Here is a 144179-nt window from a genome sequence, read left to right as displayed (position 1 = left end):
CCTGGCTGCAGATAAGCRCTGGCAGTTTTAGGGCTCTCCAGGATTTCTCAGAATGAGTTGTATAGCCCAGTAAGTCCTGGCAGCAGTCGACTTACATGATTTACGTCCATATGTTCCCACCACTCGCCTGCCTGTCTGCAAGAGGTGTGGTGCTTTCTGAATGGGTCGTTCTTGCTCTTCATGTGCCGCTCTCTTGACCTCTTCTTGTGCTAAGGATATAGCCACGATTTCCAGACTGCACTGCTGTTATCTGATTTGATTGCTGGACATCAGGAAACCTTGTTTCCAATCCAATTGTGTGCTCTGTCCTCAAATTCCACTTGAAAAAAATGCCCAACTGGAAAGAAAAGATAAATAAGGATTTGTGAGGTTCCTGTATCTGCCAAAATAGAGTTTAAATGCTCAAAAAGAATTGACATAAAAATCTTGAGGAGCTATAACCTTTGCAAAACCTTTGTGAATATTCAAATGGTAAAATATTTTAGAAAGATAGTTTAGAATATTGTGGCAATTTCAAGTTCTAATGCTCATATGACCATTTTCTTCTTTGCTGTGTTGAACTGTTCATAGAGACACACATACAAGTTAAAGATGCTGTCAGCTAATACTAGAGAAAATAGATGCTCACCTATTTCTTCAAATTTATAGAATGGCATTGGAAATGAGAAATTAGGAATGAAAATTTAAAAAATTAACAGAGTCTGAATTTGTCTGTACGATGCTTGTGCAGATCTGGGTCACTCTAACAGCTCCAGAGAAATTACTCTAGATTTACACTGGTAGAAGAGCAGAATAGAGTTTACTCTAGACTTCTACCTACACAAAACAAAATGAATGCCATTTTCAAGCTCTGAATGCCCTTGTCTGTCTTTAAACAACGTTAGATAAAACTGCCTGGCTCCAGCAATTATCTCCAGATCACAATACCTTAGTTGCAACAAAAATTTAATTAGTCCCACCAACAAAATTACTAACTTTGTTGCTGGCTAAGAGTGAAATAGCTCTCCTATGGTTGACAATGTCAATGTTATGGGTTAAGCCTTGGGTTCTTGATGTAATGAAAGCAATATTTATGGAAGAGGACATTTATCAACTGAAGACAATAAAGCCTATGAATTTAGTCATGGCCTATCTGAGACAGATAAAACAGCACTGTTATGAGCAACTTGGCAGCACTATTCAGATATATTGTGCTGACACTCTACAGATATATTTACCTACATGGGAGTAAATATTCATGGGTATCTTAAAGCAATGGACATAAAGCAAAGCAAATGGGATATTAAGAATATGGACCTAGAAAGCACAGTGTCTTCTTGATTGCCTTTCCTCATCATAAAATCTGTGGAAATGAATAAGATAAAAACCATTCCACTGGGAGGGCAGGCCACATCCCCACTTGAGTGAAACAAGCTGAGTGACCCACTTCCAAATCTGGTGAAGACAGAGTTACGTGAGTGCAAGGCAGTCTGCTATGGGGATGCAATACAGCTTCCATCTATATTCCATTTCTGTCACAAAACTCACAAACCATAAGTACACCTTCCTTTGGACCTGTTTGCAGATTAACCTCATTACAACTCTGTTACTCGGGCATCTTTCTGGTAAGTGGTATTCCCCTGTGGGAGGAGAACTGTGTTCAGAACAGTCCTTTATATGCAGCTCTCAGGGGCACGATCCTGCCAAGTCTCGCTGATGACTGCTATGAGTTTTGCTTTTTTGAGATGCTGTTTTCTCTTCCCTCTCATCTTGCGATTACTCAGTAATGTCAAAATGTTCTCATGCTGAAATTGTAACTACTGTGGAAGAGTTGTTTCAAAAAAAGGAATGAGAATGAGCACAGGAGAAAGAAGAAAGACACTATAATAAAAACAATTGCAAGATTAGTACTTTTAATTTCATTATTTTGTGCCTTTGCATTTAATAGCATTTTCCTTGATGGGAAGGTTGCTTAAAGGAGAACTTTGAACAGCGCTGGTGAATAGTATTGAAAATCCATCAACATCTCCATCAGACTACCAGGCAAATTTTAGTCAATTTTAAGCCATAAATGGTTTGATCTGAAATGGAATAATGTATGTTCTTTATGGAGTCATACTCAGATTGGCCAGAATTCATTTGTAAATAAAATATCCAGCATAAATCATCACAAAAATTTTATAGGCTTCATACCCTCTCTGCCTTGTCCTTAAAATGCAACCTTCATTCTCACAGTTGAGCTTTAATAGCAAGCATTGGATCTTACTCTTTATTTGCAGGACAAGTGCATGTAAATGTATTTAAATATTTATGCAAATTAAGCTCAACCCTCAGGCTCTCAGAGGTGCAAGTGTTGCATTTTGTGTCACAAAACATGAAGCACCTCTGCCCTATAGTGAATTCTTATAGACGTTTTTTAAAGGGATACTAGCATTATCTTAAGTGGTGGCACTCTAAGGTTACTCTCTACTATTTCTTAGTATTAATTAGGGATGGACAAATTAGTTTTGGAAAAAATCACAAGCATAAATTGAAGTTTTAACCTCCAGCTTCTGCCCTAGTAAGAATCATTTTCTGACTCCATTCCCCATGAGTGGCTTACCCTCTGCCCCAAACACTTGCCTTGATAGTCAGACCCTGTGTTGAAGGGCTTCAGCTGAAAAGTGAGACGTCTTTAGGCTGTCTGCTAATGTCCAATGTAATATGCACTAAGTGATCTAGAGCAAAAAATATACATCTCCAAAGTGGTATGCAGAGTTTGCACCCTACAGATAATTTGGTAGAAGAAAAAAAACTGCCAAACTTTGGTAGTTCAGTAGAACAAAAGGAGAACTCTCAAAATGATTTGTTTGAAGCAGCTGGAAGTAAAAYGGGAGGAAGAGAAGATCATAGGAGAGGACCAGAAGACCCTAGATGCATCAGTCAAAATACTTATTGAATTTAGAATTACACCAGCAGACACAGCTGGGTTCAAGGTCAAAGATAAGGTCAATATGACAGAAGGACATGCTTAGACCTCAAGGGCAAAATAGACAATCTTTGTGGAAAGAGGACAACTTCTCTTGAAAGACCTGTGCATGATATAAGATAAGAGGTAAAACATACATGGAACCAGAAATGTTTGGGATACTTTCAGGTAATCTTTTGCTCCTGCAAAACAAAATTACTCATCCTTTTAAAGTTTTCAYCCCTAAAAATGTTATGAGTAAAAATCAGAGTAATCTGAAATAGAAAAATTCTTTCTGTGGCACTAATTAAAAAGCACTATATTATATTCCACCTGCTAAATATTGCCAGAGATGTAGAGATCTATTAATCAGAGAGCCCATTATATCTGTTAGTTATATTAATTCTGCAGTTTCATCGCATATGAACTATCAGGCTATAAATTATACAGAAAACTATAAAAACTTGATTATTTAAGTAGGCATAGCTGATGGGAGAATTAGGAATGAGCAAGATACCACTCTCTTAAAGCTAACAATCATGTGATGTTAGAAATAACTTGGCCCTACAGTTCCAGCTCAGACAGTTAGTGAGATTATAAACCCAGCTGCTGTTAATTCATTTTTATAAATATTTCCCTAATTAAACTTTGTTTAAGTTTAAACAAAGTTTAATGTTTAATGTCTTTTCTTGTCAACTTCTATGTTTTTTTAAGATGGTTAATGCTTGTAATTACAAAAGGTGTGTATGTAATGGTCATTATTGAAATTATATGCTTTCAATTTCCACCTAGGAGAAAGACAGACCTCTCCTTCAACCCCCCAAAATTCTAATGTGCAAGTTAACAACAAAAAGAGTTTGATATCACATTCTTTACAGAGAATGAGTCTGAGGAAATGTGTCAAAGGATGTGTCAATGAAAGAGTTTGGAAATAAATCAATACACTTAAGAATAATAAATGACTAGAACCTGGTGGCATTCTCTCTAGGGTTCTCCAAAGCATTGGTAAATTATTTAACTGCCAATTGACACTTGTAATTAYGGTTTACATGTGTCCCAATGACACAGGAAAACAGATGGAAAATGTGGTATCAAACTCTGAAAAAATTCTAGTCATGATCCTAGGAAACAGGAATTGGTAAACCCACTTTCCACAAATTAATAAAAAAAAATAAACTTAATGACAAATAAATTTACTAATACTGTGGTGAATATGAGATATTGGCAAATAGGCTTTGATGAAAGTCATAGTTTTATTATGCTTGACTAAAAGAGTAAATGAACACAAGAAGAGGGCTGATCCAAAGAATATAATATATGTGGATTTTCAAAAAGCGTTTGACAAAATCTCTTTTAACGAAACTAAGCATTCATGGGATTAATTTTTCCTCCACTCATGGGAGGATTTTTTTCTCATGGATTAATGGTTGATCAAAGAATGCTAGGAACAAATGACATGTTTCTACCACAGAGAAACGGAAACAGGTTGGGTACTCTATTAATAAGCAAAATATTCTTAAGATGAATACTAGAACATACGCTAGGTTAGGTCTGAAAATGGGGATGAATGTGTTGCCAGTCACTGGCAAGGTGGAAATGGTTCAGACTTTTTTGGCGTAATCTATTCTGAAGTTGACTCTGAAAAGAGTCTGAAAGTTCTCACAGCCATGAATAACCAGAAAACATCTCAAAATAAAATTTGATGTCAGTGAGAGCAAAGAAGTGTATAAAGGAAAAAGGTAATGTACCTTAGTCAAGTACATGGTGATGAGTTATAAACATCTGTGTACCAGGTAGAATCATTGTAGATAGCTCTCCCAAAACATCAGACTAATATTCAATGGTGGTGAAGAAATGAAGGAGAATATGAAGCAAAACAGAATTTGTAGAGAAAAGATAACCTCTTTTAGTTGACCAATTTATGTAATTTTTTTAAAAAAGATGGAGAAAAGCTACTAGGAACACATTTCTTCCTTCAGATCACCTACCCAAAGGTTTGAGTGTCTTTGAGCTTTACAGGCACCAACCGGTCATAATGGCAGAATAGCTATCATTAGTTAGTAATACCATATTATTATGAAAATATGAAGCATACAAAAACATGAGCTGAGATAGGTTTGCCCTTCCCTTTGAAAAATTTCTCCACCTCTTTTAGACTTACCGAGATCCTTTAACTTTTTCTGCAATATTTATCCCGACTCTGGTGGAAGGCTGTCAGCATCTGAGCCTGACCTGCAGCCCCAGGTGTGGTACAGGGTGCCTGAGGACACCCCAGCCCAACATGTCCTGCACAAAGTGCTCAGCTGCGAGGTGTCCAGGCATCCCCACACCCAGGTCTGCATTCCTGGCCAGGGGTGCAAGGTCAAGGGCAGGTGGAGCCCGTGTTCCTTAATATCACCATCCTCTTGTTAAGAGTGGTTTCATTTTTACCGTAAAAAATGGTCATTTGTCAAACAGACTTAGCAATTTTTGTGCAGAGGTATATATTTTTATGCAGAATCTTGGATTTTTACCATGTTATGTTAAAACATAAATAACTTTCAGACATCTCTTTAGCATGTCCTGGAAACAATCAGTCCATCTAAGGCATAATTAAAATGAGGGGCTGTAACCAGAGTTGCCACTCCAGTATTATATTCACACAATGAAGTTAAAGACAAAAATAGATTTATAGATTTCCCAGTGCAAGCCAGGACTAATGTTTTGTATCTTTAAAGGAAATATAGATACTCTTAAACTTTCTCACCTGTTTCACTTTAAGAAGCTCAAACTGTGGAAAAGCATTAACCAATCAAATACTCATCTAAAAAACTTAAATGTCACGTTTTGGAAAGAAGATACGAGYGAGGAGATCTTCTAAGAAAGAGGAGATTGAATTCCATGCTAGAAATCCCACTGCAGGTTGCAGAAGAATAAGATAAGAGTAGTTGAGGGAAGTCATTTCTGTTAATACCTAACTGGTGCCCTGGAAGGTGAGAGGCCTGGAACTCGCTTCTGGACTTGGTTTCTAAAAATTGCTTCTTTAAAATAAAATGATAGCTTGGCAATAATACTTGCAATGTATTACGGCCTGTTTAATAAACACACAAATCACTAATGGAAGGTACTTAGTTATTTAGTGGAAAAAAAAGCTTCAACAAATGCCAGGAAGTAATTTCAAAACTGAGACGTAGTTCTCTGTGCTTCAAATAATTCATAGAAAATACACTTCTAAAATGCCCAATATTTTATTCCCAGGTAAAGTCAACTGCCTTATTGTCTGCTTTAAAAGTCAGTTATAGATTATGCCTACTTTTTAATTCCCACAAGGAAATGACATATTTTCATCCCRTTAAAGATTAACATTCATTTTGACTCTATATTTTATGAAAATAAATTCAAAATGCTGCATTTCTGATAGCATGAGAGCTCTGAATTTTCTGATTAATATCCACTGGGATATGCAACTCAGGCTGCGTGCTAGTTAAAATAATAAAGTGCTCCTTCTCCTTTGGATGTGGCTGAAAGAATAGCAGGTGGTCACTGTTTACCCTGCTAAAGCAAGCCATTTGGGTAGAGAAAGCTCATTCTGGACCTGCTGAATGCCATGCCCGAGCGATTCTACCCCTAACAAAGCATCCAAGAGGCTCATTCATATCGTCATTTGAATGGGAATTAGGCATCAGTGACTGTGTGCTCAGGAGCTGCTATTACAGAAGGGCTCTGCAGCCACATTTATTGAGGACTCTCCATCTAGGAACTTGGGAATAATCTGTTATCAGGCCCCCCCACTTTTTACGTTTGACTTTATGGATCAAAGTGAAAGTCAAAAAGAAGCAGCAAAGGGAGGGGCGGAAGGAAAGGCAGCCTTGTCCCTTGGTGAGAGCTGCCCTGGTTGCCTGACCTCCTGCGTTACAGTGGAAGCCCTGGCCCTGTATATTTTCATATATAATATGAATATAAGGGCTCAGTGTGATACCAGTGAAACCAGGAACCCATGCTCAGATTACATCTGTGCACCATTGCAATGCAAACTATTGTGATCACTACCAGATCTCTGGCAAAATGTTGAAATAAACTGAAATCTAAATATAGTACTTTTATAGGTAACATTAGTCTCTGCATACACTTCAAAAAATATTTTGGAAAAGCTGGTTTTTTTTCCTCTGGTATGGGTCTGCTTTGCAAACTGGAATTTCATGCTTTATCTCAGTGGCCCAGTGGCCTAATAGCTTAATGGCAGTCTAGAATGTCTGATTTAAGTGTACGATTTAAGTGCAGTATGGCAGAGCCCCTTACATTCAATATCCAATTCAGATGTTCTGAACACAAGGCCAAAGTTCTGAAAATCAATCCAGAGTCAACCGAAAACTATAGATATCTAATTTCAGCTTCTCGCAGGCTACCAAAGAAATCTAAAATTTTCACATACCTCATGAAGCCACCTTTTAAATTTGGGCTATTCACTTTTTATATTGTTATTTTTATGCTGTACAGGATGCCAGTTAAAATAAGGAATAGTCAGAGCCTCCTGTTGTGTTTTGTAACTGGTCAGCTAGTAAGATTCTTTCAGGTTGTTTACCATTGGAAAATGGGAAAATAGTAGAGCCCTTCTTTGAGTTCTTTCTAGGTATCTATAACATACAGGCTATCAAAAATATATCATATAGGTCTTAAAAATGCAAAATTAAATAAATAGAATGAGTTTTCAATTGTATACTCCTATTAGTCTTGTGATTGTTTAAGCAATATCTTTATTTCAGTTGGAACTGTTGTTATATGTAAATTAAAAAATAATATATGCTTGTCTGTATAAATATATGTGTATGGCCATGAGTGAAAATAAGAAAGCACTGTTTAAAAGACTTGTATTTGTAGGGATATCAACCTGTGCAAAAACAATGAGTATAGGAAACTTGTGAGAATCAAAATCTGTGAGATTTGCAGCTCAATAACCTGACTAGAGGATTAAAGAATATTTTTAATTACACTTCTCATATGCAGGATATTTATCTGAACTTTTCATCTGGAATTTCACTTTAAGTAGGGCTCGTTTCTGTTCCTCCACTATTTTTTTCTCTTTCTAGCAATTTTTCAATATCAAATTAATCTTATAGTCTTTGACAGTTTGCTGCCATTTAAGAAACACATTGCTGCCTTAGTTAACATGCTTATCATTGCAGGAACAACACAATCTAATCAATCAAACGAAAACATGGAAACTCTAGTCTGTGTTTTCTCTTTTAATCTAGATTGCACGACAGACTCTTGTAACTCTTGAAATGCCTTATCAAACAAAGCTCCCTTCTTATTCTTTTTTTACCTCTTCTATACAATAGCATTAAAAATACCAAACTCCTTGGTGAAGCAGCTTCTGATCAAACGATGAAAAATACTTTTAGACCTAGGTGTTATTACTGAACTAAGATCCAAAATAATGACTGACATGAAGAACCTCTGACTTACTATGCTTTCAAACTTGAAATTCTTCCATTGACTTCCAGTGTAATTCTTTATTAATGTTAAAAGTTTTCCTGATAACTAAGACACTTTCTTGGGTTCATATATGCCAGAATTACTGGAGCGACACACTCCATTACTGCCTCTCTCATCTGCTGACTCATTCATTTCCTCTTACCAGTGAAGATAAGAGAAGACTGCTTGGTTAGATAGAGCTTTTGCTGTTCTTGTCCTATACATCTGGCAGTCCTTTACAGATTAGGCTATTTCCAGCTGGGGAGCTTTTAAAAAAACAAATTAACTTTTTTTTTTTCTTGATAAAGTATTTGATTATTGAAACAACGTTAGGTATAACCTCTAAAGTTATTGTAAAATATTTTTTCCTTCCTTTTACTATTACTATATCTTTTTTAAATTCACCCTTGAAAGAATATGAAAATCATTTTTACTTCCAGAATATATCCACTCTTAAATTCCTTGATCTTCTCTACTGCTCTCCTGAAAATCTTTTTCTTCACAGTTTTCTTCACTTTCCTCTTTTGCAGGTATTTGATAACTTTTAACCTTCTCTGAAAATCAGCAACTGTCAAAAAATCACGACTATTTTTTAAAAATACAACCAACTATAAAACCCATTTAAAGCAGCTGGAAGAAGTGAGAATATTCTGCAGTAGTTTTAGAACGGTAACTCCCTGCACCTTTGGGTGGCCAGCTCTCTTGCCATGAGTGACATGTAGGGAAAAGATCAAGTTACGAAAGGTAAGGTTGGACTTGACAGGTGGCAGGGACTCTGTTTCTGCAGAAGATAGGCCACTTAAGAAGTGGTAAACGAGTTGGAGATCTTTATGTTTCATTGCTCTGCTATGGTGCAGGGCTTTCTGGTAGCTGATGGGGTGAATATGCTGTTACCTGCAGTATGAAGATTCTTTGAGTCTTTTGAGCTAAGACTAGCTTTGCACTGTGGTGTATTTTTCCCCTTGGGTTAATAATCAGAAGTTTGGTCATGACTACTGTGTGGGTAAGAGTCATGGTTTGATGATCTATTCTAAAAGACATCTGAAACTGCAGTTTGAATTCTGAGGAACAGAATTTCTTCTCCCATGGACACTATTGTTGGATTTAGACTCTGAGTTGATTCGGACCCATCCCCTAAATGACTGTCTTTGCTCATCCCACTGGTTGTCATCATCCAGAGAAGTCCAAGAAGTCCAGAAACCAGGGAGAGTCCTTGCTGGAAGGCTCTCAAGCAAAATCCAGCAAAAAGGTGTCTAAAAACTAATAATCTCACTAAAGTAGGAACAAAGAAGAGATTTCTTTGGTAAATAAGATTTACCAAATCCTCCAGTTGCTTTAAGCTATGGATATGGCTTAAGGTATGGATGAGGATGATCCCACCTGGCTCTGTTCCATGACTGATATAGGACTCTTGTGAGAAAGTCAGTTCAGCGCTGTTTCTGTGCAACCAGCATAGCATCTTCAGAGCAGAAAATGGTACATTGTTTCCTCTTCCTTTTTGTATCCATCATGCATAGTGTAGTAGTGAAGAAATTGGTGTCATTTCAGCCATGACTTGAGTGCTGAAAGCGTGGGATTCATAGCTATTACATCCTAGCAGATGGTACAGGGTCCTTGTGTAAGTGGGACTTTCTTCAAGAGGCCAGGCTAGCAGCTTTCCTGAAAATAGCCATGATATGAGTGGTGTTCATGAAACTTCCACTTGATGCTAACAGCCTTGCCAACTTTGCTTTTTGTTAGCACTTTCCCTTATGGTAAACTTTATTAATAAGATCACAACGAGTTTGCAATTACAAGCTTTATGTCCGTAAATACTCTCACCTACTGTGTGTGTATATATATATATATATACACAAAATTATACATATATACAAATATTCTCACCTGTGTGTGTATATACATTAGAGCTTTATTTTAGATTTGGAAACAGTAAGAAGAGTGGCTTTGCTTAGCTAGTCAAGTCTTTTTCCTTCTGTCTGTGGATAAAGTTTGATCAGCTATGCATATCCATTCAGTCATCCATGAGATACTGTTAAGATACCTGCAAAACTTAGTGCTGTGAGCTGGGCTGTTCTTAATACCCAGAAACTAGTTTTTGCCAGAGTTTATCCTGCTTTTTTTTTTTTTCCTTCAGCTTGAAAATGAACAGTTGAAGGTGCTGATAGGAACACCTGGACAGCTAGTCTTCAGTGTACAGGCACTGGTTAGCTTTGTATTTTTTCTTTCACCTCTTCTCCAGGTGGCAGAGCTAAATGTCTGTTCCTGGTTCTGGCTGGCATTGCCATATGGATATATGAAAGCTAACTGAAGTGGGTCTTGCATGGCATTTGCTGTATTTACGTCTTCACAAGACATTGACTGAGTGAGGTGTGACTGTGGAGGGAAGAGGAAGGGAAGAGGAGGGAAGAGGAAGGGGGTCCTCCTCTTTGGGTAGTTGTGCAAATGGGCAACTTTGCTCAATTGCAGCAATTATGCTCCAAATTCATGAAGTAACTGCAGGTTGTAGGTGGCAAAGGAACAGAGAACTGCAGCGTTGTGGAGCTGAGAGAAGCCAGCCACGCTTCAGGAATGATGGAGATGGCCATCCTAGGACCCAGAAGGACCTAGGAAGGACCTTACTTCTCCTAAATCACAGCTTTTCTTGGAAGCATGTAGATGGGGAGAGGGGTTCTGTACCAAACATTTTAACAATGTTGCTCAGTTGTTCCTGGTTGCTTTGAATTTTTCCTGTTTACCTTCAGATAAAACCTAGATGTTTTGTTTTTGACCTTATTCGAGGTTCCACTGCAGACAACTTGGTATCCTGTCACAAAACCCAAGCCAGATAAAAATCAAACAAAACAGAGATTATTGTGAGGAATGTATCTTCCTGTTGGATTAAAGATGCTTATCAGGCAGTTGTTTTTATTTGGCCAATGAATAGTCTGATTTGATTCATGATTATTCTTTGATTGTCTTAAAAGTATCCAGAAGATCTTTTATATAAGAGGATGCATCTTCATTGATAGATGCAAACATCCATACTATGATCTATGCAAACTCTGCTGCTTAAATCTATCGAAATAATTTTGTTGGTGCAGAAAAAAAAGGTTCTAGCTGTTCACTGGAGGAATGTTGAGAGGATTATATTTTGGGTTCCCTGTGATCTATGTTGATTGCTTATTGATTTTGGGGTGGAGTTTAGAGTGTTGGTTTGGATTTACGATATACTAACTGGCTTAATTTCTCCCTTGGGAAACTACCTTTTTTTATGCTACACTGATGCAGCAGAAATCGGCAAAGATATCCACACTTTATCTTCTGAGAGCTAATAAAAATAAAAAATAAAAAAAGAATCAAGAACCTGTCACTGGAAGATTAGTGTATGGGAAGGCATTTGTATCTGAGTTTAGAACTTTAACCCATCTTCTCTAAGGAGAGAGAGCCTTTAAGAAAGACTGACTTTAGGGTGCCTGTGCAAAGCCCATCATCCTGGGGGGAGTGCTCTTTGGAAAGAACTTATTCCTTGAGCAAGTTGTTGGAATTCTGTTCTGTGTGCTGGAAAGATTAACCTGCTTGTATTCGAATCTATGGTTCCAGTAAGTCTGAGTATTTCAAACCTGGAGCTTAGCTGAGGCTCAGCAAACAGCATATAAAAATAAAACAGGCTCATTTGCTTCGTTTTTGAGATAAAAAGAGACTCAAGGTTATCAGACGAGATAGTGGAAATTAGGAGACAGACATTGTTTGAATAATGTATTAAGAGTTCAGAACACAAATTGCAAACCAATGTCAGAAGGTGGGAACAGCCAAACGGGTGAGAAAGATATACAAAGACTCAGACCATCTATAAGAACACAGGAGTTACTACTGTTTTATTTAATTTCTCTATTTCCCTTCTGAGATGGCAGCTGGAATATGATTTGCTCTATATTTATTTTTTTTAGTCTCTTTTTTCCTCTAATTTTCATTAAACATATAAGCAAGCCATTACACCTATAGAAACAAGAAAAACCTCTGGGAAATTAACAAACCCAAAACAACATTCAGAGGGGAAATAGAAAAACAGAAATAAACTACCAGGTCTTGATACAAGGCACTATATTTAAATTAAAACAATAGTAAAAGAAAAAAATCCAAATTATTAAAAGCAATGTAAAGTTCCTGCTTGAACAATAGACTCTTTTACAAAATGAGCTTTTGGGGTCAGGTTGTGGCTTTCACTGTTCTGCTGTATAAAAATAAAAAGGACTGTAAAATACAGCCCTAACTGGGCAGTTTCAGATTCTCTTGGCATCGGTTTGTATCGTGACATCCAAGGGATTGCACTGGATGATGTGCTAAGGATACACATATTAGCAAAAGGAAGCAAGGCCAGCTGTGTAATTGTCCCTCAGGACATTGCAGTCCCAGCCCAAATCCCTGGGGGGATACTCATTTGTTCCCGGAATCATTTTGCACTCGTTTTCATGGAGATATACATATAGGAAGAGACCTCATAATCCTTTCAAAACGGGCACCACATGCTGCTTGACCAGGTTCGAAGATCATATTTTTTATATTATGCTATTAGGAAAATATTTGGGGATCTCAAAATGCTCAGTTATTTTCTCATAATTGGCCTGTGTAGGCAAAGGAAAGGTTTAGTCTGAAGATATAGAGGGGAATTCCAGCTGCTCTTCGCTGCAGCAATGCAGTCACTGAGGATGCTGAAGAGTTGTAGTACCTAATAAGGAGCATGTAATCGTGTCTTCCTTGTGTGCATTTTCAAGCCCTCAGTTAGAGGTTTAGCTTTTTTTGGGGCAGAACTCTAGTTCATTGCATGTGGAATTCTATATCCCTCAAGTGGAAATGCATAGAGGCCCTCAAAGAGAACAGGTAATCTTAAATGAAAGTCATACTGACCTTTTAACTAGCAGTGGCATTGCCACACAGCTTGTTACAAATGAAGACTGACAAATTGTCTTAGCAGAATACAGGCTTTCAGGTTGCTGTGGTCTCACATCCTAGCAATTGCAAGCTACAAGGATGCAACATGCATTTCACAGCTGTTAGAGACAGATCTGTCCAAGGCAGGTGTAGGTTCAGCTGGAGAGAGGGAAGAAATAGGGACTCCTGAGTTTAACATTTGTTGGCAACAGGAGTCTTGCACATTCCTTCTTCTGCTCTGGGGAAAGGCCAGGAAAAGGTCTGGGAAACTGAGAGCACTGAAATGTTATAATTAGTCTGAGTTCTTCTGCCAGAAGTTTAAATTCTAGAAAGTAAGCCCCTCCAGGTCCACTTGGAAAAGTTTGCAAACTCTTCTTTGTTTCCCTCTTAGATACAAGGGGAAAAGCGGGGCTGAAAGCTGCCAGTACTTCTTTATTGGAATCAGCTGTTTGAGCTGAGGCTGAGCCCAGACATATAAACAAAGAGACAGCAAGGAAGAGTTTTGTGAAGACAAAAGTAGAATTAGCTTGTTTGAAATATTCTTCTTTTCTCTCTATCCTTTAATTGATATAACTTCATTAGAATCTACAGGATCTCACAGACAAAACCAAACAACAGCAATGAAACAGACATGTAAAAAGAATAGAAGGAGATGCTTTGCAATGGGGGACTGGGGTTTATGAGTTTTATTTGCCAAGATACTCTCAAGAGGGACAGCACCTCATTTTCACAGATATCCCGGGAGATAGCAGGTGCTTTAAGAAATGTTCCCATTTGCATCTGGCAAGTTCAAATATCCAAATTAGTCAAAGAATACTTACTGCCTAAATCAAATATCTAAGATCCTTTGCAATCACAGGCCGTGCCAGGATATGTCATTGAAATGGACAGTTATCCAGTGGCAGTTCCATCTGAAAGCATTGGCTGTGATTTCAAATCTGTTGGGGTTAAAGGAAAGATTCCCACCAGTTGTGTGCTTTCTTTCTCATGTCAACATGGGATATTTTCCTCATCATTTATGGGATAGTTGGAGGTTGCTAATCGGAAATCTTCAAGCATTAAGAGGCCAAAATGGAGATTTCTGAAACACTGTTTACCAGGTATTTAAGTCCCTTTCTGTCAGAATGATAGCAATCTACCCAAAGATGGGAATGTGAACAGATACTTAATGAAGATGGCTTGTGCTGAAACTCTCTAGTTTGTTCAGAATGCAGAAAATAAAGGTGGATTTGCTGGAAGAGATTGTGCTGCAAGCAAGCATCTCATTTAATCTCAGTTATTCACAGAGCAGACATCTGCAGCTGAGCTAGCCACCTCAGGCTTCCAAAAAAAAAAAAAAAAAAATTGACCTGGTATCTACCATTTCAAGGGTAACCTGGCTGACAGTAACTGCATGTCTTCATGTAAGTAGGGGAAATCAGTGATTAACAGTCTTGGGGAGCTCTATCATGTATGGCCAAGGCCTCATAGACTAGCCAGTGCTTGGCAACGTCAGCCAAGCCAAACCAGCATCAGCCTTCTGAAAGTCACAGTGCTTCCTATTACAAAATATGGGCAGTCATGAGAAAAATGAATGTCTCTAACTGTCAATAAAAAATAGCCAATAAATTACCAAGAGCTTGGCACATATGTTTGTGGACACCTTTTATTATTCTGCCTCCTTAGTCAAAATTTGTAATTATTGATCTTCCTCCTTGTGAAATTTGTGTCTGCTATATGCAAGCTTCTTTGCCAGCTATCCAAGTGCATTTGGTCTGTCTGTCTCCCACTGACTAGGCCGCTGTGTGGGAAATCCCATCCATCAATTGATTTCTGTAGGTGCTGGGTGAGATGAACAGTAAACATTTTTAACCACAAGAAAAGTACTTTCTGTCTGGAATAAAACCAGACTGTGAATACTTGGACAAGGCTTTTAAACTGAGACTTGACACAATTACAAAAAGGAGGATTTAAATGCTTGTTCAGGAGCAAGGAGAGGTGGGAACAAATTAGACCAAATGCAGAATAGCACTAGTTACAACAAGGTGGGCTTTGGGGTGTTTCAGTGGTAGACACATGGAGAAAAAACAGTCTTCAACTGCAGCAAGCTCCAGGTCCTGAATGCCAAAAAGCGAATAAAGCTTTAAAGCTGCAACTGTTAGGAGAAACTGTTGACCCTGCCTAGAACAGAGAAGCTGTGATCACACTGGTAGTGTAGTAGACCATAGTACATGGTTGAAATGATCTTAGCAGGTTGAAGTAAAAATGAGCACATTTCTGTGCTCACTTTAGCAGTAAGACTTTCTTTATAACATATCATGGAGCACTTCAAGTTTTGAACTGGACTTTGTGCTCTAACTGAGCGCACAACACCCTCCAGTGAAACTCTCTTAGTGTCTTTTGGTAAATATAGCTTGCGATGTTGGAGAGTCTACAACATTCTGCTAAACATTATTCCTATTTCAACAGTGTTTCTGCTTCTTCCAAACATTCCCATTATGTGATAGCCACAGATATTTCTTCCTGGGAGACTTGATGCCTGCCATAACTCTCTTACGGCATAACTGCTGGTGGCCTGGGTAGGCACTGTGTTACCTCACACAGTTCTTAGTGTGGGATGCACACTGCTTTATGAGAAGTGCTCTCACCTTCACATGGGGAGGGAAAGCAGACCATGGATCYTCAACAAGAGTAGTGGAGGTAGGTGGTCTATACAGCATCATACTGGTGATTGGTTATAGAGGACCACATGACTCACTGTGACCAGACATCAGCTGAACCACCAAAACTGGCCTTTCCCGGTGGCTCTCTGTACATTAGGATAGTTCCTACTACTAAGGCCATGGCCACACTTGGTGTGTGAAAAAAGGCATTTTGCAAAGATTTGCTCTGCATTAGTCAGATTGATGCCACCAGAGCTCTTGCAGAATAAGAGGAAGCTACTAATTCAGGAACTGGGACAAGCCAGGCCTTCTTAGAAACATTACAGCTTGGCCGGAGAACTTCCTGTGTTTCCGATTCCAGCTTATCTCCCAGCCAAAGGTGACCCAGGATTGTCAAACTATAAAGGCTTATCTGCAGCGACTAGCCATGTTTTTTTTTTTTTGCTTCTAAAAATGTTAATTTGGGCTTTGGCAGGGGAAGGATCACGAGCACAAATACGTTCAAGTACTGCCCTGTGTTTGCTCTCTGTGGTGCTTACAGTAGTAAACAAGAAGACTGATTCTTSTTGTTGTAGTTCCTCCAGTAACTCTGGTGGATGTTGTAATGATAAACAACTGGATTCCGGGTAACTGAAATCTCTGTCTTGGAGTTTAGCAGCCAAGGGAGCTAAAGCAGCTTGGAGTTTAGAAGCTAAGGGAAGGCTGGGATGGGAAGGAGAGCATAAAGCATGGCTTGTTCCTGGCATGTATGCCGAAAACTTTGTAGTTTGAAGGGATTTGAGTGACTGCCTAAACCAGATAAGTTTGGAAGATTTAAGAGTTTACTCAGGCTTGGCCAAAAGCCTCTATGTTAAGTGGAGACAAGGGGAAAGGAAAATAAGGAAAAGAAAGAAATTTTTCACATCTGACTATGGTAGTAGCCCCCAGAATGAACAATATAAGTAGCACCAACTCTTTGTGTCTTGTCAGGAAGGAACATCTAATTGATGTTCATGATGAAGATGCTAAAGGATATGGCTGGACTCATGGCTGGAGAAGAAACCATGTTCTTTAGGATCCCCTGTGCCCCTTTCATCTGAGTCTTATCAAAGTCAGGTGCAAAATTTGCAAAAAACAGAAACAAAAACAAAAACAACAACAACAAAAAAAAAACCCAAGAGCAAAACGAAAAAGCCTGTCCTGCAAGGATGCAAAGCAGCTGGGAAATTATTAGGGGAAACATTAGAGGAACCAGAAAAAGGATTGTGTAGAAACATAATGTAGAGTACAACTTTTGAAGCGTTTTTCTGATCCAGTGAAGAGTAGATTTGCTCCTGTGGTGATCTAGAATTTGTTCACACCATTTTCAGTTTGAGATTATTAAATGGATCGTAAAACAACTCCCAAGTCACTGGCCACAAAATGTTTTTTATCACTTATCATCACAGAAATGGTCATCAGACCAAAATGCTGAATAAGAACTTTTCAGTGAGCAGACATAGAGCTTTCTCACTGAAAAACTCTGGGTTCTCCTGGAAGGAGGACCAGAATGAGAACTGAGACTGACTCACTTTTACTCTTATACTTGTTTTGCACTCTGGTTTTGCCATATAACTAAGGTGATGATTTCCAGGTTTAAACTGGAGTATATTACCTTACAAAAACTCATATGAAGCATAAAGTTACCTGTCTGGCAGCAGTACTGCATCACGGCAGCACTTTTTCCTTGTTATTAATGCAAAGGTCTCTCCGAGGTCTTGTGGGTGCTCTGGTTCATGAGATCATGCCACAAACATCAATGAATATATCYGGTTCAATCCAACTGAGAAAAAGTCCAGTTAGGGGAGAAGTTGTTGTTGTTATTCTTTTATTTCCCCAGAATTATTTTTCTTTCTCAGTTCAGTCTGCAGTCCCACAAGCACTTCTGTGGGTACCAGTGAGTGAGGGAGGTGATGGCATGGGGGTCAAGCAGCTGAGGTCCAGGAAAGGAGCTGGTCCAGATAACTTATGTGGAGTCCCTAGGGAGGGCTAGTTAGGGTGGTTCAGCTGATGTCTGGTCACAGGCAGTCATGAGGCCAGATATATGCCTCCAGAGTTTATGCTCTTTTCCTGGCATTTACACTCACTTTACTGGTTTGTCAACACTAAAGGTCTGTAGCTTCCAAGAGAGACCAACCTTAGGGAAGTTGTTTCAGTTGCCAAGTGTCCTCGCTGTGAAAGGAGTAATTACAGATTTCTGCAGACTTTTGTTTCCAGGCAATGGATCCTATTATTCTTTTCCTTAGATTAAAGTGACCTTTAATACTAAAATCTTCTCTGCACATAGACTTTCAACCAATGAGAGTGTAATGTTTAAAGGTGCTAATGGTCTGCCATTAAAAGTCATTGATGTATACACATGTAGACCCCAATTAGGGGAACTGTGTGGGTTAAGGCACTCTCTTTTGTCTGACAATTAAAGCTCAGAGTTTCCTTTGTATTGAAAAGCGGCACAAGGGGAGAGCTGATATTCARGTCTCACCTTTGAAGGCCACAAGCTACCAGCAGCTTTTAGCTGATGGGTTTTTACAAGGGGAACAGGAAGTGCTTGTAAAGATCTTCGATTTGGTGTGAAACTTAGGAGAGATAAGAAATCTCAGGCAGTTGCTTTGTGGCCAAGGCAGTGGGGTCTGTGGTCTCCACAAGCAGCCAYGGGAGCAGCTGATTACCATTTGTTATCCCTGTTCCAATCCACCCTTCCCCCAGATGGGAGCTGGTGAATGCTTTATAGCAAACTAATCACAACACAAAAATAACGAACTGAAACTGTCTGCGTAAGGTTGCCCAAAACAGGATGCTGATTTACGGAGTATGTTGTTGCTCGTGAGAAGTTACTATTGATCTACAAAGCAATAACAGTATAACAGTAATAAGAAAACAAAAACAATTCAAATTGTCTTTAGATACAACACGCATTTTAGACATAGCTTTAAGATTTAAGGTTTCCAGCTACTGTGGTGCTGAGGGTAATAATTCTCCTCTTAGAAGGTGGAATGCAGAGGAGCTGATTTCTAACTTTTAAAGGCTTATCTCAAAAAATCAGCTGCTTGAAGCTGTTTAAAAAAACTTACCAAATCTGAGTTAGTATTAGAGCCTTTTCTCACAGGTTTTCTCACATAATTAATGGAACTTTTGGCTTTTTGCTGAACTTAGTTGTGGAGCTATGCAAAGTGATTTCTTAGATAATATATTCAGCCACTGATAGAGAAAGGTACATTGTAGATAAAATAATTCAGTATGATAGCAATCAGAGAAAAAAAAAAAAGAGGAAGAAAAACAAACTGAAAAGTATACAGTTAGTAGAAAGTTGAGATTGTCATCGTCTGTTGCCAGGAGTATACTTTTTAGAAAATTTGATTTGCTAATTTGGTCAAATGCTGCATAAAGCACACCATTCTGAGCCTTTTTCTTTGAAGATTTTTTTTTTTTGTGTTTTTCCCTTGTCATCTGATTGATTTAAAAAGTATAGGTAAAAACCTATTTTAAGCATATAAGGAATATCTCAGTTATAGAATCCATGCTCTGAACTTGTCCTATCAACTCACAGAATAAGAAATTAAGCAGAATAAGAGCAGCTGGCATAAATGTGAACACCCAATAAACAGAAAAACTTGGGAAGAGTTTTGAAGGTGTAGCCCTCCAATGAACCTCCTCCAGTGAAGCATGCCAGCTCCCCTGATCCTCAGCTGCCTGTGACTCTGAATGGAGGTGAACTCATGTCTGATTTGCACAGCGACAGGACAAGGGGAAATGGGCATAAGCTAAAACACAGGAGGTTCCATCTCCAGGTGAGGAGGAACTTCTTTACTGTGAGGGTGACAGAGCAGTGGAACAGGCTGCCCAGGGAGGTTGTGGAGTCTCCTACTCTGGAGGTCTTCAAAACCCGCCTGGATGCCACCCTGTGCCACATGCTGTAGGTGTGCCTGCTTGAGCAGGAAGGTTGGACTAGATGATCTCTAGAGGTCCCTTCCAACCTTAAATATTCTGTGATCTGTGATTTTACATTCCCTACCAATCTTTGTTTATTTAATTTTATGTAGTTTTTATGTAATTATATAGTCAAAAGCCCTGTGATGATGCCCTAACATATAGTTGTCCCAGACCTGCATAATCTACCTTAAAGCACTGAAAAACTTCAGTGCTGTTCCAGGAGGAGTTGAGACAACATACAACTTTGTTGCTATTGAAATGTCCATCTTCTCTCTCCTCCACCTTGCCTCTCTCCTGCTTATATGCGTCAGGGATACCTGAGGCTCTGTTTTCTCCCTTGCATCTGCTGGGTCATTAATCTGGATGCTTCCCTTGACTCCTTGAACTCACTAAGCTGACAGAAATCTATCCCCCTCTCTCTTTTATTTTTTGCATTCCCCTCACCTTTTCTTTTTTTACATGACTAGAGTAGTGAGTCAAATCAGCACAGAGAAGGGGGAGAAAAGCTGTGCAAACACATGCCATACCTAGCTCTAAATGGGGTGGAGTGCTTCAATCTGGCGAAGTAGAAGGATAAGAGTGGGACTTGTCATTTTTGGAAGCATTGAATACTACCTTGTTTTGGAGGCCCCTAAATTCCTAGTAGGATTTTATGTCACTAACTGTTTTGCTGGAATAATGTGAAATATCATGATTGTGCATTTCTAACATCCTTCCCATTTCAAGCTATTTGTCATTCTCTTTCCCTCCTTCTTCCGCTTTTGGCTGGAATAATCTCTTCCACCACCAAACAGCAGCCACCCTGCTTGCTGGGAAAGAGACAGAGCAAAATGCAGAAGTTGGAAGAAGCATGAATTTGTAACTGCCACCATTCAGAAATGAGCCTGATGCTCCTGGGCTCTGAGCCTGCAGCTATCCTGCTTCCCTCTTCTCAGGTCCCAGACCTCCTTCCAAGTTGCATCTCCCCAGGACTGCAGGGTCCCTCAGCCTCCAGTGCCCCAGCACCTCCATCACTCATTGATTTTCTTCCATTGCTCACCAAACCACACATAAAATCACAGAATCATTATAGTMGGAAAAGACCTTCAAGACCATCAAGTTTAACCACACACAGCAGGCTGAGGTCGTACCTACAGCTTTGGGTGGACTCCTGAAGCAGACCTGGCCTCTGTTGACCTCTGCAGTGTTGTGCTGCCAGGCCAAAGCCCTGTGGAGGTACCTTTGTCCTGACATGATTTATAAATTGGCATCAAAACCAAGTGCCATGAAAAAGAAATCAAACAAACATTTCCTAATTAGAGGGTATTTTGACTTCAAAACCTGGGGAGCAGCARCATCACCAGGGAGGCAGCTCTCCTGCTCAGGCAGGATTTTCCTGGTGCCCCTTCTCCTTTTTAGAGGCACAGGAGCTAGCAGGTACTTGGGAAGAATTGCTAAAAGGCAGGGAGAAAGGGGTCTGCTTTGTTCACGATTTTCCTCTCTGTAGGAAATGATGGACCCTAATTATGTAGATTTCCTTAGTGAATCATCTCTCTCTACCCTCTCGTACAGGAAATAAGAAGAAAGAGCAGTGCTCATTAGGTATGTTGGACTGCTATTCTCGGAGACTGAAATCTCCCCAGCATGGCTAGTGCAGYGTGGGCAGGATGAGATCCCGACATCAAGGTGCTTCCACTCAGTGCAATTCACTCTGGACAGGCACAGAGGGGAAAGTGTAATTCCATGCATGGATGCACAAGTGTAATATTCCAGGAAAATCCTATTCCCCCATAGGGAAAAGAGAAGCAACCAGAAGACTGAGCACAGGGCATAGCCCTTCAACCAGAGGTAAAGCTGCCTCAGCCAAGGTTGCTCCAGTCTGCATCCCTTCTGCTCCAGAATCACTCCCTGTAGGAATGTGGAGCTCCATGAGACTCCTYTCAGGTTTGCCAGCAGTGGCCAGGGCTGGACAAGTGCCGAGGCAGGCTGTGATCATCCTTGCAGGACCAGCAGCATCTGTCCTCTGCCCTGGCTCCTGCTTTACTCTATCCATCTGCCCTGGTACCATAGTTTCACTCTGTGCTACAGAAAGCTGAGCAAGTAAAAGAGGCTGAACCAGCCTGGAAGGAGAGGAGGAAACCTCAGTAATGCGTGCGACAGTAGTTCAAGGAGACAGCAGTGCAAACCCATGATGTCTGAGATCTTGTAAACTTTGCTCTTCGTGGGACTGAGGGGATCTGGTCTGCCTTTCCTCACCTCTCACACATCTCCTTGACTTCTTTCTTCAGGTCTGTCAAACCTTTTGTCTCCCTACTTTGATTGCTAGTAAAAGTGCCAATTAGCAATGACTGTTTCACGTCATTGACCCGTTATGCATGAGAAGCAGAACAAGCATTGCCAAGGTCTGTGCAGAGGCATCAGATGAGCTAACCCGCAGAAAGTCTCAGTATTTCAATAGCAGTCCTTTGAATCATTTGCTCTTTGAAAGCAGAGCTCTGGAGTGCAGTGTTATACAGCCTCCTTATTTTCTGTATTTAAACTCAAGAGAAGTGACAGTGGTGACATTTGCAGGCATATTCAAGGTCAGGGCTGTGGCATGTTTAATGGTGAGGGGAGCAGTGTGCTGAAAACCTGGTCTTCCATGAAACCAAAAGTTTCTATTTCATAGACTTAAAGCCTTGGCATGTTTTTGATCTCATAAATACTCGTGTAGCATACTTACAATATCTAGAGAGAACGTCTGGAATTTGGACTGTTTTATGTAGTGTTTAATATAGTAGAGGTAGATGTGAAACACTATGAGACATCATAATTTTCCACATGGAGTATTAATCCAGGATGGTTTTGAAACATTCTGGCTCCATCACCATTATTCTAAACTTGTTAAATAGAAACAGGTGACTGATGACCTGGTGAGGGCAGAGTCAGATGATACTTTGCATTTTGACATGACGTCCAAAGGAATATGTCTTCTTTTAATCTGCAAGGACTGTTACAGTAAAAGTGTTTGTTATTCCAGTGAGGCTGGCATTAATCCCTAMAGTCCATGTTATCCATTCCAAGCTGTGGGCTGTGTAGGGAACAGACGTGCCAGTGCATATGTACAGTCCTTATGTGAAAATACAAACCACTTGTTATTTTGTTAGAGCAAGGTTCTGCTATTGGTGTTCTCCTCTTCCCTTAGACAGACAGTATTTCAAGACTAAGAGTCAGACATCTGCAAACTGGTTTTGTGGCAGTGGGGCAGGAAACATTTTATAGGTCTTACATAACTGTACAGAATGAATATTCAAGCTACATTTTATTAAAGTACATAACTCCTCCGACATAACTGGGTTATTTCTTCCTCTAAATTTAGTGTACAGCAACAATGATTCACTTAATAAGGAGCAGTGCTTGTAGTAAGGGTCGCATGATGTTTACTTTGGGGCCCAAATCACTGATGACTTCAGTGGTGATTAGGTCAAATACTTCCTTTTTATTTAAGAAAAAATAATTAGACTTTTTTAATTTATTTTTTCTTTTATTTCAAATTTAGAGACTGTATATCAAGTAGACATCCAAAAACTGCTGAAGAAAGACTAGAAGAGGAGGAAGTTATATGGACAATAGGTACTTTTATACTCGTTAAATAGAGTTGGTAGCCACTTTTCCATACTGATCTTATTATGAGAGAGTTCCCAGAAGATAGAAACCAATTAACTCTTTATTTTGGCAGTGATCATTCTAGGTGTTCTTTAATGGGCACTATTCTTTCTAAATTATGAATGAGCTTTATAGTAAGACAAATGCCATTATCAGAGTTATTTATTCATGGGCTGTCATCCGTAACATCCCCACACTAGTTTTTCTCAAAGTTTAGTATCGATCATTTGCTTTAATCAGATGCATCAGGGGATGCTCAAAGATTCAGCAACTGCAGCTTTGAATATCAGCATCTCTCTCTGGGTCTCTGCCAGGCCTAAGTGAGTATTGAGGCCATGTCAAGCATTAGATAACAAGAGTAGTAAGTGGGGCTTATTCTTCTTACATTAGGATAAGTGTGTCCCCCAAACTCTAACTTAAATGTTGATTAATCAATCTATGCTGACATACATGCCTATTACTCTATTTTCCACTTGATTCTGAGATTTGAGATCATCTCCCCAGAACTCTGCTGAGACAATACCCTGAAGAATTGCTGGTGGTGCAGAAGGGTCRTCTTCACCTTAATGGTATTGACTGGTGTTCGCTATGTCTCGCCAGTTAAAATCTTCTAAGATGAGAGTAAATAGTCTGTTTTATGGTAACTGGGAGGCTCAAAACAAAGTCTAAAATCAGCATTTTGTTGGAGGAGGCAATTTAAAATAATGTCTACCATGTTTATATTGCTTAAAGAGGTGACAAAAGTGCATGATATCAGAATCTCACCCAGCTCAGTGAGTGCTTGTTTCTACATTGTTTTGTTTTACATATAGCAGAAAGTATCTTGGCTTTCCTCTTTATTTCTTTACACCAAAATTCAACTTTGAGAAACGGGCAGCTCTAGATGTCACTTTGTCTAGGAAGGACATTTAAGAGATGGCAGCCCCAGACTTAGATGCTAAGACTACTTTTGTGCTACTAAACTGAGCCAGGCCATCACACAGGCCTGCGCGCTGGTGCATGACCATCCATATGGTCGACTTGCTGGCACCGTCAGCAGCAGCCTCGCACTTTCCCAGACAGCGCCCGCACAGTTCAGGGCTCAGCATGGGCCTGACACATTCTCAACAAGCACATTAAATGCAGCCAGTCTGTTTTGGAGGCTGGGAGAGTTTAGCCATATGGATGAGAAAAAGTTAGCTTAGGGTCAGAGAATGGGCCTAGGCCCATTTTATTCACTAATTTAGCCTTATCTTGTAGTGGTCTGCATCTAGTGATGAGAGGAAGGCCTCCCTAAGCATTATTTTCAGCATATGTGGGGGCATTGCAGCACACTTGGGATATAGTAGGAGCATTAGTAGCTTCAGTTTCAGATCAGTATAAATCATCCTAAAGCCCTGCAACGTCCTTTTAGAACACAGTTTTGCTGTTGCAACATGGGACCAATAAATTAGGGGCCAACCCTTAGGTTTTTGCTCAGGAATGGGAAGCCCTCCTTTGAGAATGATTCTGTTTTCAGTTGCCAGAGCACAGACCTAGAGCAATTTCACTGGAGTTAAAGGAGTTACCTGGTGTAAAAGCTGCTAGAGACTCTGGCCTACAGACTTCAAAGAGTCATTACACCAACAAATGCCTTTCAGACTTAGGAAATTGCAGTGAGGAATTTCAAATCCAGCTCTGCACTGGGAACTGATTATAAAATAGGATATTTCACTGCTTTCCACACAATCCATTTGACTTGTCCAAAATCTGAAAGAAGAAATACGTTTGCCTCTGCTTGGATTTATTATCAGGATTATTATGCTTGTATAAATGRTCTGTAACATGGCACCTTTACATTGATCTTCTACTCTGATTCTTAAAGGTTTCAGCATATTTTTGAACCACAGTTTACCATAGCTCATTATAGTTTAGCATAGCCTGACCTCCTTATCTTTCTTGCTCGATAAGATAGGAGGAGACAGAGTGCACATTTCCCCTTTAAAATGAGATACACAATTCCCCCTTTCCCTCCCCACTCACACACTTTTTTTTTTTTTTTCTTGAATTCCAAAGTCCCATCGTTTTGCACAGGCCCATCTGCTTCTATTTTGAGGCAACTATTCTTCTGGCTCTGGAGTGCTGGGTAGCACTCCTGCTAAAGTCTGTCACTGTCTCTGGTTAATCAGCTGGAGAAGCTGCTGCTGCCGCTATCTCTGCAGCACTCGGCGCCCATGACAGCCTGGGGAACAAGAGGATTGGAACAGAACCTGCTTCTCCCACATGTTAGTGGAGAACATATCATCCTGACTTGAGCCTTTTTTTCTCCTTCTTCTTTTTTCTTTTTATTTTGTGCTGTGTCAAAAACAGTTTTAAAGGATCTGCAGAGGAGTGGTTTAAGCTGTGTCTAGCAAAATGGGTCATGTAGTAATTTTAAATACTATAAATTGKAAATTTCCCAAGTTGGTCCTAAGACATATTAGTAAAGTGTTGCAGACATTTAGGAGGCAGACTCTGATTAATTGTTAAATTAACACCTTTTTTTTTTTTTTTGTATGAGTTTGGTGTACCTTTTGTGTACCTGTGTGGGTAAATTCTACAGAAACAAACAAAAAAAAAGTCAGTTTTGAGCAGAATAAATCATTTCATTATCTTCTCAGTGACCTCAGTGATCTTCTCAGTGGTGGCTAGTGATAGGACAAGGGGGCAATGGGTATAAGTTGAAACACAGGCAGTTCCATCTCCATATGAGGAAGAACTTCTTCATTGTGCAGGTGACAGAGCCCTGGAACAGGCTGCCCAGGGAGGTTGTGGAGTCTCCTTCTCTGGAGATCTTCCAAACTCGCCTGGATGCYACTCTATGCCCCGTGCTCTGGGTGTCCCTGCTGGAGCAGGGGGTTGGACTAGATGATCTCTAGAGGTCCCTTCCAACCTCAACCATTCTGTGATTCTGTGATTCTGTGATCTGGCCTTTCTAATGAGGGAAAACTTTGGGGAAGAGGGCCAGGTTTGATCATGAGTCATGGGGTGCTGGGTCTGAGCACAGAGGGCTTGCGCTGGACATATGTGCAGTGCCTGGTGCTCCCTCTCTGAGCACAAAACACAGCCCCGTGACCAGCGGGGAACCGCCTCCTGTTCCAGTGTGACCACAACGTTGTGGTGTTGAGCCTGCTGGTTTGCAAGGGCAGCAGGGCTCCAAGTGGCGTGGGCAGCTGCAGGCCGGAACCTCACCCACGGTTTTGCTCTTCCTCTATTTTTTGTTTATATAAAACTTGTTTCCTGGATCCCAACTGGATTCAGGAGTGGGACTGGTTGATCTGAAATGGCATTCTTTGACTTCCTTGACTTTTAATGTCTCCACYTTGAACACATTTCTTCCCAGCGTCTAAATCACTTAAAAGTGGCATTTAAGGTTCTAAAGCAGGTACGTACAAACTATGGAAAATGTCACCCGTGTTCTTCAGCTGTGCCTTTTTAAATTACAGATGAACAAAGTCCTTTAACTGTTCAACTCCAACATGGAAGCCTAATATTTGCATAAAAAATATATTTTCCATTTTCAGAGGTCATTTTTATTTATTTATTTTTCTGAATTGGCAATGAAGTTGTTCTGTTTTATTTCATTTTCTGCTTCCTGGGGTTTGTCAGGGCTTAGAAAGCTTTTCTTGTATAGTGAAGATAACATTTGATGAATCAAATGTTTGACAACATCTTCTTGCTGTCAGGAAATACATTGAATGCTGTTTTTATAAGACCTAATCTGTACATTCTGTAGTAATAGCTGAGTTTTCCTTTGTAACCTATATGTGATGTCTCTGCCTGCCTTCCTGCATTCTAATCTCTGTGTATCTCCAGTTGTGAAATGTCATATATGCCATTTGCACCTTTATTCTAAATGAGCTGCAGAAAACAACCTTATCACACTCGTGTCATTTTCCTTTCAGAGCCTGAAAATGCAATGTGTTAATTGCCAGCTATTACTTATTTATGATTACTGCACCAAATCCACTTTTTTTTTTTTTTTTCAGTTCTGAAATCATGTTGTGGATCATTATTTTTATTATTGCTATTACTGTAATTTTTATAAAGGCCTGCATATGCAAATTATATTTTTTGACTAAAATGAAAGTGTTTTTTTCTTTTGATTTTTGTATATTTATGTAGTGATGAATTAAATAATGGCAATAGTAATTTAAAGACACACACATAAAATGATTGCTGACTGTGAAGTCCAGTCAAAGCATGTTTAGTGGAAAATTGTCAAGATAGAAAGGGATTTATGCATGCATTTATTACCTGCACTAGTGGGAGCTTCACCAATAAATCCCTTGGGATGAATGTGAGCCTACATTCTTCAGTACTAGTGGAGCAGACCCTATCTTCAGCAATCATTTTATTTCCACACTTTAATGTTCCCATTCTATAGTGCAGCTCTCCATAATTTTTCTAAAAGATTTTTTATCAGTCTTGATCAAGTGTGTTAGTTGATAAATGGTCGAGAGGTGCAGACTACAAGGAAAGATGCAATGAGTCATGCTGTCTCCTAGAAACCAGACAGCAAATAGCTTTCAACAACTATTTCAGCCTTTCCAAGTACCTTCCACTCCAGTGCTTTCTCAAGATATAATATAGACTGCCACATTACCTGTATACCTGTATGCCCAGGAAAACTTGGGAAGCAACTTTAACGAACAAAGATTCTGTGGTGCTCTTCAGTACCAACCCAGGGGAATTAGACTGATGCTAACAAAGGCAGGAGGATGTGGAGAAAATAGTTAGGTACAARTGCTATTTCTCCATCAATTTAAATCAATTTGAATGTGGCCTTCTGCCAAAATTATTGGCTCAACTCTTTCTCCCTTGTACCTGGGCACACATTTTCTTAACTTATGGCAGCACTAACACCTTCTCCAGGTGCCTGGACAACACAAATGAAGCTTCTTCCTAGCACTCCAGTGAGATGGACTGGGATTTTTATTACCATTAGATGACTATGAARACTAAGAAAAAGAATATGATTATTCTGTACCCCCTCAAAAGAAGAGAAGTGAACCCATCATTAATATTTATGGTACTGAACCTAAGAGGCAGAGACCCTCACTTATATGCCCTGATGATCCCGTCATGTATCTCTGGCTTCTGTGGTAATAGTTTCTATAGTGATGACCTACAAGAAAAAAAAAGTAATATTTGCATATGCCTTTACTGATCTTGCATTTCCTTCATGTTCTGCTCGAATAGATTAGTAATAAAGGATAAACATTCAAGGAGCACTGTGTGGAAATTCCAAGCAAGAGTACCAAGCCCCTCTCCTCTCCCAGCCATGGTGGTCCTGGGAGCCCTAGCCTTTACTAAAAGCTGCAGTCACTCTGAGGGTCTCAGCCATGAAAGGAAGGTGCCCTTGAACATCTCATCCATTTTACTGTAGCAAGCATAAAGAGCATCATACCACACATTCCTGCCTGTGCTCCATTAAGTCCTTGAGCTGTTCAGATGTAACTGCCCTGCACAAACATATTGCCTCCAGCAGCGATTTCTAGAGGGGACCCTTCCCATAGGTTCCCACTACTGCATGATCAAAGATTATTTTTACTCAGGGATGAAAGTAAAAATACAAATAAACAAACAAACAAACAAAAGCCTTCATGAAACAGGCACATATTACTGAGTAAATTGGATTTTTTTTGTATGGATGCAGATTATATGGTTATTTAATGGTAAAAAAAGTTTATCCTTTCTGATAGGAATGTTATGTTCTCAATAAAAGATATATCTTTTCCTTTGCTTTACCTATGAGCCTAGTCTAAAACCCTATCAACCTTGCACCCCTATACTTTTTTTTTAATGTGAGATGACTACTCAGTGGGTTTGCTGTCCTGCAGAGCTGTGAATTAGGTTACTGTGACAGGGCAATTTGGAATCTGATCCCAGTTTTATAGGACATGAGTAAGCCTGATCTTGAAAGGTCTGGAAGGGTGATTTATTCATCTTCCGTACGGATGTTTTGTTTCTCATGGAACCAATTCCTCCTTTCTGTTTGCTCCCACTTTGAGGTCGTGATGCTCTGTTTGTGATACCCCCAGGATTCCCAGAGCAACAGGTTATCATGTCATGAGCAAAGATTTATGAAAACCTGGTAGAGAGGAGCAGGAAGAAGGGCTGTGTTGTGCGATRGCCCTGTCTGCAAACACTTGTTGCAATGATTGCCCTAGTGGGAGGGAACCCTTCTCATATAAGTTGTATTTTAACCACCTAAGTTAAGTGACTGATTATCAGAGTGCAYGTGAACACAGATATTCATCTGCAGGTTTTCTGCTGTTCGTAACTTCTAACTGAAATGCTCCACTATCCTTTTAGGTAATTTCACAAGTGTTGTTAGTAAAAGGAGGAGAATACTTCAGCATGGACAACTAGATCAGGTCTGTATAAAATGAAGGAAGAGGCAAGATAGCTGTGGGAGCAGCTTCAGGGACACCCTGAGCAGTGACTGCACCCGAGGTAGCACAGTACCTTCCACAGGCCCATGGCAAGCAGGGAATTATAGAGTCTGCACTTTTAGAAATGTCATGGGTTCTGCTCGACTACTGGGTCTGGCACATTGCTCTGGAGACGCAAGAGATGCCTGTTTGCTGGTGTGTGTGGTCTGAAAACTGAATGTGTGGGCTTTGCTCTCAGTGTGTGACACTTGCCTGGTCTGCATACTCTTCCCTAACTTGTCCTTACAAGGAGCAGTAAGGCCCCAAAGCGTGCCAGAGATTGGAATATTGTTTTGAATCTAACTAGCACAGAGACTGCCAGGCATTTCATTTGGCATTTCACTGAGATGTAACCAAATGTGACTTGTTGGATGAATTTCTTAGCAATGGCTCCTGTGCCCTTTTTTAGTGGGATTTAAGCCCAAGTTCTGAATTTCAGCTTTCCCTGTGCTTTAGCTTTAGGTTGAATTTGTACCAGAAGGATCCATTTTCCAGACRAAAATCAGGTGCTGTAAAGGATAGCTGAAATTATACAAGAACATCTGAGATGCAAAATTGTCCTTGACTTGCTTGGTAAGTCACTCATGTGAGGTTTATAGCAGGTTGGTATAACTGAAACATTGCCTGACTTGAAAAATACATTTTTTTTCTCCAGTTATTTTTCAAGGAGAAAATCCCTTATGCAAGTCACATTGAAAATTATAAATTGGTGTCAAGTAATCTGATTACTGGCAATCTATTGCTGATTTTCCTCATGGTCACAAATTATACATGAAAACTGGTGAAAAGATCAAAGTGTCCTGTTGTCATATGAACTATATCCTCCAGAAAAAAWTTTTTTCCCCCCGCCCAGCAGAAGTGGACTTTATTTTTACATTAATGCATACCAATTGTTTCACTGAAAGATCCCAGGAACCTTCTACATCTCCCATTCATTACCATCCCAACACATCTTATGCCGTAATGCTGGCAAAATGATTCATGTGAAGCCTCTTCTGAACTTCATCTCAAAAAGATCTAGAATAAAACTGAGGACAAAAATAATTGGTTAGTATTAACTTCGCCTAATCTGGGTTGACTAGACTTCAGAGAAAATGTTTGCGCCAGTACAAGAGAAGGAGTGATACAGAGGCAGGAAAAAGCAGCCTCGGGTGGAAGGTGCAGGATCATTTCTGTTGGCAACAGTTCTGACTGATACTGGCTTAGAGTGCATATGAAACTGCAGTTATATTTAGATATCTATATGTTGGCTAACTTCCCCTTATACTGTTGCTTGTACAGATTACATCTCTATGAAATTTACCTAGAAATTTACCTAGAACATTTTACAGTCCTGTACCAAAATATAAATCCTGAGATGACTTGAACCTTGGTTTCAGTCTCAGACCTTGACTCCAGAGCCACAGCAGTTTGGACACGTCTGAACATTCATCATTTGACTTAATGTCAGTCTTTGACTTTCATAAGTGTAGACTAAGTGCTGGATAACAGATCATTTAAAGRCTTTGATCGTTGCTGCAAGACTTTTCAAGATTTTGTGATTATGATGCCTGATTTACTACATCTTGTTGGAATCATATCGATGTTCTGATTATGAACAGCTGTGACACTAAAAGAGCTGGGCAGACACAGCAGGCAGAATCAACACTTCGTGCTTGATGTAATTCCCTAAGACTGTTACTGATATATGCTTTAGTGTCACCGACTTAAAAAAGGTTGTTAAAAACAACACTATTTCCAAAAGATACAACAATCATACTGATATTTTTGTAGTTTCTTATTTGTTCAAGATTAGTTGCCTTGCTATTTTAAATTTGTCATAAGCAAAGTCAGCAAGCCAAAACAATCCCTCCTCAAAAAATGTATTAGTTGGTACTCAAATATCCCAGATCCACATCTTCTTACTTAATTCATTAAAAACATGTCCAACTTCTATGAACTAATGAATCTTGAGTCAGGAAAAACATACAAAACTGTTAAAAGACATTAGTTCGTAAATAATTTGAATGCCAGGTGGGAAATGAATAATGAAACAAAGAAAGTATATTTCTTGAGCATGATTTATATTGGCCTTACACCCACACCTTCCTTAAATAACTCTGTGATAGAATTCTAGCTATTTACTTTGTATATTTTTCAGCCCACTCTAATGATTCTTTGGGCTCATAGATTTCTGCCACTGGAGGACGTGAAATGACTTAGCAAACATGATCAGAACACAGTGAGTAGGCAGGYTTCTTGATCTCCATTTCAGAGACATGGATCCAAAACAGAAGTTTAAGTGAGATTTCCAGGGACACAAAGGAAGTCAGTGACAAAGACAAGAAGAGAAGCCCAGAGTTCCTGAAAAACATATACTGGCCACTAATTACAAAACCAAATGACTTCTGCATACCTCAGAGATTTTTCCATTCTTGACTATTTAGAGATGTCTCTGTATCCAGTTCTTTCTGCAGTTTTGCTGTACAACTCATGTGTAGCAAGCACAGACCTTTTAGGCTGCATAGAGAAAGGGTCAGAATCTATCCTTGAGATGYTAGCCTTAGGAAATGCGAGAGAGAGATCCCTGCTGGGTGGATCTCYGACAGAGGTTCATCAGAGATCCAGGTCTTCCTCTGCCTCGCACAGAGCACGTGCCAGGAAAAGAAGCAGATTTCTTAAGGCAGAACAACCTGAACATTGATGGTTTAGCTGTGCTTAGGTTCCAGTTATACAAAGTATGCCCCATGATTACTGAAGTGTCAAAGCAGAGTACATTCTGTCAATCCAGAATTGGCATGACCCCCTGGGAATGAACTTGTATACTTTTACAGCACCTTTCAAGCTCTCTTATTTTCTAGTAAACCTGACAAAGAATTAGGGAGCTCTGAGAAACAACTTTATGCCTCTCTCCTGATTGAATAAAGAAATAAATCTGTCTATGAAAGGAGGTCTGTTCATGTGTKACATTGCTTATCTAGATTGCAACAACATTCTACATATAATCGTATGTTTTTCCTGTGTTCTCTGAGCACAGCTCCAAGAAAAAAGAAAAAAAAGGATGTATTTCTTGGGTTTCTCAGAGTTTGCTACTCTAATCAGATATGACTCTTCTGGTTTTCCATGCATTGTGCTGGTATTCTTGTCTTTGATCCTTGATGATTACAGAAGGAAGTAGGAAGAASTGCATTTCTTCTTCAAGTTATTTCTTTCTTGTTTTTCTTCCATTTGAAGTACTGTTCTTGATTTCTTAGCTAAAACATATTGAAACAAATGTAGCAAGTGACACCTCATAAGTAGGTAGAAGTGTGAGAAAACTCTTGGGATGACTAAGTCCTCTCTATTGCCTGTTTATTACAGACAGTCATATGATGCGATCTTTTCCGTAAAGTTCCATAAAGCATTTTAAAACTAGCTTCCTTTTTTGGTATTGCTRGAAGGACGATCCAGAACTTCATCACTCTTATGGTTCCTTTTGATTTCTTCACTGCAGTCACTGATGGTAATTTAGAGCACTGCAAAAAGACCTGTGCTAACTTTAAACTAGCAGTCTTAGAAACAATCTGGGCAGCCATGCTCAGCATAGGTCATCCTAGTTTATGTCATAGCTGCTAAACATATTACCTGGCTTGTCTGCTTTAGCAGTAGGACCATATCTGTACAATGAAGCCATTGATGATGAGGAGTTTGCCTCCACACTGTGCATTTTGGGGGATTTTACCTACTTTGCTCATTTGAGTCTGAGCTCATGGATTCAGTTAGAGACTGGATCTATTAGTGGCTGGTCTCACTAGATGGATTCTTATTACATATTCTAGTTAATTTCAATTGAAAGGAGTCCCTTTGGAGCACTCTAAAACTGCACTTCAAGCAAACCAGATCAGGARATCTGCTTCAATAGCATTCTCTTGCTCTTGATCTTTAGCAAAACACTGGACATGCCTTCTGTTTTGTTAGGCTAAACAAGTCAAGAGCACTTGGGTGTGACCCTGAGTGTGGATACAGACCACCTCAGATCACTCTTGCCATACTCTGAAATGACCAGACACAACCCAGCTAGTGTATGGAAGTGGACTGTCGTGATCTGGCTAGTGTGCTCTAAGGAAAATTTAAGTCTATCTCTATCCGCTGCCATTTAGCTTGCTCCAGTCTCCTCATCTAAAATGAAATCTATTCCCCATATCAAACTGGCAGCTATTTTCCTGGCCTGCACCAATTTGAATATGTCTTTTTGGATTGKGTCTAAACAGAACTGGACAAACTACTCTAGATGTGACCAATGCTTGGAGCTCATCATTTAGAATCTGCAAATGCTAGTAGACATCAATACATGAGTAACAGGCAGTTCCTATTTCAAGGCTATTTCAGTGATTCTATCAGATAGAAATTTAGCCATCAGCTACAAATAAGATAGGCAGACAATGCAGATGTAGAATAAAAGAATTACTGTGTGTTGTATCACAACTTACCAGCCTACTCAGAACAGCACCCACAGAAAATCCTTATGGGTGTTAGGGATGTTTAGAATCTGAGCCATAGTGAAGAGCTTAGGAAATACAAAGGATATATTTTTTTCATTGTATTCATTGGAGAAAATTTTGAGAGAGAAATTTGCTGGAAAAAGCACAAAGATCTGCTCTGATGTGCCCCATGACATATTAGAGGGGCATATTTTTGAACACTTCTTTTTCACCTGCTGAGACATCAACAAATTAGGCTTTTGAAATGTGCAATTGGTGGGAGCAATTAGGTCTTTGAAAAATTTGGGCTTGCATTGTTTTTTTCTTATAAGTCACTGTATTCTGTTAGCTAAGGGATCCTCCATCCTGGCCCACGTGATCCATTATATTTAGGCACCACGACATAAACTTAACTACCAGTGGGATAGAAGGCAGATGGAAAAGGAAGATGCCTAGCTGTAAAATAAAAGATTGAAAGGGCAAAGAAAACTTCTATTTTGACAGTCATACATGTCAAATACATAAAAGACTATAAAAATTGGAAGGCAGCACACTCCCAAACACGTAACAGTTGCTGTCATTGGGCACTTCAAGTCAGAAATATGGTTCTGACTGACATTTGTGGGAGTATCATTCACAGCAGTGAGGATTGTACTGAACACAGCTTTGGTTTGGCATATCTATATTGCACTGTATAGCGTAGCATAGATATTCCGAAGACAGCTTGTCATCTGGAAGGACAAATTTCTGTCTTTGCTAATTAGCCACCTGAGTGGCCCAGTTAATTCAGCTGTGCTGGGTGAATGTAGTTCTTCTGCCTCCAGAACCCAATCCAGCATGTATGCAATGGGATGCTTTTTGCTTGGAGTGGTTTTGGGCAATTGCTAAAGGTGCAGCATTGCCATGGAAAGTGTAGACATGTCCTCTGCTGGTGATGCTGCAGCAAATGAGAGATTTATCTGCATTGCTTCCTCCATGCCTTATCTTTTCATTTCTTCTTTCAACATAAGTAGGACCTTTGGTCTCGAGGTGATTTTACCTAGCTTTGAACTAAAAGTCAAACACTTTGGGTTCAAAAGTTTAACTTAAATGTTACCGGTTCAATGTTCTGCTAAGAGGAGTTTAGGAAAAAAGGCTTAGAAAGAATTATTTTCATGAAAAAAGGTTAAAAAAATAAAGAAGGAATGCTGAAGTATATTGCAGAATTATAAATTAATGTTGAGATGAACAGAATAAGAAAAGAAAAGAAAAGAAAAGAAAAGAAAAGAAAAGAAAAGAAAAGAAAAGAAAAGAAAAGAAAAGAAAAGAAAAGAAAAGAAAAGAAAAGAGGTAATGGAAAAAAATAATACAGTAAATGCCTTCCATACAGCCAGGATAAGAGAAACCTGGCTTTAAGGACTGTCTGCAGCATGCTGTGTTTTCTGTTTTTTTTTTTTTTTTTCAGTTTGAATTGTGTGTTAATGTGGATTGGTTCCTTTTTAACTAATTGATTTTTTTCTAGGTAAAAAATATAGGGTCTAGCAACCTTACAGTTCTCAGCAAATAGTTTTGGGTCATTACAAAAACCTCTGTCATTCCTTCTTTGATTTCTAGCTGCCTCTTAGAAACTTTATTCCCACAGTGGTGATGAAGTGGAAATCCAAGACTTATATGTTCTGTGTTGAATTCTGGCCAGCTGTATTCCAACTGCATACACTCTTTGCCAGAACTGCTGAGAACCTGTGATGACATTTCTGGAAGGGCAAGATGTCTCTCAGAGTTCAGGGAAGGGGAGGATTATCTGTCATTGTAAGTGTGCATGTAATCTAAATAATAGCTCAGCTTCAGTTTGCAGTCTAGGCTGAGATACTGTTTAATTGCTCTGATTTCTGAACCAGTGAGTCCATCTCAAAAGCTTGGGATGTGCCCCCTCTCTCTCATTCTCTCCACCATATTTTCACATTCATTTTCTGAATTGTAGGACAGCTCTTAAAAAATAAAAACACTCAGACCCTTTGTAGTCCTCTGTACCATAAAATGAACTGAACTTCAATGAACTTTCCAGGCCTCATACAAAGACCCTTGAAGCAGGGTTAGCCTAAGGGGTGTGTAAGCTGGGCGGCTGCCCAGCATGCTTAAGACTAGAGTGCACCACCAAAATTCTAGGTTAATGTTTATCCCCAATCAATTAGCGTTTTGGAAAGGCATGAAATCCTGGCTTGCCCTGGGCGCTGTTTGACTAAAGGCCAGCCGTGGCTGGGAGCCCCAGAAGGCCGAGGCTCTTGGCTCTGTGGGAGGCCCAGCTACGCAGCGGCAAACAAGCTTCCCTCCCAAGACCCTCAATGTGCCATTCAAAAGAATTTTTCATCCTCCACCTGTGGCCATGAAAGGGGGTTGGCAGATGGGCTGTTGTAATGGGCTATTGTGTAAATAGCCCGCATTTAGCAGAAATGTGGAGGGTGTGTATTTACAGGGGACTTGCATGGATTTTCGTTGTAGATGAGGAGGACTCCAGGCCTGCTGCCTTAATTCTCTTATGTTGAACAAAGTATTTTCTTTTTCTTTATTAGCTTTTGTTGGAAATTAAATAAAATAATTCAGAGAGTGGAGGGAATGCTTTCAATAGCATTTGGCTTGGATATTAATAGACACCTTTGAGAAAGCTGGCCTCTCAAGCCTCACACTTGCAATGGCATCCATACCTATGTACAAAGGTTTTGTGTGATTTTACCACATCCCTCTCCTCCTCACACCCCCATCCTGAAAATTCAGGCATAGAGCAGATTGAGATATCAAGAGCAATCAGGTAGAGATGGCTGTCAAGCCCGTATTGATAGGATGGAAGGAAAGGTGAAGTAATGCATGGAGAAGAGCCAGAAAACTGGCTGGAGAGGATTCATTGGAACTTGAAGATTGAGAAAGAGCAGAGAAAATTGCAATAGAAGGAAGAAGAAAGAATAGAAAACATGTTATTTCAGCAAAACAGTAAGGAGGAGACAGGAAGAGGAAGAACCCAATTAACAATAGAGTGAGGAAATGACATAAATGGAGGTGAGCTGTAGTGGCAAAAGAAGGATTGGAGTGGCTAGTCTGAAGGAGGATGATGAGAAWGCTGGAGAGGTGACGAGCACTGGCCACTGGGTAACCTGAGGGGAATGGGGAAAGGCTGACGGTGACCGTGGTGGTGTGCCAGCTGGCAGGGCAGGGAGCTGGCTGCACAGAGTGGACGGGGGGATGAGCGGCACGCGGTTTCGCTGGCAAAGGATAGCTGTTCCCTAGGGACTTTAAAAACATATATATAGAAGCAGGTCTGGCTCTCAGGCACAAGGCCAGCAAGTGAGAAGAAGAGTCAGTACACACGTCCATTTTAGTTATTCCCTCCTAGTGGAGCCCAGTCTCAAAGCCCATGCTGTCAGATCTGCATACAGCAGGTCCTGAACACTGTCGAGTGGGAATAAAGTTCAGTGTGGGGCCACCAGAGATAAAGGTGTCCTTCTTCTTTTCTCTGAATCCTGTAACAAGTCTGCATTTCTTTTTCCAAGTCAGGATGATATACTCTGCCCGACAGAGCAGTGTGGTTCCAGCCAGACTGCACTGTGACAGTCCACAGGGCTATTTTTGGAGGATGAGAAAGTTTTCTGGAATCCACACCAAATACCAGTGGGTTCAGCCAGCAGTGGAAGTTAGTGCCACTCACTGCAGGTGCATCAAGTTTTCCAGACTTTACTGTTGGTGTTTTGAACAGCTAAGGATTTGCTCTGTACCAAATATGTGGAGTGTCTGTAAATGCCCTTCTCACGCCATTGACCACAGCCCTGCTTCCTAAGAAGAGTGTAGAAGCCATGATTCTTGCAATGGATCCTTCTTGTTCTCCTCCAAAATATAGGTCATGTGAGCTGTTGAGGCAGCAAATTATTTTTGACAAGATGAGGGATAGGCTGGCTCTTGAATTTGTCATCAAATTCATGTGGAGTAGGGATAGCCAGGCCCTGCAGAGGAAGGTGGGCCTAGAAGGGAGATTGGTTTTCTTGCTGTCTGAATACTGGCTGTCTTCCTGGGGAATGCGATTAAAATTTCTTTTTGGATGAAGGAAGAGTGAGATGAAGGAAGAGTGTACCCATTAAAGATAGAGGCACTTTGTTGCAATTTAGTGAGCAATTTGTACTTTCCAAGCATACAGAAACCAGGTACAGTCAGTTTTGTTGCTTTTCCTTTCCTGATTCCAGTCAATTGTTAATAATCATGTTGTCATTTTTTTTAAAGAGTTGGCACCAAAACTTCATTCATTCCATATAGAAAGAACCACTACCAACCTATTACAAAACCTGTCATTATCTCACAAAGTCATATTCGTGACATCTGTTAAGTAAAGGTTTATTTTACACTTCAAAAGTCAATCTGCACAGCTGACTAAACTTCTTCAGAACTGTACAGTCTGCTCCTGTCAAATATTTGGGAAAATAAAAATTGGTTTAAGAAAAATATTTGTTTTAGTTAAAAAATGAGTCACCTTTTTTTCTGTGTAAAGGAAAATGTGACTTCTTTTTTTCCTTCAAAAGAGAAGTAGGAAGTGGAAGAATGAAGATGAAGCATTTCCTATTTACTGCATCCATTTTTTTTTCAGTATCAGAAAAAGACAGCTAAATTCTTTTTCTGTAGATTTCATTTCAAGTTTTGCATTTTTTCAGTTTTTAGTTCTAACATATTCAAAGGTTGATGGAGGTCAGCTAAGCTCCTGTACAGTTTGCAAAGAATGTTCTAGAAACAATATGGTTCAGACTGTGTGATTTGCAACCAAGTCTACGCTACATGACAATTTGGGCTTGTCTCTCACACTTGCTTAYGCCATAACCCAAGTGCAAGAACCTAATTTGTATAATTATAGGCCTTGGCAACTACACTTAGAAACACAAAAGTGCTAGAAGAATCTTTTCAGGTTTTCCAGCACTTAATCCTACTCTATTTATTATTCTTTGTCTCTGGTCTTGTCCAAGCCCACATGATATTTACTAGACCATCCTTACCGCTATTGCAAGTAATAATGCAAGTGCTACTGTGGTAGCTCAGCTCTTTTTTACCAGCTCAGAGCAAATCTCAGAAACATGGTGGCAGGTATACATGAGTCTCTTTTTTTGTTCAAGGTTTTACTTTTATGACTGCCTTAGGCACACTATGCTATTATAGAATGACAAAATTTGGTCACTCAAATGAAAAAAAGTATGTATATTATTTGGGAATGTTCTACCAAAATAATTTGTTAAATATTTTTGTTTCCACAAAATCAGAAATGCTTGTCAGATCATTTCAGCCGACCTTTTCCTGCCCTCAAAACCATATGCATYTGTAGTACATGGTGAAAATTCCAGATACCTCTCATCCATGTAGAATCATTTTCTGTGGTCATTTGTCACAAGTTCATACTCAGAAAAAAAGTCTGTTTGCCGGTCAGTAGCCAGCAGCCAGAGCAGGTGCATTTCTGATGAGATGAAAATGATCACTGAGATAAGAAAACAAATTCAGTTAGTAAGGACTTATCTTTACTTTAATGCAAAGACATTTTGATTGCCTCTGGCCAGGTGCTCTTGGACCTTATCTATGCCTTCAAGTCATGTTTGGGTCAGCTATACTGAGAGCTCAATTGGAGCTTAGTAAAGTACATTGGGTCTGGCACAACTGAAGACACCTAAGTGTAGTTAAGCTCTGCAAAGAGTATTTTCTTGGGATTCTGCTTGTGCAGTCAAAACATGTWAGATGGGTTGAAGGAAAAGGGCAGGGAAGCTGTGTGTGACAGGAAGTAGTAACCACACTTACTATATATACTATATATATACTGTGTATACTGCAGGACTTGCAAGGTGAATTTTATAAGGATGATTTTGACTTTTTTTTCATAAGAAATAAGCAAGATCCCGTGTTTCTTTGAACTAACTAAAAGATCGGATTAGAACCACAAAGAGCACTAAGGGTGTCAAGTACTCAAGTATTATTAACTCCACCTTCAATAACTGTCATGTTAAGCTGAAGTTCCTATATTTCTCTGATTCATATAGTAGGGTTCATTTAACCTCAATTTAACCCTAAAAATGARGCATTTAATTTGAGTCCCTCATAGTCAAAGAACACAACAGGTATGTGCACAGTGGGTCCTCTATGTGATAGCTGGCGTCACCTGTCTCTCACAAAATCTATTTCATCACGTTAATTATAGAACAAACCTAGACAGTTTAAACTAAACACCTAAGTGTTAGTCTGCTCAAGTTCAGTGAAATGAATCCTCTCTGGATGTTTTAACTTTCTGTACTAGACAGGTTCCAAAAATGCCCATGCCTCTCCCTGGCCTTAGGCTTGCCATAATTCACAAATTCGTTCCTATGCCTGAGTCTCCTACAAGCCTGGTAATTGATTTGTTTATAGCAAAGGCAGAGAAATAAGAATGCAGCATCCAGCGTCTTTTTTCATTAATGGTTAGCGCAGTAACCCAAGACATAGGACATCAGCTCCTTCTTCTGTGGTGGATTAGATCATTTATCTCCTATCTCCTATCTCCTGGAAGAATGCCTTTACCACTGAGTGTGGACATCCTCATCCTCATGCTAAAGCTGTTCTGCTTTTCAGTGTGAACTTAAACATTCACCGAGAAAAAGAGAAAATAAGGACTAAATAACAGAGGTTGTGCTAGAAAACTGGACTTCTTGATGTAATATTGTATTGTTATGCATTCCTGTGAGTGATTTAAAGACTGGGATTTAGAAACATCCCTATATTTTCTCTTTCTTCTGTCTCTTGCAGTTTAAGCATCTCACATAAAGTAGAAGAACCTCAGCATGGGAGAACCAGAACAATCCCTCACAACCACCTTAGAGCTCTACCAACTATAGCACCGACACTCTGGATGCCRTAAGGAGGTGAGAGAAGGGGACCTATTTTTAGGACTACAGCCAATCTAGGAAAGTAATTCCCAACCAGTTCATGTTGAATTTGATCTTGTGGTCTAAATTGTACTCCACAGAGCCCACCACCATTATTCCAAATGAATTTCAGGCAATGTGATTGCATTTCATTATATTATACTTCTGTCCATTGCAGTTAATTTCTGGATTATTGATTCTTATTTGTTACCTTTATGAGATTTTGGGGATAAGCCATTTTATAATAAATGATGGAAAACTGCTGTATCTACTATTATARTATTATCATTGGGACATGCACTGCTGAGAAATCTAAGTGGTCTGAGTTTAACACATTTTTATATACTCACCTATATTATCATAATGTACTTAGCATATTTTTGTTTAATAAACACACTCAAGTAGGATGTAGATCAGTGAGTTTTTCCTTACAAGGAATGAATAATTTTCTGAAAGCCTAAGGTTCAAATATGACTACCTGCTTAGTTTAATTTGTAGTGAAGAGTTTATACTCTTACCTCAGCCATTTTGGTTTTGTAAGGCAGCCTCTTTACAATGATGGCTACATTATAGTATATGACAAAAGTCTGAGATAGGTTTAATGTAAGTTCAAATCAACTTAATACAAAATGACCCACAGAATTTCCACGGGGGCAAACATAGTCTTTCAACATTTGATGGGATAATTCCTTATGAAACGCTATCAATTGGAATACTGCAACTTCCAAAAGAGTGTAATATATTAAATGTCAATCAACATGAGTTTATGAAAATAGTTCTTGTCAAACCAACCAGAAGTCTTTCCCTGATGGGATTACAAGCTGGGTTAATAAAGGTAAATCACGTTGATACAATAGACATAGATTTATGTCAGGCATTCAGCTGGGTATTCAACAAGCATTCTCTTTAAGAAACTGTAATGACTGAAAAATCAACACTGCACACATTGAGTTTATTAGAACTGGCTAACTGGTAGGTCTCAAAATGTAAACAGGGTGTCATAATTGCACAAGTATGTTTTCTGTGAACTTTGGAAGAATGAGGAGGAGTTGRTCTGTTGCATCTTCTATGTATTGTATATTTATATGAGTGTGATTGGTTTAATGGGTCCAGTTTTGGGGTTCACTGTTTATAAAGATGTCCTGCAAACCGGGAAGAGGAAAAGGGCAGTTGGGGAGACAAGTGCAGGGATGGTTAAAGAAAAGAAAATAAAGCTTGTAAATTCAATGAGTTCAATCTGTTTAGGTTATCAAAGGAAAGGCTAAGAGATGACATAATCACAGTTTATAAGTATCTCCATGGAGAAAATAGATTTGATAATTATGGRTTCTTCAAACCAACAGACTAAGACATAACAAGATGCAAAGATGGACACTAATGCTGGAAAAAATCAGATTTGAAGGCATTATTTTTATAGGGAAGATGATTAAACTCTGGAACAATTTAACATGGATTATGGTGAAATCTTTGTCTCTGGATATCTATAATTCGGAACAGGATTTAGAACAGATCTTTCAGAAAGATTGGATTAGATTATCACAGTGGTTCCTCACAGTTTTATAGTCTAAGAAATACTTGGGAGACTTAGCTATTCAGTCTGCTCATATTTAAATGAACATCTTTCATTTGTGTCTTTCCCATTTTGTTCTTCTCAAAATTGGTAGCATGGACTAAGAACCCCCTCTCAGATGAGAATGTGTTTATATGTTGATGCACTTTGTGGGTTGCCATAAAAGTTAAACTACTCCTTTAAGTAGTTCAAAATGAAATACAGTCTCTGACAGCGGCAGAATGTACACAGCTGTAGCATGTGTGCCTGTCATGTCATACCCCTAGCAAACATTCAGATCCTGGCATGCATTTTCTTAACATAAATAGTTTAGAGTACATGCTCATGCTCCAAGAGAGAGAAAAATTGCTCAGTCTACTATAGCAACCCTGACCAATGGGGATTTAATGCCCTCTTTAGAGAAGCCATCTCAGTGACACAACTCTACTGGCTTAGTCTATCATTTCAGAGCTGTCAGAAACAGCTCAAAGGTCTGGTCAAAATCTGGACTACAAGATACACAAAGATAGTACTTGACTGTGTGCCATGTGATGATAGAGAGTATGCAAGCTGAGTCTTTGATAAGGATGGGATTTACGACATAACCCCTTTGGTGTGTTTTTAATGACTAAGGAAACTGAGTTAGAGAACATCTTTGATGCATTTTCTTCTCTGAGGTGAAATGGCTGTTGGTGGCTCTGGCACAACTGAGGAAAGGGGGCCTCATCCAGCCAGATGGCAGGGCGCATTCCTGGCTTTGCCTGTCCACACAGCCTCACACCTGAATGCCTCCAACCTGTCTTTTTTTCAGTTGTATCTTAGCCATTCTTAATGCTGATGCGTGATTAAGAAAGAACACATGAATCTCACATTTTTTTCCAGATTATCTCTGGCCTTTTAGTCATATTCTAACTTCCATCTTTGCATTTTCCTACTGCTTTCTTCCTAGTGTTTCCTTTGCTTGCAATATTTCTTCATATTTGTTTCTTAATAATACAACTACCATAACATGTAACTGAGAAAAGGAATGTAGTTGTTTCAAAGGAGAGGATTATCCATTATATGAATTACAAGAATGACTGTGATTACTTCAGGACGTAAATCAATCCACATTCTTCAGGATATAAATCATACACTCAGTGTCTGCAACTCAAAGAAGAAACTTTCCTCACCAACATGTTGCATAATTTCCTATTATGAGTGTTTTACATCTTCCTCTGAAGCATCTGACAATGGTACCATTAGTTTGGACTGGTGTGGTAATTCTTGTGYGTCTGTGCGGAGCATTCATGTAGCAGTTCAACAGCTGCTATATTCCATCTCCAATAGGGCAGCCAGATGTCCCAGTGTTTTAAGGCTGTCCCAGTTTTCAGCATCCTAATCGACTTCTTTTGCTGCCCTAAGGAAGTCTAACTAACCTCATATTCTCATGTAGTTGTGCTGTCTATTGCCTCTTGCACTGTGATATGAAGATACCTCCAGTGTGATTGTGACAGAGGAGGGAACTGGTCACAATGAGGAAATTTTTAGAAATCTGTTACTCATGAAAATATATASAGAAAAGTATTGTGCTTTAAGTAAGTTCATGTCCAGTTTTATGTATTTTTTTTTTTTTTTTTACTGCAAGGAGATATGTGTTGTAAATCACAGCGACAGTGATCACTGTAATTAATTTTGTATAATGCTTTCCATTCCGGTCCTTTGTTTTCAGTAGCTCATAACTTTCTAAAGTTTTTACTTATTGATTTTGAATAAGGGAAGGAATGAAATAAAAAATATATTTTTCTTTATTATTAAACAGTTCTGGTCACTGTTTTTAAATGGCTCTGTCACTCAAACAGTTGTGGGTAGATAGCTTTAACTGAGTTTTCTGTCGACATTTTAGATTTTTATTTTTTTCAAGCTTGGAGCCTATGAATAGCTCATGCTGGAAATGCTGAGTAGATTTTTTTTCATGAAATTTCTTGTGATAAGTGAGGTAAGTGAAGAAAATCAAAAGTATTCTCCAGAGAAGGCTATGCTGGGTACCCTAGGGTAGCTGAGATGACTTAAGAAGCCTTCTRTAGACAAAAATTGCTGAAAGGTTTAAGCAAGGGGAATGAGCCCACAACTTCAGCACTGATGCAGGGGTTAGTAGGTTCATAAGCTATATAATATCTTCTAGACACAAGCCAGGTTGAAATCTGTGAGATGGCATTCTACAAAGTAGATGTCTGCAWTTGAACTAACTAACACCCAAACTTTTTTTACAGTCAGTGATGATGTGATCAGTATTGTCATTTGAGTTAAGGGTACAACCCGTCCTGCAGTAGACATACAAAAGAGGCTGGATGAAAAATACCTGCCTTTGCAGTCTAAAGGGTCAGAGTGACTAGCTYAGGTATGTATGTCTACATTAAAATTCTTAAAGTTTAGGGAGATACTGCAGCCCACATTCATTTTGATCCACATTTTTTTCATCTCCTTCCTCATAAGATCTCAGGGTTACTTTCTTACATAGTTCTGTTAGTGTCCTGCCTTTGTTTTAGCTGGCATAGCTTATAAAATACGCATTGAGCAGTTTAATCCAAGTAGGAAGTACTTCAAACTTGGGCTAGGCCATATAACTGCAGAAATAATWTAGTCCTGATTTCCATTTTCACTTTCAGTCCATACACTTCAATGAAGATGCTGATGAAGCAACCTCTATGGCCTTCTCATGTTTCATATTGGAAAAAAAATCCATCTCAGTCCAAAGGAATATGCACTCAGACACAAACTGGTGATAGCAGGAGTGAAAATATAACAACATGGGGAGGTTTTGACTGCTGACATCCTCCTAGTGTTTACTGCACTCTCTTCCTCTCTTAGACCTCTTCTTGCCCTGCTTACCTTTCTGCTCTGGCTCTTCCGTCTCCTCTKTGTCTGCTGTTTTGTGTGATCTGTCCTCATTTCCACACAAAAGGCTTCACACAAACMCCCAAAATCCGCACACAAAAGGTGGAAATTGCACAGCCCTGCTTCTTTCCCCTCTCCTTTGCCTCATCTGTCAGCTGGAGGCTTTACGCTCAGTGGCCCTGAYGGCTTAAACACTTAAGTTTTGCAGTTAGTGTAAGGCAATGTTTTCAAGGTTAAGCTTGCTCATTCACCTCACTGTTGGGACAGTGAAAAAATAAGCTTCTATGTTTGACAGCAGTATCATCTTATGCTATTCCTGMCTCTCTATTTAAAAATAGCCCAGTAAAAAAAAGCCCAGGTCATTTGCTTGGTCCAGATCACTGTGTGACCCCAGTCCAGTTCACAGACAGCTGTGCCAGCCACGCTGAGTGTGTGCAGCAGGTACAAGCTGGTTAAACCAGAACTGCTTCACAGAGAAATGTCAGAAATGACCTGAAAAAGAGTAGGCAGTAAGGTAAGAAATTTTGCTGATGCTACAGAGTTATTCAGACCTGTAAGGACAAGGACAGACTGCAAAGCATTGCAAAGACTGAGTGCCTGGACAATAAAATGATAAAGTGCAGTGTACRTATGTGTGAAGTGATGCACGTAAGAAAAAGCAGTCCCAACTCCTCTTAGAAAATATTCTCTAAAGTGTATTAGAATTAGAGAAAGACCGGAGAACGTTCCTTTATTTTATGCTTTCTGTACAAACAGCTACTGTGTAGTCTGGAGCTTCTCAGCCTGGAAAAGGGGCTTAGAGGAGATATGGTAGAGGTCTGTATAATTGTGGGTGTCGTACAGATTGGCTGCTCACCTTTTTCAAAACAAGAGCTGGAGGCCATTGAGTGGCTGGAATAGGAGCTAGTTTCAGAATAAACTCAAGGGGGGAGTACTTTATGCAGTAGGTAATAGATCCATGAAGCGCCTTGCCAAAGGTCTTGTGCATAAAACAAACATGTTATTAATGGGGACTGGACAAATAGTTAACCCTGCAAAGATTACTAGATAGGTAAATCATATCAGCTAAGGAAATTCTTCACTGAAAATACTTGACTACGTGGGTTCTAGCTCTAAAACACAATAGCCACTTTCATATTCATCTGGCCATGGCCCTATCAGTAGGAATTTTCTGCTATACTTTCTGCTGTACTTTGCTGGCCATCGTATAAATATGGAGTCAGGATCCCTAGCCCAAAAATCATATCTTTGCAACAAGATATAACCTGTGTGGGGTTGCTGGGAAGAAACCTTAGCTAGCAACAAGTTCAGCAGGTTTTTCCACATGCTGCCTTTGTTATGTATGAATATGTAACTAGAAGATAGTAAATAATCAGGTGTTAAGAGTGTAACTATAGGTGTATTTTGCTGAGGAATGAAATTTCTAACTGCTTTCCTCCCTTCTTAAACATCTGTGTGAAGTATTTTATACTTCACAAATGTGTTGATAAGATTGGGAATGCACAGGAATGGAAAAGCATTTTTAAGTATAAGCAAAAACGATCACTTTCAGGAAGTACACTACCTCCAATCAGTAATACAATTTCTGCCATATTGTTCTCAGAAATACTATATTTTGGCAGAAAGAAACAGTGGAAATGATTAAAACTCATTATGTTAGACTGAAAGTTTTCAAATTAGATCAGTGATTATGAATGTAATATAGAGTGCAAAACTTTAGGCATAAGTTGAAATGTTGAAAAAGAAATGCAAAAATTTATACTTGTGCTAGTATCCATGTACAACGATGTTTGTGTGAGTTGATCTGTATATATAAATTTAGGTATTATTTTTACTGACAAAGAATGTACATGTGGGAGCATTCATGTCTTCCTGCATATGGTTGAGCTGTCTGATTTTCTGTTTGCTTTACTTTCTTTAAAATTCAATTTACCTTCTGCTTCCTTTGCATGCATTTTTTAAAGAAAAAAAAATCTGTTCTACACATCTTTAGGATTTTCTTTCTAGTGCACTTTGGGAAAAAATAATCAGCCAAATCATTCCATGAAATTTAAAACCCCTGATATCAAAATAAACGTGAAAGAAACTGAATGGGGAAGGAAAACAGTACTGCAACTTTTGTTCTCTGATCAGCATTTTTGCTGTTCAAGACTTCCTGAGTGGTAAAATAGCTCAGCCACCCATGCAGTCAAGTCAGAGGGCAGAAAATTTTTATATTACTCAGATTTCCTCAAGGGGATGACCACTGTGTGACCTCTTGGCGTTCTGCAAAGCACTGTGACTCAGAAATGTTGTGATGCTTCTATTTTAAAGAGTTTCTCCAGTGAACATTCAGGCTTTCCTTTGTGACACTCTTCAACTCAAGATGGTTAAAAGCATCTTGCCAGCTTCAATAAACTAAGGTCTTTCATGGACTCCAAATATTAATATTTGATTAGTGGGAATAGTCTACTTTAGTGACCAAACTATTCTTATGTATCTCTAATCACATGAGCAACCCCTCTCGTTTCAAGCACAGATGTAAATGAATGACTTTACTTACAAAACTATCCCATCTATTTTTTTCCAGTACAAGCCTCGTAAGCCGTTTTTTAATTAATCCAAAAAAAAAAAAAAAAAAAAAAAAGAGTCTCTTAAGACTTGTAAAACAGCAACATTTTCTTTTTTAAAAAGAAAAAAAAAAAGCCCTGTATGCCTAGGATATAAAGTGTCGATATATTAAAAATAAGGAAAACAAACAATAAAATAGGTGGGTGAATCACTGACGTTAAATTTATTCACATTTTCAGGATAGATGATTAGAGTCCCCTAGGATTAAAATAATACTTATATAAAGAAAGATAAATGTGGATTTCAGGGAGGGATGTCATTGTGACAAGTGCTGTAAGCGAAAATGAACAAATGAGCAGTTTTTCAGTACTGTCCTGATGTACTTCATTCTGTTGCCTTCTATTTTCATGGGTTTGTTATTTAACAAACATAGTTATACACATCAAAGAAGACACTTAGAAATATAGAGCAGATTTTTCTTATAATCTTATGTATCTACACATGTGGGTAGCAGAAGAAGCAATTCTCAAAGTTTAAGAAGCAGGGCAACTAACCCATTTTTTGCAGCCATATATAAAACCATATGTATAATTGACGATGGAGTGGTTTAGTGGAAATGAAAATAAATACTATATATGGTATATGAATAGAACAAGGAATATTTGGATTAATCCAGGGGAATCAGATCATTATGACACTTTCTCCTACTCTGCATGGCTGCTTGGCTGCTGGCTACAGGGTAGCTTTGGCACAGTAAGCTGGGAAGGAAAACAGCACAATAAATACAACAAAACAGGTAAGAGAGAAGGAGAACTTAAGAAATAACTTGAGTCTCATCCGTTGCTTGCACAGCCTAATAGCAGTAGTCAGATGGGAGGTCGTTAGTCTCACAGTCTCATTTTTCCTGCACTCCAAAGACAATGAAATAGTCAGGGAGCCAGTGACAGAACTGTGCATTTGTGCCACAGCTACTGTCCTAAGCAATTGTGCAGGCTGAAAATGTATTTTCCCTGTCAGCCTTAGTTCTTGGTACAAAGCAAAGAGGCAGTATGAATGTCATTAGAGAAAAACCTGAATCTCATACCCTGAAATTGTGTGATCTTTTGTTATTATTTCAGGCTTTTTGCTATACTACATAAGGGCTAAATATAATCTCTAACTTTTCCTATGTGGTGTTTTGAGTTTTTAATAAAAAATGGGGAAAGTCAGAACAGAGCACCTAAGTGACACTGAACACTTGACTAAAACCCAGGTAAGGAAAGGGTAAGGGAGTCCTTATTTTGTACGAGTTGTAAAGTACTTCTTATGTAAAATTTAGAGCAATGTACTTGCCTATGTGTAAACATCTTTTGCAGCTTTATGTAACTTAGAATACCCACAACATTGGTACAGACCTGGCAGTAATGACACAAAACCTGTGAGAGGTCCATGGCTTTCTAGAGAGGCCTTTGGAGGCCTGACAGGGTATCCAAGACTTTGTACACCATCCTGTGAATCCCAACCCAYGTGTCCAGTAAAAACTATTCACCCAGCCTCAACTCACCTATGCTAAGTATCTTAGTCCGGGTGAGTTTGCCCCCTTTCCTTTGAAGGAGTCTTGATGAGGTCCTGACATTTTAGGGAGATAAAGGTAGGGAAAGTCAATTCCTTTTTTTTTTTTTTTTTGAGTCAGTATTCATTGTAAAGCAGAGAAAGAAAATACTACTCTTCATTTCCTGAGAGAAGAATTACTGATTCTCCTGAATTCTATTTTGTCTTTAACTGATTGACTTATCTGTTGCAAAGAATGTTTGTTGCTAATTTGGCCGTTTTGCTGTTCATGAATCATTCTGGAAACAATCCTGATTTCTGCAAACACATTTGTTATTTGTAAGTATTCACTGAACAGTTTTATGCGAACAGATTTCAGCCTATTTTTTGTTCTCAGATTGTAAGTGTCATCTATTCACTATTTGAAGTGTTTGACTGGTCAACCAAATTACATAGCATTGTCTGTGCTCTCTGATAGGGCAAGTGAAATTTATAAATACAAGTATAATGAATAGCAAATGATGAATAACAAATAGGGCATAACAAATATTGGATCATCTGAAATTTCATACAAGAAATACATAATTCATGTAACTTTTAGGACTCAAACATTTCCCTGAGTATCTGACAGCTTCTAGAAGTTCCTGGAACTATGAGTAATATATGTCTGAAATTTAAGAAAATTATACTTTCCATTTTATTAGCAAAAATATTCAATACACCATACTTCTACGAGTCAAGAAATGTTGATCMGTCTGGCAATAAGGCATTTATCTGAATGTGCAAATGTCATTCATTATTATTCCCATTTGTCTTATAAATATATTGTTAAAGTACAAATATCTGAACTCAGAACATGATGCTTTTCAACCAATGACAAGAGGAAATAAGTGAGCAGGGACAAAGATCATGTTTTAAAGTGGTATTTAATGATATAAAAGGAAACTGATCCAGATTGCAGGAGCTTCAGGGGAGAAAATTTTCATCTGACATGTTTTAATATGGTTTCTAATTTCTTATGTTTCCATTTCAATTTCTTGTTCTTTGTTTTTAACTTCTTGATTGTCTTTAATCAAGATATTAAAATGTCTTGCTTGATTTTCATTTCTTCTTTATGTTTTCAGATGTAAAGCTGTCATGTAGTTATAAGTGCACCATGGAACAGTGAAATTTAATAAATAACTCATTATTAAAACTATCAGTATTTGTTCTCAATGCCAAAAAGAAGTTAGTTATAAAGAAGAAAAAAGAGGCAAGGCAATTAGTTAGCTGTGTTTCAATTCTCCCTGGTTTGGATTCAGAGCAACCAGGCTTAGACTAGGTGGTGGGGCTTCAGTCATTCCCTGTGACGGTTGCCCTGGAAGGGCTGGCGTGCTGACTCATACTGCATGAGCTGCTGTGCTCCAGGGAGTCCTCTCCATCCATCTCCATCACAGCTGCAGTCAGCTCTCACTCTTGACACTGATATCCTGTGGTGACATTGGACAATACAGTGCCTCAGCTTAGTGGCCAGGAATAGGTTCTGGCCGGTCTGGATGTAGGAGGTGTCCTTCTGTCTCCTCTGCATCCCTCTGCATTGTTGCTTATTACTCCCGTGACACACATACACCTTGTCAAGAAGCTGGACTCCTGAAGAAAAGTGCACTGAACAAGAAGAGGAGGGAAATAGGGTTTGTAAGCCCTTTGACTTTGCCTAAGGATCAGACAACCACAGCAGACCTGTGGACTGCTACCATCTCACCTATTTCCTAACGGGGCAGCAAAAAATAGCAAGGACATCCTGTCATTAGCATTTGAGAAAGCCAAGAAAGAGCTTACCTGGGACAAGTAGAATCATATAGTTAATGTTGCCGCTAGCCCTGATTTCCATTACAAGGAGAACAGGAAGACAAATGTTGTGTGTAATATTCGAGGTATCCTCATCATTTGGAAAGACTGTATGCTGCAGCCTCTTTATTGGAGTTCACTATGTATAAATTGCATCTCCCCTGCTAAGAAATGCTCAGTSTTTCTTTCTAACTTGCTCAGTGACAAAGCAATATTTTCTCTATGACCATGCCTCTTATGTGACTGCCTCTTTTTGAAGGCTTTATACTCATTTTCTCTATTCCAACACCTATCCATAGCTAGTCACACGATTTCTGCATCCCTGCAGGTATAACCAGTCAGCCTCTCAGGCCACAGGTAATAGTTTTTGATCAAGCCTGTGTGACCCACTGCCTTGAATAGTGTCTTCAACTCTTTCTCACTAAATGAAGTAGCTTAATTACTCCTTTCCTTAAGCCTGAGTGATGGCTGCTTACCCTGTTSATTGCTTAAACCAGGTCAATAATTGTCTAGAGACCGAAGAGTCACTTGAGAGCAGCCATTCACTTTTTTTTTTTCCAGGATAACAATATTATTATTTCCTGGTCTTGCCATATGGGCTACATAGGAATGGGACACATAGCCAATTAACTGAGACAAAGGTTTAACTATAAGCAATAATTATAGTGCATTTAGTGCACTTTGGAGCCATGGCTATCATTACTGTATTGTAAATATTAATAACAGTTAAACACATTGTCAATGGTGYAGCTATTAAGCATCTGCTACCTCTGTTATGTAGTGCTTTTTAGCTATAGTGAAAATTCTACTTTGGAGCATGTGCAAGTGCACTAAAATTTGCACCTCAATGTAATCTGAAGTTCTACATAAGCCTCMATAATGGCCTTTACACTTCAGCATGGCTAATACAACACATCTACCATTCAAGAACATCTGTTTTTCTAGCCTGTTGATAAGGCCAGTTGTTATCAATATATGTTGAAAGAGAAGGCAGTATTCACTGACAGTTGTGTTGCATATTCAGGACATGCGTTGTGCTTGCACGATTCTGGCACAGAGACCTCATAGTTGCTCCACGTGAAAGGAAATCTTACGTCCTTCTCATTGGGACAGGGTGTTGCTGTACAGAAATAATATCTGGACMTGAATATGACCAACAAATGCTAATTTGTCCTTTACATTCTTTTGAAGTAAAGGACAATTACCATCTTCAAGTTGGACTGCCTTCCAGAATATGATTTTCTTGGTATCCACCAAAGTTTTCTGAGGAAAAAATGCAAAATCCTGATTATAATGAGAAAGATTATTTATTTTCAGTAAAATTCTTTCTTCAAAAGTGATGAATACAAATATGTTTTTAAATTTCTGGCGACATAGATGTAAATGCAACTTGGTATATCCCTTAAAGAAGAAGAGCAGAAAGAAACTTTGCTCCAGTGGTTTTTATTTCTTAAGAGTTTCACTTGAGGCTTTTTTAACAGATAAATATTCATTAAAAATGCCAGCAGAGGAAAAAAATATTTTTTTTCTACCAGTATTTTTTTCTAGAATTATTTTTTTTCCAAATCTAAGGCCCACTGGAAAAGAAGTGATAAACTCTCCAAGTCATTTAAGCATCAACGTGTATGAACGAAAAACCTATCAGAAGAAAGAATCAATGACGCCATGTATTAAAAGTAGGTGTAATCAGGATTTTTTCAAAGCAGAAATAAAGCAAATGAGAAAGAAAAGGAGGAAGAAAGAAGAGTGCAAAAGGTACAGCATGTTAATATCTACGTTCCTTCTMATTTTCTGGGAGACAGAGAACAAAGTAGGCTTATGACCATGAGTTGCTCATACAAACTTCTTTCTGTTTGGAACTTAAAGAAATTCAGTTTAATTTCAAACTTGTTTTTGTTTCAGTTTTAAATCTCAGTCTAACTCAGTWCTTCTACAAGTGCTGCTTCTTTTGTCTGTCTCCAAGGACTTTTGGAGGTACAAGTATTTATATAGCTCTATTATTTCATTTCTTGATTTACATCAAGAARCTATGTGGCTAGCGCCCATGCACTTCAAAGAAAAGGCCAGAATTCAATAAGATGAATCATCCAAGGTGCAATTTAATCATTAGTATTAACCATATAGATGAATTTAGCCACTAGATGATTACGGCTAAAAAGGCATTTAGCAAAAGCAATAAAAAGGCAGTTTAGTTTATTAAACGGCAGCTATCAATATGACATAGTAAAACAGAGACAAAAGCAGAGCCTAGTAGAAGCAGAAAGTGAGAATTGTTAAGAAAACTCTCTTTAAACAAGATTACATTTTTTATGCAAAAACATTAAACATTGCCACCTTAGAGCTCCATAGAAGGTGCCACAGAGTAAAATAATTCTAAGAAGAATGTTACATATTTTGGATAACTGTAAGAGTAGTTTTACATAATTTTATAGCAAAGTGGTGGAGAACTGTAAAAGCACCCAAAGGAGGAGCAAACATTCACCATAATGTAGTGGAGGGAAATATCATGGGACTGTTAATCTAGATTTTGAGTATGTTTGTCTTTTTGCTGTTATTTCTGTTTAAGACAGAAAGACTTGAATTCACTTACTNTTTTTTTTTTTTTTTTTTTTTTTTTTTTTTTGCATTACATATTTATTCCACAAAAAGAAAACAAATAAAATAATCTATCTCCAAAGTCCTGGTCCATCCATACATTTTACAATTTGCATTAGATTTTTCTCTGTAGAGTATGTTGTGGATGCCAAAACGTAAAAGCCAAAAACAGCAATATTTTTGGCTGGAAAATAAAGACGTGCTTCTGGATGTATTGGACTCAGTGAGCTTATTGGCAGGACGGAATGGTTAGCTACTCCTGTTGGTACACATGAGGGACAGTCTGCATGAATTGCTGCCATGGTTTTGTTATGAGTTAGGAATTCCTGTAACATAAGTATCGATTGGAAAGTTGATTTTAAGAAGATGAAAGTGTCATAATTTCACTATGTTAAAATGAAGCATTGCTTTGTGGTAGTCACTAAAGGATTTAGTGCCACTAAATTCAGTCTCAAACTAGCTTGGGGATAATCTGATAAAGTTGAATTCTCTCAACCTATAAACATTTGCATGTTATTTATTCATACAGTTTACATGTGTTTGCCCTGATAACATGAGCCTATGTGAAACAGCTGTCAGCAGGCACCTAAATCTGCTTGTTCACTGTCTTTTGCTGGAAGCCAAAAGCAAACGCCTAGGCCCCATGAATACATGTAATTCATTTATCCCAATTAGAAACAAATTTCAGACAAGTGCCACTAACCAAGAACAATGTCATGAAAAACGAAACGAGTGCTCTACAGCAGAGCAATAAAGGAAAAGAAAAAAAATGGGAGAGAATAGTGAGAGGTCCCAAGACCTGGAAAGTGGCTTCTTTTAGCTGTGCTATAGATAATATGTCTCTCTGTCACTGAGATTATTGTGTGCAGACATGCTAGACTCAGCTTTTGAATTAGTTTTGGGTGTATTTCTCTGAATTTGCAGAACTGGGATGAGTGGGATGAGGAATATGAGAAATCACTTTAAAATATCTCCTTCTCTAGTTGCAGTCATCAATACTAAAGACCTTTASTATCTTCTAACAGGTCTACCTTCTTCACTTGGCCAGCAAGGTCAAATGCTAAAACACTTCAACATTTCCAACCTTAAATAAGATTTCACTCAAGTTTGGACTGTGAATTCCTCACTTCATAACTGCTGCTCATCTCTAAACTAAATTTATATGCATGTCATCCATTGTGGTCCTGAATGTATTTCTCCTTTTATTGATTGATAGTTGTTTTTATACAAATAATAATTTGGCATTCTTGAGTGTCTTAACTCATACATTGAAAAGGACAAGATCCTGCAGCCACTTTTGTAGATAYGCAAAATAAGTGAATGACCAAGTTCTGATAGCTACCATCACTGTATGAACATGCAAAATGCACTATCAGGTCAGTAGGGATTCCATATGCTTTGTCTTTATTTTTAGTCCTTTATATATTTCACATGGCATGCCTACGGCAGCAGTGTAGAATTATGGCATATTGTGTGAAGACATAGAGGAAAGGCTTTGTTTCATATACTTTTTAAAATAATTATGAGGTCCTGTTAGTTGGTTCTAATTGAAATCTGTCATCTTTTCAGGAACACGCTGTCACACATGTATTCTAGTAGAGATGTTTGACACAACATTTCATTGTAATGAACATTCTAGTCTAGCAGATAAGTTATTCAAGGTATGAATTAGAGATATTGTATTTTCTTGAATTCTAAAATGTGGAACAAAGGGATATTGGAAATAGAAATCTAGCCCCCATTTTGTATACTATTTATCTTATTYTGTTTTCTGTCAACCAGTTCATAATAGGATAGACAGAAGAATCTAAACCAGACAAGATGTATAAATATAATCAATGTGAGTATTGTTCTTATTTATTTTAAAAATAGTAATTAATTAAAACTACCAACATACTAAAGAAATTATCATATGCCGTACTGTGCCACAATAAACTAAGCAAATGCAATCAAAAATATTAAAATAAAATTCTGTTCTTTTTTTTCAGAATGCAATCACATTGAAATTGTGGTTTGCTAAACATTTTTTATTATTATTTGGAATGAAAGACAATCAAGATCTCAAAAACCCATTATATGTGGATTTCCAAATCTCAGTCCTGTCTGGTGTTAAAGCTCAGAAATCTATTAGAAATAGTAATTATTTGGGGGGAAAATGAACAGTATTTGACTAAATGCCTGTTAGCCTTTCAAACCGTAACAGATAAGATTATAGCAGCCACAGAAGCTACTGTTAGATTTTCAGCAAGGGAAAATTAAACTATATTTATGAGACTTATGCACAAATTTATGAGGCTTTATAAGATTTATGCACAAATGCAGCTTGATTTCTGAGTGACCCAGAATGTGTAGATCCTACAGATCATCATTCATGCTTGTAAATGCTACCTACCATTCCTAATGCTTTTGAGCCTTAAATTTTGAGGTATAACTTGTGTCCAGGAGTCTATCCCTTCATCCGTCCATCCACCCTTCCTACATTCACCCATCTGTCCTTCCTGCTTCTTTGTTTCCTYCAATCCTTTCTCTCTCCCTCCTTCCCATACTCTCTTGCTCCATTCATCATTCTTTTTCCTTTTAATTTTTTTTATATTGAGTGATGCCTCACAGGCCTTTAGGATAAGGCAGGTGGAAAGTAAACACTTCTGTCAATCTAATGATGCAGCATTGTATCAGTTTTATAAAATATTTAATAAAGACATTTGGCTATTTTAAAATATGCTGCATATTTTGGAAATGAGTACCTCAGGCACTCATCAGGTCCAAAACTGAGCTGATCCCTTTTGTTCAAATGATTTATGTGATGTCTTTTTTGGGTTATATGTCTTCATACATAATGATTTATATTTTTAAAACAATTACGTAACTCACTACTGACACAGAAATTACAGATGGCCTATGTTAAATATGCTTTTTTTTTCTTATGCACGAGGTTTATGTCAAAAATCTTCCACTGTGTCAGAATTAGACACAAGCAAAACAGCTTGATTTGTAATAGCTTTTCATTATGAGTAATGCATTCTGTTTAGTAGTTTAGATATCTAAGATAAGGATCAGAATATTTTATTTGTTGGGCTGCTATAAAAAAATGAAAAAGAGAAGCAGAAATGGATATTACAAGCTGTGGAATTACATGACCATTTCAATCCTAGGACATGAATTAGCTTTACCTCTTGTTAACAGTATTATCAACTTTCCCTTATCTTCCCTCTAGCATCCCCTGGCCATCAAATCCCAATCTGTAACTTGAGATCTTTTTATTTTAACCTCTGTCAGTATTAAAAATAATAAGAAGAAACACTCCACTTTTTCTCACTGTGATTTGGAGGAAGTGAGGGAGAACTTCATGTTCTATGAAACTGCACCAGTTCTTTCATTAATTATATCTTCTTTACACACCAAGACCACATTGAAAAAAACATTTGCTTCACTTTAAAATAGTGTAATATATTCAATTCTGATTGTTCTTCTGAGTTCAATCTCAGTGCATTCTTACATGACTGAGCATAGTATTTCAAGCTTGTGCTCTTGTCACCTTAAGTTTATAAACATTTTTTCACTGAGATTTCTGTTAACCCTAGGGCTGTCAAACAGTACTTAAGATGAAACAGCACCTGATCACCATTGATCATCTCCCTACTTATAGAGAAGAAAGGAGGATATWCTGAAGAATGAACGACAAGAGCAACAAAAGTAAAATAATTAACAACAATTGCATTCCCACAGAWTATAAACTAGATGTCAACTGATCGGTTCTTTATGGCTGCATATGCTTTTAATGTGATTTTTTCCAACAGCAAGCCCCATCAGAACATGTTCTACAGATGTAAATCAGTGCCAGTGAATTAAGTTTTGCTCAGGGCATTGTTTACAATTACAATATGGCTATTAATGCAGTGAACATAAACACAGAAAAATGTTTAACATTACGTAGGATTTTGGCTTATTAACAGATCCAGTATAAATGATTGTCATGAAAAAAATAACCAGCAAGCCCTAAAAAATAACCATTCATGTTAAGAAAGTATTTCACCGGTGGCTTAGAGTATGTTGTTGTTTCATTCAGTTGCCAATGCTTCCAGATGACAAAAACATGATTTCAATTAAAAAGAAAAAGAAATAAAAAAAAGCCGAACATCTTTAAGTAAAAATATTCCAAAAAAGAGAATTTCTATATCAGAGAGGGTCATGGTAAARACAGTAATCAATAGAAGAGAATGTATGAGCAAAGAAAAGCAAGACCTCTCTCTAAAAAAAGCAATTGCTAAAGACAAGAAGCATGAAAACCCACTGCCACGGTGCCAGATGTCTTGTTGTTTCTTTCTGACCTCACCTTGTCCAGTCAGGATGACTAAAAGTCTTACTTTGTTATTTACTAGCTTTTAAGCATATGTTTTTTGACAGTCTTCATTATTCTTTAATAAGTTTCTTTTGTAGTGGAACTCACCCTTTAGAAGCTCAGTTAAGAAAGTGAATTGAATGTTTCATCTGGAGCAGGTTCATTTAAATTCATTTAAATATGTAAAGGCATTCTGTTTTGTTTTGTGGGTTTTTTTGAATACCCATGGGTTTGCAGGCAGAGAAGAGTATAGCCCTATCTCTGAGTGAAAAGTCAGGTTTCACTGATCTGCAATCTTTTTCTTGTTTGATTTAGGGCATCTCAATGCAAGAGCTTGTTAAAGTTGCATGTTATAAGGGATAGGTCTACTTTGGCAGATTAATTTCCCAGCAGGAAAATCTACTCGTGTTTTTCTTAATGCCAGATTTTAATGCCTACTTTGTGGGTGGTGTGATTCAAGAGGAAGTAGGGTAGCCACAGGCATGGGATCAGAGCTTTGTCTCTATGTACATGAGCAGGTGTGTGGGTGTGAGAGAAAAGCAAACCTTTGGAGAGAAAAGTGAGGGCCCTCTCCTTTTTCCTCGCACCTAAACAACCTCTGTGGCATCCTGGGGTACTCCTGCTTGTGGCAAAACACACTGCACCAATCTATTTTCCAAGCATTTTGGCAGGTTTGGAAWGTTTGAAAGTCATGGGAAGATGTTTCTGAATTTGAAATGAGGGGAAGAAGCAATGTGCCCAGATATGAGCTGTACAACCCTAAGGCACGTGTTACAAAGCGGGGTGAGTGCTCGACTCTACTGAGTCACACTGTTACTATGAAAGGAGGCGGCAGGAAGCTCACACAGCAGGACTAGCACTTGCGGAAGAACAGCTGCACAAAGGACCAGAAGCTGGGGGACTTCACGAAAAGCCCAAGTCATAGTCGAACCCACACAGTGATTTAGGCTTTCTTTTTTTTTTTTTTTTTCTTTCCCACCCACACCCATTTGGAAAGATCTATCAAATTAAAATTAGCACTTTTGTATATGTTGATGCTAATGGTTACTGTAATGAAAGACAACAGCATTTATGACATGAGGCATGTGGAACCACAGAGTGAAAGTCTGTGAGCTACTCCCCAGTCTATTTTCATATAGGTGTCACGATCAAAAAAGCCATCTTAATTCAAGAACGTTTGCAGGCCCAGTCATTCACACAACCAAGGTTACCCCATAATATCAATAGGAAACAAAGCTACCTTCAGCTATCACAGGCAGAACTGACTTTCATTTGAACCTCAATTTAGCAGTTGGCGTATAGTCCTATTCTGGATACACACACAGACAACAATTGTTGCTACAGGTCCTGCTAACATAATGTGAACTAACATGTAAATTATCTCTAGTGCCGTCACTAACCAGAGATGCTGCTGCTGGGGTCATCCTCCAGTTGCCCTTAGCTTGACTAGCCTACAGGCATCTTGCTYACCTCTGACTGTGTTGCACCAGAGAAATTCTCAGATATATTCCTTCAAATCATAATTAATACCTTACTTTCACCTTGTTCTGGGACTAAGATTATTAAGAAAAATGTTATTTGTGTTRTAGTGTGTTCAGTTTAATAATTTAAGGATTCCTATTGAGGCCTTTTGACTGCTATCAAGTTTGAAATCATGAACCTGCATATGGGCAGATGTTTTCTTGACACTAAGGAAAAGGACAGAGAATATTTAGCAGTCCAGAAGATCCAGAAACAGTTAGAAAGAAGGCCAGCCTAGCTGCAAGGTGTGGTGGCCTTTTTGTGTATGATTCTGTGATACTACTTTGATAAAGAAATATCAGAATCAGAATGTAATTTTTACTGTTCTTCTTAGACTACAATTTTCTGCTATTTGTCGAGGGAGGATCAAACATGAATATCTGACACTAAAACCTGTCTTCTGGTTGCCTTACCACAGACTGTTAACTGTGTAATTATATTATTATTTTTACAGTCAGTACACTTTAATTGGTTTCCTCAAGAAGTGTTTTTTTCTGCAAAAATATTGATACAGGAGTACAGGCAGGACAGCAGAGAACCTGTTCAAGGCGTCTTTCTCCACCAGCCTGCACTGTAAGCCATTCTGCTGCTCGCAGGCTGAAATTTTTCTCACCTCTTCCATCTTCTTTCACTTGGTCTAACGTCAAGCCTTGCACCTGCTACTCCAGGATATTCCTATCTATGACTTTCCAGCACTTCATATGCTGATGAACAGTTGGCTTCTTGTTGCCTCAGAGAAAGGCCCCAACTGCTACTGAAATTTCTCTCCAAGTCCAGAACAGAACAGAAGGAGCCTTTATTTACCTTAATGGGCTCTGAAGATTGACGTTGCAAACAGCCTGAGGTACCCTGTCTCCTCGTGCTCATTTCTCTTTTTTGGTTTCATGGCTTCTGGCTGGTGATGGGGAATTTCTGCCTAAGGTACTCAAATCTGCAAAGTCTGATGCACTTGGCTAACTGTGGTGACTGTATATTAGAAGATGCTATAGAAAACCAGACTATGCTGGGGCTTACATAGATGCAATTCACAATCTCTCATAGTACAGTCCTGTGCTGATAGAGGAAAATAAACATGCTTTCATATACACATCTCTCAGCAGCCATAAGTTTAGAAATTCATCCAAAATTTAAAAACAAAACCCAAAACCCTAACAAAAACCCTCTTTCAAACACATTCCACAGCAAATAAATATAAGATCTTTTGTCTGGTGAATTTGCAGGTTGCTGTGCTAATACTACACAGCATTCCTTTAAGCCTTAAGCACATACATTTTAAGAGCTGATAACATTTTTTCCATTAGAAGAGCTTAAGTCCTTTTATGATATATTCAGGGATCACATTTCACAAATTCCGTTTCCAAGCCAAGTAAAGTCAGATGTCCTTGTACCACAAAGCCTAATGCGTGAACTTTTGCCTCAGTGAGACCTGGAAGATAAGAAGAGACGAAGACTTAAAAATAAAGGCAAACATTTGCTTGAACATGTAAATGTAATTGTTCAGGYTGTAAATTAAATTCAATTAAGTTCAGAGAGTAGTATCTTAAGTCTTTTGCTAATTATACTTCTGAGTTTCAGCTCATTAAACTCAGACAATACTTTTAAGAAAAGAGAATCTGCCAGTAAACTACCCATTACGTGGACTGGTTATACTGTTTCCACTAAAGTCCTACTAAAACTTTGAGACTTGTCTGCAAGATACTCTACATGAAAAGCAAGAAAGAGAAGTGATAATCAAGCATTCTTTTGCCAACCATGGCAAAAGATGATGAGCCACAGAAAGGAATGTGTGTTTACTAGGCATGTAAAAACCTATAATTATATATCCAAGAATATCCATACTCACCATCTGGGTGACTGCTCTKCTCAGGATTTCGTTTACTTGCTGCATGACATTCATCTTGACAGACACACCAGGGACTGATGTCTCACTGGTTAGCAGCATAGCTCTCCTTGGAAGGGAAAGCTCATCTGAAGCACCTAAACTGCACAGCAATTTAAGGACAAACAAATGCTCCCTTTTGTGATAGTTGCTAGATTGGGCAGAATTTCAGGCACAATCTGGGTACYATTTGACCTGAAATGTGAAGGAAACTAGCCAAAAAACAGAGAGAGGAAGGGAAACGGGGTTCAGACTTAAAATTCTGATATGGGAGAAGAAAAGGTGAAAAAAATAACTGAGATGAAATAGTCAAAACAGCATGAGGAGGAGATGCAGGGACTGAGAAGAAAATATAAACTGATAGCACACACCCTTAATGAAGGAAGAAAACAGTATAAAGGGAAAGGAAATCAAAGCTTTATCGATTCCTTGGCATGAAGAAGCAACGAGGAGGCATTGCAGCCAACCTGAGAAATAAAAAACAACAGGAGGTTGACATGTCAGGAGAGAGATAGGGAAGGCAGAAGCCCCTGGAGTATAAGCCAAGAACATGCCTTACAGAAGCTACAAAATGTRCAGCTGAGTGTTTTTACAGAGGGACTAGCTAGTGTTGGCACAAGACAACAAGTGTTAGCACTGGAAGGCAGAAGTAGTGCTCAGCGTGTGACAGCGACAAAGTCCCACGCAGCCCTGCTAGAGTATGTCTGAGCAGCATCAAACCAGTGAGCTAGCTTTGAATGAGTCAGTTGAAGGCTCGGGAGCATTCTGTGCATGTTAGAAATGCTTAGATTAATTTACCCAGACTATTACCCCTAATTTGTTCTGGGTATCTGTAAAGTGCACTTTGCAGGGCAAAGCAGACTCCATGTATCTTTGTTTAGAAAGTCATTCCAGAGACCTCAGAACAGGTCAGTCTTTCCAAGTCCATTCAATCCTTAGCTTTCCTGCTSTGTGTCCTCAGTCAGTGATTATGAACACTAGAGCAAAAGGATTGAGCAGAGACTGCCAACAAACCTAGGCCTCTGAATAACTGCCCCTTCTTAATGACTGCCAAAGCTAACAACCGTGGCTATGTTCCTACCAGGTGGTCCATTTAGGAGAATGCTTTTTTGCTTTCCTTCTTTCTTATTTTTTTTTTAAAGCATTTTGTTATATAAAAAAAAGTTGACCAAGTGCATATCAAGTATTTGCAGCACACAAAATGTGCTGCTCATATGATTTTTTCTGTGTAGTGCTTTCATACCTTTCTAAACTTTCTGCTGGGTTTGAAATCCTGCCAGCATTTTAGCATAGCAACTCACTTTCTTCATGACATTCGGCAAGTGGTTTTGTCTCCTGAAAGGCTTGGGCTGCAACCCAGGGTGAGTTTTACATTATGAAAGAATGGAAACTCGGTTACAGTAGGAGCAGCAAAAACTACACACCTTCTCTTTTCCAACCGCAGACTAACCCACCACGCTGTCTGTAGGATCTGGTACGTGATACTATCACCACAGTCATGTGGGACCCAGTACATCCAGCAGGGAGGAGAACACACCTTGTTCCACGGAGCAGAGGCTTTTCACAAGGTTCCCATGGACTTGCTGCTACACGCCTGGTTTTGCTGTTTACGGGACTGACTCTGCATACATTGCACAGTAGAAATGCACAGGTAAGACCCTGTTAGCTCTTGAGTCATTCCTGAGAATGAGGTGAGCACAGACTGCTTCCTTTGCAGCAAGCAAGCCTGCCTGTTCCTGGCTGCCTCCTTCCAAATCACCATCATATGGTGGAGAGGGAACACTTTTCCAGGGGCAGAGGGAAATCTGGGGCTGGCCGTGACCTACATAAATTATCCTAGCAAACTGCATATGGCCTACAGCATGAAGGCTGAGCATTCCTGATTTACTGCATTTACTCCTGATTTTTGGCAGTGAGAGCCAAATCCCTTTGAAACAGAAAGCTTTCCATTGGCTTTAGTGAACATGGAATCAAGCCTTAAGCTTACAGATAGGCAAAATGCAAAATAGGAGATCTCTGCAGGTTGTTGGCAGCGACTGTGACTACAATTCAAATATAAATAATGGCAAGATACCTTAAGGCTCCCCAACAGTTGCTGTCCAGTAAACAGCTTTTAGGCATTTCCTACCTCTGCAGAGCTATTCTTCACCACCAATGGAATCAGGCCCATGCCCTCTGCTCAGGATGCTTTAGGTCTAGGTGCTTTTAGCATCAGGTGCTTTTAGCACATGATGTTCACCATGCAGATAACACCACGTGTCAGACACAAAGTACCTCCAGCTAATTGTACCAGGCTGAATAAAGAAAAACACAATCATAGCAGAGATAGGCTGTACAAACTGGAAACCACTGTTCCTGACTCAGAAAGAAACTTTGCTTTACCTGTAGCTGGTTTTATGTCTCTTAGATTCAGCATGATGCAGCTTGCAGGAAGGAGCAGAGCTCCTTCAGTGCACATTGTGCATGCAGCTCTTGTTGCTGCGCTGCTTTAGGCAGATTATTATTCTGTCTTTTCCTTTAATCATYGGCTAGTGACAGGTTACTGATGGTTTTAGTGCTGCCACTTGTTGGGGGTGGCACATTAATTTATGGAGATATTTAAAATTTATATATTTTTAAAATTAAAGGCACTTGTTGCTAGGCAGTAAGTGTTCTAAATTAATAAAAGAAGTAATAACAAATGGAAGAATTATAATAAATGCTGGGCTTAAGAAAAAGCCACATTAGACATTAACAATAACAATAAATAGAGCCCATCTCTTTGAGATGATTCCGGACCAAAAATCGTAACCACACCTGAGAATACTAAATGCTTCAGGCCTTGGGCATGGGAACCCATTAGCCCAGAGCAATCCCTGAAGTGTAACTCTGCCACAACGATGCCAAATTTACCTTAGAGTTGTCAAGTTTACAGTTTTAGTAATACCAGACACGTACATTTTAACTGCATTGCCTGCCTGCTTCCTTCTCATGCTTTCAAATAGGCAGCAGATCACTGGCACCGTGTTGTGCTTCAGGTTGATGCTTTCAGTCTCATCTACCCAACCAGGCAGTCACGGCTGTGGGCAGGTAGATGAAAGCCTAAATTTGACTCTTCCATGTGCGGGAGTACCTGTAAAGCCTGCAGTCTTCTCCCTGGACCCAGCAGGACAGTCTATGGTTGTTTCTTTTGATGTCTCTATTCCCACCTAATTCAGAAGACTTTCTAATGCACACTTCTCTATCTACATAAAATGCCAACATTAGCTTGGTTTAAATAAATAAAATAAAAACCCTATCCATTTTGATAGTTTGTTCCTTCCCTTCTGTTAGCTGTATAAGAGAGAAACATCCGGGCTTCACCTAAGGCCCATGGTGATGAAATCTCAAGAAGGGTAGGACCTTCCATTATGAATGGGAAGATGGCTTTAACTGAAAAAGAAATCAATACATTATTTTCAATCATTAGAGCCTTGTGCCAGTTTCAAAATCAATCCTTTTCTTATTAAAGTGCCTACATTCACAATAAAATACTCTATGACATCAAATCCCCATTATGAAAGAGCTGGTATATGCTCTCAGGAAGCCTGCAACTTGCACTTTAATCACAATTTTGCTTAATAAATGAGAGTCAGAGTATTGACTCCTGGATTTTTTTTTTTATGGAGTGGAAGCTTGTAACTGGATCACCTTTCAGGAAGACTGGGGGTGTGGACAGTTGTACACAAGGAAATTTGTGCATGAGACATATAATTAACGTGTTCCCAGACAATAACAGAATTTAACACTAGTTGGCAAAGTTTGTTATAACAAAGTGAAAAGCTTCTGCAGCAGTAAAGGGTCATCCTGACCAGATTTACGCAGCTCAAACTTGTGTAGGGATGAAAAAAAAGGTAGGAAGTGAAATAAAATGCCAGGAATTTGGTTTGCAGCAGAGTTTTGGTTTGCTCTTATCTCTGCTGAAAGTGACTGTTCTATCTAGTTTTGAATAACTACACTGAAATTGGGTTAAATTTTCTCATCTCCTTGGTTTAAAGTTGTATCATAGATGGTGTATATAATATATATATATATTATAATGGCATAAGACATATCTTCTAGGAAAAACTTTGAAAAAAAAAGGAATTCCCATAGGTGCCATACCCACAAAGTATTAGCATGATAATGTTCAGGAGACATCTTTGCTCTTGTAGAAACTGCTTGTGTCTGTCAGGGTTTTATATGCAGACTGTTCAAAAACTGTGGAAATGAGAAACAAAACTAAGACACAATAAAATTCTGTTAGTGACTGAGCAAAAGCAGACTTTAAAAATAAGAGATAAAACTTCTTCAACTATAATATCTGTATTTTACTAGTGATAAAGCATAATTGAACAAAATATCAGAAAATACAGATGGAAATTACAGCACATTGCCATATTAGTTTGGCATACTTTAAGGCCTAATGCAAAGCCTCCTGAAACCAGTGTTATCTCTAACAGGTCTAGTGGTAATAATGATAATAGTAATAATGTCTGTTCATCATAATTAAGGATGATTATGAGGCATTTAAGGTAATGCTGCTATTTACTTTCACCACACATGCATTTGCTTGTGTGAGAATAGATACATCCTGTGATGAGCAGCTATGGCTGTACGTGTTTGTTTTTGATGACTGGAAAGTGCTAATTTCTCCTTGAGCTTTCCTCCTTGAGGCTCTCTTTGCGTCCATTCGTTTTGCAATTTGCCTCATAAGGTGAAATGTATCATTACACATCAGACATCAGAACCTAAAAACTTTTTTTCCCACTTATTGATAATGATCTTGCAAGGTTTAAAGGATAATTTCGCCATGACCTTCAAACTGAATTTCAGTTGTTCTTTCGCTTCAGTCATGCAAGGTAACTTCTGAGTATCAAGAATGTCCACCTTGACTGCCTGCTAGAGATATCGTTCCCTGACTATCCTTCTAGAGATATATGGATTGTCACCATCTGAGTATTTGGAGAAGAGAGATGGAAATTCTTGCACGGTTACACCCTAGTTAATTCCCTACTGGATTTCCCACAAGAAAGCCAGAAGATACATGACAAAGAATGATGAAACTTTGCTCCTTCTCCAGACTCCACAGGAAGTTTGATCCCATGGTTTATTCACTGAGGACTTTTCACAGCACTGAGGTAACAGGCAAGCCTGAAAAGGAGCAGGTTGTCTTGCTTTCACATCTCCCACAGATCTGCCAGCTCTGCTTCTTTCTGTGAGTTTCTGCTCCTGGAACAGAAGAGATACAACCTTCAGTGACTGTGATATAATTGTTTTCTTTCTGATTAAGTATTCTTTTTAATTAACTCTGGTTTTGAAGAACAAAATTAAGGAAGCCTTAGAGCATGCAAACTTCTTCTAAAATGAGAATCAATTAAACATAGAAGAAGTTATTAAAACAAATTAAAAAAAAGAAAAAAAACCTGCAACATTTCTTTCTTGAGCTGAGATTTTGTTTGCTGAACTTCAGCAAAGCATGGATTTTATCCATTACTTAACATTTTACTGAAGATGAAATACCTCAGGAAAAGGGAAGGGGAAAAGGAAGTACTGATCAAGGGTCAGACACTGTTGTTCACAACCTGCTTTTGTAATTCCTTTCGTCCTTGACAGGTGCCTTTAACATCTGTAACAAAGCTAGTCTTGATAAAATAGTCTTATATGTTTATCCAAAATATATGATATTCACAAACAATTTCCATCCTTCTTTTTCTCTTCTCTCTTGAGACAGAATAATGTGCTATTGAAAGTAGGACTTCTACTTTCCAGTCAAGAACATTAATAGTGGTAAAACAAATAGTTCCCTTCTTTACCAAAATCCCAGAGGAATGTAAACAAAGAAGGAAGAGCAAACAAAACCTACTTCCAAGGTGTTCTGGAGTAATGGATCAGCCTGTGATCTTCAGATACACATCAGTAAATCCAGGCTTTGATCTACAAAAGATCTTGCATAAGTCTGAGCATATTAGTAGCCTCTTCAGTTGAGATCAGCAGGTGGTTAGGTGCTTCACTGGACTGTAGCTTTTTAAAGGGCTGCGAGGTTCTTGGTGTATGTTGTTGTTGCTGTTGGAAGGAAGGAAGGAAGGAAGGAAGGAAGGAAGGAAGGAAGGAAGGAAGGAAGGAAGGAAGGAAGGAAGGAGGAAATTTAGCTTGGAGATTCCCAGGAGATGTCAAGAATTATGCTTGAGACCAAAGAGAAAGTAGAATGTGCAATGAGTACATTATACAATCTGAAGAGAAACAGAAACAATTCAGTAGCTTATGTTCTTGACCTTATACTAAAGTCACCATGCTTAAAAAAAAAAGAAATTTTCACTTTTAGGAAAAAAAAATAATGATGATCTCTGACAATTTGAAGCTCCAGGAGAATGTAAGATCATTTTTATTCATATCTTCCTTGTTCTTTCTGCCTACTCAATCTTCCTGCTGGAAATCCTGTCCCTTGTATCCTTTCAGTTAAGGTAATCATGCGAGTTGCATTCTCTCTGTTTTGGTCAAAATAAACTGGATTCATTTAAACAGAAGGCCTGAGCTCATTCTTTTTAATTTAATCAAGTTAGGGATGCTCAACTCATATGCTAAGCTCGTAGGCTCTGTGCAACTCATACGAGGTTAGTGGGAGCAGATCGGAGCAGAGAGGAGCAACCATGCATAAGCTGCCCATGGGTAAGGATATTCATGTTTTACAGGTAATTAGGCAGTGCCAGGGGATAGTCCCAGGCATTGTAATGTAATTGTTTTTACTATAAAATTGTCAGAATGATGCCTGGTGTGTTTTTGGCTAAGAAACAAACACAACAGCTAACACTTGCAAATAATTCCCAGGGACAGCACAGAGAAGGAACAGTTGTCCATAGGCAGTTTGCTGTCAGCCACCCTGTTTTGGCAGGTAATCTACYTCACTAGGACAGATGCAGGCTGTTCTGCATCAGCTTGCTTCAATGTTTCTGAGCAGGCTTAATTTACTAATACAGATGTAGCCATACATTCTATTCATGGACACGGTGCTGATTCAGTTAGCTCACAAGTCTATTAAAATCTAGATAGAGCTAGATTCATTTTAAGCAAAATAAACACTTGGAAATGCAGTAGAGGTGAAAACAGCAGGAGCTTGGGAAAAAGTGCAGATGCAGAAGGATATGCTTASAGCACAAACTGTAATAAAAATACACTGGTCGTAGAAGTAAGKTCATCTAAGGAAACAAATTGGGACTGTGTTGCCCTAGCACATGAAAACAATTATATYGGTGAGCCTTAGAATTAATGAAGTCTGATTTGCTATGATTTATGTTTCTTGGTTGAATGACTTTGGTCTTTAAGGAGCTTTTGAATAAAGCTTATTCCTACCTTAAGTATGTTTTCCTATGGTTTCTCTTCTGCATGGATTCTCTGAAGTCTGACCACCCGTGTGTTCATAAAGTTCCTTTCCTTCAGTCAAGGCACTTATAAAAACTTTCTGTACATGAGAACTTGTTTTATTGAAACCAGTAGGAACCTACTTGTCTTTGGGACTTCTACCTCTCTGTCAAAATCAGTAAATGGGTTCAAATTTGTGCAGTTCTTGACAGACAGCTGCAGAAACCTCTTCCCATAGGAAACCAAGCAGATCTGTGGGGYATTAGAATCCCACTCATGCACTCTGCATGGAAATGAAGAGACAGCAAGAAAACTCAAATGGGAATGTGTCAAAACCAATATATGACAATTTAGTTAACAGCACTCATTAATACATGGATTTTTTAAGCTAAGCCAATTAACTAATTTGAAATCACTATTTCCTCATTTACTAATTCATTAACTCCAAGAAATACCCATGCTGTTGAAAATATCCCCCTGAAAACTGCTGAGCTCTTGGAAAGATTTATTTTCAGCAAAACCAGAAAAATAAAAATGAAAGATGTTGAGGAATAATAAAAAATGGATTAAAGTGAACAGAAATAATTCATCAACTGCAGACATACGGAGAAGGAAAAGGATGACTACAAAAGAGTCTTCAAAAAAAACATGAAAAAGAAAGGAATTAAGCATAACTACTTTACACTAACTACACATTTGTGTATGCTTGTCAGTGTTTCAGATAAGTTGCCTACCTGCCTGTTGGTACAACAGGATATTACATGATATGAGGAATATGAAGCAGCCAAGCAGATTGCTGTGCTAGAAACAGGCASAGTTTTTTCAGGTCAGACATCTAACGGGGCTGAATGCCTCTCATTTACACTGGCATGAGTCAAGAGTAACTTCATCTAGTTTCARTATTTCAAAACCTGAAGAAGAAATCAACGTGTTATGTCTTTAGCAGTCACTTACAAACTTGGCTGATACTTCTGGGTAGGAGAAAAATAGACCTTAAATATGTCCRCTGGGATAAACGTACATCTGACTTCCCCAGAGCCCTCTTATCCTACTCTGTACACGCTTTTCTAAAATCAATCCGCTATTTTTATATACTCATTTCTAATTCCCCTGCTTAATTTTTCCCAACATTAGGTTTCCAATTTGTGCTGAAATAAGAATGATGCACTTGTCAGAATGCTGCTGTCCCTCAGTGTTTTACATTAGAGAAGTAAATTGCTTGTCTGCAGACACAAAGGGAGGAACTGGGTGACCCTGGGAGCCTAAGCAGGTCTTATCCTGCTGCTGACTTTAACAGCATTTCTCCCAGCTAAGTAGTTAAAATTCCAGTTACTGGCAAACGGTGGAGGCTGGGGCTGATCTCAAGCTATTCCTTTTATAGGCATAGGCCACTTAACCTTTGCCTCAGCTTCCTCCCCCTAACGAGGGAATGATAATAAAATTAACATGGATATTTATGTTTATGCAGCTTTTTGATGAGATGAAGCAGATGTGCAAGGTTATGTCTCAGAAACTCTCAAGTGAAGGTAGTGGTTACACAGGTCTTCTGTTCACTCCTCCACACAATGGCCAGGGTCGCTGCACTGCTCCCGTGCTTATATTCAGCACAGCCAGACTCACTGGGAATGACATGGAGCTGAATCAGCTCTGCTTTCCACCCAGGAGTCCTGTGCTGATATGATGGCCCTATGTGAGCAAGAACATGCTTTTCTTTTTCAGACTGTGGGCCCTRCTTCTGCAATAACATGTCCTTACCAATACACACTACTGGTACAGAGGGCAAAAAAGACTCAATCCCTTCTATACTCTGCATGCCTCAGCATTTTACAGTACTTTACAGAAAGTAGGGTGTCCTATTTTCCCTACTCTTAGTAAGGCATCTTTCCTTCTTGCTGCACAGTGCTAACACTTCATGACACCTCAGTTTGACCAGTTTGACTCACTAAACAGCCAGAAATCTGTTCACTTTTTTTTTTTTTTTTTTTTTTTGCAGAGTGATCCCTGTAGCCTTAAGGAGAAAATCAGGAGCAGATCTTTGGGTGTCAGCATGTTAACAGGCAGACACAATGGTCTCAGAAGTACTCATTGAAAATGATCTCCTCACTGATGTTAAGTTAGTCTGGCACTGCCCAAAAGGGGGAAGGATGAAGACAGTGTTAGCAGCAAGAGGATGGAGGGAAGACGGAGGGAAGTCTCACCAAGACAAAAATAAGGATAAAATGGAAGGAAGAATGAAGCCAAGGGGAAACAGATTGAGAATTACAGGAGTTCAGTGCCAACAGATGTTCAAAATAGTGTGGACTGAGGAGCTCCATAGAGAAAGGGAAGGGAAATGTATAGCCGAATGGCAGGAACACAAAAGGAATTGCTGCAGGCTAGAAAAGGGAGCAGGATATGGTGACAGGCTCCTTTTCTGCCATTTTTCTGTCATTTGGTTAGCCTGTTTTATTTATTTTGCCCTGAAAATCTCAAATTATTGTGCTGTGAGGAATAAAGCAAAGAAAGGGGATAAGTTTGTAACAGAAGAGTTGGTTAAGAATATGCTTAATCATCTACTCAGAAAAGAATCCATTAAAAGAAAGTATTTGCATTTGTGTATCTCTTAGTTTTCAGGTATTTCATTTTTATGAATAGATATCCTGTAGATCATATGGAAAAGAGCAATGAAACCTGAGCAGTGGTGAGACACTAGTTGAAGAATTAAACCAGCCAGACCCCACAGTAACCACTGAGGGTGTCATGCAGTGCAAAAGGCAGCTGCTCAGCGTCCTCCAGCAGCTCTGCACAACACTAAGACCAGAAGGCAGAGGACTTAGTTTGTATCTGAAACACCAAGGCTGGTACAATGCATATCTGGGAAAGGGAAATGTACCTCCTTGCCTTAGTTTCACTGGCAATCGTGTAGATTKTGTTCAGGCATGAACCAGACTGATCTTAATGAAAGCAGCTGTAGAATCTAAACATTTTGGAAGAAGAAAACAGATAGCAAAATTGGATTTTGTTCTTGTTTCAGGCCTGATTTTATAGATAGTTTTATAAAGTTTTTCAGCTATCCAGAAATAATTACCTCTCCTTCTAAAAAAACATTCATTATGTAGTTCGGTTGTTACAAGAATGTTGTAACTCTTGAGAAATGGAGCCTTCCCTTTAAGCCCATTTAAGATTAAAAAGAGAGATGGAGAAATGAGTGCTATTTATTTCTTTATAGATTGATTTTTATTCTTGAGGCTTAAAATGCAACATTTTTTTTTTCTATTCAGGATACCTTGGATTATGCTAACACTTCACATTATGAGAAGCGCTTTAGGAACAGAGCTAACCAGATTAGCTGTATTACCTATATTTTAAAGACTAAGAAAGCTGAGATGTGGTCATTTAAAGTGACATAAAGATCAGTAAAAAAATAAAATAAAATAGAATAAAATAAAATAAAATAAAATAAAATAAAATAAAATAAAATAAAATAAAATAAAAGTTACCTTAATTTTAAAAGAAAATTTGATTAATTTTTCCATTAGTGAGGTAGTGAGTTCATCCTGATGCAATGGCTCACATGAAACTTATTTCTCCCCATGACAGCTCTATGAGCACGCACCCTTGTCCCTGACATCATGGGGATGTGCTCAGTCTCCACCTGAAGAACAGAAACAGTGAGAAAGACCTAGGATCAGAACAGTGCACACCATTCAGCCTCCCCCACCCCCCTCCAGATTTGCACATTGCTAAAGGTAGATAGAAGCTAACATTTCTCTTGAGCTCTTACCATTTACAGGGCAGCTATAACCCAGGCAGATACTAACCTTCACAATGCTATAGGGGAATCACAATCAGCTACTTCTTCCGTGAGCAGCATCTCTGATGAATTAGCCACAAACATATTTTCATTCCTCAGCACTCTGTATCTCTCGTGTCTACTATATGAATCTCAGATTTCATCACTTCAGAGTTTTAAACAACAGCTCATATGGCTATTCACATTCTGGAAGTGGTAACACTAACGAGTGAACCAACTTTACTGCATCTCAATTGAAAGCAAACTGTGCCCAGCTGTGGGAGTCTCAAGGTAAGGCATCTTTCTTGCACTCTCCATTCTTAAACAAAACTGAAAGCATGGCTGCTGTTTCGTTAAAAAGCAAAAATGACTCATGAATGAAGTTTTTCTTAGAGACAATCAAGAGATGTGACTTTGCCAGGGATCCCATAAATGCCCTTGGAAAAGGTTACAAACATTTCTCAGCTGTGGTCTTCCATTGCTAAAGTAAGAAAGGTTTCATTTTATTTCTCAAATTCTTTACCTTCCTAGCCTCTTCTGAATATAAATCATCAAGAAGAAGAAACTGTCGTATGGAATCAAACACATCAAGCACATTTTCTTCCCTCTGGCTGAGACTAAGAGCGAGTCTTCAGAAGAAAGTGAAAGCTACTCCAGGGAAAGAAGCATTAAGAAAATCCACCTTTATGAAAGATTCACTCTAATCCCTAGAAATTAGAGATTGACCTCATCCACGAAGCATGAAGTTTTTTATCCAGACAAATTTATTTTTGCTATTGCAAGACACTTTTGTTATTCATTTCCATACCAAATCCTTTTCTAAATGCTACTAAATAATGTGGGGATGAATTTTCTTGGATGATTCTTACTGTATGCTTGAATTATGTCCAGGTAATGGGGTCACTAGGGCTTTCAGTTATTAGCATAAGTATAAATGATAGTAGGGCAGCAAATAGGCAAATGGGAAGAAGAGTGAGGGAAGTTCTTTCACATCGCTTTTAGCTTCCTTTTCTTGTATACTAACCCATCTTTAGTTAAGAAATGTTGAGCTGTGCAGTTTGCACTGGAGTTCTTTGTTAAGCTGTATCAAAAAAATGAGTCTGCTCTTTTGTATCCTCTTTCTAATTTGAGATGACTCTGAGGCAGCTTGGCTTTCTGAGAAACAGGAAATTTGGGGATTCCTTTCCTGACGCTTTACTATTTTTTCAGTTTATAAAACAGGCTGAATTAAGAAAATGCTACCAATATCTTCTTGGGGCAACTACTTCTGTTTGGTGTGGGGAGGCATTCAGGGCTGGGCCAGACCACCGAATTACAAGCACTAATTCTATACCTGGGATATTTTGGCATATTTCTGGATTCAAACCCCAGCAGGAAAGGAAGGATGAGCTTTTTCCCAGTTTCTGGGACAAGCATAATCCAAGTTCCTGGGCAAACCGAAGCCCTGTTTCGCTTCAAGAACTGAGCTTCCCCAAATAGCTGGCTATAAGCACGGACTCTGTTTGGTTTTTCACCTCCTGCAACCCTGCTGTGCTGCACAGGGAAAGGGGGCTGTGCTCCCCCCAGCCACGTGCCCAGGCGAGGAAAAGCAATTTCCATCCACGGCATAACCATTACAAAATAAATCACTCTGCACCACCCTGGATAATTTGCAGGGTATTACCTGGAATCCTTTTGAAAGGAAATGCTCTCGCTCAGGGAAAGGGCAGCAAAGTGAGGCTGCTGGGCTGAGGTAATTGCCAGTCCCACTCACTGGTACCACAGGACAAAGATAAACTTTAAATGGGTTCGGCAATAGAAATGAGTGCCTTGCAAAAGTGCTCCTGACAGGGGAACAGTTTCTTACATCTGTCTGCTGTTAAGCATCCATTGAGGTCTCAGTTTATTCCTCATTATGTTATCTGGAAAATGAGCAAGTGAAAGCCTGTTAGCTTGTCCCTGAGGTGAGGAGTAAGGGGACATCACTGCCAAGGGTGGCACAGTGGAGGAACCAGGCTGCCAGCTCGAGCCAAGGGGCAGGGAAGGACGAAAAGGAATAGGAATAGGGTAGCTGGCTATTTTGCAAGATGGTATTGGGTTAATCCACCTGATGAAATGGGGAGAAGTGTTTTTAAGTGTTCAAAGCGCCAGAGGAAAAGATGGGAGGAATAACAGTACATTAGAGAGTCCCAGAGCAGCCGAGGCTGGGAGGACCTCTGGAAAACCTGGGGTCCAGCCCCCTGCACCGACAGGGTCACCTGGAGCAGGTTCTCCAGCGCTGGGTCCAGCCAGGCGCGTACCCAGCCTGAAGCCACTGCAATTTGTGCAGGAGAGTGGGAGGGGGCTTCAGACCAGCAACTCTTGGCCAAGGGTAACCGCTCAGCCTAGAAACCTTCAATGAGTTGGTCCAGGAATTAAAAATCTTTCCAGAATGATTTGGAAATTTAATCTTCTTTTTTGGCAAATTATAAAATATTAACAGTTGTTATGATTTATTCAAAATGCTTCACCATTTCAGTTTTTTGTTTGTTTTTTTTTGTAAATGTTATATTCTACAATCCAAACCTACAAAAGGAAAATCTGTTTTAAAACTAAGATATTAAAACATTTTATGTATTCTTAAACTTAGCTTTAATGAAACTGATATAATTCTGCAACAGGTTAAGATTTAAATGAAGATGATTCTATTGAAATATATTCCACAAATTGAAGTTGCATTTGAGTCAAGTAAGAAAAATCTCCCTGAAAGGACATAGCTACATTTCCATTAAAATTCTAAGATCCAATCTTACATTCTTTGTTCAAGCTAAACTTGCCATATTTCATTTGGATTTCTGCCTAAATGAAGTTGCAAGATCCGAGCTCAACCTGGATCTTTGAACTGAATTAAAGAAAACGGAAGTGCAGACGGGTGCAGTGGTGCTCTCTCCCAAGAGAAAGAGAAATAAAACAGTTTAGTGAATACCGTTCCCATATGAATTGAAAGGAAGATGTATGTAAAACTMCCTTCTCTATGCAAACTAATCAATTCAAGAGGAAATTGCGAAGGATCTGAGCAGACTTCACACATACTGATTTCAATAAAAATTAAAAATACTCAGAGAAAACACCACAATTCCCTCAAATACACTGTTTGTAAGTCCATTCAACTTATATTCTGGGTATAGTTCAGGAAATTTTAAAATGCAATGAAGAACTGGGACAGTGTCTGCAGCTAATATCATAGTACCGAGAGATGGCTAATAGAGCTAAACCACATCATGCAAAAAGACCCTCGGATAGGGTGCTGTGGTTGCTCACTTTTTAGGAGGAAAAAAGCTATAAAGCCTTGACTCTGATATCTTTCCAATCTTTCTTGCGGCTATTCGTAGAAAAAGCCCATTCAGAGTCATACAATTCTGCAATACTAGACTAATGCCTGTGCAAAGGGTAAACAAAACCACAGCTCTTAATTCACTTTATTACAAGCTCTCTGTGTACAGTCTGCACGTGAGATTAAAGATCCTCGGAGAAAATATCTTTGTCATCTAGCTACTTTGCTGAGAGATAAGTTTACTAAGACAAATAGGACAATATCAACTACACAACATTAAGGATATGATTCTCAGTGGCCTTTGCAAACTTAAGCAAATCCTTTTCAGCAGTCTGACACCATAAATGAAGTGTTTGAGATGGTATCTCCAGCATTAGAAAGAACAGCCCTGACACATACTTTGATTAGGGAAGCTGACATTTCTGTTAAAGTTCAGCAAGTCACAGAATCCTCTTAACATATGGCCAAAGATTAGAATGTTCTCTTCTGAAAAAAGGTGAGCGTAATTGCAGATCTCATAACTGGCAAAGTCAGGAACAAAACTTATTGCATCTGCTTCACTTTTTCATTCACGGCAAAACCAAGATGGATAGACTGATAAAATACCAGAGAAGAATAATGATAATAATAAATCCCCCACATGCTTTGAAGATTTAGAGAAGACAAGAAAGTGATGTAAATGTTGCTATTATACAAATATTATGGTACTGAAATTGCTGAGATAGAAGTTGAATACTATTTTGTATGATATTATCACTATTCTGGTGTGATGACAAAGAAGCCTCAAACCTAGAGATGGGACCTGAGCCATATAGTAATATTCATCAAATAACTTTGCCCAAAGCTCAGGTTATCTGTGTTCATATCTTGAGGTTTGGATGTCCGAAGAAATACTTGCATATTTAGAACATATAGAGTAGAAAACAGGTTAGAAATGCTGTCACAATTGAAAGTCTCCTGAAAGACTCCAGTATTGCTGGGTTGTGACGGGATCAATATACCGACATATTATTTTTCACAGGACCAGCTTAAATCTAGAAAGGTTTAGCTTTTATTCATTTCAAGGTCTGACTAAGGGATCTTGTTTATTCAGAGTGATTTATCCAATGCTCCTCTTTTGTTACTTATGTGTCTAACACCATTAAAAAAGAACTCTCCAGGAGATAACAAGAAACATCGTAGTGTACCATAAATAGCATGTTTTTACACAGGGTTTGCAAATGGTATAGTTTAAAGACGAGAATGCTCCATTCTTGCTATCCACTGGTAGTTTATGTATGCTCTCTGCATAGCCACACATCTTAAACATGAGAATAAGGAACAATCTTCAGAATTGCTTAAAAGGGTTACAGACACTTTCATTGAAATAAATGTACTGGAAATAACAGAACCAGGAAACGGTGTGAAGGCTATAAAGTTTGCATAAAGAAACCATTATGAAGGTGTGCCAATAGAATAATTGTTTGATGTTGCATTACAAATGTATTTTTTCATTTTCTCTCTCTCTTTTTTTTTTAAGATTTAGTTTATCCAATGATTCTTGCATTTAAAGAACAAAATGCAAGGATTATTTCCAGCTCCTGAGATGCAAAGTGAAGATTTTCAAAGAATTATTAAAAAGATAATCGAGACTAGATGTCATCTTAAGATGCAGCTGGCTTTTGTATCGAGATTTAATTTTGCTCTTTGCCATTTCAGCTGTACCAACAGAATTGCTTCTTACAGAATTTTGGTTTCAGGTTCCACTTGGACCTGGAAATACAAGTCAACATAAAAACTGGAATAAAGCACCTTGAAATTAAACTTTCTCAGTGATTATAGTCTCAGGAGAAGGTCTGGTCTCTTCTACAGTGGCTATTAAACTGGAGTACCTAAAAGGATGTAATGTGTGGAGAAGGGCCGACATAATCACCCAGTAATGAAGCCCAGGTCTCCAAAGCACAGATGTTTTACAAATACATATTTTTTCCTGAAGATCTCAGAACCTTGTCTCATCCTAAGCCCTTGGGGCATTCCAGCAGAATTTCTCAAGGGAGTGCTGGAAATAGGTAAATAAATAGGTACCTTTAACTTTTCACTCTGTTCTTCCTGTTTCCCAGCAGTATCTGCCTCCCTTCTGAAGAAGAAACTGTGGCTCGATCCTGGACAAAGAGAAAAGTGGAGTCGGGACGGCTCAGTGCCTCTTCTCCTTTCCCTTGTGCACTCACCCACATCCTTTAAAAACAAGATAAAGTTTCAGTATTCAAGGGAAACAAAAGCAGCCTGTGACTTACGTAGAGTAACAGCTCACTGTCTGCAAACACGTGAAGTGGAATGGTAACATCTTTTGATCATCACACCACACCGCATAAAATACCTTGTACTCCTTGTAATTTATTACCTTTGGATTTTTTTAGGAAAAAAATGTTATTACTAGTGGAAGATCCCAGACTGGTGGTTCTTCAAAGGAAGTTGTCAGCCACTGAACGTGGAATTTGTGACTCACCCTTTTGACTCCCCTACCAGTTCTGAGGTCAGTTGTCCCCACAGCCCTTCTGATGCAACTGCTAGCAGGGAGGAGAGAGTAGGCGAATTAGCACTCAGCAGCATCGCGGGCTCTGATGATGATTACGGGTAATGTTGTGACTTCTTCATTAGAGAATCAAAGAACTTGATCCAGACCACTTACAAAATATAGATTTCTCGAGTTTCTCACAAAAAAAATGACACCACAGATGGATTTTATAAAAGATTTTAAATGTTCCTAAAGACTCAGGCTGATGACAGTACATAATTTCCTTTCCTTGGACTATTTGATGCCATCATTGATTTTGGAACTCCTAACAATTTGTGTGTATTCAGATGGTGAATAGCCCTTTCGAGACAAATTCAAAACCAGGCTTATGGGGGCTCTGGAGATGAATCCAGTCTGTGCTTTCATGTGCTTTCATGTACTCTGGAGAATGCTGGATAGTAAAGGAGAATGTTGCTTGGTCCTGATTCTGCAGCATGTGAGATGGGCCCTTTGATTGGGATAATGACTCAGACACAGCAGATTACTGGAGGACAAAGGGAATGCAGATGCATGATATGTTTGTGGGAGGGGTCACTGCATGAACCCTTCAGCTTCCTTTAATCGCCATTTGGCTCCAATTCGAAATAGCAGTTTGCCTCCATAGTAATCTCCTGCTGGTGATTCCTGAGCATATTTCGTGTGAGATGCAATGCAGTTAACCATGTGTTCTGATGGCTTTTATTTTAGCCTCCTCCTCCTAAAGATCTGAGGGACATTCCTGGCAAAGCCTATTTGGCTTATGTACTATGAGCAGGATGAGTGTCTTTCTAGTGTCCTCTACTGCAAGCAGAATCTAATCCTAAAGCTGACAATGTCATGGGAATCTTCCCCTTGACTTCTCAGGGCTTTGGATCAAATCCATAATACAGCCACTTCTTCCAGTTGTCAGATGCTATTTCAGACTAACACATCCAGGAAGTTTAACTTCCTCCATTAACTTTGTACACACAGAGGAATGCTAGCAAGACAAGGGGATGGAAAGAGAAATGTTATTTCTGAGAACCAGATAAAAGTGCCTGGGACTGTGCTGCCTGCTTACACAAGTGTAGCCCATTTCTGATGACTCCACCACAGAGTTTTATGGAGCCTTTAGCAAAAGTGGCTTTTCAAGGGCAACATGGAGAAATAAGGCCAAAATAACAGGCCAGATACTGAAGTCTTATTAATAGAAAAACTGCCCTGAACTCGGTGGGAGTTTCCCTTGAGAAAGGGCAGCAAGGTTTGGCTCGAACCTACATGGAGGTTTAGCAGAAACAGAATTTGTCTTTTCAGACTAGGGGAAAAATTGTTTGTCTCTTATGAACAATCCATACATATGGATCTTGTTATTTACTTGGGATTCTATGATGTTTATCTGTTAGCCTGAATACTTATTTCCCCTAACATCTAATGCATCTTTGACCTTTAATATAGTATTGGCATTAAACAAACAAACCAATAAAATAACATGGTTACCAAAGCTTATGAGTTTCTTTTGTATTCTCGTAGTATTCTCTTTGCAGTCTCACTCATTTCCTGTTAGGAAAGTTTGGCACTCTGTCTCCAGTATATAAACAAGCCCAGGAGCTGGCCCGAGCCAGACGTTTTGCTCAGCTAACTGAAGAAGATGTTTGTGAATGAAGAAAAGATAACTCTCCCCAAAGGACCTGATCTCTTTTTGGGTGTCCTGTGTCCCTTTGCCTGACTTTTTATGCATCTCTCTCCATTCTTCTGCTGAAATAACCCTACAGAAAACAACCAAAAAACGTACTATCTTTTGTACTGTATTTCAAATGAAATTTCCTGTCCACTCAAAAGACCCAGAAGTTTCCTGATAAGTATGTAATGCATTGGATATACTCCTTCTTGGCAGGTAGTTAAATGGAGGTTACTACTGCAGGTCCATGTAGGGAGATAGGGGCAATCACACATGTCAGAGAGGCAGAGAAGTGTGTCCTGTGTGGAGCAACATGATATCCTTATTAATATTGGCCTAAATGTCCTAATCAAAGCACTGTCTCTGTACTGCTTTGGAACCATGAGGTGAGTCTCACAGGGTGAGCTTCTGCTCTGTCCATCTCTGCTCTATTGCACCTTTTGTCCCTGAGCACATGCCCATGATGATGTCTCTGCCTGAGTCAACACAAGAATTTCACTCCTTTGACTCCTTTTCTTGAGCCTTCACCGCAGAATAATCCTTTCCTGTCTATGAAATGTTAGCTTTAATTGCCTTTTGGGGTGCCTTATCTGAAGGTTTGTTATTCTTTTAATTCTGCCTTAAACTTTTATGTAGCGCCACTGATCCAGAGTTTTAAGATATGCCCCTTCACCTTGTTTTCTGGGCCATTCTTTAAGTGTAGTGAGTTTAATGCTGATACTGCATTAGCAATCAATCAAAGCTTTGCCAAGAGCACACACAAAAATAAATAAATAAATAAATCCTCCGGTAGATTTTGATGTGCCTTTGAAAGGAGGAAAATTCCTTTCACATGGCCTCTGGTCCCTAGAAATCTACAAGTTTCTTTGTCTTGGCTGATGGCCAAGCAGCACCGTGATGTACCATTTTTCTTGGCCAGTGTTTTTAGGTCTTTTGAAACCAGACCAAGTGTTCACATGGTATTTCTTCATTTAACAGCTGCAAGACAGTGACCGCAGCTGCATGTGCCGTGAAACCCAGCTTCCATCTATAGCTGGGGATGCTGTGTTTTTGTTTTTTTGAGAAAGCTGACTAAACGAATTCAAAGTCAGCGCTGATACAAGCAGCTCTGCGGCTTCCTATGAAGCCATTTTAGTGCACCTATAAACCGTAGTGCTGCAGACAGCACTGCCAGAGAGGGGCCTTTGCGGGGTGAATGTGTATACGCATGCTAATTTTCTACATGCACAGGGCGAAATTAGCATCTCCCTAGGTGAATGCCATAGAAGTGGACTGAAGCCGAACATCTGTAGCCCACCTGGCAGCAATCTTTGAAAGCCCACACTGCTTGGTGCCTCCCCTCAGCCCAGTCCAAGTCCCTGGAGGTTGCAAACTTGGCAGCCTGTTTAAATTGACCCTGTTTGGAGTGGACCCTTACATCATTTCATTTCATAAGCTGTTAACCAAACTATTTGTGAGATTGGCCCAAGTTGCTTGCTGACAAATTGCAATGATGCTTATAAAAAAAGAAACGGAAAAGAAAAGGAAAGTTGGGGGAAAAAAAAACCTGAAAATACAGCTCATGTGTAAGACAAAATCAGCCAGGAAATATTTATGGCAGGTCCTGAATGATTAGACATTCTGGAAGGGGGAAGGAGGAACAAATGTTTCCCTCTGTGCTTGCTAGGGTTTCTGTGGTGTTCCAATGAGGAGCAATGAGGTTTTTGTGGGGTTAAGCTGTCTGAAACTAAGCCTGGTAGAATGGAAAGATTCTGCCTGTGCTTAAAAGATGTAAAAAAAATGTATCTGTGCACTAACGCATGTTGTTTTAAGACCTTAATAATAATATTGCTCACTTTTTGCTGGTGGTTTGAACATGAACTGAGAATGGAGCAAACCCAGTTTAAAAGTCGGGTATGACTAGTATCTCATAACATCTGAGCAACATTTCAAAGGACTTTCATGGTTTTGCCAAGACTACAGGATTGGGTCAGTGGTCAGAGTTAGGTGAATGTGGCAACATTTTTTCTTCTTTCTTCCTTCTTTTTCTTCTTTCTTGGGCCTGTTTTCTTTGGAGAAGAGAAGGCTCAGAGGGGATATGATTAATATGTATAAGTTCAGGAAGGGAGAATGCAGGGAGGAAGGGGACAGGCTGTTCTCACTGGTGGCCAGCGATAGGACGAGGGGTAATGGCCACAAGCTGAAGCATAAGAAGTTCCGTCTCCAGATGAGGAGCAACTTCTTTACTGTTAGGGTGACAGAGCAGTGGAACAGGCTGCCCAGGGGGGTTGTGGAGTCTCCTTCTCTGGAGGTCTTCAAAACCCGCCTGGATGCCACCCTGTGCCACATGCTGTAGGTGTGCCTGCTTGAGCAGGAAGGTTGGACTAGATGATCTCTAGAGGTCCCTTCCAACCTTAAATATTCTGTGATTCTGTGATTCTGTGATTCCTTCCTCTCTTTTAAGCTAAGCTGCTTGTATCTACAAGAATGTGCTCTTTTTTTTTTTTTTTTTTTTTTTATAAGACCATTTAGATATTGTGGTGATTCGATTCTAGGAGGCCCCCATAGAAGACCGGTGTGTGAGGAACTCCACGCACACAGAGCATGAAAACATTGTCCCTGTCCAAAAGGCCACCTAATTTACACACAGGAAGAAATATGCAGACAGATGGGACAAACTGACAACTAGGGAATGAGACAACATCTATGGTTAATAAAGTAAACACACCTCTTGCTTGCTCCAGTCTGTTTTTTTTTCCTGTAGAACAGCAAGCAAGTCTGCAAGCAGTTAAGCTGTGGCTCGCACACTAAGATGAAGTCTGGGCAAAACATGGCAAAGGGGCCGTGCAGGGAGGTGGTCTGTCAGCTGCACTCTGCTGCGCAAGCTAAAGTCCCAATAGTGACAGCAGGGGCTGCTGAAACTGCCATCGGGGTCACTTGGGAATTTAGCAGAGCAGTCACTGCAGACCACCCTCATCTCTGCTGCAACACGGGGCCCTGGGGAGCCATCAGCCTTTCCGCTCTCTGAAACTCTCCTGGAGATCCCCTTCCTCTAGGGTCTCTGAGGAGACCTATGGCTCTCAGCCATGCAAAAATTCAGACGTGTAGCTCATAGGGTCAAGCAAAATGGCCACCCTTGTAGCAAAATGAAGTTAGTCTTTGTTTATTGACTTCTTTTGGCATGTTGTTTTTTCTGAGGAGAAGCCATTTCACCCCATCACCTCTCCCTGCACAGACCACAATACACTGCCTTAGGTCCTCACAAAAACATGCAGCATCACACTGTTGACTATTATTGAAATTACATCTTTGCAACCTTACCTTATGTTGTGTTGCCATTTTAATGCAATGGAAAAAAAATGCAATGGAAGCAAAAGTGATTCCACCTTTTACTAAGGATTTGCTTATAAAATKCATTCAAAGATCTGCTAACACTCATATATGTTTAATAGGCATATATGTTTAATCAGTCCTAGGGGTCAACCGGTGGCTTTTATCTATGGTTCATTACTAACAATAGTACCTCATACCAGTACACTTAYGTTCAGCTGTGGCATGGCCCCTTGCGTCTATTATGTATTCAGACATTATTAATAATTGATTAACCCTTTACAATCTACTTAGACATGGAATCTCTCTCTAATGAGGGAACAGGAAATGGTTGGAGAGAGGCCTGTGAAAGAGACTATTAAGGAGCTTCCTTCCTATTTGAAGAAACAGCATCAGTGAACTCACGAGTGTGTTTGGGTAAATTCTGCTCCATTTTTTATCTGCAGATTTCTTGTGTGAACCAACCATCACTCACTTGGCGCTTGCTTTGATTGCTCAAAAGTGGTTACAAATTCTTTGGGATTGCTTCTGTGTTTTCTGGGAAACCATTTTCTACCCATGTCACTTGTTTATTGCACCCCATCCTAAGTGGCTTAGGCACCTCAGGACATGCTAGGAGGGATGCTCATGCGATCTGCAGGTGAAGTGGGTTCCTCATGCAAGGTCCCCAGTGTGTCTCTTTTAAAGATGCACTACTGTGCAGTGGCCCAGCCCTGGAGGGAACACATGCATGGATATGTGAGAGTTACTTGTGTCTGAAGTTCTGTATCTGTGAACCACAAAACTGACTTTGTGCTATAAGCTTATAAATGGTATAGAAGTCACAGCTGTGTCCATCAATGGCCAGGGCTTTGGTTTTATCATCCCCTGCGAGTGCAGGGAGGCTGTAATTCTTCAGAGGAAGCACAAAGCGGTCCTGTCTTCACACGCTGATGGAAGCAGCGCCCAGGCATAATGCCATGGCCTGCCAATGGCAGAGGAGGGATAAGCACACATGATTTACAGTAACTTTTAATGGAATCTAGTCGATGGCTTAAAAGCTTTCTATATAATAATATTAGTTCCTTCTGACTCCTAAACAAGCTTTATTTCTAGTTAAAAAGCACAAGCCTATGAACTGGGAGGCACCAGAGGGACTTGGGTCTGCAAGCAGAGCTGAGTTGCACAATTGAAAAGAATTTCTGGCAGTAGGCTCAGGGGATTCACTGCAGAGTTTTCATAAATTTAAAATAAAGCACCTGCTTATATGCTGAGTCCTTTTATGTTTCCTTCTTACTGAATGCTCCTTTGAAACCCAAGATATTGATATATTCTACCCTGTGGGTAAATCAATAAAAACTTTAATCACAAAATTAAATAAAAACCAAAAGCTACAGACTAGCATAGCAGCAATTTCAGAAGGAGCAACATGGTGTTTTATGGTCCTGCTGAAAGTGGGCTTATTATTAAAAAAAAATCTGTAGCTTCTTTAGAGCTACTTCAGAGTAGTTGAGGTAGATGACTAGGACCTTTTCTTCATTTTGAGCTGACGTCTTAGTGGACTGCTAGAGTTATCAAGGAAAAGCCTAGCATGTTCTTCAATGATGCACATGTGTTTGTGAAAAGGAATTTGCTAGCTCTTATATCTACCTTCTTCACAGCCTCTGAACTTCTGCAAAAGGATGGGCCACCATCTCGCTCAGCTCATTATTTGTATGTCTTCTGGGCCTCAGTGTGACAGCGTGGCAATGTAAAGGCAGTGACAGCCCTGTGAAATGGCAGTATGCATTGGACAGCAGAGACGCATCTGAATCACAGAAACATGCTATATTGGAGATATGACTAAAGGCTGTACCAGGCAAAACTCATTTAAATAATCTTTTTGGCAAATACTAAGTAGAACTGTGGAGAATGGTATCAAATAAGTACAAAGCTATGTTAAAAATCCTTAAATCTAAAAAAAACCCTGAAGTACGTAAAATTGTAAAWGGTTTAAAACTAAGGCTACCTATTTCACAGCGGTACCTGGTTTAAAATTAATTCATTTCCTTGAAAATGTGTTACAAAAGAGCAAAATGAAGTCCTGTTGCATATTGTCATGAATGGTTTTTTTTTAATAAAAATTAAATTGAGATACCAAGGGAAACAGAAGTTCTAAAATCTATTTTCTTTATTGCAAATTGAAATTTCCGAGTTCTTATGAAATGAAAGGTAGGGAATGTCTGAYACAGCAACTTGAATAGGTATATTATCTTCAAAAACAAGTGTCATTTTCAAATTCAAAATTTTATGAKTCTATAGTCATTCTTTCTACTTTTAATCTGAACTGAACATGTTATAATCCATGGACAAATAATAGAGGGTCCTATATATTTATATTTATGCATGTTGTACATATACACACAAACATATGGAAGTATATGCTGCTAGAAGAATGAAAGAAGAGACTATCTTCTATTTAAGACACAAACAAATCGAAAGGTTTTTAACTACTTAAATAGTTCCTCCAAAAATATGATGTGATTTGATTCATCAGCAATGACAACAATTTTCCTCAATGGATGTCTTTATTCTGTAGATTTAGTAGTAAGGGGGGAAAAGGGAATCCAAGATATATTCCTTTGTTCTAAAGTGCTTTGGGATTTATTCTACAATGATGGATAGTTCCCTAATTTTTGGCAAGAGTGGAATCTTTTACATCAATTCCAGCTCAAAATAAAGGTAGAGAGAGAGCAGTGCAACACACTTAGGTAAGCTTCCTCCAGCTTTATTCATCTATGAATCGTAGTATATTCAGATATATTACTCTCTATTACAAATTATCACCATAATTTGCGATGAGTAGTTCTGCAGAATCACATTGAGCTCAGGGACACAGAACAGGAGTCACGTGTTAAGAAAAGTGTCCATGGAACTATTTCCAGAACAGGGACTAGCTTCTTGAACATTGATTTACGTGAAAATAACTGTAAGAGAAGAATTTATATATGAATGCATTAGAAACATGCAATTTGATCTATTCTAGCATATAATGATTGTCTGGGCCACGTATCTCTTTGATTTGCATCTTGCAGGGAATTTGTGAATGGCAGTTGGCGAGACGAAATCTGCTATGTATATTTTCCTTCAGAATATTGAACATGACACAATAAAGTCTGATTTCAATCTTAGGATAAATAATAGAAAGTAACATGGAAAAGCTGTTAGTAAATACTGTAAAAGGAAGTGCTTAGGGGTGTTTTCTGATAGTGTAGTTATTTATAAACCTTTCCTTTTTACATGCTAAAAGACTCATTAAGTATGGGGATTCTGCATAAGAGCAATAGAGTATATTGTGCAGAGGTAGCATGAAGTAAATATTCAGTAGGCACTAGAGAGTCCTTGCTCAGGGCCCAAGCTTGGGAAGTGATGTAAACTCTTCACAGAGCACTTAATTTGATTCTATACGAGATTTATTTCAGCATGTGATTGATGGAAACTGACTAAGTGGTAGTGTGGCAAAAGTACAAAAGCTATTGAACTATTAATGTTATTTATAAGGACGGGACTAACTGTGATAAGCAAGGGCCAATACAGAATGTTTGCTTGATTACTTGGAGTGAAAATTCCTTTGTGAGGAGCCAATGAAATGATAAGAGTTTAAGGGAAACAAGAAGGGAAGATGAGTGCAGGCCTGTCTGTATCAGGTTATGCTCAGCTCCATGCTGTACAGTGCTGTGAGGAGCAGATTAGGGCTGGAAGTTTTTGCAATAGGTTTGAGAAATATGTTAGGTACAGTAGTCAAAAACTATTATTAAAAGACACAGAACTATGCAACCTGTCAGGTACATTGGGCTTTGCCATTTCTACTGTCCTTCAAGCCTAGCAGAAACTGGTAGCAGAGTAGATCAGAGATTGGTATTCATCGTACTGGACAACYATTTCATCTCCAAAAGAAAACTTCTCTTCCTTGGGTCCACATTTTCTGAGTGCTTAGACACTGTGAGAGTATAAATATATGCCAGTYATGTGGTTAGCATAATAGCATGCTGTGAAATTGTGTGTAAACATCAAACTACATTGATTGGGCTATCCAGTTATTCTTGAATTACCACTTCCCTGAGAACGTCTTTCAGGAACGTCAAAGCTGGAATCAATCTGCAATGTCTATTCTCTTTAGACTTAAGTTATTCTGGATATTTCAACTCCCACATAGTGGTCCATATATTACAGACTCTTGGGCCAACAAAAGCAGCCCAAGTTGGCAAGTGACTGACCAGCTACAGAGCTTGAAGAGGAGTCTATTTAACTAATCTGTGTGCAGCAGCCTCTTTCAAATGATTTATTCTATGAGCTCAATCTCTAACCACTTTAAAACTGTTTCTCTGAGTTTGAGCAGAGGGACCAGAAATACCAGAATTCCAGAATCAGAGATTCCTAGTGCAGCAATCCCCATTGCAGCATTTAACTTACAAGAGGAAGAAAGGGTTGAAGTTGCAGATATAGGCTCACAACTCTTATGAAAGGTTCTACTTTCCATGTAGGTCTCCTCAGCAGTTGAACAAAGTCAATCAGCCTCTCAGTCTAGTCCATAGAAGTCAGTGCAAATATCTGCTTTTCTTGTCTACATACCTTGGATGCTTTGTTTGAATTTTGTTGCATGAAAATGTTCACAGACAAAGGCACAGCATCTTCCTGGACTTTTGTCTTATTTGTTTTAGCCACCTAATCATCTACATGACAGATTATTTTATTATTATTATTATTTGATAATGGTAAATTGATTAACCGCTTAAGTCCCTTTACAGATATTTCTTAGAGTTGCCAATCAGCAAAGATTAAGCAGCAAGCTTGTGGTAATTTACTTTTAAAGAGTGAGCAGGTGACAGACTCATATCTGTTAATGTTGGCATATTATCTACTAAAGAAAAATAAAACCAAATATTTTGTCTTCTAAGAATCAAAGAAGGGAAGAACTGGAGGAATGTGTGGCATTCCTCCCCAGTGGATCAAGCAGTAACTTTCCAGATAATAATTAGGTCTATTTCCTTTAATGTCATTATAGACTGCATTAATCAAAAAAAAAAAAAAAAAAAAAAAAAAAAAAGATGTAATACGATATCCATGATCTGCTTTCAAGTTGTATTCAAAGTTCACAGAGGCCAAGGAGTGTTTTGTCTTAACAGAGCTTTAAATAAAAAGTTTTACTCTATGAAGTCTCCAGTCTTTGGCTATCTCCAATATTCATGTGTTTCTTTTTTTTCTTCTGAGAATGGACTGGTAGTTCTTATGGGTGACCAAGTCATAACAACGTCTGCAGTGAGCTGGCTAGATTCCAATTCTGATCAGAGAGAGTGGATTCTAGATCTTGTAAACCTTGTAAATCATTTTCTTGTAAACCTTAACCATATATATTTTTTGAATCATCCACTAAAAACCTATTGGCTTTACAGTTTAGATTTTATTTCATGCCTCATACAACAGTGTATCCTCAAGATCTTCTCAACTTATGACAGAAGGATCTACAAACAAGGGGCTGGGTAAACATGCACCTAGTTTTGCCTCACAACTACTGTGCATACAGCCCAGACATAAACTGGGGGACTGCCATCTCTTGACCATGTCCACTCCATAKGAAGAGAATGCTTGTGAGTACATAGAAGCACGTGACTATTCTTCTTTCCTCATTGCKGGCTATCAAGTGGCTTCAGAGAAACTACATAATGACTGAGTTGGGTTCTGACATCTACATGACATTGAGGGCTTTTGTCTGTATCCATGCTAAGAAAATAAAAGAGAGCATAGAATCAAGTCCTGGCCTGTGACTGTCCTCTTCATGTTGTGCTGCATGGTCCCTCGCACCACTTTTTGACCTGAACAACTGCACARTTCAGGTGCTGGCATCATACAGGGTATCCTTCTATTAGGCTGGGGGAGAGGGACACTCTGCTTTGGCAAAGAAAAGAGTCTGCCCACGCAGAGGTGATGAACATTGTGCCCCTTCTCCTCCCAGCCCCAGACAGGGCAGAGCCAGCAGTCTGAGCACCTTTTGGGTAGGGGCTGATGCTGGGAGTGGGACATCACAGCCATCTTAGCAGACTGTCAGGTGGTGCATGTTGTGCCATTTCAAACTGGTTTGGCAGCTGTGAACACCCAGTTCTTTGAGCACAAGGAAAGAATAAAACTATTTAAAACACCTCCCAGCCTACCACTGCCTCAACTGCTTGAGATCAAGTGGACTGGGAGCCCAGAGACTTCCTGAACTCTTTTATTCTACTCTCTTCTCAGTTTTGTATATTGCCCCTGTGAATCAGGATGCCTGCTGGTACTGCTTGTGTGCACACATATAATGAAACCTTACTGCACGGTGCCTGAAATATTGGTTTGATGCTAGTTTTTCTTGCCTCCTCCATATTTTAATTTGACCCAGCATATTTTCTCCCTTGCAATTGTGCCATCTTGACTGCCTGCTATAGTGATAAAACATCTCATGTGCTCTGCCAGAAACTGTCATGTTCCCATTGTTTAATGACTAAGACAAGCTGAGTCATAGTGGCATTCAAATAAAAAAGAAAAACAAGGTGCTATGTCTTCAACACTTCAAGCAAAAGATGAATGTCATTTAGGAAAGTAAATCATAGCAATGAAGTAGGTCAAAACCAGATTGTTCTCCAAGTTTCTTGAGTTAAGATCTGCACTCAGAGTAAATTTCCATCTAGGGCATCCAAACTTAGAGTGTTTTACAGCAATGCCCTGCTACTTGAGAAATAAACTGGAAGAATATAAGATAAAGATGATGAAATGATCATTCAAAGATCATCAAAGACCTTTGGCTTCTAACCTTCAATTTAACCTACTATGAGCAACATACATAATTTTTTTCATGTCCTGAGCTCTGTATTTTTTTTTTTTTTGGATGTCACAGATCCTGGCTCAATCTTGATTTTTTAATTTTTCTAATTGGTGAGGCAATAGCATAAGGAAGATGGAATGTGCTATGCAAGTGCAAAGCACAGGCCAGGCTCATTGATTTTTGTGGAAAATAGAGCCTACATCTATATTTTATGCTTATATAGCACATTCCATCTTCCACACTTTTCCATTTATGGGATAACATTGTCACTGGAGAGAGCACATCACATTCACTTCTGTACTATTTAGCCATGTAATGTGATAGTGATAAGATCAAGATGTTTGGCACTAAAATCCCAACTGTTTCAGCAAGTGCTTCATGGTTGCTTGGGGTGTCATATCTGTTAACAAGCTTGTTCATCATCTTTGCTTTTTCCTTGTGGATCAGGTAATGAGTGGTAAATTGTACATCTTTTTCTTTACGCATCTGCTGGCCTGTTATATAAACAATTGCCTTTTATTGACTAGGAATAAACCTTTCCTTAAGCTATGTATTTTGTTCTTTTTTTTGTTTGTTTTGTTTTTTTTCATGTTAAAATATATAGATCAATTCATAAAGATTTTCATGCAAAGCTGCAAAATGTGAAATGGAGAAATGTCTGTTGCTTACATACGGGGCAACTGGGGATTCTAGACCCAGTACAAACTAATATGATCACACACCATATTAGACCTACTGGGACATAGACCCTAGAAACTGATTTCTGCTTCCATTTTGCTATCTACAGTTATGGGACAATATGATATTTACGATCCTAGTGGTAATGTTGAATGATTTAGGAAATGCTTATAGCTGTTAGCATAACATTGTTTACTTCTGCAAACATTGATTAAGGACCCTGAAATTATCTGGTTGATAACAGTAAGGTRCAAAAGGAAATGAAAATGAGTTTTTAATCACTCAGTGTATGAAGGAAAACAGATAAGGTCATCTCCAACCACAAACTCTAAATGGGACATTACCTAGTGAGTATGATGTTGTCATACATTTTCTCTCTGTGAAATTCAACTCAGTGAAACCTCGTTTTTGCTGCCTGCTGCCATAGGCTGCTAGGCTGGATCCAAGCTCTCAAATAGAATGAAAAATATAAAGAGAAAAGAAGTTAATGGCACAACAGCTCATATGGATCTTGCTCCCATAGATTTGTTAACCTCATATACAACAGCTTTCATTACATGATATGTCATGCTGTAGCTTCAGTTACATGGGTGAGGCTGTGTTACTGCTCTGCCTACTGACACTAAGATACTGCCTGGATAAATACAGTCTTCTGAAGGATTGCACAGAGTCAAAAGCCTGTACTAAGCTGAGAGTGATAAAAATTACTTTTGGATGAGATGAGGTTAGCACTGCTCTTGCTGACTCAGTCAGAAAATACTTGTGATTTACTTACTAGAACTAATGCTTTTGTCCAAAAGTCTGCAACTGTTCCCTTGCTCAAGAGACTCAGACACAGTCCTCCTTTTCCGAGTCTAGCTGCTGTCTATATCAAGTTTACTGTGGTGAAAATATATCACCCCATGCATTTTTTTTGTCCTCACTGAGAAAATCTCCTGCAAGCTAAATGCCACCCCAGATTCCAGCTCCTGTCACCTCTTCCATTATCATCTTGTCAAACCCCCATATCCTCAGAAATATCACAAGATAATAGTGAATCTGAAAAGACATGGAAACCTGGGATGCAATATCTATAATATTTGCAATTTGCACAACTATCTGAAGAATTTTTTTTTTCTTGAAATATCACTACTGTTAACTGCAAACTGGACAACAAACCGCCTCAATTCAGAGATCTATTGGTTAGAAAAGGAMATCTTTTCAGAGGAAGTCTTGAGGTAGGGATACTTATCACAARCTTTGGTTAATTTTAGGTAAAAGTATCATGCTTGTCCTACACACAGCATGGGGAACAACAAATTACTTCAAAGGCACATTTTGAGGGGGCCATTGTAGAACTTCCCAGGATGATCTGGGCTGGTATCAAGATTGATGAGACTGTGCCAATTGCTTTTGGAACAAACTGATGCCCATTTTCCACACTTCTGCTGTTCTTTTTCCACTCCTCACACACCTTCGGAACAAAGATGAGATATTCAAATGATAATATGGAAATAAATAGGAGATATTTTACCTTGTACACTCAAAAGACTATCATCTAAAGCAGGTCTACAGGACAAGCTGCTCTTTCATATGCTCTGCATGTCCCTGCTGGAGCAGGGGGTCTTAACTAKATCATTTCTAGAGGTCCCTTCCAACCTCAACCATTCTGTGATTCTGTGTATTGCACAAGGCTAAAGTATCTTGTTGGTATAATCGGTACTCTGAGTAACTATCACTTAGCTCCAACTATGGACCTTGCTTAGATGAGACTATGAGAAATCCTTCTCTGGCTATCTGTCTGCCCAGCAGATGGACACGATGGACATGATAGATTTTTTTTTTCTCCCCAAATTCAGTTGGCAGGTCTTGTAATTTACTGGGATGACCCTTCCAAGGACATGATATTGAACCTGCCATCTGGTTAATAATGTGGCCAGCTGGACACTAACATCAAGATTCAATCCCAGACTCACATTTTATTTTTCTGGTCCTTTTTCTATCTGCTGTTTTGCTTGTTGTGTGTGGGCTCAATGGGCCTCATGTCCTGCAAGTAACATAGAGTCCTTAACCAACATTTAGTTTCTTAGTATACTTTGTGATGGCAGGGATGTTGTTTTCCTGTTCCCTCAAGTAGCATTTTATTGTTGAAAGTGGAAGATGATGTGTGAAAGAGAAAATCCAGATGAAACCATGTTCTAACCTAGTTAGAAGAAATATCTTCTGGTTGCAGCGATTGTTTGAGATAAATGACTTAAGCATTTCCCTCAACTTAATTGAACGACTGCACTAACTCATCAATTTGATTGATATGACAATGTATACAGATCCTTGGCTCATAATAAGCAAATATTTTTCTGTTGTTAACTTAGATATCATCCTTTAGGACATTTTAGAACAATCCAAGGTGACAAAGACTCTTAGCACATTGAGCAGTGTTGGACCCATTCCACATTATGAAATGGCAGAAGTGGCTGTGAAATAAATTTATTATATATATGAATATATATATATATAAACACACATAAATATATATTCTGCATAGTTTTACCACAAGACCCTACTCTGTCTACTTCTGTTATTTAAGAACACTGCTATTAATTAAATGAGATTTGGAGGATCTTGTGTTTTTGATGGGGAGAAGATAAAAAAATGACTTTTTACAAACAAAATTCCTGATTTCAGGGTGCAGTAGAGCGGTCAGTTTCAAAAGGTAAGCAGAGCCAGGGGATGAACACAGCAACAAAGCAGGTAGGGCTGACCTCACCAGGAAGGGCCCAGCCCCAGAGCACCTGAGCAATGTGAGCAGGGCAGGTTTAGGGACAAAGAGCTGGGTTTAGCTGAAAATCCAGATCTTCAGAAAAGTCCACAGTGACAAGATATGTCCAAAGTTAAGCCAGGAGGTCAGCCTAYATGTCAGGGTCAGAATTGAAATCAGTGGGATATATGGCCTGACATAGGCCTAGCTGAAATATAGCTCTTTTTTTTTTTTCACTAAGGTTTTCATGTAACAGGTTTAATAGTTCCTGTCAGACCTACAGGGTAAGAAGAATCAGATCTATTTTTCATTTAAAAGCTTATTTTTGATTATGTGATATAACTGATATCTTACTTTCAAAAACAAAGACTTGAAGCAGCTTTTTTTTCATGAATATACTGAGAGGAATCCTCCTTATTGCTCCACAGATAAGTGCTTCCCTATATTAACATGATTTTACAGATTTTTTATCTATGAGAGATTGCAAAATCAAGGTCCATGCTTGATTGTTTCATACTTCCTACCCAATACCATGGATTCACAGAAGCAAGAGTTTGTTCTTCCCCAAGGGGACAAGCTTGTTCTACATCTGTTCTATGTCTTCTGTAGCTCCTGCTGCAGCCTCTAACACAGATAAGGCCACTCTCAAGTGTAAAGGCCCATTTTGAAAATGATCAGTTTCTTGCCAGCTGTTAAATGAAGTACAGTACAAGGACGATCCTTCACATGCCCACGGAGAGAAGGTAATGATACTATGCTGATCAGGTGTGTATTGTCCCCGTTTAGTAAATCTTTCTGTGGATACCAAGGTCTATTCACCCTGGATCCTCTGAAGCTTGTTGTGGCAATCCATTGATTTACACGGTTGTTGTTGCCTTAGAAAGCACACAAGGGTTCATATTGCCTGGGACTGTGGAATCAACCCTGTAATTACAGCCATTAGTAGGGATTCCACTGTTAGGGCTCTTTTACATTAAAAACATACCRTAATTTCTGCAAGTGTCTGAAACAATGAGTCTATGAAAATAGCTCCCAGTTGTGAGGAAGAGACTTGTACAGTCATCTGGAGAGGTAATTGCATTGGTACGTAAGTCATCATGGAGGGAATATGGTCCCTGTATTTGTACATTAAAAGCAATGCAGTATGGCTAAGGCAAGCTGTTTTAATTCCAGAGCGATTTTCAAGGCCACATCTGAAAGCAATCCATCTGCAGATGGTTTTCTCCAGATAGATTTACCACCAGATTTCTAGCTGGTGCTTTTTCACCCTTCTTCCTYGTCTGGGAGAACTTCATGGAATTACTTTGGGATTCCCCATTCAGTGCTGTATAGGCACTTCCAGAATTATGCATCTCCGCCTGTGACTTACGAGTTTTGAACTAATGCACAATCACTCACCACTATTTCTGTCCAAATCTCTCTTCTTGAATTCACTATTGTTATTTCCCATTATACACTTCCAAGAGGCAAAGTATAGTCATAGCGGAACATGGCCATACTCGTGGCTATRTTGTTGATACTCAACTGTAGTCCAAAGTATAATGAAATACTTTTCTTTTATTATTACTGTGAAAAGAGGTGCCAGGTGGCTAACACACGGTGCAGAGCACTTGCGAGTTTAAGTAGCCATGTTATTAGAATATTGCTAAATGACAACATGGGTTGTCAGCTGAAAGTTTCATGTCATCAGCAACTGAGAATGCTAAACTCTAGATACTGCTATTGGTAAATTATCAGCTCTAATATCTGGAGTTGGCAACTGCCACTCACCTGCATTTTCTTTATTTGGTCACTGAACAAAGAAATGTTATATTGAGTCTCTTCTTTGTTCCGGTTTTTCTGAAATTGTGATTTATTGGTAGGCCAGCAATAAGATGTTTCATTTGCCGGGTTTGATTTCTTTGACATAGTCTACCATCTTGTGTGTTGACTGAGATACAATGCCATTTCAGTGAATAGATGTCAAAGATTGCCTTTACCATCTGTTTTTCTTTCATAGGTAAAGAATGAGAGAAAACCTCATTGAAAGAACAAGAGAAATCTAAAGATTATTAATAATGGCTTCTTCTTGATCCTCCTTTCCCTGGTGTAATCATTTAGCCATCACTCCAATTATCCAGTGAGACCAATMTATCTTTTTTTCTGTCAGTTCCCTGTCCAGGTGTCAGCAACCACAAGTATGGTGCCGCTCAAGCACCTGAATTAGGTGGGCCTTAATCCTCTGGGTTACTGGAATAAATTACATCCATGCATTTCTCTGGATGTCAGCCTAAGGACTGTGCATAAAAGAACTGAAATCAGCACTCCCTAGCCTCTGATTCCTAATTAACTGTCTACGCACTTTCTATAATCTTCCTAGACTGTCTGGGTAGTTCTGAAGAAGGGCAGTTTCAGCCTCTAGACCTGTAGCTATTTTCTCTCTCAGCTGGATCAGCAGGCAGCTTTAGTTAAGAAATGTTTAACCCCTTAGCAGCGAGGATTGCACTGGATGACATTTCCCTGGCACTTCAACAAGAAAAATGTCAATAATCATTAAGATCATCATTAATGATCATTGTTTGAAACTCAATAATGTGGATTTTTTGGCACAGAAGTGCAGCCCAGGCCTTTGGGAAATTCAGATTCACTTGAAGAACGTCATCACTGCAGCCTCCCAGAGTGTAGCTTCAAACATACTTAAAGAAAACCTGGAATTCTCAGCAGCTTTTGATCCAAACTTCACAACCTCAGCATATTCCAGACTCTGTGGGAAACAGTGCCCAAATGTCRTCAGGAGCACTCGTTCCTTGAAGCCCAGTTTCGTGATCACAGTAGGTCCTATTTTGGCCTTTAATTTCTACTTTGTGGATCAAGAGTTTCTTTTCTCCATTCATTATATGAAACAACAACAAATCAAATATAGAGTCAGGAAGTTTCAGGTCTATCATCTTCTATCAAGTAAGCAACTGTTCTTTGCCTAAAAGCACTAAATTACACTGTAAAAAAAACTTCATTCTTCTCATACTCCTCTTCTCCTCCCATGACCTGTTCAGTTCTGGCTCTCTTCCAAAGAMGACAAATTTATATGGAATATCAATGACAGCCAATATTTAAGGAACATCTTCAAAATATCTTATACACACGCACAAAGATTTAGGGCTCTCTCATCCCACTTGTCAGAACACAAGGCAGTAAGTTGTAGCTGAGGCCATTTCTCAGAGGATGCTCCTTAAAGATCTCATTCCCAAACTAAACCAGCRGTTCCCTTTCCATTATAAGATGGCATAGAGTAGATGCCTTCCTTGTATGGTCCTGCCTGAAACTGTCCCAGGCAGCAGAAAAGAAGGTGCTTGAGAGAGACACCTGGGTATAGAGAGCTATGGAGGCTATGAAATGATGGTAAGGACAGAGAAGGTCAAAGCTGTGTTACAGTGGGTAGCCATGCAGGCCTGAGAGCACCTCAGCATTTAAAATCCRCGGCTCTCCAGACACGGCATCTGGTGCTCAAGAAGGAGACCTTCTCTAGTCTGCACCCTTCAAGGGAGTGTGGGCAGAAAGGGGACAGGGCTTGCTACTTCTCCAAGCACAGAAATAAACCTGTGCACTTCTCGCTTCCATGCCACATGCTCTCTTAGTTCTTGCTGTGATCTGGGTTAACACAGACACTCTGCACAGCAATGAAGACATTGAGCTGATACAGGGCACCACTGCAAAGAGCAGGGAGCCCACAGAGTTCACAGGACAAACCATGGCCACCACCCCAGCCTCTCCTGCTACATGGGCATGTGACCAGTGACAGCACCAGCATAACAGGAGGTATGACCATGAGTCTGCACAGATGCCGCTTCAACTTCTCTTTAGGTCTGGAGGCTTTGAGTTAGAAATACAGTATTTCAAACAAATACTTACTTTCAGCCAAGAAAAAGGTCAATTTTTAGCCCTTCAGTTTCAGGCACAAATTTTCAAAAGTGACTCACAATAATCATGGGAGAATCTTTGCTAATCTTCTTCCCTGGTTGCTGCACAGGCAGAGCTAGAGCTCCACACTAAGTGCTTACACTCTAAGGGGAAAAAAAAAAGACCAGTGTGCAGGTACAAAGAGCTGCCTAGGAATTACAAGGAAAGAGCTAGAAAACAGCACAACAAGCACTCCTTTGAGCACAGCAGCAGCCTGACCACTGTCACATCTTCCGCAACCATCACAGAGAGAGTGGATTTTAAAAATKGATTTGAAGGAGGGACAGCCAACACAAAGGTGCTGGCTTGAAAATTGAGAAAGGGAAGGAAGAAAAACGAATGATAATTGAAGTGCAGAATGACATTGAGGGGTCCTGGCTTTTGTTTTTGACACTGAGCCTTTTTGCTCTGGAAAGAGGGGGACAACATGGAGGAGAGGTAGAATCTTTTATAGCATGTGAAAATACACACACATACAGAGCATTTCCCTGTTCACATGTTTTTATTGCCTACATTTCAGAGCCTTTGTTGCAGTTACATTTGGTTCTCATTTAATCTGTACTGCCCCCCTTGCTCTTCTGTATCTCATACTTTTTTTTGTTTTTCTTAGGCTCTCTCAAGCATCTCCTCTCAGTGCCACCTAGGCCTCCTGCCATTCTTCCTTCTCTTTCCCTGGTAGGATTACTTCTATCCATCTTTTCAGACCCAATACTCACTCTTATTTTTTTTCCTATGTGTTTGGTTTCACTGCTTCTCTGTCATTATTTCTCTGACACTTTTTTTTCTGTCATTTTCTTCTTTCATGCTTTTAGCATATCCTAAATAGATAGAATATAGGTCTATTCATCCTCTAGCTCAATTCCAGGCTGTCCTCTTTTGTTCTCCCTCCCTTCTGGTTGCTCTGACCTCCTTTGTTCTTTTTCATTCTTTTTTTTTTTCATACCCTGTTTTCCCTTGAGATGTTTATGCAACTCTTCAGTATACATTTTTTCTTCGTTGTGAGACCAAGACTCAAAGTCCACCTTGACAAAGAAGCATTTCCATTGACTTCAGCGTGTCACTCTGAACGTTGAAACTTTTAGGATTTGTTTTCTTTCAGAAACTGAATTTCTGAAGGCTTTGATTACACACAGAACTACCTACATATTAAATATGTTTGGGCCAGAATTTACACTCAGTGCATTGCATGGAGATCACTTAATTCACAACACGTATCTCTTTCCTGCTACTAATTTATTTTTATTAAAACCAYGTGAAATTAAGTTGGAGGAACAAAAGCTAGTGGAGTGGCAAAGAGTTCCTTTCTGTTTTAAAAKAGCAGAGTTTCTTGAAGCGAGTGATGCTACTGCAGCTATTCACTCATGAATTAGGATCTGTGCTTGCTGTGGAAAAAATATTTTGATTTCAGCTCTTGCCTTACTCTTGGTTCTGTGTACCATGCTGCTGCTCAGACTTCATCTTTACTGAGGCCAAACACTGGGACATCGGCACTTTATTCCATCAAAGAGAAGAATAAAAAACATTTCTAATGACACTAAGTTTTCCTATCTTCTGCAGTTTAAATGGTTACCTTTTTTGTGTGTTACCCATATTTTTTCCCTGCTGAAGAACAGATCCAGAGGAAGATAGATAGGCTGAATATGTGGTTAGCAGTTGGAGTGATCTTAATGTGAAAGGTCAGAAATGCTCTTTATTAAGCATCTGAGTTTTATGGGTTGTAAAAGGAACCATCAAATTCAAGTCAGGTTCCTTGAATGGCAAGAGCTATGCCATTTCACCATTCTGGATGGTTAAACAAAATGAAAAACATGAAAAAAATGCATGTGTAGGACAGTCAAAGGAGTTCTTCAATTTAATATGTTTTTAATTAAATGCCAGCACTTTATGTGTATATCCATCTTGCATGAAGACAGATATTGAGAAATTTTTTTTCAGTGCTATCACGCTCTGCTTAAGTTGCTGGCTATTTCTGATCAATGGTCTATTCTCCTGTAAAAAAAAGTTGTCATCGCCTTTTCCTCCTTGTTATTTTTTATGATCTTATTTCTTCTCAGCATCATTTTTGCTTTCAGTCATAACCAGCCAAGTTCCTTCTCACAACTACATAAGTGTTTCCTTCTTCAACTTTCATCTCTCGTGCCGCAGGAACCATTTCCTTTTCCGTTGCCATTATCTGGAATGGGATTCTCTATTACAGCAACTCTTTCATCTCTTTTCAAACACTGAGAACATCATTCAGACTCTCTCTTGGATAGCCTACGTAGGGCCCCATCACTTTTACATTTAAATTATAGCCTCATTGTGTAAGCATTTAGGGGATATAATATGCACAAATGACTGCAATAAGGCGGATGAGTCTTTCTTATGCAGCAGCCAAAGTGCACAGGTTGTGGACTTATTTAGTCCCTGTCTCAGCTCTATTAAAAAAAGAAAAAGATAGATGACTCAGTAACCTCCCACTTGCAGGAAGGGCATCTGCTAGAGCAGAATCATCCCCCTGCTTTCAACACACACCAAGTCAGCCTGCAAATCTATATACTCCTTTTCATCCTGTGCCTGGAAGCAGGGCACCAAGTCTCATTTGACAGATAAGTCCTGAAACTCCCTTCCCCAGTGGTACGGTTTATGACAGATCTGCTCCCTGCTTACATGTCTCAGGTGCCTAAAATTCAGGAAGATGAATCCTAGTCCTCGGTCTATGGCACTGCTTCCTTGAAAAGGTCACTTCACTATGTAGCAGCTTTCCCTTACCACAAAGAGCAGGACAAAAGCAAAGCTTCTATAGCAGAGCATCCATAGGGACTGAAAATTGCTTTATGAACAGTGAGTGAAATTCATCTTAATATCCAATGATGGCCACTGATGGATGCAGTTTCCACGGAGCTGTTTGCAGGTGCTGGGCCTATGCTGGGGCTCTGCAAGAGCAATGCCTCAAGTCACAATATTTTCCATGTCCTCTCTACCTATGGTACATGAGTCTGCCATGCTTTCTTGCCCAAGTCTTCCTCTGAGTGCTATTATGGCTCTTACAGGCAGAAGCAAGACCAAAGCATAACTGTGTGAAGTTGCAAGAGCAGGTAAGAACACCCATCAGGCAGGCTTGAAATTAAAGTTTGATATAACAGACAACTACTGTCARATCTAGCTGCAAACAGTAAATAAATCCAGCTTGTAGTTTAATGACCCTTGTATTTGCAACCAGCATTGAAAAGTGCCTGGGGAACAAAAAMCGGAATGGTACGTGGAAGACAGAATGAAGTCACTGGCAATCATACATAAAAAGCACCCAGATTTCATCATTTCAACCTGGAAATAAACAAATGTCAGTTTGGGCAAGAAATCTCCCAGTGGGTGAGAGCTGGGCTTCAGGATGAGCCCCCCATGCTGCTGCTCGTCTTGTGTTGGTGCCCCCCATGCGACACCTTGCTCTGTGCAGAGGCTTCATTGTGTTACCTGGTGGTCCATCCAGCTCCCCCTCCTGCAGCTCTGACCAGCCACATCTGCCATGCTTGAAATTCATTTCAAAACCAGAGTCATGTGGCGCCTGCTATTCCCCAATAAACAAATAAATTAGCTGCTGTGATATGGAAATTTGCATGATTCACTGTACTTAAAAACTGTTAGCTGTGAACTTATTAATTGAAAACCACAGGATGATAATAAGTGTGTCCTTCAGTCTAAACACAGCTCCCTTGGTATAATGAGTTTGCAAAGCAATAAAAATGCACATTTCTGCACAAACATCCACTGCCTCAGGACCAGGTCTTGCTGCTGAGGAGTGGGGGCAGCGGCTGGGGGCTCCAGCGCCAGGAAAAGCCACCAGCCCTTGAGTGGGAATGGCCTCATCCGGAGCCAGGTGCTGGGGTTCACGCTGGGTATTTCTATTCTCCTTCCCTCTCCTCACCTCCCTGCTTGTCCATACCCAAATGAGTTTCCCTGTGCCTTGCATCCAAAGAAAGTTTCCTTTTCTCTCTCTCTTTTTTATTTTATGAAAACTCTTAAGCAAACTGGATTTACTTTGCACCTGTGACGTAAAGACTAAAAACGATCAGGTCTCTGTTCACATCTATATACGCAAGGTGACACCCATATTTAACAAGTTCCCCAAAAGTGTGTGCGTGTAGTATGTGGCGTCTGGGCCAGCTCCCACACTGACTCACACTCGGTGCAATCTCAGTGAAGCCGGCAGCAACTGCTAGTTTCTACTTGAATAGGGTGCCATATATTTTTATAGACATTACCATCCCTAGATGGGAAAAACACTAGTTAACCTAGCTTTGACAAAGCATGACAATATTGGGTGTGAATCCTGACAGAATCAACCTGTGGTTTGTTTTCTGTATTTTCCTTCCTCTRTGCTTCTCTTCATTTATTCAGAAGCGAAGAAAGAGCCTGCCTCYAGAGCCTGAATTTTAAATCTCTGCTGCACTGTCCTTGGGCAGGACCGAGTGTTTCAAAGAGTTGTAAAACACTGTACAGAAAAGGCGTGAATATAGCGCCAGTTGTTCTCATGCCAGGATACACTGCTGCTCTGCCTGTCAAACAATACCATATCTTAATTTTGGAAAGCATTGACCAATACTGATATTTAATTTAACTTAAAAAATGCAACTCTCAGAAAATTACAGAAACAGTTGTCAAAGAATCATAGTATTTGTGAAATTTAATTCAGATATATGTTGTGAAATTTATGTTTTTGATGCACTTCAAAACAATAATATATTACTGCATGCATTGCAAAGCCAGGGACTTTTAGAACCATACAGTAGCCATGTGAAGGTGTATGGACTCATCGGGAAGCTATGTGGGCATTGCTGAATACGTTTTCTTGAGAAAGACACATTTTATGGTGTAGGACAAAGACACGAGGCAAGGAACTAAAAATTTTATAGGCAAAAATAACTGGAAAAATATAACTTGGTTATAAAGATTTCCTTTATCTGCCTTATAAAAACAAACCGTTCTTGCTCTGCCTCAGCCTTTTCTCATTTACCTGGTGTTCCTCAATCCAGTATTTTATTCTATTGTGATTTTTGATCTCCTTTTGATGTAAATATATAACTGCTGTTGCCCAGCCAGAAGGACCCCTTCTGCAGAGGATATATACATCATCCGGGAATCCAGATTCAGAGATCCCTGCATCTGGATTCCCGGCTGAGGTATATATCCTCTGCAGAAGTGTCCAATTCTCATGCCAAATCATAAGATGATTGCTGTTGTTTGTAAGGTCATATCCACCACTATCACTTATTTTCAGCAAAGGAAAATGAAATGAAAATAACATTTTTGGTTATCTAAAGCATTATTTTCAAGCTTATACTTAACTATATAGACTGCAGCTGTTTTTTTATCTTGCAAAAGAACTATGAACTTAGTATTTGAAAGCTCACTCTCGCTCATTAATGCTTCAAGAGAGGAATTAAAATGTGGATATTCATGCTCTGAAATGTAGAATGGCGTGTCTGCAGCAGATTACTGGGTGAAAATATTTGCACTTGAAACCTGCTGTAGGAACAATTAATTTCAACTTTTYGTCCATGGACTAAACATAAGATGTGTACCAAAAACAAGTTTGTATAATATCTATACTTCCTCTTTAAAACATACCATAAATAAATAAAAAAAAATAAATAAAGAAGTCAAAAGTGTGACAAATAAGTTTCTGAGAAAACATTACTGGTCTGTCTGTATGGTTCTTGATATGTTAACAAAGACTGCTGTTTGGTTAAAGGACACCTTTTAAGAAGGCATAATTTTACTAGAAAGGCAGAGAAATTATTGAGCTCACTAAATGAATGCACATGACTAAAACACAGAAAGATCAGACTTGACATTCAAGATACATCTGAAGTTAAAGGCCAAGAAAATCTAATAAATCAAAAGAACATTTTTATAATACACAAAAATAGCACAAAAATCTCTTCCATGTCTTTCAGGATCACCGAACCATGGTCCATGTGATGATTTCCTATTTATATTAAACAAAAAATTGTCTCATAATTATTTCATAAACCTTATACAAAATGGGCAATGTAAAACTTGTGAGCAAGAACATGAATTGTCCACCTCTTAAGAAACTTCTATTTGTTGATTTTTAATGCCKGATTCTAGTTACTTAATGCAAATTAAAGAAAGACTTAATGAAGCASGAAAGTAAGTCAGGCAATGTAAAGATAAAAAAGGAATCTTGCAAGACACTACCTAGATCCAGAACAAACCCTTTGGAACAAATGATGGCCCTTTTTTCAAGTATTTTTTTTCATCATCCTACTATTCTATCATTCTGAYGGGACTGTCATATTATGCATTAATATATCATTAATACATATCAATATTTTTTTTAAAAAAGTGAAAAAGCTACTAGAGAAAATGCAGTATCAGAACAGAGAGTCAAAATGTGACCCTTACATAGCCAGTTCTTAGGCAAGTTCTTAGGGTATTTTTAAAGCAAAGACAYTTGAGTATTTGCTTCTACATCTATCAAAAGCAGCTCCTCGGGCAACCCTCTCACCCTGTACCAAGATCAGTGTTGTTATAAGGTGTAAATCGTAATGACAGTCCTTCCTAAAACTTTCTTTTYTTCTTGTAGGAGATGTAAGGAAAATAAAAATTCTTTTAAGATTAAAAAATAAATGGCTGCATTACATGACCAGTGTCCCTTGTGATTATTTGGAGTATATAGTCAGGACTGTAACGATAACTTTATGACTCAAATTTTGAAATTTTGATTGCAATCCTCAGAAGCACAACAGGCTGGAAAGTTTTGCTGCTCAGATATGTTCAGCACATGCCCTTTAGTTCAGCAGTGTCGAAGGCTGTAAGAGAACAAGTCACCGAGGAGCTCGACGTGAGCATCCCATGCTCTACAGTACAAGAGCAAAAGTGAAAAGACAACAAAGACCTCATCAGTCCTGCTCACATAGACTCTCACTAGCAACTCTAGCAGCTAAATATATTTCTGCCTGTTGTCTTGCTAGCTCTGCTTAGCACTGTTTCCTCCACACAGTGGTCATGTCCATGGGTGACAGCGCACAGGCAGCTGTCAGGAGGCTCTTGCCAGGGTGGAGGGCACTCGGGAAGTGACACATCTGTGTGTCTTCCAGCAGCTCAGGGTGAAGACACACCGATTTGCCACTTTACTACTGTTTGGTCAGTGGAAGCTACCAAATGCAAGCTAAGCAGCTTTTTGCTGGCTCCAGCAAAGGAGAAAAATCTACGCCACCTTCCCATTCATGCTAATTGTTTTAAAATCACTAAGTTGTATTAGGAGCAAGAAATCTCCTTGAAGAGTCATATGGTTTTTGGGGCTTGCGGGCTTCCTTCTGAATCACAGCAGGTTTATTGTGGGATAGGGCATGTTCCTCGCTACAGGAACCAGGAAGGGGTGAAAAAAGAAGAAAAATGGCTTAGGCTAAGAAAACACATCTCTGAAAAAAGACAATGAGGTCAATGACCTTCATTACCTTTTTCTTTCCTGCCAGAATTTAAGAAATGGAGTGAAGAAATCACAGTGCACCCATTAAAGAGAGTTTACAAATAATGCCCTGTGTCTCATACCAAGTGCATTATATTTTCTAAAATAAAAGCTTTCCTGAGGCTCCTATTTAGGATTAGCTTGGCACATCCTAGTCCTTTACATATTTAATGTCTGAAAATAAGTAGCAGTAGATGAGCAGCAAGAGGCAAGGAGTTCTACTTTGTTTAACCTGAAAATTGCTATATGCTTATCCAAACTTTATCAACATACTCCTATAAATATGTGAACCTCTGGGCACAAGAAATATTTAGACACCTGCTGAAATTAATGGGAGCTGCGTTCACAGAATTCCCAGGACAATCAGATATCTTAAGTCTATAAAATTAGGTTGAAAATCTCCTAGGAACAATTTTTCTCTTGCATCATATTTACTGCTTCCCACTAGCCAGGAAATATTTGAAGCACAGGCTCACTTGTGGTATACTGGCAATTCCGATTTTTTTCTTATGGAAAGGAAAGAAACCAGGAGACATGGCCATGCATTTCAGATGAAAAAAAAAATATTTTTTTTTTATAGTAACTGAAAAGATTTGACGTCTGAAAATGCTGAGTTTAGGATTGTCTCAAGATTCTTGGTGGATTTTCGGTTGGTTGTAATTTACATCCCAGCAGATTAAGTGATCTCTAATAAAAGTGGACTCTGGAAAGTGCAAGGAAAATGGCTTCTTAGGCCCCTTCCTATAATGTAAAACACATGAGGAGGCTGCTCGGCTGGTGTACTGCCTTTCTGCATTCAGAGGGGCTCTTCACCCATGCAAGAGTTTCGGGAAAAGACTCAGGGCTGAAGCTTGCASCCTGGTAGGATCAGGAGAGCATTTTACACACTCTAAATCAAGAGAAGAAGGATCTTTTCCATTTAAGTATTCCCTTCAGGAAAAATGGCTCTAGGATGACTTCTGAGGTTCCTAAAGCTCCAAATGATGCCCTGGAGAAAAAGGATAGAGTTATGAGGAAGAATAGGTACTGTAAAAGAGCTTACTGCAAGGGTCCTTAGCAGAAGAGGGAAAATGGATGGTTTACTTGTAATTTGGCCTTGTTTGGCTTTATGGTTTGGGTTGCACTCGTTTAAATAAAAACAAATTTGTGATTTGATTGGTTGTTCCCAACGCTGAACAAACACCACGAAGTATAAAAGTATACACATAACTTTTAGTGGAACGAAAATATGACATCCAGCATTTCTTTTGTCCTTGTATTCTGCACAAATATTCATGGGCAAGTCATTTTTTTCCCCAAATTCTGGTTTTGTGTAAACCTGGGACTATGACACACACGGCAGTCAGATCTCTCGCAGCCAACAGCAGCAGCAACCACACAAGTCACGGATGTGCTGATGGGCTCATACTTCCCCTGGTGAGATTGGGATCTCAAAGTTCTCACACATTTGTCACCTGTTTATTTCTATATCCCCACACAGGTGAGAGGGCGATACAGGCTGTGAGGTGTGCTGTGAAGGTGTGTGGAGCTGGAGGGTGGCAGCAAAGCCCTACCRCCTCTCTGCCACGAGCAATCAAGGCTCCAGGGATTCCGAGGAGTGCAGGCCTCCTGCTGCTGAGGTCCTCCCATCCTGCCCGTAGCCCCGTGACACTGAATGGGTCCAAAATGTGACTTCTCATGCAGATGGATATTGACTATTGGAAAATATTCCATCTATGARCCTCTAAGGCGCATTGTGAACAACATCTAGTGCACACACATGTTGCCGTGTGCTTGAATTTCTCCTGTGGAAAAGCCTGAACACTGGCCCAGCAGCTGAAATTCAAACATGGGAAGCTGTGGAAATCTTTCCAAATGCCACTGCTACCTTTCCTCAGGGTTTATGTTGCATTTCCCAACCTACCCTTTACAGAGGCAGCACTGGCTAGAAATGGCTTGGGGGAAATGAGTTTTTTACTCCTTAGTTACTCTGTCTCCCCAGGCACAGCCCTGAGGTGCCTCCTAACATCAGGGCAACCATCTGTCCCTCATTGCCCCCAAAATGAGTCTGCTGGGAACACCTGAACACAAACACGTGTCAGTGGCTGCCTTTGGACAGGCTCAGTCCTGATGAAGCTCTGCAGAGATGGGCAGGGATGGCAGGCACAGGGAAAGAGAGACAGACCAAACAGACCCAGGCAGACCTTGCTGCTTCTGTACCACATGCATTTAGCACTGTTACCCAGCCTGCAATTGCATAAACTGGCTGGAGATCAGCTAAATATCTACCTAGGTTCCTTGGGAATTTTTCTTTCCAAAAATAGCTTTCTGCAGGACCAGTGATGAATTCTTCACCTAATCAGCCCTTAAACCAGAATGTCTCACAGATGAATGGGGTTCTTGCACTCCTCACATTTAAAGAAGATCAAAARACTCTGGCTTGCGATGTATGTACAAGGCAACCTGATATCACATAAGCACAGTGAAATCAGATCCTTTATATAACACGAAGTTTAACTGTGGAACGCAGGATCCTTGGTGTTGAGGGTGACAGAAGTTTCTAGACTTAAAGGAGCATTTAGAAAAATGTTTGGAAGGAAACATCAAGGCCCATTAAACAGGAAGATGTCCTCCCTGGTTCAGGAATTCCCTGAACTGCAGATTGCTGATGAGTGGAAAAATAAGCTGGGTAAGTTTCATGAGATAGTCACATTTTCTACCTTAATTATCAGCCAATGGCCACTCTCGGTGACACGTTACGGGTCTAGAAACACGTCATCTAAATTGTTATTCCATTCTCACATTCTTTCTCTTCTGACTAGCTGTGTGCTTGCAGAGAGACTGATCAACATAAATGTATGGATGTAGACATCTCATATGTTGGAGTCGTAAGATAGGACAGTCTTTGAATTCATTTTGAAAAGCTGCTGTTAGAGCAGTAGAAGGTATTTCTACCACAGGTCAAAATCCTCTTAGATTTTCAGCTTTTATATCAAAGCTGGCATGAATAAAAAAAAGTAAAAAAAAAAWAATAAWAAAAAAAAAACAAGTCTGAACAGTCCAAAGCTGAGATTTGAGATTTCATGGGCTTGTGGTGCATGTAATCATTTTATCGTACTGCTTTGCAGGAAGGCTTGTTAGAGAGGCAGGATCTCTTTTACTGTGTGCACTTTCTTCCAGTGCAACTCCAAGAACACATTTAGCAGTGCATTAATTAGCTAATGCAGCTAACCCGCCAGCTCTGCTGGTCACTGCATCCACTTCCCGGGCTAAAAAATGCTTGCTGAAGCTCTGCCACCTCTTGCTGAGCCAGAGATATGTGTTTTAACATACAGACACACTAGCTGTAATAAGCTCTGGTATCCAAGTGCTAATAGTGCCAGAAGCGCCTGCAAGGGGACATAATAATGAGTGTGAGCAGAGACGAGTGGAAGGGACATGCACATGAGGTGGAGGTTGGGCACAGGAAATAAAATATTTTTACCTGGTAAGTGCAAGATATATTAGAGATTTGAACAAATCTTTCAGAATTTCTGTCACAGAAAGGTAGACTTCAGCTTCCCCTTTTAAAGATGGGTTTAATAAAGAGAACGATAGAGCCAGATTAATTTTATTTTCATCCGTTGGTATTGTACCGTTGGGAAATGCCATCTGATAAAGGGTCTGATTCAGCCACCAAGCTTTCACGAAAAGGCATAGTAGAATAAAAGCTTTCTTCAAAGGACATTGATATATTTATGTACCGAAATTAAAAAGTGAATACCTCTGCCTTTGCTAAAGTATCCTGAGTTTATGCCACATTTCTCCAGCAATCCAGCAGCTTGGCTTGGTGTGAACAATGTTCTGTTTTTGTGTCTCAGGGGTGAGTGGCCCTGCCTGTTATTCTTGGATTCCTTTTTTTTTATGTAATAAGCTAACTATGTGAGTTACCAGATCTCAATTACACATAAGGAGACAAGCACTGCTCACAGCAGAGAGAAGAGGCGGTTTTGAAGCTGAGGAAATAAAAGCAGTGCAGCGTCTTTATTTTCATGTTAGTCCAGCAAAGCTCAATCCTGGCATGTTCAAATCTGGGCGGAATATCTGCCTTTTGCAATCGTGGGATATCAGCAAAATTAAAACTCAGAGCACAGAGGGTTTTTCTTTTAATTGGGCTTTCTGCCTCTGCTAACAAATTGCAAACAGCGAATGAATGCGGATGTAAACAAAAGGCTGCATGTAGAGCCCCTTKTATTGTTCAAATGGATATAAAACAAACTCCTCTGCACAAATGCTCCTTCTGCTCGACCCCCTGCACTTTCTTTACATATACAAATATATAAAAAATATTTCTACATATTTTCATGTGCTTCTTTTTTATTATTATTCTTAGAAAGCACGAGCATTTATCCCCACCAGACTGTTTCTAATGATGCTCTAGGTTTAGCTGCATGTCCCCTTTGGCTTTTCTCCTGAAGCAGAGAAACATTTGCACAGAGCACACCAGGTGTTACTTTCATATCCTCAGACATACTGGAATATATTAACACAAACTGTAAATCAAAACATAGCAAAATTAATGATCACTGCTAGGCTAGAGAAACCAAACTCCTTGTTASAGAACAAGACTTCTGTGTATTCTTTCTGTTATCTTAGTTTCCAGATTATTATAAAATCAGATACCAATCGCTAATTAGCAGTTCTAATTATTGGTTTGAGCTTGCATAAATTATGTTGAAATGCCCAACTTTCTCTTGCTTTAATCAATATAATGTGTCAGAAGGTTGCTTGGGGTTGTAAGATAATGAGATAACTAAAGCAGTGTCCTGTACATTTCATTATTTTAGACTTCAGTCAAAAGAAATATCAGTATTTCCAAATTATCCCCTTTTAAACATGTAGTCTGAAGAATATGAYTGTTTTTCAGCTCTATTTCTCTTGTAACCACTGCCTGATAATCAGACTGTCAAATAAAATGTAGGATGAATGAAAGAAAAGGATGTATCTTTCCCCAAACTCTCAAACTCATGAATGAGGTGAACTGCGCTGTTGATTCAATATGTGGATTTAATCTATGTGATAGGCCTCTTCAGAGGAATTTGTAAGTCTCTGAGGGCGTAATTTTGCCTAAAACTAACTTTCATTCAGACATAACCCTACTTTAATGCAAGTTTCAAGGTGCTGTAACCTGCTCCTGCTTGTGATGCTAATATCTTAATATCAATAGTTACTTCTATCAGTGCCATTTTCAAATGAAGCAAATTCTTTGTTTTCTGAAAAAGCTGACATCTCTCTCACTTTCATTTGCTCCCTTAAAGCCCTTAATTATGAACAGATTCAAATAATTTTAGTATAAAATATGATTTTATGTAGTAATGGAATAAAGGAAGGATAAGAACCAAAAACATCAATGCAGTGAAAGAGGTAGAAATGAGCACAGTGAAAGAAGTGATCTTTATTGCTCATCTGTTTATATATGTGATATATGTTAATCTTAATAGGACAAGGCAACACTAACTCTTTTTAGACATTCAGCTGTACAAAGAAGACAATTTTTCATTTGAAATCCTCCCCAATTATTTAAACATCCACAGAGCAATTTGAGTGGAATTTGGACCCATAGGTCCAAAAACGTGACTCTCAGAACCTGCTATTTGCTGGCATTTTCAACATTAAAATTTCCTTAGAGACAAAGCTTTTGCATGTGTTCAAAATTGCTTTGATTTTGTGTTAAAAACAAACAAACAAACAAACAAAGAGCTAAGCACATGAAAAGGAGACTAAGAATGATCTTTTGGGTGAGTTAAGGTACTTGTAGTTCAGCAGTGGAGGACATGGCTACTAAAAAGAGATCCCTCCCATCTTCTCTTCTCCCTTGGTTCACTTGAGTAACTCCTCATCCAGTATCTGACTGTTTTGAGCCCAACCAGGAGGCACCCATACCTGTCCCAACATTAGCAGAAGTCCAGTTGGAGCTTTGGACTCTACACAAAGACTGAGATATCTGTGATGSCTGTGGCTGAGCAAAACAACAAAAAAATGGATGGTATTATCTCAGCCAAACCCTTGGTTCCATATGATCTTGTCTTGAGAAACAACTAAGTCCTAGCATGTAAATTCAGGTCAAATTTTATGCCTGTGTATTTACTCAAGGCAAGATCTTCCTCATATATTTCTCTTGCTATTAAAGTAATTAAAGTAAGAAGTGTATGGAAAAGAAGGATATCAGGACTGGGATTTAAAATCTACTTTGGGAGTCTTCCAGTAACACGAAGGCATTTACTTTTCAAAATAATCAGTGCTGTCTTTCTATCTGAAATTGATAGAGACAGAAGGTATACTAAACTGCATAGGAAGATCAGGAGATGGGATGTGATCCTGGCTGACAACTGAACTTATCCATTAATGGAATGCAGTGGAAGTAGTTTTTGCATAACACATTCTGCTATGACCTTGAAGAGCAAACTCTGGGGATTCAAAGGCTGTTCTTTCTCAATGAAAAACCTGGAGAGGGTTGTAGTAATATATGGAGGAGCACCAGTAAAAGAACAGAGGTAGTATGGGTGCTCTGAGAGAAATAATTTTAGTTGGGTCATTTTTTGAAAGGAGATGAGGACACTGTTGAAATAAATATRTTAATTAGTGCTTTGCCATGGGGCCTGCAAAGGGGGATGGGTGGCAGATGTCAGAAGCACATGGACATGTCCCAAGTGGGAAGGAAAAGATATTAAAAAAGAAAAAAAATATTGGGGGTCATAACCTGACAGGTAATCAAGAAATTGAAAGGTCTGAAGTATGACAAAACTTTGAGGCCAGATGGGATCCAACATGCTGGAAAAATATGGCATTTGGAGATATGGGGGAAGTAGTAATCACTTTAGTGCCCTGCAGATTTATAATGTACATCCATAATGGCAGCACCTGTGTATGCAGCATAGTGTATGCATACATTTCGTCTTTTAGGACTTCTGAGTGCATAGTATATCTTCTTTGCTTTTACGTTTTCATCCCTAAAATCTTAAAATATTTGGTATTTTTTAAGTTGTGTTTCTTCCTCTAGTTCCTCCCCATTTCAGTCCGAACTTTGTTGCCCTTGTCTTTTCTTCTGGCTGCCTCTTCACAATTAAGCAGCAAATGAACCCACTTCCTGCCTCCTTATTTCTTCGCTTATATGGAAAGTGAACGAAATTGATCCTAACACTTATCGTTATTGCYCTCCCCAAGTTACAGCCCTTCACAGTGAACTGTTCCCATTCAAAATGTCTGTCTTTGATAGCTAGTGTAATCTTTATTCTTAAGCACCCAAATCATTTCCTAACCCATTTGTTTGATAGGTGACCTTTGCACATTTCAGTGAGAAGCCCAATTTCTTTGGGTAAAAATTCAGGTTATATAAATTACAATTGTGGCATTAAACCCAAAATGGACTAAAACAAAGAAAACTTACTGTGCAGCATGCAGCGTACACAGGGTTGTATGCATCTGAAATGTGGAATGATGAGAAAGAGCTGTGCAGCTGCTCCCCCTTTATATGACTAGAAATACATTCCCTGYTAGCCACTACTGGTGAGGAAGCTGTGGTTTATTTTGCCTGTGCTGATAAATTCACCCCTGATACRTGCTGAAATCTTGAACTGGAGAAGAGACACAAATTCCAGAATTCTCAGCATATAACAATTCCAACCGTCCCCTTCAAAAGTCACAGTTTTGCCTCAACTCAGCCAGCCCATCAGCATAACAGACATAATAATGTTATGTATCACTAGTGAAGAAATACTTTTTTTCTCTGTTTCTTCAGTGAGGAACTGGAGACAGGGCGTTCTGCCAGAGAAACAATAGCTTTGGGGTGAGTAGATGAGTGAATATGACACAGCAGCAGGAATGAGAGTCTTGGTTCATTTTTCTTTTTTTTTTCTTTTTTTTTTTTTCCTATTATTTCTGCAGTTAGAGCCTTCTATCACCCCAGTATTGAAAAGCTTTCTGAAGAACAGCCAAGGATGTTGTCTGGGTACTAAGCTTGAGAGAGACACTTGCTCAGTGATCCTCAGCAGGCCAGTGGTGAGGAAGCTGGAGCCAGGCTCCAAGGGGCTGTGGGAACCATSCTCCGAAGTCACGTAGTGCCCATTTGCAGCCCTCCTGCCCCGCTCYGACAGCACTGCAGGAGGGATGCCCCTCTGCAGAGGCATCTTACATCTYACAGAGTATTTAGTACTCAGCAAGCATGGCTTTATTGAGGCTGAATCCACCGCTAAAGCCAGCCTGATGATTCAAACTTTGGCTCAGCTCCTTGAACTTGCTTATTTAGATACCTAATTCCTGCCTTATCTAGATGTTGAGGACCTTTGAAGAATTAGATCTTTAACTCTGACCATTTGATAAAAAATTCCTTATCAAGTGCAAATCATGGTAATCACTTAACATTTTTTTTCGTGCATATCAGTGTCTCAAAATTATCTACGCTGTATTCCTGAAATATGGCAGATTATTATCTCTACTCAAGTTATGCTATTAGGATATAAGGTGGATTAGGTACATTGTCTTTATTGACACAGGAAACGTGTGTCTGAGCCTGGATTTAGAGCCAGGTATCCTGAGTCCCAGCCCTTTGCACCTTTCTTCCTTGGGAAGGTGACTGGGAAGTTTCTGAAAAAAGAGGCCTGTATTGCTTCTCTGTCTGCTGCAGTGGGAAGAAATTTAAATACTAGCGAGGGACAGACATGGGGGAAATTGTGATTTAATTATGAAAAGTCAACATGAATTCCCAAAATAAGCTTGTGCTTAATAGTCCACTGATGGGATTTTTTTTCCTGATTATTAAAAATTTTGATAACAGGAATCTATATATTACTTTTTACTAGATTTGCCCACAGACCAAATCAGGTTCTTTGTGCTACATGTCTAATTGTGGAGAGGTGAAGGGATGCAAAGGAAATTCCATTTTAACACCTGCCTGTGTCAGCTTTCCATGAGAGACTACAAAGCCTTCCCTTTCACATCAAGGGAATGCAGAGGCTGGAAACCTCCAGCAAAGCAGGAACACTGTACAGAGCATTGGAAAGGAGGGGATGCCTCTAAGGGCTGCTCGTGATGCGTGGTCATCAAGGGATGCATGGTCAGCAGTGGCTTCAGATCATCCTGGGAGAGGCTGGGGAGGTCCTGAGAAGGGGAGGTCTGAGGAGCTGCCCACAGCCGTGAGGAAACCACAGGCTGGAAACCCTCCTTGTGTYCCACACCACAGGAAAAATGCGTGGTCGCCACGTAGCTCCCCTCCTGTTGCTTCATGCTTGTGGTCTAGGCACTCTAGGGATATCTGGTTTCAGTGAGCAACGACCAATCTTGAATATTTCTTCAAGAGGTAAATGAATACCAACAGTTTAGTGTGTACGGATGTGACTAAAAGAGAGTCACAAGGATTAGTATGAGGATCAATTTTCCTCACTTTATATATCAGTGACCTGGAAGAAAGAAGATGTGGTAAGTGGATTACACTTGCTGATGATATAAAGTGAAGGGGCAGTCGAAACAAAGGAGGAGGGCAGCAAAATTCAAAATATGTAGTCTGGGAGCTAGAGACAGTTAAGTAGCTTATAAGATACAAAGTATGTAAGGTAATGAGAGCCTGAGAATCAAAAAAGGAAAAAAAATAAAAAACAGAACATTCACTCAATAGTGTCACACACACCAAAAAAGTTCCTGAACTGTAAGATAGAAATAGGGAGCAGCTGCAAAGCTGAAAAAAAAATCCTTCAGATGCTGTAAATGTGCCCAGTTTTATGAAAAAATATTGTGTATTTCTATCCAGATATGAAAAATAAGAGATCAAGAAAGAAAAAGGCAGAAGAGGCCTCTGCCAGACAAGGACAGCTGCTGCAACACCTTAATTATTGAGGGAGCTGAGGTGAAGGCCAGGCCTGAGTCACCAGAGATTGGAAGGCAGCTGTACCGTGGTGTGCGTGGGTCTGAGGGGTGGTGAGGGGCAAGACTACATTGGAATCTATCATGAGTGGGACCTTCCAGGCTTTGAGGGTGACAGCAGCAGTAAGGAGACAGTGTTTGACTCAGGCTGATGGAGAAGCCTCATTTTATGGGGTGTTGCATTAGCCCATAATGGGGCCACAGGCTTTCATGTCTCCTCGCTGCCCCCTGCTCAGGCCTTGCTGGGCCTCCTGCACCACGTCCTTGTCACACACATTGCGGCTGCCAACTGCAGCTGCCATCACCACTTTCTGCTCGTGCCACTGCTCTCCAGTATTTCTCCACTCAGGCAATGTCTTGGCTCTGTATGTTCTGAGAGGGGCCTGTGAAGGCCACTGCTGGCACAGGCTGCACGTGGGCGACCCTTCGCAGCTGCTTCCAAGGATGCTGAGCCGTTAATCCCACATTGTGAGATTCACTGGCCCAGCGTGAGACAGGGTGGGAGGATAAATGTGCGCAGACTAACTCACTCGCTGCTTTTAAAGACAGCCACGCAGATTTTACGATTTTTGGCCCTAAGAGTGTTTCCTGAGCCCACAGCCTCAGAGCATGTTGGACGCTTCTATAGTGAGCTCCTCTCAGCCTTGAAATAAATGCTAACTGGACTGTGAGGAGCGAACCACTGACCACATTCCTGCCAGAACAGATTCGTAGTGACAGTCTTCAGCCTCRCGCTATCACCTCGCATTTCTTCTTCGCATCAAAGGCTCTTGGATTAAAACCTTTTAGCAGATAGCCCTCAATCAATTTCGTTTGCCCAAATCGTGGTAATTCTCGTCTGAGCCTGCACATCTGTGATGCGAATGCCCATGGGCAGCCCTCACCCGGAGCAGCTGAGCGAAATCAGGGCTTCCCACGGGCTTGCAGTGAAGCCTTGGGGACCTCCATGGTGCGAAAGGAGGCACCTGGGGCACCCTAGCGACACCCCGAGCTTGTCCCTTTCCACAGCTTTCTGGYTCACAGAGTCACAACTTGTGCTTGATTATTTATAACTGCAAAATAAATGGAATAATTTGAGTCTTGTGAATTTCCCTATGACAGATAAGGCGAGAAACGGTGAATTCTCTAGTGGTTATATATGATTAATGTATGATGAATTTATAATATTCCTGCTTTTGACAGCCATTCAGAAGGAGCTGAGACCTGGGTCTACTACAATTCCTTCTAAATAAAATCCCACTTTCAACTTTTCTGTCAGCAAACTTGCTGATAAGCCAGAAGAGATCAGAGAGATAGATACATTTGGGGGAAGATTTTACATTAATATTGGATCTTTGTTCTGAGCCATTTCTGCTTCTTTGGGATCAGAGTGAGCCTCCCATAATGCACCTGCTAGTAAGCAGGTATAAAGAGAAAGAGTATTTCTAGGCATTTATCTTTGAGACATCAGGCTGTAAGATGAAAAGAGAACCAGGGATTTACTGACCATCACAGACAATGGCTTGCTATGATTAAAGCTACCTATGTAACCTGGACAAAGCTACATCAAAGTGCTAATTAGGGGACGTGTACTCCCGACTGGATCACCTCTGAGGCTAATATGCTTTCATTTGTGTTAAAATCTCTGGCTGATGCAGAAAATCAGTGTGAACTAGAAAGATGTAGCTATGTAATGGACAATATTACTGCACTCTACCATCTTCTCTGTAATATATTCTCCTTATGCAGAGAACCAAAATTTGTGTTTATCTCACAGGGCTGAGACAACCAATTAAAGAGCTTCATCCTACAAAATCATCTGGCTGAAAGCAAAAATGAAAGAAAATTGGTCTGATTCATTTTTTTTTTTTCCTGATAAGTACTTAACTATCAGTTTTCAGGAGCTCCTAATCCTATAATATTCCCCAAAGGGTTGCTGCAATTGGGATAGTTCTAATACGGAGAGAAAGGGAAAAAATAACACCCATATGCTGCACATGAATATAGATGCTTTAAAAAGACCACATCTAATTTACCAAGGCAAGCAATGCACAGGTAATAAAGCAGACAGTACATAGAGTGAATATATATATATAGGTAATGAAGCAGCCAACATGCAGAGCGCACTCGCTGTTGGAGAGCTTGTCTGATTTGCAGAGCCAGGCACTATGAATATCGTTCTAATCATCTAGAGACTGTCCTGAATAGAGCTGTGCCTGTTCTTTGGGGAATAKTATGTTACTCTCCAAAATTGACACGTAACAGACAGTGGCACAACAWATCAAGTAACATTGAAGTGGGGGGGTATTTTATTCAACTTGGAAAAAGCAACATACAACTAYTCTCCTTCTGAGTCAGAAAACAGGATACACTTGAATATAAAACAAACCAGACCTATCTCAACGAGTCAGGCTGTCTTTGATAGCCTTTTATCTAAGAAACAACAGAACCCCATTGTTTCTCAATTGGGCATGGACCATTTGGAGGCCATCTGGACATTCAGGTTTTATCACACATGCATCACGTATTTTACAGTAACAAGTCTACATTTTACTGTGTCTTCATAGGGTGATGGTGACACTGTGGGGAGATCAAGCAAGTTATTCTTTAAGGAAAAATACAGGACACTAGGAGCAATACACCTAAGTGCATTACGTTTACTGTTCTATCCATCTGGAATGGAAAGGCAAGGATAGCAAAGGTGTATCAAAAATGACTGCAAAGGTGCTGCCCCTCCTGAAATTCAGACACTTTCATTTATTGCTTTCTTGAAGGAGTAATTAGGGTTCTTCACTCTTGGCTAATGCCTCCTAATGGTCACTTTATTCTTGAAAACTGCACAGTGCAGTAATGGTTGGAAGGAAGAGACATTGTTCAGAAGGGTTTGTCAAGAATTGCCTAGTGAAAATCTAAACGGAAAAAAATCTTTTCTCTGAGGTCTGTGAAGTCTTCTGTCTTTTTTTTTTTCTTTTTTTTTTTTTTTTTTTTTTTTTTTTTTTTTCCTGAGGAAAGGCAGAACAGAATAATTTTTTGGTTTTGTCCAGACAATATGGCTGAAAGGGAATACAGGATTCAGCCCAGTTCTGTGAATGTGAAAGAATAATCCTGTGGCAGGACTATGCTCTGCCAACATGAATTCCTGTTTTACCTTTCAGTATTCTGTTGTAAAGTGGAGTTCCTTTTATCCTTAACATGATGTAGTTTTAATTTGTATTTGAGAAAGCTAGAGGCAGCACTCTCTGCTATTCAGTTAYTTTATTCAGCTTACCCACATGTTACTTCCACCACAGAAGCGTTGGTTAAATACAGGGGYAAGTGGATGGCTACATGGTTAGACTTCTCCACATAACACTGCATTTCTGATCATAGCAAGAGCCCAACTACTGTGCTCCAGCAGCAATGTCCTTGCTCCAGACAGCTGTGGTTCCTTCACCCATTGGAGCAGTCCCATGTAGGACACGGAGCTGTTGCCATCCCAGCACAAACAAATGTGACAGCTACAACTCAAGAAATGTACTCAGAGATGCCAAGTGCTTGGTGTGGAGCGTGCACACAGATCCTTGAGGGCTACCAGCAGTGGGATGGCTATCGAGGAGAGAAAAAGTACCTAGTCACTCTTTTCAGCAGTGATGGCTCAGCTGAATTAAGGCAATCCTGGTCTGGCGAAGCAATGAATTATAGCTTTGATATAGGAAGGGCTTCAGAACCTGACTGACAGTCTGCCTAGTGGACTCTCATCATCATCGGAAATGCATCATTCCCAGAGCAGCTTCATCAGAGATCTTTGGCTTGTTTATTAAGGCTGATTCCCTGCTTCCAGTGACCAAGCAAATGAACGCTTTAAATGCACAGACTCCTGACTCAGCATCATTAATAACAGAGCTGTTAAATCTGTTCCCTCTCACTGAATGGCACTTCAGTCACAGCTAGAGTCTGTTGCAGGAAGACCGTTTTGTTTTTAAAAACTAGGATGTTCTGAGCTAAAACACTAACAATATAAACATGCTTTTCAAACCTCTTATTGGCTTTGTCAATGTGTAAAATCCCATTTTTTCCCCACATATGCACAGTAATTCAAACTTAGGTGTCAATCACTTTTTTCATTCCCAGGAAACAATTTTGTACCATGGAGCACATTTCATTCCTGTCACGGCACAAAGTGAATTATTTGAAAAGGATAAATATCACTTAAGGAAATATTCCTTGCCCATGCTTCTGCAGTACTACTTTCAAAATGTTATTTTTTATAGTATTTTCTCCTACTAATCTGGCTTTGTGGTGCTGCTGTTTTCTTGTAGAAGCTATTTAAGTGGAACATTGCACCTCACTTGTTCAGAGCTTATAATGAAGAAAAATGTGCAAAAACATTACTTCACAAAAATAGATAAGTAAGCATACTACCTGTCAAATAATGTCACCCATGCTTGGTAGACAAAAAAAAATGTATGAGATCCATKGAGCATGAAATGTCTTGGGGACTGAAAAGTCTATATTTTGCCGTTCTTCATAGGCCTTACTAATTTTTGTTCCTTTTCCTAGATTGCAGGATCTGCAGTATATTGCAAAATATTAGGAGAGAGACCCCTTAAATGTACCTGGGATCAATCCCTTACGAGACACTATCTTATTAAGACTGGCCCAAACCCCARCCTGCTCAGTGATATTTAGATTACAACATTAAGTTCACAGAATGCAAAAAATCATTATACCAAGGTACTCAGCACAGAGTATCCACTGCTCCATAAAGAAAATAGGATGGAAGGCATTTTTTTGATCAATTTTTTCTCATAAACAGCCAGAGGTAACAAAACCTCTATTAAGATTATTAAGCTATTCTTACACAGTGTCTGTCTGATGCTAGTTCCGTATATTACTCATGGCATCTGGAAATRTTTTCACTTAAACAGGACTGTTTGTTTGTTTTCCTTCCCAGCTCTACAGTCCATATCCATTTTTGTTTGAGGAAGGCGAGACTATTTTGTGGTGCTTCACACTGAAAGACAATATCCAGTTTGTATGCATCCCGTGTCCATGGGTTCATTCCTCTGCTGTGCTTGGGAAAATCATSCTGCGCTAGAGAGGCAGGGAGCTTGCATGACCCTTGGTCTCTCCTCAGGTACTGAATCCAGGGGACAGGCTGCCCCATGATCTCTATGCTGYCCCTCCAAAAATGTTGTAGAAGTCACTGACAGAAGTGGTCGTTCTGGTTTTGCCCTCTCCTCCTTTTGACATGTCCCCTGTGTCCAGAGGTGGGAAGAAGGTCTAAAGCACAAAAATGGAAAATCTCCACCTGAAATCCAATTTAAAAGAGCAGCTRACATGCAGTGCAATAGAAATCAGTCACAAGATCCTCCTTTGAAAGACTCAGGGTGGGTTTAGGGGTATAAAGTATTTCACATATGAAAAGAAACAATTTAGGCTCTTCTCTAAGGAGCTAATTATTCTTGCCACTGAATAACAGRGCAAAATGCAGCTGCAGATCTAGAGTCCTTCCCACTCTACCTGGTCACAGAAGTACAGCAACGAGCATCTTATGAGTCATGAGAGTACGTGTGATGCAGAGCAATAGAACCGACCAAATATTTCCTCTAATGCTATCTAAATGAAATGAAGAGTTCTCCCCTCTTTTGTCTGTCAGAGCAAGAGATGTGACAGCCCCAGAGTGAGAAGAGAAAATGGAAATTTTAGAAAATAAATTAATCTCTTTCTAGCYATAGGAAGGTATGTAAGACACAGAACAGAGCTTGAATAAAAGAGTATATTTCTTTGTAAATTCAAGGCAGAGGAGTGGATTCTTTCCACTTTCAGGAACATTGCAGCACTGAYTGTCTTCCCAGCAGGCTAAAGAAATCAGCACAGGAAGAGGAAGTGAAGACCAAAGCAAAAAGTAAAGCTAGAGATTTGTATCATCCAGGTGCTCAGAAGAGACAAATTTGCTTTTGGTTACAAAGCTAACAGCGTGAGTTTCATAATGAAATTACTGCTTTCTTTAAAAACAGTTAATTTTCTATGCCATAGTTTTCTAGATTTCCTACACTGCCTGAAGAAATTGTGATTTCCAGCGCATAACTGAAGACTTACCTATTCTATTTTTTTTAATGTTTGTTTTATGAGTTCTGAAAACTAGAATSTCCTGGATCATAATTTAGATTACATATTAATTGATTAATTTTCTTCTTTTGCTACTTGAGTTTCAGTTAACTAGTCTCAGAGAAAAGTAGTCAAATGTAGCATCATATTTGGAGGGACTCTTGATCCACAGGAAGATTACTCGCGAGTGCTGAATGGAAGTTATATCCTACCTCCATCCTATATGCTATAGCCTGTATCCTTGAACTGCTTGTAGGTATTTCAGATATAACAAGNGGAAGGAAGGAAGGAAGGAAGGAAGGAAGGAAGGAAGGAAGGAAGGAAGGAAGGAAGGAAGGAAGGAAGGAAGGAAGGAAGGAAGGAAGGAAGGAGCAGGGTTCTTCCATTATACTCTTCTATGATATGCATACGGAAGAGACTGAGGCATATTAGTCAAATTGAACAGAGTAATTCTGTTAATTAGTAATTTTCTAGAAAAAAAAAGAAAAGAAAATCTATTTCTGCAACAATATGATGTCTCTGATGCTCTTATGGGTCAATATAATTCTCTGCACAGTTTATGTCTGTATTTCTTTATGCCTTTGTAGCTTATTCATGAGCAATATATTRCTAATTCTCAACAGTCAACATTTTCTTCCTAGAAATATTATGTGCTATTTGTTTAAAAGCAAAGTTTAGGAGTTGTTTTGCTGAAAATGCCTCCTAGGAAACTCATTTGTACACTCCATTTGAAAAATGAGCAACATGCTCTGRCACAGATAAAGTTCAACACAGATGAAGTTAATTCACTCATGAAGGTAGGCAAGAATGAGAATATTTACATATAAACAAATGATACTATAGTAGTAAAATTCTCAGATCCATCCTACTAACTACTGAAAGATGTCTTACAGGCTATAAATCTGTCTATCACAGGCAGGATGGCTTTCTGTAGGTAAGACTGTTTTTCATGAGCAGACAGTTTCCAGTGCAATAGGCTGGATCTTGGGTAAAATTCCCTTCATTTTATCCAATTTTCCCCACAAGTATATGAGTGAGATAACTTGACTTAATGATGCCATTTCAGTGCCAGCCTCTTCAGTGGCAATTACTGAAGAAAAAAAAAAAGAAAAAAAGAAAAAAAAAAAGAATTCCCTGTGTGCTTTTGTTAGTTCTTCATTATTTTCTCTTTGAAAATTCTTTTTCCATACTTCATCTTGAGCTGCCTTTTTCTTCACACTGAATAGCCCTATTGCTTCAGCTGAATACACGGACATGACCACCCACACTTAGAAAAACCTTACCTCTTGCTGAGCTTTTCTGAAATGGTAGGCAGCAGGGCTCACGCAGCAATAAAACTTCATGATCACAGGGGAAGGAAATAGTGCAAGGCGAGGAATCCTCCTGCTGTTTCCATATGATTTCCTAATTTCAAAATAGTCTGAGAAATAATAGGGGGGAAATAAATTGTGAGAGTTTCCTCTGTGTTCTGCTGCTATTTCCCACCTGGCCTGTTGTGTGTGTTAGGAACTCTATTAAGCGTCTACAACGAAAACAGCTGCTTGATAGTTAGTCTAACAAGCAGACCAACTTTATTCTTCTATGTTGATGAGGTGAAGTTTTTCTCTTGAACCAAAGAAGTGAAATTGTGGAGAGTAACTCTCCAGCTTTTCATTTTCCCTACTCCCAACATGAATGAGACATTGATTCTGAGCGTGTCAAATGTTGGACTGTTCAGACAAAGTACTCAGCTTTGGCCCAACATTGAAGTAAGTTCGAGCTGTGAACATATGGGTAGTTGTCCACACAATGTTCAGAACAACTCTGAGGTCTGGATATAGACACTTAGTTTAGGTTTATCCGTAGGAATAGTTACTGAGTGTCAGTCTTACAAAGCTGGAATAAAATATTTTGACCTGAAACAGTTCATCTTTCTGTTATATTTAATTCCTTCCTGATAAGCATTTTTAAAGAGATGACCCATCTGTTGAGATCTCAATTTAAAATACTATATTTTTAGTTATAGTTTTATGTAGAATAATAAGTATTAGGGATTAAAAATGCCTTGACAGAGTTTCTCACAGTTTCTCAGAGTGTCTCTCTTTAAGTTTCTCAGTACAGATACTACGTAGCCAGCAATTGCTTGGAGAACAGTCCTGCACTTCCCATTTTGAAAAAAAAAAAAAAAAATCTAAAATAAAAATGGGGAATCCAGAGCAAGTCCAGATATATTCCTCTACCCAGAGGACTGCCAGCTTTTCACTGCAGTATGAACAACCACAGTACAATGAATCTAGTACTAAATTACCAGGTCTGTCATACCATGCACTTGAAATATCTGTTTTCCAATGTACTGTTTTCGTCACCTCAGCACATTGAGCTCTGTCAAACCATCCCATCAGCCATAAGTCACTTTTTTTCTTGTCTTTTTTTTTTTTTTTTTTCCTTCTGAACAGTCTATTAGCATTATTTGAACATGCATTTTTGTGGTTTCCTTTTCCTTTCTGTGTCTCTAAGTTGTTTAAAGAATAACCCACTGAAGGAAGTGAATGAAAACTGACATCATACTGTGTCAGATGATTAAGCATTCCAGAATTTTTATTTCAAAATATAGTAGATTATTGTCCCGTTAGACAGTGGATTTTTACTGTGTTACCACCTAAAGAGAACACATGTGGTCTTCAGAGCTGAAGTCACAGAGGGGCACTACTTTTAAATCCCATGAATTGTCTGGTAGACTTGTTATTTGCTTTTCCCTCTACCTCCCCAGAGTTTCCTAGCCTTTGAACACCTCAGAAGAAGTGTTAATGCTTTACTTCACAGAAAAATGTCCTAGATACAAACTGGCCTGCTGCAAGAACAGCCAGAGTCCCATCTCTCTCTGGTACCAGTCTGGCTTCGATATTTATTTTAAGCCTGTTATGAGAGCAGGGAGGCAGCAAAAGGTCAGGAGAATGGCTGAAATATGTACCTAGGAAGGTCACAGATGCTGAGAACTGGAGCCCTGGCCATGCCGGACCCCTTCCTTTGCCTTCTCCCACTACTCTGGTTTTTCACTCCCTGGGCAGGTTGGACTCTTCCACCGTACATTTACACAGACTGAGTCCCACTGTGGGACTGTTGCTCAGCAACAGCAGCTAGAACAATTTGGGTTTGGACCATTCTGAACATGATTACATTTGCTGCATGTCCCCCCCTTCCCAGAAACTATTCCTGGTTATTGTAAATATTCATCTGTGTTTTGCATATACAGTAGTTTCCCCTTTAGGTAAAAAACACATAATTTAAACGAGACTTTAAGGGTACTTATTCTGCTGCATCCCTGCATTTTCTCTCGTTTAGTGAATATAAAGCTGTCCATGCAATGGCATTGCTGGGCTTCTGGGGGGTTGTTTTAATTTGTCTATGTCAGTTTGAGCAGGAATGGGCTCTTTATGGTGGTGCTGATTCACTGCTTTGTTTGAGGCACATACAACAAATGAAGGATTTAAACAGTGGTGAACACCTGAGTGACTTAGAAGCATTCTGGCAAAAGACAGGTCCAGATCTCCAGATTTCAAGTTTCCTTCCTAATTGTTTCTTTATCTACACATCTTTCAGCATCCCTTAGAAGAACATCCATTTGCTCTCATTTCAAAAGCCCCCTGTGAATAGGGGGCTATAATGCAAAATTCAGATCTTTGTCATGCATTTCCTTGTGCAAAATACTACTAGTATTTTATGCTGAATCTTCCAACTTTCTTCCCACTAGTACATTCAAAACACACAGGATAAGTTTCCAGCCTGATATCCTGGCTGGCCACACTTTTGACAGGGCCTTCCTTCATTGCTAGTGAGCAAATAAAGCATTGCTGTCCTTCTGTGTTCATGGGGCTGCTTAGCTGCACGATGGGACCACGTACTGACATCCACCCYCCATGCTGTTCCTGGAGAAGCTGGCCTGGCTACCACATTTACTAACTTCACATGTAACCATCCCCTTCATTTTTCTCCACAGACAGGATGGAATAGAAAAAGGAAGAGAAAGAAGCAGGTGAAAAAGTAAAAATTGAATCCAAGAACCAAATATCACTTGCCAGAGAATTAATGGGTACGTGTCTGCTTGTTTGACAGTTTGGGTCCCAGCCGTCAGGTACATCACCATGTCCCTGATTTAAATATATAAGGGCAGCAACTCTAGTACCATGCTTTTAACTAGATGTATACTTATGTGTCTCACAGAATCAGGAAAATGCTAGATTGTCCTCTGCCAGGGTAGATACATCATGGGAATCCTGTATTTTAGCACAATCTTTTCTACACCTTCCCTGTCTCTGCGTATTTCTGCCCTTGACACCACTCCGCAGGAGTAAAGTGGCCCATTCTAGGTTGCCAGGTTACAAGGAGGGGAAAATGAAGAAGGTGGGAAATCAGCCATTTCTCCGGGATTTTCAAGGGTGAGGTTTTTAGGATGGGATACCCTTATGCTTGGGGCTCCCTGCAGAGCAGAAGCTCTGACTTGCTGGCAGCAGAGTGGGCTCTGCAAGGTGAGCATTGTCCTGTGGCAAAGTGGGATGACACCCAGCCCAGTGAGAAGTCCCCGGTGGCCAGATGACCTCTGCAACTCAACACCTTTTTGTGACACCGTGCTGCACCTCGCTTATGTCCTGCCCTGACATTTCCAGCAGGGAGACATACTGCACAGAAACACGCTGATATTTTGCAGCCCACAGGATGTATATAGGCATGAGGGAAGGAGGCAGGAAGAGACACACACGCATGCACACACACAAAATCTAATGGCACTACGATAAGCTCTGCTTCAGACTCCCCTTTATTTGTTACCAAATACAAAYGCTGTTTTTTCTTCCTAATTGGCTATGTTAAAGCAAACATTTAGGCAAAGTTGAGCTGAATACAAAATCACATTTTTTTCTTGCTTTCTTCAATGAAGGTAATATTTAGCCTCTAAGTATATATTTTAATTTCTTAACTATTTTTCTTTTTAAAATGCAGGTTAAATGTTAATCAATGAGATAATCTTCATAAGAATTACTAGATATCAACGTCCAGTAGATGTGTCCTCATTATTTTTAAGGAACGAAATTACCAGCTTCTGCTGTAGTGAACTTCTTGATACAACATGCATTTATCCAGACCCCATGGGGGTCATTACAATGAGATTCATCTCTGTGTGTGTACGTGTATAAGTTTAAAAATAACCCCTCAAACCTCTCCTTTGGTCTTTCAGCAGGGAACTTATCAAACAACAACAGCAAATCTCATACACTCATCAATATCACGCTAACATAGTTGAGTTTCACTGAACCTGACGCCAAATTAACTTTTACAGGGCAATTACAAAATCTTATAATCATGCAAATTAGTAGTAAGCAGCTCAYATCTTCCAATTAAATTGCCACCTGCTATTCCAAGATCCAAGTTAGTTACAGTAAACTTTTCCTCCTTCCATTTTAAGGAAAGCATCTTTACATGGAGAGTCATCAGTGAAGGAATTAGCCTTCCTGGGGCCAGGAGACCCAGTTCAGAGAGYGTGCATAGGCAGTTTTTTTCAGCAGAGGAAAATCAGCCACATACCACAGCATGAAGAGGGAATTGGTTTGACCCAGGYGTTGTTATCAAATCTTCACATCTCCATGTGAAGGAGGACTCTCTTAGGCTCAATTTTGGGCGTCATAAGCCCATAGCCAGGCAAGACCCAGGGGCTTACCTAGTCCTCCCCTCCCACTTTCCTAGCAGGAGAAAGACAGTGGTGGAGGGTGGTTGCAGACTCTCAGAGAACAGTCATACCACCATGTGTGACTCATACCACAGTCATACCATCATACCACCTTGCTTCATCTCCATAGGACCAGAGATGCTCTATAGCTTCCTTTACAGAATGAACAAYGTTACAGCACATTTCAAAATGTATTTCCAGGGTTGTGTAAGGTAGGCAATGGGATGAAGTGACCAGTGGCTATAGCTTACTTTGAGATAAAGCAATAACGTTCTGTAAACCTATTGTAAACCCCCTATTAAGTGGGTTTGCAGAAATAAAGTAAGTTTTAAAGAAAGAGTCAAATTCCTAAATTTAACACATCAAACTTGTTGTTATTTTTTACTCATGTAAATACAGATTTTGTAGAAAATGAGTGATTTTTATTGCTAAAAGCAGACGGAGAAAACATGTATCTCTTGAGCTCCTAAAACGGCAAAGATGCCAAAGCGTATAGTGGCCTACAGAATTAACTATGATGATGTAAATCCAATGCCTCAGAATAAAAGTCAGGCATGAAGTATAGCAGATAATGAGAACCAGTGTCACCTCTGGAAAATGTTACAGAATCAATTTCTTATTTTTCTTCCTCCCCTTCTCTCCTCCTTGCCTCCCTGCCCTCCGAAGGGCATGTGTATGATCCTAATCGGGCAGCTCAGAGAGAATATGTGCATGTCTAAAGCTTTGCCTTCAATTTCCAAGAGGTCAATTATCAACGGTTTGTAGCCCACAGCACTGTTCTTCAAAATCCTGTTTAGCTGACATCCATCCTGATGAGATTTGTGCAGTTTTGACAGAAAACTGTGCATGTAAAGAGAGCTGCTACTTCTTAAATTCTCCAGGAGTCATTAGCAGTCTGTAGCCAGCAGTGCCAGCTCTTCTTGGGGACAGCTTTTCAGGGTCAGCTTGGTTGACATCCCTATGTACTGAGTGCTCCTGGGACCAGATCCTGACGGTGCATGTGTTGACCATATGCCATATAGGTTGACCAGTGCACTTCTGCTGCCTTTACCGGAGGTGTTCCTTACTTATTCTGGTGCTGGATAAGAGTCAGCCCAGTAGGATTCTTATATAAAGGTCTTTCATGAGCTGCAACTCATAAATTTGCTTGTAATGAAATGTGGTTGGTTTTTGCTTTTATTATTGCAAGTGAAAACTAAGCTTCTGAAGAGAAAAAAATAAACAGTTACRAAACTAGAAATGAAATCTTATTTCTTCTAGTAGCAACCTCACTGCAGCTGTACATAACCATAGCCATACAATCCAGCACAGAAGCCAAATATAAACCTATAAAAGGTAATGGAAACTGTAAACTCTTATGTGCCTTCATTCAGAGTAGGAACTCTGAGACATGGCAAATGSAAAAACATCAGAGGTTATATATATTTGATTTTTTTGTCCTTTGATGCAACAACACTTGAAAACTCCATTTGAATTTTTAAAGTACCTAATTCACAAGAATTTTCTAGTGCAATTCCAGCATGACAGAGATGTTGATTCATTGCTGAAAACAGGATATTTTTGTTATTTTTACTGTATGGTTAGTGTTGACTGGAGATCAAAATATCAGATGACAACAGAAATTCCTATCTTACTTTACAATTCAGCATTTCTATGGCTAAGCCAATATATTTGCAATCAGTAGCAGTTACAGTTTATTTACAAGAATGGTATCAAAGCACTTTTCTAATATCATGGAAACCAGAGAAAGAAAACACACAGCTCTTGTGCTGTATAGATGTGAAAGATTGCACAGCTGCAATGTCTTGAGGTTACAAAGCTGCCAGTTTAACTAGCAAGATAAGCAGCAATGCTGATGTATTTATAGGAGTTTAGACATTTATATTGCTTTTTAAAAGAAATGTAATGAGCCAATCCATAAATAGTGTGGGCACCATAAGTTTACTGTCGTTTTAGTGTAATGGGAGATTACAATATAAAAGCATGTCAAAAAGAAATTTCCGTGATAACGTAAGGTCTTTGAGGCAGAAACTGCTTTTTTSGTATGTTATCTGGTTATCTGATCAGCATTTCTAGTCACTGCTGTAATCTAAATATTAGATACAAGGGAAGACCTGAAATTTACAGCCGCCTGTGGCAGGAAACAAATCATTATTTTGTGACACTTCAATGTGTTCAGTTATTTTTTGTTTAATGACTGAGGGCTTAGATGAAGAACTTGTATTCATTTCAGTAGATTATTGGAGCAGGTCCTTGGACATCACAGATGGCAGATGTGCTGGATGAAGCAACTCTCATCCGTAAACTGTGCCAGAAGAAAAGCAGAACAGCACAGGGCTCTACACACTCACTCATTAAGGTAGTGAGATAGACTCTTAATTTAAGTAAAGGTATGCCATGGAACAAAATGAATACTTGCTGCTTATTACTTACACCTAATCATCAATTTACTCTCCTGGAAACACAAAAGAGCTRTGAAATTTACCACTGGAAATATCGATCCTCAATCACATGTGAGTGGCAGAAATTTGCTTTTTGTAGTGTATCCACAGGTACTGAGCATGCCATCTTTGCCTTTTCCTTTAGGTGAAAATGGCTTCACACTATTTCTGTGATAAGGGGAGTAGTGAGATAAGACCGAACTGCCATCACTGGATTCTCACCACTCTCCATGTCACACAGTGCTGTTCAAGAATAAAGGCTATTGACTTCCCTCCTTGACCAGCCTGGACTTTTATAGCATAGGAGAACAACATACCGGGGTTAAAAGTAATTTCCCTGCCAAGTATTTTTTTTTTTTTTTTTTGACTAGGGATTTCCTTCTGAATACTGTCTCCAAATAGAAAGTGGAAGAGAGTATGCTTACTGATTATTTTTGAAAGGATGATTTGGAATCAGGATGATTCTCTTCCAAATAAATACAGGAGAGGTTTGTAAGCAATATACACATTAGAGTGTAAGTGTGGGCTGGCACTTAGCCATGATCAGGTGGTGTTTGGCTCTGGTTTTCCAGCCAGCCTCTCACAACTAAGTGTTAAAATGTGTTGTGAAAGAGTGATGATGAAGAAGTGATGAGGGAGAAGCTGAGATTACCTTTCTGACCCAAACTACCCTGCTAAGGTCAAGGGAAATGTTATTAGAAGGGAAAATTGATCAGAATTCAATAGTAAATGTAACASAGTGACATGAAATTTCCTCTCATTCAAAATTTCAAGCCTGCGCTGAGATGAATGACGTCCTTCCTAAAACGCTTGTTTAGGTTCTTTGTCTAAACTCCTTGCTTCTCAGATGTCTTTTGCTCAAGATGAAAACTCCTATCTTTTCTCATTCTTGAGGCCTTTGGTTTCCTGCTAAGCCAAGGAATGACTTTTCCACCCTGGCTCCTGCCTGGAAAAATCTGCCATTGTGCTGGCATAGCTGGCTGAGGCTGTAGCTCCGTCACATCCATCCCTGAACACAAGCCCAGGATCCCTGAGATGCCACTGCTGCTACATCTGCATGGGGCTTTCAGATTGCTGTACATCGCTGCACAAACGTTTGTTTTCAAAGTCAACAACAAATGTAACATTAAGCACCCTTGAGTGCTTCACTGAACAGCCTTGTCTGCCTTGTGTTGCAAAACAGACCTAATTCTTATTGTAGCTGGTTTGTGATTGAACTAATGGTGCATGCAGAATCATAATTCTGCAAAGTGAATTAAATTATCAGATAGTCTTTTACACTTGACACTTATCACTGCCTATACAGAAAGCAAAACAGTGTACTTGTGGGAGGCCTGTTTTTCACAGAGCGTAGAGATAGGTGTGGACAGACAGCTGTGGGAAAAGAGGAGATAGAGACAGCAAGTTGTGGAGAGTTGCAGGGCACAGAAATATGCAAATCATGAATCTAAACAAATCAGCAGCTCCCCAAAGGGGAAGCTTTTAGTGGATTGAGAGAATAATTTCCTCTTGCAGATCCCATCTGTAAAGCACTGGCTGTCATTCACTACCCATACAGATTAATAAGGGACATGATTATTTACTCGGGATTATTTTTCTTCTTTTGGAGAAGAGTTCCTGACTCTTTCAAACCAAGGTAAATGTGTCGTTGATGTTTATTCGTTCCATTAGGAATGAGAATAGGAATCTCTGCATGGCAGTAGAACATTCAGCTTCTAAGCAGTCAGATCCAGTGTCCCCAGTGCACTCCAGCTTCTGCAGACCAGCTTCTGCTGTCAGCTGGCCCAAATACCATAATGTCAATGTAGCTCCATTTAGTTTGATTTACCAAATCACACACTTTCATCTTATCAAGGGAAAGGGTGTGGACTTCTAGGAACATGCAGAAATACATGTCTTAAGCCTATTCTATCATTTTTATTTTTCCCCAAGGAAGTTTTTTTTTTTTTTGAGATTGCTACAAAGCATTTGTTTGTTTGGCTGAGTTTGGCTTCCTTACATTGGCAATGAAGTTATTTTCCTTACAGAATGTATTTTGACTGGTCGTTAGGGCTCAAATACATTCCAGAGTTGCACAGTTGACCCATCCCAAGCAGCACTCTAAGTCAAGCACTAATCAGCAATGGGTTTTGCCCAGCAAAGTGTTTTGACTTACCAGACATTATCTCTTACAAAAAGTCATCTTTTTAAAGTGATTAACCAATTGCAATGTTTTAACATGAGGAAAAATACCCTTTGATTATCTCAGTATAAGATACAGATCTAGGTATTGATTAAGTATGGGCATATGTACAGGAAAGTACTGCTCTTTCTTTCTACCTTTATAGAGTCAAAGACAGTCTCATCATTCCAGAATAATCCTTATCCTAACTCACACTGATCATAGTTTCTTTCTTCTTGAAAGAGCATCCTCCCTGTGAAATATTAATTTGCTTTAGATGTTCTTTGTTTCTTTTTGACAGATTTAGACCTGGACCTGAAACACAGCAACTGCTTGAGTTTCACTGCAGGAAAGCTGTTGTGCAGAAAYCCTGATGAGACAATGACCATATTACTCCAGCTCAGTAGGATGAGAGATCTAGAGATCCCTAAAGMCAGACCAGTTCTAACTATGTCCTTTTAAAAACGGTTCCACTTGTCTTTAAAGATGTTTGTAGCTATAGGTTTCACTGCCTCATAGATGTTCTATTTCATTCCTACCTATATAATTTRAGATCTTTTTTTCCAAAAGTCTGCTTCTCTTTTTACTTGCAGGAATTTTACCCTATTACTTCGATTCCAAAGCACAAGACTATGTCAATGTCCCCCAATACCAGCTTTTTTTGATGTGGAAGTGACTGTTACTGTGTTCCCACTCCATAATCCTTTGTAGRCATTAAATATCAGCTGTCCCTTCAGTCAACCTTCAGTTGGATTTTTGAGATCTTTGATCATTCTTGGTTCCTTTCCCCTGCACTCCTTTCCTCTGGTTGGCATCTTTCTCAAAGCTCTCCAGAATGGCAAATCTGTTGCTAAAATGGCAGTGCGGAGCAGAAAGATAACTTCATCTGTCTTTTCATCTATACTTGCTTGTATATTTCTGCACAGAAGGAAAACATTGTAAAATAGATTGGGAGAACTGACTTACGTTCATGTACTGACCCACTGTATTCTCCAGCTCTATGTAACAGCCTTSTCTACGTTATGTATTTGCGTAGCTGATTAGCTCTGCCTAATTGTGCTACCCTCTATATCCACCAGTCAAGCACACGCTGGCCTCCGGACTGTCAAGCCTGTTTTGCATTCTAGACCTGTCCCACAATGGTCCCTTCTGGGTTTATATCATCTGCACAGTCTCAATTCTATCATCTGTTAATGAAAATACCAGACCATGAACAACTCCTGTGGAGCCCCATTTGATGTATCCTTCCACTTTTAGCCTGCCTGTGGGATTCAAGTCTGATCAGTATTTTGCTGACCCAGAAATGATGCCTGGGCAGGAGAGAACAATTTTACATAAAATTCTGACACAACTCCTATTCTTTTCTGCTGCTATTGTGTCCTATAATACAACTAATAATAAGGCAATGAAATCATTGCCTCCAGCTGTTTCCCAGCGGAATTTACCAAAAGGGTAGTGAAATGATCTCACTTAAATCCCTTTCCTCACAAAGCATTGAACCATACCAGCCAACACCAACACTGGTTCTGGTGTGGTCATAGTGCAATTTCCTTGACAATCCTGGACAGTTTCAGGGATATTACAGAGGTATGGGGCCCAGTTTGGTTCCAGCTGGACTGGAGTGCAGATGGATCCCAAATGTCAGAAAATGGATCCTCACAGCTGAAATACTTGTGGATACTCAAATTCCCTTGGAAAGTGACAGTTCTGGAAATAACATTTTCAGTACCAGTAAATTAGCCCCAGAATGGCATTTCCTGGCATGTCCACAGTCTGGATGTGGTTAGCTTGAAAGAGATGCAGAAAAAATCCCAGCCAAGATACTGTAGTGCTCAAAGGTGTCCCATGGGAGAATATCTAGGCTCGTTTCACTCTCATTTTAAAGCTCTTCTTCTTTTTATTTTTTTTCTTTTTTTCCTAAATAGTGTTATGATTAATACAGGTAATGAAACTCAGGGAGGCTGCTGACTTGTGTAAAAAATAGGACAGATATTTGGATATGTTAAAGCAACTCTGACAGACAAATAACAATCTACGGTGAATATTTTATTTCCTCACAAGTTTATTTGGACAAGGTTGTTCAGCCTCAGATTCTGGGGGTGACCAGCAGCAAGAGCAGTGCAAAGCACAAATGTTCAGACTAAAGCCCTGAAACAGCCACAAACACTCAATACTTTGCAAGATTAGTCAAGAACTGATAGGAAAAACATTTTAAGGTGAAGGGGTAAGAGTTTGAGAAAGAAAAGGCAAGTATGTTTTTCTGGAAACCTGAACATAGTTGAAGCGCTCAAAAGGATTTGAACCTGGTGCTGTCACCAGGATTGCCTACAACACGAGGCTGAGAAACTTGGTTTTCCTGGGATATTTCTGAACACCTACAAAATGCGCAGCAGACTCCAGCACTGACAAAAGCAGCTACAACACAGCAGCTTCAAGCACACCAAGGTTTTCTCCATGCAGGTAAAGAAGAAAGAAAACTCTGCTCGAATTCCTGCCAATATCAAGGGAAAAGCCTCAGAGATTTCTGCCAGTTAGCTCATTCTGTACTGTCCCTTTCTATAATGGAGCCAAGAACAGAGATATACATCAAATATAGACCAGCTGCTCAGAAGTGCATGCAGATACCAACACTTTAATCACTTTCATAGGTAATGCTTTATGTCAGTTCCCAGTAGGGACTGTAGTTTGGACTATAATTTTGAATGAAAGACCTCAAATTCAAGATTAGTTCTGAGTGTGTGTAGGAGAGAAAATAAGAGASATCTCCTTTATGTGCAGTCCAAGTTGTTTATATTTGGCTGAGTGATCTGTACAGCAGATGGCTAAATAATTTCCAAATTTCCCATAGGAGGCTGTAATTACAGGTATGTACGTATAGGTGCAGTATATCTAACTCTACCCTTGCACTTACTGTAAGATGCTTTAGAAATGCTATGGGCTGGGCACAGGGGGTCTTTATGTCCTAACTGTGCAAAGGAGCCCACATTGGGTCTTTTGTGTAATAAGGAGACAAGTAGAATTGTTTACCATAAAGAAAATTAGAACATTTCAGAGTCCAAGAATTGCTGTATGTTACCTAATATGAACTATGGTGATCCAAGACACAATGCATGCATTGCTTTTAATTTAGCSATGTCTGTGGATATTTAAGAGATTTTACATTCATTTTTTAAACTACATGAAGGGAATGCTTTTCYTCCATCTCATTTTAAGTATGAGTGGTGAGTGACATTTCCTCTAATTTGGGAATAAAATATGGCAAAACCATTACTCAGACTGAGCATGAGCAAATGTATGCCTTGCTCCCATTAAGGCTTATAAAGCATGGCTGTGTGACCATTCTAGTAATAAACTATATAAAGAATATAGCCCCACAGAAATAATTTGCATATAACTTTATACTCTTTCCTATGAGTGCTGCTACAAGACTAAAAAGAAAYGAACCTTATAAAAAAATCACTGTTTTCTGTTGTCATCTCTCATCTTGTAATTGGACTGTGCAAAACCTAGCATTTTTGCATAACACCAGAACCGTCTTGTTTATAAGTCCAACGCTTATTGATGCATCAATATGACCAATATAATATGACCATGCTATTTATGTTTCCATGAGGACTTGGATTTCAGAATTTGGGAAATCCTGCACTGCATCCTGCTCTCTTTTTCCAGCAGCAGTCTGCCAACCAGTACTTCCTGCCCAGTACCTGCACCCCACCAAATATTAGACCTGTTTTACAACAGATATTTTAACATTTTACATTCAAACTTTCTTASTGAGAATGCATATTGAGTCACCATTTTATTTATTATTAATCTACRTGTTTTTCTTACTCCTAAAAGGGATTAATTTCAAATGTTAACATATTTTACTTTTCCTGAAATCTTCAAAGAGTTGGCCTTTGTATTGTACCTGTATTTTGTAGCTGGTCTAGTGTTTTGTACGTAAAGTTCCATGGCTAATTTCATGAACATGATTGCCACAGCATGCACTCCAGTTCTAGTTGCTTATTTTCTTTCAACACTGTCATTAGTAGAGCATCTCCATCTTATGGAAGTGAAGTGTCTCTCTTAGACCTTTCAGAATGTGAATTGTATTCCATCAGAACACTTCTCCACCCTTTTATGCCTCTAGAAACATGCCATCCATGTTATTAATATCAATAGGGCTGCAAGGAAGCAACATCAAAATCTCCAAGACAACACACAAAGATACAACAAATCAAAGGCAAAATAGTAATGGTTCGATTAGACTTTTAAATTCGATATTAAAATGAGGTTTGTAGTTAAGTACTATTGTCTTTCTGAATTTGGCAGGGAAATCATTAACCAAATGATGTTAAATTTGTGCAGATTTTTGAATAAATGAGGAATACTAGCTTTACATGGCAGCAAACCAACCAGAAAACATACACACAAGAATCACTAGCAGTTCACATGAACATATAACTTGCATTAGGATGAAGATATATTTTAAAGATTAATGTTTGAATAGTTACTGCTACCATTCAAACAAACATTCTCCTTATATTCTATATAAATACAGGGCTGGGGAGCACATTACCATATAATAACCCAAGATTTCTTGCTTATGTAAAGAATGCATGCTATTAGTTGTATTGCTATTAATCAAAGTGTATAGATATATGCTTAAGACACATGTAAAAGCTGCATAATATTACATACTCATTTATCTTCCTATTTTGCTGTAGAAATTTTCTTTCTGTTATTGCTACTTAGAGAAATGCAGGTAGGTAGGTGAACAATGCAAGGATTTTTCTGAAAAATGGAATCATCCATACAGTACTTCATAAAGCTCAGTTCTTGAGACATTCAACTATGGAGTTGTTTTTAATTGTAGTTTTGGTTCTAACCACCCAAACTGCTATCGCTAGCAATAAATATTCAGAAAGATGTATAATAAATTGATCTTAATTTATTGCACAGTAAAGGGTACAAGAAAACAAGAGGAATAAATAATATCAAAGAATAAATTCCTTTCATAAGTATAATGTAATTCTATTTAAGTCTTAAAAATAGCATTATTTGATATCTTTTCATTATATTGGTACTGATTTAATTTGCATCATAAAAGAGCAGGGAAAAAATGCAGTCCTTCACTTCCGGAGTATGCAGTCTACAACTGAAATGAGATACCTATCATCATCTCAGCCTATCTGTGGCTGCTTACTAGGTGATCCTGATCCAGTTAATCATTTCTCAGCTGGAACAGGAAAATTAGAAACATATCTTCTGGAAATTTACAGGTAAGCTGCAACTCTCCTGATGCATCAAATCTGCCAGGATCCATCCCTCTGAGCATGAGGGTGAGTGGCACATCACAGCTCATGTGCACACAGCTGAACTTCATCCTCCTTGAAACCACCCTTTTACTGGAAATCATCTCTGGCACAAGCTATTCCCCAAAGCACCACCTACAAGAAGGTTGGTGCAGCAGAAGCATCCTAAAAATTACACATTATAAACAGCTGCAGAAAAGTATCTCAGCCTTATTTACTTGTATAGACCACTGAAACGGGCAGAAGTGGGAGAAGGTGATGACAAGTGGACATGAGTTTAAGCTGAGATCTGAAATGAGAGATTTTGGTGGTAGTCTGCTGAATATGTGCAATTGTAATGCAATGGTCTATGGGGAAAYATGCACGCTTTTTATTTTGGAACAAAAAATGTGAGTTGAAGCTAACACTAGCTGAATGGAGGCCAAGCTGGAGCACGGAGGTGGGTGGGATGTTCAGCACAGAAACACATTTAAAATAACAAAGTAATTCTCAGAAGTGATTTCCCTYATGTACTTCCAGCAATGAAATAACCACATTGGTCAATGCCTACGATGTGATCTCATTCCCAGAAGCACAGTTCCAGTTTCAAATACCCTTATAAAGTGCTTATGTCATAGAGATGCTTCCAACTTCACACTTGAAATAGACTCAAAGAACAGCCCTTCTACCAGCATAGACTAATGAAACAYACTGAAGAAAAGACCCTCCCCACATTAGTACTCCTAGAGGAATTAAAGGAGGCTGAGGTTATTTTTAAGGTTGTGCTATACTGAAAGCCATTTCTGCTCCAAGGACCACAACTCAATCCACTTAAAATATCTAGGTTCCCAAGACAATTCAATAAAGCAGTTCAACTCCAGTGAGTTTGGTGGAGTTGTGCCAACCATGGATTTAACCTCCTGGTTGTGAAGTGCAGTGTGTTTAGGTGTGAATGGCATAAAGTTTCAGATCCAAGTAAATGTCGGACAACAACTATATTCCACTTAGTTCAAAGTTCACCTGGGGATTTTACAAAAAGAAATGTCCTATCCATCTGAACAATACCCAGATGATGGCAGTATCTTAAAATTAAAAAAATAAAATAAAAAATAAAAAGGCAAAATGGCAAAAGAGAAAGAAGAGAAAAAACAAGCTAGGCAAATGGCACACAATGGGCCCAATTTATTGAACAATACACAATAGTATGAGAATCTGATATTTATTTTCAGTGTTGAATATGCAGGATACATTTAATATACTCAAGATGCATTATTCACTCTCCAGCAGCTGTCTTTGTACTGAACTCTGCAGAAGAATAAAAAGGAGCAACTCACAATAAAACAACCACACTAGGCACCTTACCATGTCCCCTGCTAGCTGTCACAACACTCCTTCCTTCCATTCAAATGCAGCACGTAGTGATTTTTTTCCCAAACAGCAAAGTTAAGTGTTCTGTAGGAAAAAAAAAAAAAGAAAAAGATAAGTAACAGGCAAAGGAGAGTAACCCCTTTATGTGAAGCAATCTGCATCCAGCAACATTTCCACAAGAAGAAAAAACTATTTGCTATTAAACTATCACCTCAAAACAACGTCAAGAATTCAAATCTAAGTGAATTGCTAGGTATTTTCCCCAAGAAGCTGCTTCCATTTCAGATCTAGGGCTGTACTGAGAACGTACTTTTGCGAAGCATAATTATTCATTTGTGTTTTGTCTTTATAGAACAAGAGTGGATGTAAGACCAAATATCTGTTACTTAGAAAATTAATATTGTCACATAGGGCATAAATAAGTAGCAGAAAAAGAAAAAAAAAAAGAAAAAGATACTGAAGGAAAAAAAATAGAGGGAAAAGTGATTGTGACTACTGTGCTGCTGAGGAGCAACATCATTCTTTTCAATCCTTTATTTCTCTTCCCACTGACCTTTCATCATTTACTATTTGTTCCATTTCTGCCTTTATCTTATTAGCCCAACTCTGCCTCCTCTAGTGTCATTAGACATACATACTCCTGCCTGTCCAATTTATAGTCAGAAAACATGAACCAGTGGTCAGTCAACACGTCTAATTTTCCYCATGGCTTTCTTCTGATCTTGCCACCATGCATTTGTGTGTTCCTCTATGTTGCTATTTCTTATGCTTACCACTGTGAAGGATGTTGTCGAACTGAAACACAGTTCTCGTTTACAGGTAGACATGCTGGAAAATTAGATACAGGTTTGTCAAAATCCCAGAGGTCCACTTCTGGAAGTCACTGTTCTATCAAAGCCACAAAGACCCACTTCTGGAAGTCACCTGCAGGTGATGCAGCCCCCAACTGCCCCTTCCTGGTGGTCAGAAACGGCCATCCTGCCCAGAGAAAATATGGTRTGAAGGTTACCTAACCCATTTGAGCTCAGGTCAGCTGGGCCCCCAGATTATCTTGTTCAGGGAGAATAAAACCAAATGTTTCCAGGTCAGATCAYAAACGGGATGGATAATGCACTCTTGGGCCATGGGAGCACACATGGAGAGGCATCAGCAGCTCAGAAGATCTGGATGCACATGTAGGATTGGATACCTGAAAGGCAATGCACGGTAATTTTGAAGCACCTCCTGGCTTTGCCTATCAGATGAGGAGAGGCAAAGAGCTGAGTCAGGGAGCGTCCTTACTCATCCGAGCTGCTTGTGACGAATATCTGTCTGGGACCTGGATTACTCTCAACACCTGTGCAGACTTTCTCATTTAGAAGTAGTCTAAAAGATCAAAGCAGCAGCATGCTAAGTCAGCACAATTGAAGCTTGCAAGCTTCTGGTGTGCTGTAGCTAGCATCACATCTGACCCTGCATGCTCTCCAGTTGGAGTTACTTGATATGCACGTATGATTGGGACAAGTCCAAAGCAAGGCTCTTGCTCAGGCAGCTGACACGGCTGCAGTCACCAGGCACGGTGTTCATAGTCCACGTGGGCCAAGGGAAGGGAGCTCAATAATGTCACATCCCTTTTATCTTTGAATTAGTGTATACACTAACTTAATGCTTAGAGCATTAGTCAATCCTTTTTTTTTTTTTTTCTTGCCATTGGTTAATTTTGATTAATAGTTTTGCCTTTTTGTTTGTTGCAGGTAAAAGATAAACAAGTAGAAGTTGGAATTATTTTAATATATTTATGTATACATGTCCCTAGAAGAGACAATTTTGCTTTCAGATCTTTCAAGACTGACAAGAAGAAAACTACATTTATGCAGATTTTCACTTATTTCTCATTAGCAAACTTTTACATAGCAAATCAGAGTCACAGGAAATACAGCTTTTCATCCTTGTGCAAAGTGAGAAGGAAAAAAATAGCAGGCTAACTTAAAATTGCAGAAGCTGTAACTTTTATAACACATAAATGACTGACACAGTAAAAGGGGACTGTACAAARTTTTACTGAGTTTCAACAGAAGGACAGATTTATCCCTGGCATAACTCAAGCAAAGTTAAGGGAAGAGTCTGGCTCAGAGACTCCAAGTGGATTTCTACAATTTATGGTTTACAAATCCACCGTAATCCTTGTCCTTCCTATCTGTTACGGGCTACTCGGAGGCAATAAGTATCTGTCACATTGCCAAAGAACAGTTGTTTATCTAATTTTAAGTGAGTTTGGAAGTCTGTTTGTTTGTTTTTACCGGAGGTATGATGGATGCAATTACAGGGACAATAATATGCATGGTTACTGTGTAGCGGCTCTGCATATCAGACAACAGCAAAACCATCCATCTTCCATCTGCGCAACTACCGTGACTCCGACCATCATGTGAATGAGAGCTATCCAAAAATGTGCAGAAATTTATCTTCACCAAAGTTTGGGGTCAAAACAGATTAAATCATACTCCAGAGTTCCCGTGGTATTAGTGTGACAGGAAGGGAGACTCAATTTCTACTTAACTTTAGAATGATTTATGCCTGAGGAACTCCCTCTACTCCCTCTTCCCTGTTTGGGCATGAACATTTGGTATTATTATCAGTACTGGGTCCCTGGCTAGGTGGAGGATGCTATTCTCCTCCATCATGAGGAGACTCAATATTTAAGCAATCAGAGCTTGTCCTTGTAAATCAAGTAACAAATTGATTTTGATCTTACTTCTGCACAGTCACCTGTTCACACAGCAGATAACTTCTCCTCTGCATCTCCCTCCCGTATAGGATATGCTCTTCTGGGGACTATTGCACTCAATGTGTGCAAATCTTGATTTGTCTTCTTTTCACTGACATWTTCTCTCCCCCAGCACTTTTAGGGCCTGCAACCTTTACTTCTGTCTAGGCTCTATCATTTGATTTATTCCCCAGTTTGACTCCATCTCTGATTTAATAGGTGTCTCACTTGCACCTGCTCTTTTGTTTTGTTATTTTTTTCTCACCTCTTTACTTTTTGACCTTTCCTAGACCTTATTTAAAAAGATGCATATTGCCCTTTCTATTGCTATGTTTTTCTTTCTATCCTTTTTCCTCCTGCTCCTCTTTGACCTTGTATTTCATTAACAGAAGTAAGGGTGGGAAAAATGATGGCAAGACAAAGTTAATACTGACTTCCATAGACTGGATTTCACCCCAAAATAATCTCAAAAATTATTCAAAATAGTGTGGGGCTCAGACTATTTTGGAATTGTGATAAGCCAGAGTCCCTGAGTGTCAGTCCCCAAGAGCATTGATATATGCATATTTATCATCACCTTTACATTCCTTTAATATTGTCTGACCAACTTTTAAGGTTCTTTAGAATTACATTATTATATATAGCATTCGATACTAGATGAAATGAAGCCTTAAAATAAAACACTTAAATTTTAATATACCTTTTCAAAAGTAAAGATGGACGCCAAAATTCAAAAACCAATATTCACCCTAAGGAGATTCCAGTGCATTTAGGAAAATACTGTTCTCAATGTTATCCTGGTTGAATAGCAGAGAGGCATGAACAGCCTGCCATAGACAAGAAGAGTGTTGTATACAGGCAGGATGAGAAAAAAGAGTTCTGTTACCATGATAGATTTCTGTAGTAACAGCCAAAGATGATAAATTTCACAAGTTGGTCAGGGTTAAATTGGTAAATCATGCAATCAGTTATGGGTTAAATATTAACAGAAGATATTCTGGAGAAAAAAAAATGGAGTTGATTACATTCCTTCAAATGACTCCCAGATGTTAAAATGTGCTCTCCAACAAAAACAATTAAGTAATCTACAAACTTGAACATCTCGTTAAAAGAAGGGTAGTGAAAATTAGAGAGCTAAACACAGGCCCATGGCCATTATTATTCTGTAAAGACAAACAAGAAAACTCCACACACCTTGTGGAGTGTTGAAGTGAAAAATTCTGAACGTAATAGATTTCATATTTAATATATTAACTATAATCTTTTCACTGTGGACTAAAGCACAGTCACTTTTGCACTTTCTGTGACACTGTGATTTATAAGCAGCGTTTCCTTTTTCTATGGCTTGTAATGTATGCCTTGRGAACAGAGAAGCAGACCCTCAAATTTATTTAACCATGTAACTCCAAATATGAAGAGTTTCACTCAATTAGTAACAACGAGGCACATTTACTACACATAATTTAATTGTATATTTCTGTAAAACAATTTATCCTTGTTTAAAAGACCTAGGTTATTATTTTTCCTTTATTCATCTTTGTGGAATTAACAACACAGAGGCTCAAAAAAAAGTCAGGCAATCAGTTCATTCTTCATATTCCAGAGACTGCCTATAAGACATTCGAATAAAAATAACATTGAGGTATTTTATTTAATTTCTGTAATTTAGAAATCTTGGGATGTTGACCTCTTAATCTTGCTTTTTTGTTTTTATTTTCTAAATCAGGGTTGAAATTCTCATCTAGTTCCAAGCTAAGATTTTCAGAGAAATATCAAACGGAACTCTGGGAATTGGCAACATCATATCTTTTCAAAATGGAATTAAAATAGACACATTGTCATTCAAGAGCTTCCAAATTAAAGATGTGAGAATTACTTTTGAACAGCCTGGTTAACTAATTAATAGATGCATAAGTAAATGTTTGTCCAACAGTTAATTCTTTGATTACTTTTCTTGACTTGCAACAATTATATGAATTTTTGAGTGACTTCACAATAATGAAATTTCCTGGCAAATGTACTTCATAATTAGATGTCTATGATAAGTGTAACTGATCAGACCTCAGTTAGGGACCTTACTATGATGTTGAGTGCATTCAGATGCTTGACATGATGGATGCTTGAAATTGCTGTGGAAAAAATGAAGGAATAAGGCTTGAAAAAATATTTATTAAATATCTGAGGTACTTAAAGATACCATGTGCAGACAAGATCTCAGCCATGTAAGGTACATTAGGTATGATGGAATATTTTCCATCAGGAAAATACAGGTGCATAGGAAACTTAAGATATGAAGTACCACACACAATTTTTCATTTGTAAATTAATTCCTATCCTGTTTTTCCTTTGCAGCTCATCCCTGATGACACTATTGTTAATACCAAGAATTAGTAATGAACTGATAAAAGAGGATAAATTGTATTTTAAAAGTTAACATTGCTCTTCTCAGAAATGAGGATTGCTAAAGTAGTATATTTCTTCCAAACACCTCAAATTGACCATAAGCTGGGATACAAAGGCTTGCTCATCTCATTTCAAAGGTCTAGACGTTACCTATCTAAGCCAGTGCTGATGAACTTGTAATTTCTTCACAACCAGTGAAGATACTGTCACCTTCAGACAGTGATTCATCTGCCTCAGTTTTGGTGCCCAGGGTGTCTTAGATCTCAAATATCCAGTGAGGAGATGAGTCTCCCTCCTGAGGTACCTCTTCTCCCYCTTAGCTATGAAAGGCATGTATGGTAAGAAGTTCGTGCTAATTTTAGATGCCTATGTTAGGGCAGATGAGTCCCATCCCTCTGATATCCCCACCGGGGCTGCAGAAATGATCTCTATGCCCACCTAGGGCTTCTGGTGCTTGGGGATTCCACAGAGGCCAGGAGTCTGCCGCCAAGGGTGGGCAGCTACTTGTGTGCATCAGCTGTTGGAAGAACTGGCGTCCAAGCAAGGACAGAGGGCCTTGTGGAGAAATACTTCCAGTTAAAAAACCCACCATCTTCTTCTTGCAGTTAGGAACACTGTGTGTTTCAGCTGATGATTCAAATGAATAGATAAATTAGTGTC

Source organism: Nothoprocta perdicaria, unplaced genomic scaffold (genome assembly GCF_003342845.1).
Source record: "Nothoprocta perdicaria isolate Ctin4 unplaced genomic scaffold, notPer1 scaffold_57, whole genome shotgun sequence".
NCBI classification, from domain to species: Eukaryota; Metazoa; Chordata; class Aves; order Tinamiformes; family Tinamidae; genus Nothoprocta; species Nothoprocta perdicaria.
The sequence above is the reverse complement of the archived record's forward strand: the minus strand, read 5'-3'. Positions refer to the sequence as shown.